The sequence below is a fragment of the Schistocerca piceifrons genome, chromosome 1 (genome assembly GCF_021461385.2).
Source record: "Schistocerca piceifrons isolate TAMUIC-IGC-003096 chromosome 1, iqSchPice1.1, whole genome shotgun sequence".
Classification (NCBI taxonomy): Eukaryota; Metazoa; Arthropoda; class Insecta; order Orthoptera; family Acrididae; genus Schistocerca; species Schistocerca piceifrons.
The window spans coordinates 1105415368-1105556464 of NC_060138.1; the positions used below are offsets into that span (position 1 = coordinate 1105415368).

Genomic DNA, 141097 nt, shown 5'->3' on the forward strand with positions numbered 1-141097 from the left:
AATCAAAATCACAAATCTAATACATCACACAAAAACAAACATTGATAAATAAAACAGCTCTGAAAGTTCAATACTCAACGAGGCACAATATAGGGGGGGGGGGGGGGGGGGGTCCTCGCCGCAGCTGTCAGTAAGGATTTTTGTCCATCTGTTGCATGCAATCCCGCCGTCTCTGCCCTCTCAGGAAGTTTCTCTTAGTGGCCCATGTCACGTACATCTCGATTTGGTTCCATGTTTGTGTTGTCAAATCGTGCAGTATCCTCGTTTGACTCGCCAGGTTGATATTCCTGGGCAGGGATGACACTTAATGGCTCTTCTTTGCGCCACCCTTAGCGACCAGAGAACATCGAAACACGATTTACTGTAGCTTGACAGTAGGCATCCGCCAGGAAATGTTGACAGAAGTTGTTGAAGTCCGCCAGTTTCTCTGGACAGTATGTGTCAAAAAGCTCCAAGCCCCTTGTGTTGTTAAATTCTTGAGTTATCCTCAACTGGCTCACTGGTTTGATATTCCTGGGCAAGGATGACACTTAGTGGCTCTTCTTTGTGCCAACCTTAGCAACCAAAGAACACCGAACCATGATTTACTGTCGCTTGACAATGGGCTTCCGCCAAGATATGTTGATAGTCGTCGTTGACGCCTGCAGGTTACTCTAGACAGTACCTGTCACGAAGCTCCACTCCCCTTTTTCCCCTGTCTTCTGTCGTTTCACCGCAGCCGTCTCATCACGGTCACATGCGGGTGGTGCGTTGCCAACAGATAGATTTCCGCGCGGTGGACCTCTCGGGCATATTAGGTCATCGCCTCCATGACGGGTCGCACTGGTGTGGCCGGCCATTAGCTCCGGGTGCAAGGGAAAGTGCTAGCCTCGCACCCTTCTTTTGTTGTCGAGCGCGCTCCAGAAGTGGCCCCGCTGACAGTGTGTCCTGCTGGGAAACCCGCCTGTGTACAACTAGTCCTCCTCCTTGCTGCTCCCACTGTCTTGTAAGAGTTTAGCCGGTTCGCTTTCACTTTCTCAACTGCATTCACAGAAAACGTTCATCCTGGTTAAGTGATTACAAAATGTCATACATAATACCACTTAGTAGTGTCTTTCACAATTTTAAGAACAAAAGTGAGACTTAATTTTTTTTGTAAAAAAGTTACATTAATCGACAATATAAAAATAAAAGTTAAATGACTTGACAATATAAAAAAAAATAAAAGTGAAATGACTTGACAGTATAAAAATAAAAGTTAAATGAACTGACAATATAATATCTAAATCCACATAACTGATGTGGTATGCTTCAAATTTAGAGAATTCATTTCCATTTTAATAATTCAAATGCTACTTATTAATTCACTAAAATGAGTAGGATTATGCTTTGTGCAAGTATAGGTCAGGACAGCATAGGGTTCACATGTTATTTACACACACATGCACACCTGTCGTCTATTCTACAAACTAACTACCCATAAACATGAATTACTCAAAATTTTACTTCAATCCACTACTAGTTAATCCAACAAGCTACTTCAATGCTACTTCAGTACAGTGTTTATACCACTGCAACATTGTTCTGATTTGTCCTCTTCTTGACGCTTGCGGCATATGTCTTGTCACATGATAAATATGGAGAAACTTTGCTTAAACATGCATAGTAAAAAGAACAATGTTTATTTACACGCCAAAACATTTATACCAGTTGACAAACCTGATAAGAGACTCGCAATTATACATTTATCATACTCATATGTTTATACATAAAACAGTAAGACAATTTCATCTAAAATTACATTATCACAAGAATTAATCACGCGGATGATTCTGAGAAGGGTAAAAATATTTTTATCATACAGGTTATACTACATTTTCATACCCATTTTGCCCCAATTGCGTTCCTTCTTTAAGTTACCTTTTGCTTCCAGATCAGTTATTTCGCCTGTGGTGGTTATTCTGGAATCATTTCTCACGAATGGCAAAATTGTGGTCTCCTCTATTCTGCAAAACAGTTTCATCTTAACGTATTGAACTTACAACAGACACAAAAGATCCGAATCCTCCTGTAGTTTAAATGACAAATGTTTTGCTTCATCCTTATTACATTAAACCAAACTTTCCTTCGGTCCCATAATCAAAATTATTTAATCTTTCTCTACCTTCAAGATGGAAATTTCTTCAGTTCAACTCATATAGGCAGCAGTGCATCCCGCACCAGCGAAACAGTAAGCTGTAATGCTCACAGCATCAGCAAAACACATAAACGTCGCTTTTCTAGGACAAGTATTAACGCAGAACAATTTTTCAGACTCTGGCTCAAAATCAGTCAAGACTACAGAAAGGATCCATATTTCTGTTCCATTCTCCATTTGCTGAAAAAACTGCTCGTATTTGACTTCCACAATAATATTTTAGTGCCACGTAAATTACACAAACCACAATTCTTCTTTCACCTTGAAGGGAATCAAGCCACTTACGAAATCCACAGATAGCATTTTACGTACTCAACTGTGAAGAACAAAAAGGACATATATCATCAATATTAACATATCATCGCATATTGGGAAGCCATTGGTTAAACAATCGTATTATTGCATCCTGTTTTCAAAACTCTAAACTTACTCATTCCTTTCTCAGAGTTCTCCTATCTTAAAATATTCATACAGCACGCATACTATAGTAAGAGACCCTCATTTATACTGACAGATATATAGTAGTAATAGATAGATAGTAGCACTGAAAGCAGAAAATCGGAAACAAGGCTGCTAACAGCTGGGGACCTGGGTTTGCCAGACCTATAATACCCACAGATCGGATATTCCCCCGAGTTTTGCATTAATTCAACACAGATCTTGCTTCCCTCAGGAGCGACTCTTTTCAATTTGCACAAAAAAACCATAAACAGCATTTCACTCGTTCACAAAGAAACCTTTTATCTTCACATTTGAACCAGCCTAAATCCTAATTGCACAAGGAAAGGAAAAAAAACCACAAACATCACTTCAGTCAATCACATAGAAACATCTTTATCATTATTTTTACCCACACATTATTCAAAATGCATATATCACAAATATAAACTAATCAATTCTTTCTCCTCACTGTCCTTTCTACTCAATGTATTCATTTGCCATGTCGCTCATTTGTTCCGATTGGGCGCCTTCTGCGCTGATCATTTGTCATTGCTGGTTTTGTTCATTTCCATTTGCTGGATTACGTCTAGGGTTAGCCGGCCGAGTTTCAACATTATGTGGTGCTTCACTTACAATCCTATTCCCACCGTGTTCACCGTAGTATCGATTCTGGTTGCCGTAACTGTTGTGTTCACGATCTTGTCCACGTCCTCGATCATTTCCGTTGTTCCACCTGTGTTCGCGACTGTTACCCCAGTTTCTATACGGCCAGTCCCGATATTTGTTCCGTTCGCGTCGCGACGACCAGTCACGCCATTGATTAGTACTACGGCCACGACTGTGGTCGCGCTACTGTGCCCTGTAATAACTTTGTGCCTGATTAGACGAGCATCCTCCTGTAATATATTCCAACTCTTGGACAAGTGTCTTCAACATTTCCACGTCCTCTCTGCATCGCCCCACAAGAATTTCGTGGCGCAAGTGCATCGGCAATTTGGTGATGCATATCCTAATTAGTTCCGCAGGTCTGTATGGATCGTATAGAAATTGATTTGCCTGCAGCATGTGGTCGAATAGGCGTGCTGGGCTGCCGAAACCAGACTGGTTCAAATTTGGCAGCATAATTATGCCATGCTTGACCCTATCTTGTGCCCCTTCCGACCAATAGGCGGACAGAAAGGCTTGTCGAAACTCCGGAGTGGAGTTGCAGTGTCGCACTGCCGACCTCATGCGAGTCGCCGGTTTGCCTTCCAAATAGCCACACATGTATTCTATCTTATGTAAACTTGCCCAGTTGGGGGGAAGATAGAATTCAAATTGCTCGAGCCATGCTCGTGGATGTATTCCTTTTTGCGAATTTCGAAATATCTCAAACTTTCTCACTGTAAGGAAATGTTTGAAATCAAATCCCCGCATTTCCTCATGTCTGTCCCTCAAAATAGATTCTTTCCTGTTGTCAAAATCTCCCTCGTGGCCGGAGTCCCCCTCTGCACTGTTTGTACGGCTCTTATTAGTGCTATTGGCGAGTTCTGAATCACATCCCACGCGGCTTTCCAGATGCGCCACGCGTTCTTGTAATTCGCCTATTGCAGTTTTGTGCCGCCTGTTCACTTTGAACTGTCCCTTCTCAAATCTAAGAAGCGAACGCACTTCTTCGGTCTCTGTGACCACTACCAGTGTAGTGTTGTTATCGCTCTCCATCACCTTCATCGTGCCTACGATGTCCGCTAATGCCGCAATCTTATCATGTATTTGTCTGTTGTCCCCAGTCTGCTTCAGTTGTTCTACTTGCTGTTCGAGTGCGTGAATCGGTTGACTGTTGTCCGCTATTGTGTTGCTAACGGACGCGGGACAATGCGTTTCCACCTCCTGGACCCTGGAGAGTACTTGCTGGTGTTCCCTTTGGCATTCTTCTCTCGGCGCTTAGAAATTCCTAAGTAGCTGTCCCTCTCTCTCTTTCGATTACGCATCGCGACTCCGCTTGCCCTGTTCTAAGGCTTGCAGACGATCGTCGATTTGTTCAAATGTACGGCCTATTTCTTTCATAATATCACTTTTTATTTCACTTGCCAGATGGTTTATTCTTTGTGAGATATCATCGGACACTCTCTGCATCGACTTGTAGACTTTATTGGTCTGCTGGATTAGTTTTTGGTCTATTTGTTCGCCTAGCTCGCAGATCGATTTTTCTGATTTCTGCATCATTTGTTCGCCTAACTATCGGATCGATTTTTCAGATTTCTGCGTCATTTGTTCGCCTAGCTCTCAGATCGATTTTTCAGATTTCTGCGTCATTTGTTCGCCTGGCTCTCGGATCGATTTTTCAGATGATTCTTTTTGTTCTCAGAACGACTTTTCTGATTTCTCTGCGTTTTCTTTATTTTGTTGCAATAAGGCTTTCATGAGTTCTGCCAAATCAATTTGGTTAGTAGGAGGCAAATTAATTTCTGGCTCTGCTGTGAGCCTGTTCATCCTGTTTTGCATTTCGTCTGAAGTATTCCTCATTGCATTTTCGGAAACGTCCGACGCGTTAATTTTCGAAATCAAATTATCCCCTTGGTCCATATTGCTTGTTGGACCGCCTGCGTTTAGCTTGGTTACGTGCCTGCATTAGTTCAATTTATACCCGGTACGCAACACACCAATCACAATAAATGTACCCCCCAAAAATTACGACAGTTACACGAAAGGTACCCAACCTAGTAGGCAATTTTTCACAATCAAAACAAATTTTTATCTTTGATTGAAGCAGTGCAATTTACAAGCGAGAAAAAAAACACACACACACACACATATAAAACACACAAATATAGTAAACAAAACAACAAGACAAACAACACAACGCCGCTCAACAACACCGGGAATCTTTTGAAAGTCTGCTCAGAAAAAATGCAGAAGTTGTTTGAGTGCTACAGGGGGAAAAATTAAGATTATACAACGCTCGCAATCTAACGTTTCAGATATTACAGAGTCTAGCGGAATCATAGAACAGGGTCGCCATCTGTAATGTTGATGCATTAATTGGTTCTGAAAGCGGTGCTGATATTCAACAATAAAAGCGGGTTAAAAGCTGTGAGCTATCTCGGGAAGTTAACCTTGAATTACTGAGCAACTGTTTCACCAGGTATCCAGTCTAGCTTACCAAATTCCCCTACCAGACTAACATTAATTATAATCTTTTAATAGTCATACGACAACCGGTGATAAATAAATATATAACGAGAATTTAAATAAAAAGAAATAAATCAGTTTATAGTTGGACATTAATTTTAACATTGATCATTGAAATTTCAGCATATTAAACTTGATTCATAACTAAACTGGTGCCTTATTTAGGATTGTGAAAATGTGAGTTTGTAGTCTTACGGATCACATCAAATATGGAGCCAAGATTGGGAAACTGCATACAACACTGCATTCATAAAACAACACACAAAGAAGGTTGAAACATATGCAAGAGGAAATTAACCACAACCAATCGATTCAATTTTCACCCAAAGAAGTTACGTTTGTAGCGCAGTCCTGTCCGTCATGAAATTACCACACACTGGTATACTATATTCATACTAACTCTTTGTGAAATCTTCCCAAAAAGAAAAGCTGAGGGCTAGTTTGATGATTACACTACATGCTTCACGTGGTCAACTTGGTTTACACAAAGAGTGTATCTCCACAATAATTTTTATAATTAAAATAAATTACATCGAAACACAAATTACAAAAGAAAAACCTCGAACTGGTTACTATCGTCTTACTATTAACCTGATGGGTCAAACAACTGTATAAGAACGTGGTACTGGTCTCACAAAGTACACCCCACGTGGGTTGAACGTAAGGAAAAGTTGCTATATTGAAAAATATTGCCAAGACGAGACGTTATAATCTCACGCACATTCGCATTTAAGATTGATGATCTTAGTTAGAGTTATGGATCATCCACACGTGGTTCCACTTTACTCACAAAGTAGTGACAAACCAACTACCCCTGGAAGATATTCTGAAATTCACACTCGGATTACACTGCGTTGCAATTTAAGATAACATTAGATATTTTAGATCCAAACCTGAAATAAAGGTGATTAAATATTCATTTAGGCTGAACTTAAGAAATCCATTGTCCTGTGGACTAAGTAGAGACGCGCTTAGCCGGAGATCTTACAACTTCAGACGCTCGCCGCGGACAGACTGCCTGGGCCCCTACCAAAGGTGCTTAACAGATACAAACGGAAGTGACCAGAGAGGCAGCTTCCTATACCAACATGACAAGGGACAGACTGGACCATACTAAGAATAGAAACCTCTCTGCTTTTAGAAAGCGTAGTTACCTGTTTCGACGTTGGTCCTACTGTTCTCTAGCAGATAGGCTTGTCTGCTACCATCAAGCATGCAACTAGAAATACATTTGCTCATTCATCCTCTCACACAGATGGGAAGGGGGATGACAGTATCTTATCATATACAGTATATAAAAGAAAGCGGATGTAGGTTCCGTATGAGACTGTGTGACATGAATTAATATAAACTGTGTTTTAAAATGTAGTAGTGTGACAGATCGTTCTTGTTTATGTGTAAAAGTAAAAGGTTCCAGTGCTCAGTCTTCTCCCAGACAGCCCGAAACACCACAGTAAATTTAGAAGAGGAATTTATGCCGTAAATGAAAACAGATTTAAGAAATTAACATGAAATGAATCCAACAGAGACCTTTCAATATTTTTGTGCTTCCTTGTGAATAGTGTGGAAACGAATCAGGTATTTTCTGCTTTCTGTTTGTAAAACATGGAAAAATCATATTCGTCTTACAAATTTGTGCCGTTACAGTATTTTTAATTTTTTGTCGTGTGGTTCCTTGTTAAAATGTGGAATAAGCTTCAGACACATTCGGTTTTCTGTTTGTGAAAAAATTAACAAAAGTATCGTATTTGTTTTATAATTTCCTGCCTTTTATTGTATTTCGTAATGTTCTTTATTTTGTTCCTTGTGAAAAGTATGTATAGAACTAGTACTGATCAAGAATAAAAAAAGTGATCAGCGTAGTTGGAGGAAGAAAAAAGTGGTCAAGTACTTAGGATTCCAAACCGATGGACCATGTGCGATTTTTGGTGGTGATTCTTTTCATTCGATATCTTTTCATTGTATCTGATAAATTTTGATACTGGGAATACCTTTCCTTTTTGAAATAAAACAGTGGAAGATGTAACTAATAATGAAATAGTTACATATAAGTTATTTTCATCATAAGACATGACGCGCTAGATGGGACTTTCGTAGACGATGATGCTCAACCGACCTGCACCGTGGAAGTGGTACCACGGAAATGTATCTTTGTTTGACAGCCGTGTGACGTTTACGTTTTCCAATAGGTAAGAAACTTCATCACATGATTTAAGAGTCATGCAACATCACAAGACGGCAGGGAATTACACCATAGTTAACATAGCGTGGTTGCTATCAAAATTAATGTGTTGATAATAACCACTTGGCCACACCTATCTTTCATGATGTGCTTTCATGCGCTTGGTTCGCATCCGAATTAATATCTCATAGATCATAGATAGATAGATTCTGCACACTGTAACACTGATTATGGCAAAATTTATCATTTGCTTAATGCTAATAGTCCCACTTAAGAAACGATTAATCTCTTGTTAATTCTCCCCATAGTGTCATACTTAGTCATCATGCCATACAACTCAGGCCTTATATCTAGATTATTCAGGGCGATTTACATGCACATTCCCATTATGCAGATATTCCTAACCAATCCGATCATGTGAATAATCTAACTTAACCCTAACAATCGAATATACCTAATAAATCTTAACATGCAAATACACTACACCGAATGCATAAGTATTTCTGAAATCTCGGGTACCCATAAGCCTGACTGAGGCTCTTTCTCTATCACGAATTTCTCTCATCTCCTATGGGCAAAAAGCATTCACGCACCACTGTGTATCACACGTAAGTATACGCACATTGATTTTCTTTGCATTGAGTAATTTGCAAAGCTAAATGCAGAATTTGTAATTACTTTGTGTCCACCACTGCTTCATACCATCGTACCCATCATTTTCGATCATCCTCTTAATTATTCAATGCATCACTTCCTCCCTGGTTATTCATTGGTACATGGAATCTCCATTCACCTGAATGCTGTTGACAGAGAGATGAACTAAGAAAAGCACAACTTCTACATTATCAAATACTGTTACTGGCTATGGGATTGTTGCTGATCGCTCATCAGTCGGAAGGTCTGCATTGTACAGCGTGTTCCTGTCGTCATTCTTATCCGAGTTATCCTTCAGTCAACTAACAACATTGCCTGTCATACCAACATGACGCCACCTGCTTCTACAAAATACAAAAACATTGAACATTCAGTGCCCTTGAACATTCTCTGACGTCAAATCAATATAGGACACTAACCTCCTCAAACAGTCCATTCACTTCACTAGTAAGGATAACAATAAATCAAATAATCATCGTCTACGACGCGGGTCTGTGTCGACGGAATAAACACGAGCACAAATACCAACCACAAATTCCCCCCAAAAATTGATAACTACACAGTGTCAACGACAATAGAGAAATGTGTGCATGACTAGAGGAACAGTCCCCGTATTTTCACCCCTTACTAAAGCTATCCGACATTGTCATCTCAACATTTATAATGTATTTCGTGACTGGTCGTTCCTTTTGTAATGTATACTGTTAGTGTGTTTTATTGGCCGCTATTTCCAACAGCACCAATTCCTACGGACTTCCTTTTCCGTGCTGTTTGTTGATGTTTTGTAAGTAGTCCTTCTTCTTGTATGCATGCACACTGCTTATACTACATGATCTTCTGTTCCCAGTCCATATTAAGTTACTCTGTCTTTTCTCACTTTTGCTGCAATGTTCTTGCCTGTTTATTCAATAAAGGGTTAGATGTGGCAGATACGATGCACACCGCCTGACTTCTCAGATTTTGTGGTCTCCAGCTCATATGTACAGGGTGTTTCAAAAATGACCGGTATATTTGAAACGGCAATAAAAACTAAACGAGCAGCGATAGAAATACACAGTTTGTTGCAATATGCTTGGGACAACAGTACATTTTCAGGCAGACAAACTTTCGAAATTACAGTAGTTACAATTTTCAACAACAGATGGCGCTGCGGTCTGGGAAACTCTATAGTACGATATTTTCCACATATCCACCATGCGTAGCAATAATATGGCGTAGTCTCTGAATGAAATTACCCGAAACCTTTGACAACGTGTCTGGCGGAATAGCTTCACATGCAGATGAGATGTACTGCTTCAGCTGTTCAATTGTTTCTGGATTCTGGCGGTACACCTGGTCTTTCAAGTGTCCCCACAGAAAGAAGTCACAGGGGTTCATGTCTGGCGAATAGGGAGGCCAATCCACGCCGCCTCCTGTATGTTTCAGATAGCCCAAAGCAATCACACGATCATCGAAATATTCATTCAGGAAATTAAAGACGTCGGCCGTGCGATATGGCCGGGCACCATCTTGCATAAACCACGAGGTGTTCGCAGTGTCGTCTAAGGCAGTTTGTACCGCCACAAATTCACGAAGAATGTCCAGATAGCGTGATGCAGTAATCGTTTCGGGTCTGAAAAATGGGCCAATGATTCCTTTGGAAGAAATGGCGGCCCAGACCAGTGCTTTTTGAGGATGCAGGGACGATGGGACTGCAACATGGGGCTTTTCGATTCCCCATATGCGCCAGTTCAGTTTATTGACGAAGCCGTCCAGGTAAAAATAAGCTTCATCAGTAAACCAAATGCTGCCCACATGCATATCGCCGTCATCAATCCTGTGCACTATATCGTTAGCAAATGTCTCTCGTGCAGCAATGGTAGCGGCGCTGAGGGGTTGCCGCGTTTGAATTTTGTATGGATAGAGGTGTAAACTCTGGCGCATGAGACGATACGTGGACGTTGGCGTCATTTGGACCGCAGCTGCAACACGGCGAACGGAAACCCGAGGCCGCTGTTGGATCACCTGCTGCACTAGCTGCACGTTGCCCTCTGTGGTTGCCGTACGCGGTCGCCCTACCTTTCCAGCACGTTCATCCGTCACGTTCCCAGTCCGTTGAAATTTTTCAAACAGATCCTTCATTGTATCGCTTTTCGGTCCTTTGGTTACATTAAACCTCCGTTGAAAACTTCGTCTTGTTGCAACAACACTGTGTTCTAGGCGGTGGAATTCCAACACCAGAAAAATCCTCTGTTCTGAGGAATAAACCATGTTGTCTACAGCACACTTGCACGTTGTGAACAGCACACGCTTACAGCAGAAATACGACGTACAGAATGGCGCACTCACAGACTGCGTTGTCTTCTATATCTTTCACATCACTTGCAGCGCCATCTGTTGTTGAAAATTGTAACTACTGTAATTTCGAAAGTTTGTCCGCCTGAAAATGTACTGTTGTCCCAAGCATATTGCAACAAACGGTGTATTTCTATCGCTGCTCGTTTAGTTTTTATTGCCGTTTCAAATATACCGGTCATTTTTGAAACACCCTGTATTTGCGTGTGTGATGCTGTGCATATGTATAGCTGCGTTATAGACAGAAAAGAAATTATGGCACAGTTTCTTTTGTTTATCTGTCAGATGGAAAGACTTGACCACAGCCGTCTGTGCTACATGGTACTCCCTCACTCAGCCCTTCTTTTCTGCCGGTCCTCGCTGTTCCATCCAGCCTCATGGATCCTGTCCACTTCAGTTTTTGTTATTGAACTGATTTGTCTAGAGTCCAATACCAGGCTTACAGATCTGCCTTTCTTCCCAACAACGCCTGACAGAATTCGACGTCACATGTTCTATTATGCCCTCTCGTAACATGCACCAATTTCCTGTCCCATTCTTTAGCAATAAATCAGTGGGATAGCATATGAAGGCACAAAGATTTTCTTGCATTCTCTCAATTTGAAGTTGTCGACTGCATCTCCTTTCATCAGGAAAATATCACGGTTTCCTTTAGGAGTCTGTGTAATTCTCTGTCTTCTGCTCCCACATTCTTGGATGGCTACTTCGATTGCCCTTCTCCATTCCACTTCCTTGTCTCTTTGCTCAGCATCATCATCTTCCTCCCCATTGTATTCTCGATCTCCCTCTTTACATCATACACATAGAGTCGTAAACAGTTCCCCAGTATCTGCATATGAGGTGTTTGGTGACGCATCTTTTGCTTTTTGCATGATTACTTCACCTTTTTCCAGGTCTAATAAGGCACCATAATCATTCAGCACGTCCATACCTATTATAGACTCAGTACTTGGAAGTACCAAAATGTTCACTGTTAACAAGTATCCCTGAGACATTAATTCATGTCTCATCTGTCCACCTCAATGGTTTTTCCTACACCTGCAACTGCAACTGCAACTTAATCTTGATTTTGATTATTGATAGCCCCAGTCAACTATGATTCTTCTTACATCTGTCCAACGTCATTTCTCTATAGCCGAAATCTTGCTTTCACTATCCATAATTCCGAATGTTTCCCCGTCACCTACGGCCACCTTAGTACCAGATGGATGTCCCCTGCCGTTCTAGTTTCCTTTCGTTAAGTAAGGCTTCTCAGATGTCGTCATATTGAATAACATTTATGAGGCTAGGTCTGATTGATGACGGGGGCCTTACATTTGTCTCCACCTCACTTTCCGAACGTCAATGCCTAGGAGAGCTGTGGCCACATAGATGAGACTTCACCACCACGGTCATTAGCTCCGACACGTTTTCCATTGTTAGTATTTTCCGAATTGTGTCATCTGTCACTTTGTGGTACTTTGTCGTAATTTCTTTTCACGTACCATCCTCTGTTTCGACGTCTGTCAGTATTTCTCCTTCCTTCGTTCCAGTCACCATTATTTGGCCTTTTCGTTCCAAAGCCTGCTCCTCCTGATGTATTCGACGAATGGTGTCCCTTACCTAAACGTCAGTTTCTGTCGCAAGTGTCGTACATTGATGACGTAGCAGTCCGCTAAAGTGTCCTTGGTATTCACGACTGCAGCGATGACTCATATCAAACGCAGTTTGTACAGCGTGTATTGGAAAATACTAATATCGATGTCGCATCTCCCTGCTAATACTTGTAGGTAGTGAGACGGAATTTTCGTGTATCTCCCCTGGTCTGCTTATATCGTCCAGAAACTGATTTTTCTTGTACATGTTTTCTAAAGATAACAATAAAGTTTATATCATAGCCGCCAAACACTAAGTTAAACAGGGATATCCACGTTTCCGGGTGAAGTGAATTCCCCTCGTCCTTGTACTTCTGGGAATTTCTGACCGGCAGAAAATGTTTGAAATCGAACGGTGTTTCTGCTGTCACATTCGGCCAGACGCTCGCCTCTACCTTTTGCAGGTCTTACTGCCTAATATCACTGATAGTCTAATCATGACTCCTACTCAGTGGTATGCAGTTGCATGAATCGTTCAATACTTCGCCCGCATTAACCGTCCTATTTTTCCATGCTGTTGGATCTACTTCATGAACGCTTCTTTTATCGTCTTCTTTATCTTCGAATCGATTTTCTCTTGTTGCTTTTTATACGTTACTAGTGCACGCATTTCCTCTGATTCTGCTAGTGGTGCCGGATTTGTAGAATGTAATCCCGCTCTTAGTACTTGAAACGTACTGTTCATTCTGCACCACATTTCGTTCGCAAGGAAGTTCGCAGCTTCTTCTAACCTTACACTGATATGTTGCTCAGTGTGCTCGGCTGTTTGGTGCCTTTCAGATATGGCCTTACTACTATTCTTGTCGGTTGTTTTACTTGCTGTTATCGCCTCATTGCCACCCTTTTTGCTTCCTCCGCTTTGTCTATCGCTTTAACAGCCTTTTCTGAGAAACCTATGCCAATTTAATAAATTCCTTAGTCTCGCTCCGTGTCTCTCGAATTTCGTTACGTAAACTCTCCCCCACGACCGTATGTTCTTTTCTCATGTCTAATTTCCTGTCCGATCATCTGACCTACCTCTCTATTTTCTTTCCTCATTGCTTTTAAAAATACAGTTATGTTCAATTCATTATCTCCTGACTTACTAACTCTCGTGACACTGCTCTGGAACGTATTGGATCAATCTCTTGTGCACCCTGGTTTGATCCTCGTCTCTCTTCCGAATTATGGATCATTACTACTGACTCGTCTGTTGTGGTCTGACGTCAGCCGTTTCTATCGAATACTGCTGCTCGCTGAACTGAGTTTATTCGCAAACTGGCTGTTATTCGCTACGTTATCGTCATGTGAGTCACTTACCGGGCTTGATTGCTCTGCAGGATAAACTCCCTGTTCGTCTTGTGACTGACAAGAACCCACCGAGTCATGCAGCTCCAGAACACAGTGAAATTCAACACTACTCCGACCTAATTCACGCCGTGCTTTGCTCTCTGTTAATATTCAACTTTTAAGTAACCAGAGCCAACATGTGATAAAACGAGTAAATTAACATACCTATCTCACTTTCTTAAGGAAAACGGAGTTTATCACAATCTACACTTACTGCCACTAGACATGTTTTGAGCATTCAGGCAGTATGTGTACAACTGATAATTTCATTGATGATGTTAACAATGAGTCTTGGGATTTCCCCACCCACCATAGCCCTCCCTCCCCTAACAAAGGTTAATTGCCCTATGATAAACTGGCAGTAAATTCAAATTCTGGCAGGAAATTAAAAATTAAAAACCCCAATTGTGTTAGTGCGTTTAATATGGAAGGAGTATTCGGACAGGCTATATGATGTCACATTCCCACACTTGGAATGCAAGCACCAGTCGATAATGTCAGAATCCAAGATGGCCGACCTGGAATACAAGATGGCGATTGAACATGGTAACCGATTCATACTGGTGCAGCTCTATGTCTCAGTGCAGCTCATAAACCTGTAGCGATATTTATAATAGTGTAAATTCCCGACATATGATCCGAGATTGAGGTACAGGCCATGGCTGTGTGAGGTCACAATCCAGCTATGACCACCTGGGCTATACTACATGAGGTTTTCCACCGTGTACAAACTCTGGGAACTGATCGACGATAGGATACGGAACATAAAAGTCTAATGAACTTATGTCTGGAAATGCATGGTTTCCATGCTAGAGATCGTTTATTCAGTTACACTTTGTTACCGAGACTGCGGTCTATTACGCGTTTTACGATGCAGCCACAGATACAGCATTCCTGGTTTCCTCCTAGAGGGTGGCACAGTTCCTCATACGTCATGCCATTGCACCCTCTCCTTCCGCAATAATTGGTAATGTTGTGTACGATGCACTTCTCTTGCTGACTTATCTTGTAGTGGATGTGATACAGCGTTGTACACAGTGGTTTTTTACTCGAATTGAGAGCTTGTCGATGTGGTGTTTCTTTACAGAAAGGCAAATGACGAAGTGCGGCGGGGTTGGGGTTGGGTTGTTTGGGGAAGGAGACCAGATAGCGAGGTCATCGGTCTCATCGGATTAGGGAAGGATGGGTAAGGAAGTCGGCCGTGCCCTTTCAAAGGAACCATCCCGGCATTTGCCTGGAGTGATTTAGGGAAATCACGGAAAACCTAAATCAGGATGGCCGGACGCGGGATTGAACCGTCGTCCTCCCGAATGCGAATCCAGTGTCTAACCACTGCGTCAACTCGCTCGGTAAGTGCGGCGGGCAGCAATGTTTGTAGGATAATATGCAGACCCCCCATGGAATGGTGACAGCGAATTACCAGCATAGGTGCAGCCGGAATGTGTGGGCCGGGATAACTGGCAACCGTATTTTGGGAACAGTCTTCCTTCCATCTCGCCTAACAGGCCGGAACTGTCGGCATTTCTTGTGAGTGACTTTGCCTCCCCTGCTGTAAGAAGTCCCACTGATGACTCGAAGGGTTATGTGTCTGCTACATTATGCTGTGATGCTGCTCCAGCACACTTCGCCGTAAACGTTCGGACGCACCTCAATCGTATCTTCCCTTACTGATGCATCGGACGAGGGGGTCCAGTTGCATGGCCTGCTCGTTCACCGGTTATCAGTCTGTGCGATTTCTGGCTATGGGGCCATCTGAAAAGCATCGTGTATGCAGAGCCCATTCCAGATTTGGAGACACTGGAGCAGCGTATTCATACTACCGTTGACACTGTTCGATTACAGCCTGGCCGATGTGAACGTGTGAGACAGAACAGGCTACGGCGCAAACAAGCATTCGTTGAGGCACATGGAAACTATTTTCAACACATGCTGTAACTGTGGCTGCAAAGTGTAAAGCGTATTACACGCAGTCTCTGTAACGATGTATGATTGAATAAATGGTCTTTAGCATTTCCACACATAAATTCGCTAAACATTTCTTGTTCCGAATCCTCTCATCGATCAATCCCTAGAGTTTGTACACGGTGGAAGAAATCACCCTGTATATAACAGTGTAGAATTCCGGAATACTGGCCCGGCCTTGCGATACTGGCTCGGTCCTGCAATAACCTATCATTCTCTCAGAGGTGTATGATCCCTGCTTTTCCTTGTCCAAAATTTAAAATTGAATAGCCCACTAATGCAGTCTGTAAGGTTCTCAAACACTTATCACTGTCAAATGCAGTTGCGGGAAACGAATAGGAGCGGCATTAACCTGCAACTTAATTTAAACACCGCTTCATACGTACCGTACCAAAAGCCAGTTGTAGTCACAGTGCTAGCTCACGTCACCTATGCCACATCTCCTTCCGTATGCCAGTAATTTGATATGTCTTTAAGCAAAGCTTAATGGCACAAAAAGGTTAGACGCCGACTGTACTAAGATGAGCCACGACATCTAAGACCGTTGGTTAGTATGTTGTAAGATAGAATAGGGCATGCACCCGATTTATCCAAACAAACACTGTGTGTTGAGATCACCTCACAACGTATCCCTATTTAACATCAACAAGAAGTCAGGAAAGCTAACTTCAAAACTCTTCCAACAAATACTTGACAACGTAATCGAACAGTAGTCTAAGATATGTCCACTACAGATTGACTCTCGCCATATTGCGGAGCATAAGACACACAGATCCGCTACACTTGAATGCTTAGAGCTGCAGACGTACACATTTGTCCTCCCTTTGCTCCACGTGCGAGAATAATGGCCGAAGCTAGCGACTAGTAGTGATACTAAACTAGACGCCCAGAAAAATGTTAAAAAAAGAAATAATAACGAATTTGGTTCAAAGAAAATATTCAAAAGAAATAATCATTTATACTTTTTCTAATAATATTCGCGTGACAGAGTAATGAACAGTACAAAACCCAACTTTTTACTCCTCAGACTAAGGTTGCGAGAGACGTTATAACAGGATCTCAGACCACTGCGAGTACGCAGCTGCGCGAGTATCTTGCAATGCGACTTGTGTTGTACACTTTTTCTGTACTATATTTCTGCAATAGAAAAACGTACTTTCGAGCACTCTTGAAAGATGTATCAGCAGTAGTGATATGATCTTTGTTTTGAAATTGAATGACAACGAATAAAATAGAAAAAGGTTTCTAATGGACTAAATTCGGTGGCTTTAACAGCCATGCAATACAGATTCTGTCCCGTTACCCAATGTTCACATTCCTTTCTTTCCATAAAATTTCATTGAAATCTTCAGCAAGGGTCATATTAGCACGCTCCCCTTTGTAATAGTTTTCTAATATCGTTAAACGAGGCACAGCTAAGCTTATAGAAATACATACTTACTCATACATCAAACTTTGGATGCATAAAGTTATGAACATTTTTCTCGTTATTGTTTTGCTTGCCTTTGAGTTATTTTACCATGATATTGGATTTTTGAAAATTACACAGATGAACGGAAAATATGAGGAGATGGTGAGACCGAAACAGGTTATAAGGCAGAAGAAGGAAAAGAAGAACGCAAAATATGTGGAAGTAGTACTACATATAAGCTCACTTGTATAATCTCATCCATTCCTTATTTATTCGTAGAACACATGCCTGTGTATTAACTGTAAGTAAGTACAAAAAACGGTGTCGATTCTGTTTTTAAATATTAGTTTATTCCAAAAAACTATGGGAGGTAGCGTTGCTCACGTCCGTAGGTTTAACCTTAAAATACCCTACACGTGCCTCCTGGGTGGTGATAATTGAGCAACAGTGATTACAGGCAGCCAGACTATCTGGCATGGATGATGAAAGTGAAACACTGTACCAACACTTCCAGCAAAGTGGTGACCCAGAGATAGCTACTGAACTATTGTCCAACTTGGACATGTCTCGGAGGCAGAAATGGGCAGAAACAGTCGAAAATATGGACTTTACCCACTCGAGCAGGAAAGCATGGAGTCTCCTGAGAAAACTGGGAGGAAGTGCACCAGCATGCAGAAAAAATTCCGAAGTAACACCAGACCGAATTGCTTCCCATATCATTACTATGTCAAGAGTACCTCCTGACAAGAAACATACAGGCATATCAGACGACAGCTTCGTGAAATGAAAAAGAAGGCATCTCCCTCAAATGAGTATACCCATCCCTTCACAGTTTCAGACATTGACTCTGGACTGAAGGACCTCAAACCTCTTAAGGCACCTGGATTCGACGGTATCCATCCAGAATTCCTGATCCATATGAGAGGAAAAGCTAAGAAATGGCTGGCAGAATTCTTCACTGACATCCTGCTGACTGGTCAACTTCCATCAGAGTTTAAAAAGGCGAAGATAATATCTGTTCTGAAACCTGGCAAACCCAGCAACAAGCTAGAAAACTATCGCCCCATTTCCCTACTCAGCTGCTTCTACAAGCTTTTTGAAAGGCTAATATATAACAGAATAAGTAGCGGTATCTTGGAGAACGTTCCAGTTGATCAGGCAGGCTTCAGACCAGGGCGTAGCTGCTGCGACCAAGTATTGTCTCTCACATCCTTCATAGAGTCAGGATACCAAATGAAGCAGAAAACATCTGTGGCATTTGTTGATCTAACTGCCGCCTTCGACACTATGTGGAGAGAAGGCCTTATCTACAAATTTCTCCGCATCATACCCTGCAGAACAATGGCTCGACTGATTAACAGCATGCTAAGTGATCTAAAGTTCCAGGTAATCAGTGGAAGCAACATAAGTAAGGAGAGGAAGCTGAACAACGGATTGCCCCAAGGATCAGTTCTCTCACCCTTACTGTTCGACCTATATCTATCTGATCTACCTGACACTTCGTCCAGAAAATACTGCTATGCCGATGACCTGGCTCTAGCCGTAAAACACCAGGAAATGAAGACAACAGAATTAGATAATTACTTCAAAATCTGGAGACTCCAACCCAGTGTGAGTAAAACAGAAGTGTGTTGCTTCCATCTAAATAACCGGTTGGCGAACGTAAAACTGGAAGTAAGTTTCAGAGGCAGAATTCTTCGTCATAATTGGAACCCAAAATATCTTGGTGTCATCCTGGATCGTACACTATGCTTCAAACAACACCTTCTTAACTTAGCTCAAAAGCTGAGGACTCGAAACAACATCCTCCATAAGCTATGTGGAACTACATGGGGATCTTCAGCAACCACCCTGCGATCTTCAGCTCTGTGCTTGGTGTACTCAAGTGCTGAGTATTGTGCACCTGTTTGGATGAACAGTCATCATACAAGGCTTGTTGATACCCAGCTAAATACGACAATGCGCATAATATCTGGCGCAATCAGATCTACTCCAGTTTATTGGCTTCCACTGTTAACCGGTATAATGCCTGCTGATCCACGCAGATGTACTGCCCTTATGAGAGAATTCCACAAGATCTCCAGGAATTCTAACCTACCCATGCATAGCGACCTGCCACTTTTAAATCACAAGAGACTGAAATCACGCCATCAAACTCTGTGCGATGCTGCTGACATGGTTGCTAAGAATTTCAAATCTCTTGAAGAATGGAAAGATCGGTGGGAAGCAGTGACAGATGTGCACCTGCATAACTTCTTCTCAGGTGCTAAACTTCCAAGTGGATTCGACTTACCACGCAAGACCTGGACTACTCTCAACAGAATCCGTACCAGCCATGGGCGATGCAGGGATGCTTTCTTTAAGTGGAAGAAGCTGCCTGATCCAGCTTGTGACTGCGGGGCTCCATACCAGACTGTTCACCACATTGTCAGTGAATGCAGGATTCGAGCCTATCACAGCGCCAAAGAGGACTTCCTGCTAGCAACTCCAGATGCAGTGCGCTGGATTGAAGGACTGGATATTCAGTTATAAAGACAAACTTAAGTTTCTTGTGTGTCACTCTTTGACATAAAACTCGACCGGCGGCCGGCCGCTTCAGAGGCTAAATCCGCGCCGATCGCGACATGGGACAAAATAACTGGCCAACTCGCTAATTCTCTAAGTCCGGTTATCTGCACAATCTGGAAATACTGTAGACTGCGGCACTTCCTGGAGGAAAACTTGTCCCATGACAGAGAAAGCCTAGGCTGATTACGCCTGTGGTCTAGCGGTAGCGTGAGTTGTTTCTGTTCATTATGTCAATGGATCGAGAACACCTGGCGTAAAGTTTTTTTATAGCCTCTTCTGTCTGAATGCTGGAGACGTGAATGTAATGGTAGCGCAGATTCAATGTATTTCGCTTTCAGACACACCGATATCAAAATTTTATCCAGTAACTATTTTGCGGCAGATTGCCTGCAGACTGTCCCCCTCTGGACGCCGTATGCGCCAAAGCTCCGGGATCCACTGGATGGCTAGTGGCCGTGGCGACAGCAGCGGCGCTGCACTCCCCCGTTCTTTATCGAAAACGCCTGCTACCGCTCATCGCTTTTGATGATTTAAAACGCTTTATTATTAAATGTTGCTCCACAGAAAATTTCTACAATTTCCATTCACGCTCAAAAGTAACGGAGACAGACGCCCTGATTGATAGGCGGGTATTATATTACATTGATCGGCAAGAGCTGAGTATGGCCCGAAATTGATTTTATAGACTGGGACGAAATTAAACCACCTCGCTACATTCGATGAATTTATAAATGCTTCATACCTCGTTTCTTTTCCTTTCAAATTCAATTATTTGTGCAACTTTTGGTCAATGTTCGGATGTTTTCGTCAAGCCAGAGTCAGCGTCTGTGGTGTAAAGTAAACTACAGTTCTTGTTTCATTCCTTATGGTAAGTCTACGCGATAAACTGTGTGAATACTTTGCAATGCATGCTCTGTAGCAGTGCAGGAACACTGCACATTTGGAGTTCCATGTATGGATTCATGAAGTATTTAATGTTGATCGGAAGTGATAGTTAAGGTCATCAGATTTAAACCAGAAAAATTTGTCGTTTTGGAGGTTTCAGAGAACGGAAAGGAATTGCTAACGCCAGTGTTAGAAAACGTCTACAGTTAAATGCTATTGCAAAAATTTAGAAGAAGGGAACTATATTAATCAACATGTGCACTTCATAAACAACCTCGTGACATGTTAGACCTATATGACGAACAAAGCTCAAATTTATATCGTTGACAGTCGGTTTGAATCTTTTCAGGAGCTATTTTACAGTGAAGCACCTTGGCATTTGCAAAGCAGACGTCCATGATATTAACTTAATTTACTAAGTCGAAATCGGACGAAGATTGATGTTTAAAGGCATTCTTCAGATTTCGGATAAGGAATTTTTACTAGCAGTTTGCAAGTCCATTAATTAAAATGGAAAATAAAAGGTTGTAGTCAGCGGCTTCCACCGAGATTGGAACTGCCATGTCATATAGTACGAGCACCGCAACGCACAAGGGAACCTCTTTTTTTTCAATTTTGCTTTTTCTCTTTTACTTTTTTTTGACGATTATCTCTTGTTTCTCTCTTATTTTAAAGCCCCTTAGGAAAATGGCGCTAAAAAAAGAAACTAAGTGCCACCGCCACTTTTCATACTATAACAAAAAAAAATAAAAAATCTGGTCCACTTCAGGCGTTGGCTCCTGACTAAACCTACCCCAGAGAGCTGCCTATATATCATGGGAAATATGGGAATTCAAGCTTAGGGCTATCCTTACAAACAAAACAAAATCTTCCTTTTTCTGAATTTTCTTTTTATTTTCTTTTTTTTTTTGTTTATTTTTGTTGTGTGATTGATCAGACGCCTGCTGCGCCCCGCTGGTAATATGTTGAGTCACGTCTTCTCGAAATTGATGTATTCCGTTCAATAGTTCAGAAATGTTCATTGGTTCAAACAGGAAACGTTCTTCACTCTTGGCTTAACACATTCCAGCTGCGAGGCGGGTCGTGAAAGCATTCCCAAGGAAGTTCGAGAAAAATTGTGTATATTTTGGGTGATGGACAACGGCATAATGACGCTCGTTGAGGTATGTCCAAAACTCGAGTACAGAGTCTACAGTTTGTCCAAATAGGTAGTGAATGGCATGTCCGCGAATCCATTTCACAGCATTGGTCTTTGTCCGAGAAAAATAGTCACGTCCCGGAACTAATAATGAAAGGGGAGTATTCCGATTCAGAATGCCCCGCGTTAAAAAAGCCACAATACGACGAATAACCTCTGAGCTAACGACACACTGGCGGCAACAGACGGACTATAGTCACTGCGATTTTGCCTGAGCCTCAAAACGCAACCTTAAAACACACAAACAGGTGTTACTTATGTGAAGAACGCCGTTCTTGGAGTCCAGAAATTAAATATACTTTCTAAGTGTCTCATCTTACAGTGGGTTATATCGTACGAGTCTTCGATGTGGAAAACGAATGTCAAGTGAACTTAGCTAAATGCTTGCCGTGATTCTCCGATACGGTTCCTCAGAGTGGAGACGCGCGTGCAAGTTTGGTTTTTATGTGGCGTTCTCCCCTGATGGTTTCTGACGTCGCCTTGTGGGCTATGTATACATTTGAGACATTCAATTATCATTAATCCAGAATGATACAAGTTTCAGCTTCCGGCGTGGAAGAAGGCTGTTGACGCCGACATTATATCATTTCAACGTAGGGAAAGCAAAACGGGTCATTCAATGTTTCTCATTCAACATAAAGCATGTGAGATAATTTTCCGTAACGTTCATAATCATCTAAAAATACAAACGAAGTAAAAATACATCCGAAGCTTATTCGAATTGAATATTGTAAGATACCAAACGCTTTGCACCCCTATGTCGAATTTGTCCACGTGCAATCTTTTGCGGCATACACATAGAATGTGATGATTACGACGAGAATGAAGAAATATGTTGGTAAGGATGGAAGCAAGAAGAGACGCAGTCAAAAAATTTTCGATTCCTCGTGGCATTCATTTCATTTGAGACGTAAGAAGAGGTAAAGCGGGATATTACTTTCGTTAACACGAAAGATATGCCGCACATATTGATAACGAGGAAGTCTGCGCCTTCATACGTTTCCTCCTTGAAATATGTGTGCTCTATTATTTACAAAGTAGCCTTATCATTGTTTCAGTGATGTTACCCTCTTGTTTGACACCGTAACGATGAACAGATTCCAAATGCATGTCTCTGCATGAAAGTAGCTGTTCGAACCCTTCCTGGGTTGTTTTTTGGGTTTTATTGCTTGGAATTCCTGAAGCAGACCACTGTGCCTTACCCCCTCGTGGGTTAGGTCTCAAAACTAATCCGCTTTTTATCCAATGGCATAATTTATTCAGACAGCTTCAGCACAAGACTATCGAACAAAGCCTTCCATTTACAGTTGCAGCACTCTAACCAGCACTAACCGAAGTGTAATCCACGGTCATGGTCCGAAATTAGCAGCTGTCTGCTACTATGGCAAAATCCGTACTACACTTTCGATTCTGCAGCACCATTTTATCTGGTAACACTGTGTAGTTGCAGAGTTGTGCCAGCATGTCTGTCCTCACACTGTCAACTTTATGTATCTCACTTCTCCTGTAGCGTTGATCACGAGGAGCCGAAGTAAATGAGTGTATTCTGCATGACGTAACATTCAGTATTCCCTTCTTTCATAGCCGCTCTTCATGTGCACCAATACTAAATAGGGATCTGAAAACTCTTGAAAGTGAGAGAATGACAATAATAATCGTAACCAGAAGAAGCAAATAATGAATGACGTTTAATCCAACGCAGAACGAGAATGGCTTTAAAAATAAAAATCTATATCTATATCCATATCTATTGATCTTTGAGTTGGCACAATGCAACTATATTCTTAGTATTTAGTTACTAAATTTAGTTCTGCATGTTTGCAGAGAAAAGGAAAAGTCGGTACTCCTCGCTAGTGTAATATAATGTGAACCAGCAACTACCCTTTCCTTAGAACACGACTCAAGCAGGTCCCCAAGTAGGTACCAAGGCACTGCTGCATACTGTTCCCTGACATTGCTCTGATGACGGTTAATGCAGATAGTTCCGATTATGAAATACAAAACGTATTGCAGGATAGTTCCTAGGACAGTAACATTAAATTTGCGTTGTAGACGGCACATGAACGAGACGACTATCCGTATTATTCATCACTATAAAAAGACAATTTTATGGGAATTTAGCAGGATTACTCAACATGAATTCTGAAATTGAATGACTGACCGCACAGGTGCTAAACGTCGTCAAGAGTATACGATGTCCTAATCGCATTAGGAATATGAAGATCGTCTTCGACAGCTCGCAACTTTCACATTGCTATCTCCACCCTACTCCAGACAGCCCTCGGTGGAGTTGCACTACGTTGCCGATGTAATGGAAGGCCTTCAAACCGACAACAGACCACATATTGAAAAATACAAACGAATTCTCTTGCAGCATAAGCTTATTGTAACTAATCTCCTACTCATCTATAATATCAAGTGTACTATCAAAATGATTATATATAATGGATGATAATGTAATGCATTGATACCAGATGGTGGGTTCACAACAGTATTGATGCGAAAATAAAACAGAAGTTCGCAAAAGGGCAGTTGTGCATTTTCGTACGTTTTCACCTCGAGATGTACAGTCGTGCTCAAAAGTATCCGAACGACCTGAATTGCGTTTCGCCTGATTCGCATGCAAGCGGCATAACGCAGCTGTCTAGCAGGTCCTCTAATCGCTCCTTGGCCGGGCGGAGTGGCCGTGCGGTTCTAGGCGCTACAGTCTGGAGCCGAGCGACCGCTACGGTCGCAGGTTCGAATCCTGCCTCGGGCATGGATGTGTGTGGTGTCCTTAGGTTTGTTAGGTTTAATTAGTTCTAAGTTCTAGGCGACTGATGACGTCAGAAGTTAAGTCGCATAGTGCTCAGAGCCATTCTAATCGCTCCTTGGTACAGTTGTTTGACTATTGAAAATGGTTCCAACAATTCACCACTAGAAAACACTGCTCTGTATCGCAATAACTCAAGATGTAAAGTAATACCACGATACTACAAATATCAGGGAACACCTTATCACAGATAAGACTGTCCTTAAGGCTTGTAAGCTCACATTTATTACAATAAATGACATACCTGAAATGTTACCACTCTCATTATTACGTCAGATTGGTAATGCACGTAGTAAGTTAGTCGTATTCATGATTTCCTCTTCAAAGTAACATACTGTACTTATTATTTAACATAAAATGACATTAAAAATTTAAGTTATTCACGAGCAGCTAGTTGAGAATATGTATGAACTTCAAACGAAACGACGAACCGTCTTATTCCGTATATTTATTCAAACCCAGTTCATGCAGACTAAGCAAAGATTTCGTGACTGACGGAAGCTGTCATTCCTGATTAGGCATACAGAGAGTGATATATCTCGATTTTAGACAGTATCAGTTAGCAAATATCAACTTTAAATTGCATAACGCAAACATTTTTAACAGACGGGAATTCCTACCCAGCATGTATTGTCCCTGTTAACGAACTACGAGAGATGTTAAATATTGCTTCTTCACAAGTAACTTACTTGAAATGCCGTGAGGTAAAGCTTTGTGTTGGACACGGATTCGAACCCAGAATCTAATCGGATTGCTATCTAAGCACAGTCAAATGTGACATACCGGATTTTCGCGGCAGTAGCTAGATGTTTTAACTGAAATGACGAGACAAAACATTAATTTTTTCCTTCCCAGGCACCAACCCGGCACCTATCGTTGTTATATTCTAGAGAAAACGAACGATAAATATGGGTTTGTTGCACCAGCAGTGACATGTGAGCATGTTTGAACTAGAAATAATATGACGAAGAGTTCAGCGCTCACTGGGAATAGAGCCCCACACAAAGAGACGTCAGCTACCGAATTTTTCTCCACCAGCTGCTCAGAATAACATCTTGAACTTACAGTCATCTTGCAAACAATTCTGTGTCTCACTGGGAGTTAAAAACGTCAGATATCGTTAGTGTTGACAACGAATGAAAATACATTAAAAATTAAAATAATTATCCACCAGCAGATAGGTGTTCTCATGCTAGAGCTTGATAATGCATAATTAAATCTTTAGTGTCGGGCCAGGATTCGATCCCATTGTGGAGATGTTGAGGAATCTGCAGTTTTGAACAAACAACAAATTGTAGCCGAGCTGTATTGTCACGAAGGGATCAAATTCCGCGTTAGGGGCGGTCTGAGTTGCATTCGCAGTTCAGAACCAATTTTATCGACATACAGAAGTTCAGATAAAAGATGTAATAAATGTCCTGTGACCATACATAGCGTTTGTTTCGTCACTTGAAATAAATAACTAGTGTAAGAAACGTTACTGGTGATAGAGTTTCTACATGTCGCCACTCCAGACTTTATTGTGGTTCAACCTACCGTCTACTTGGTAGAGAAGGAATATCATCTTTAATGTGAATTTTCAGACCACACTGCCATTATATGTTCTTCACTTGGTGTAGCCAGGAGAGAATGGAACCTGTCTCTCCCTATCTAAAATCATTGATAGAAGTGGGAATCGAACCCAGACCATGGGGATAACAACCTACCATCCGTCTTTTTTTTTTTAATCTCATTTTGTTCGTTTTTGTTCGTTGCATCTGCTCGGGGCGGACGTCGTAAGACACCCTTTTAAGTTCGTTGTTGATCTATTAACTCAGTTTTTTTTGTTACAGAGGGCAGCTAACCCTCTGACCGAACACGCTGAGCCACCGTGTCGGCGCCGTCCAACAGACCACGAAATCCTCTTCTCTGCGCCTCATTTTTCTATCGTAACGCCGTTGCGCCACACCGGATGAGAATTCTGACACACTGGCTCCCTGTAGTAATTTGCAGCATGTTCAGTAAATTCATTTACTTGGTTGACCGAATCACCATGAACTAGCTACCTCGGCTACCCAGTGCATACATTCGACTCTATTTTGTAATCACCGAAATAAAATCACGTAACTGCCACCTACACAGAACTGCCAACAGTGTAGGATGCAGAAGTTTAAATAGGAAGTGTTCCTTTCTACTTGAGCTATTCTATTGCGCTGTCTGTTTGTAGAAAACGTCGTTCAGTCCAAAAGAAAAGCTGTAACTGTTTATCTCTCAGAAGTCAAGACCTGGCCATATGCATAATCTCACAGTGCTGTGGAATCCAAAAGTTCTGGAGGAATAGTTGTCGAGCTCTGGAGCTGTTGCAGCTACGTGTCAGCTAGTAGTGTAGATAAGATGTCGCGAGATCGAATACATTCAGTGCTACATTTTTTAAAACGCAATTCTGCTGTCTGCTGAAGTTATTAATCTAATGGAACTTTGAACATAATTCCTGTGGTGTCACCGCCAGACAGCACACTTGCTAGGTGGTAGCCTTTAAATCGGCCGCGGTCCGGTAGTATACATCGGACCCGCCTGTCGCCACTATCAGTGATTGCAGACCGAGCGCCGCCACATGGCAGGTCTAGAGAGACGTCCTAGCACTCGCCCCATTTGTACAGCCGACTTTGCTAGCGATGGTTCACTGACAAATTACGCTCTCATTTGCCGAGACGATAGTTAGCATAGCCTTCAGCTACGTCATTTGCTACGACCTAGCAAGGCGCCATTATCATTTGCTATTTATCTTGTGATGCATGTATCGTCAGACCGATGTTCACCAATTACGGATTAAAGTTAAGTATTCCAGAAGCTACGTACTATTTTTGCTACTATAAGACCTTGACCTGTTCCAGACCTCACGACAGCCTGTGTGAGCTTAAACGCGGGCCCTTTGGCCTCCCGTCCTCGTGGATTGGCTGTCTTGCCAGTCCATAAAAGTTGACGACGAGGATTTTGCGTTCGTCTTGCTGTTGCCCTAATTTACTTGTGTCATGGCTTCGCCACAACCTCCAGATGTACTGTCCGAATTTTATCGCTTGCAGAATCAGCAGACGCAGGCCTTATTGGATGCCCTTGGACAGCTCGTCCAGGCTCAACGTGCACAGCAAAACGATGCGGCAGCCGCCGCTCCACCGCTACCGCAGCCACAACACGCTGTTGCACCAACTTTTCGTCCTTTTGATGCGGCACTGAAAAGCTGGACGGAATGGTCACGCCAAGTTGGATTCCATTCCGCCGCCTACAGAATTCGAGGTAATGAGCGGCAGCCTTTTCTCCTCTCCGCCGTAGGCGTCCAGACATACCGTGTGATAGTGAAGTTATTTCCCCGACGCGACGTAGCAACTCTGTCCTACGACGAAATTTTGTCTGCATTAGATGCATATTTCAAAGAATCAGTCAATGTAGTTGCGAAAAGGTATACCTTCTTTCGTACAAAACGTACGACCGGTCAGACTAATAGGGAGTGGGTTGCAACTTTGCAAGGCCTTACTAGGGATTGTGCTTTTGAGTGTGAATGTGGCCTCCCTTATTCAGATACTATGGTACGTGATGCAATTGCACAGAACTTTTCTGATGTCCGTAGAAGGGAACAAATTTTGAAACTAGTCAATCCCTCCCTACAACAAGTGATGGGCATATTGGATCGGCAGGACACACTTGACTTTGCTCAGGAATCATTTCAAACTTTGCCACCCGTGTGTCAGGTTCACTGGCCCACCGGGCGCGCTGCACAGAACAGTAAACAGCCCTCGCGCCTGTCCACACAGCTGCCGTCAAGCCCTCAGCCACGTGTGCCGCGCAAGCAAGCAAATGCAGTGCTAAAATCATGCCCGTGGTGTGCTACTAGACATTCGCGTGAGAATTGCCCTTCACGCCAGGCTGTAATAAAAAAGGACATGTTCAAAGTGTTTGCCAGAAAAAGCTCAGAACAGACACTCACAACCATTCCAGGCCCTTTGCTTCGTGCCGGAATCGGAATCGACCCCAGAATACTCAGGCTCGTGAACCTTCGCCCATGGAAATTCATGTAGTTCATTCCACTCCGCCCAGTGCCACTCTCTCTAACAGTGACTGTGTTTGTCCCACAAATAGTGTGCGTCGACATCGACGGAAATCCCGTCATGTCACAAGTGATATTGTACCAGTGTCAGTTCACGTTGCACGAGACAGTCGCTCTTGTCGTTAGCAGGACAATAAACTTTTTGTGGACTTGGACATTGACGGCAAAGTGACACCATTCCAGCTCGATACCGGAGCTGCAGTTTCACTGATCAATCAAGACACGTACAAACAGCTGGGCACACCTCCGTTGCATGCCAAAAATGTTAAGCTAACTACATATTCAGGTCACGTGCTCCCTGTGTTAGGACAGTGCAGCCTTCTTGCAACATACAAGGGACAAACAAAACTTGTGTCATTGTACGTCCTTCGTTCTTCTTCTGCAGTGAACTTGTTTGGTTTCGATTTGTTTCAGTTGTTTAACTTGTCTATAGTCAATCAGGTCCTATCAGTGAACTAGACTGTGCCTTCAGACAGTGTTTCTCGTCTATGTGAAGAGTTTGCAGACATTTTTGCACCGAGCCTTGGTTGCGCTAAGAACTATAAAGCACATTTGGAACCGAAAGTAAACGCGCAACTGAAATTTTTCAGAGCGCGCAATGTTGCCCACGCATTGCGTGATGAGGTCGCAAGAACATTAAACGATTTGGAATCACAAGGTGTAATTGAACGTGTGCAGGCTTCTCTCTGGGCATCACCCTTAGTAATTTTGCCAAAACCTTCCGGAAAATTGAGACTTTGTGTAGACTTCAAGGCCACAGTAAATCCACAACTAGTGATTGCAGCTTTTCCTTTACCCCTCCCGGAAGATCTTTTTGACAAACTGTACCCGGGTAAATATTTTTCGAAGTTGGACCTAGCCGATGCATACTTGCAAATACCGGTGGACGAAGAATCCCAGTGCGTTTTGGTGGTTAACACGCATCTTGGTTTGTACCGATTCAAAAGACTGCCATTCGGGTGTGCATCCGCCCCTGCATTGTTTCAGCAATATTTGCAAACTGTTTGTGCGTCGGTCCCTACTGCAGCAAACTATCTGGGCGATATTGTGATCTCCGGAAAGACAGAAGAAGAACATTTAGCCAATCTCAGAACATTATTTCAGGTCTTGCGACAAAATGGTCTTCGCTTGCGGAAGGACAAATGTGTGTTTTTTGCTCATGACTTACCCTATCTGGGCCATGTACTCAATGCCCAAGGCATACATTCCAGTCCAGAGCACCTCCGTGCCATACAAGACTTGCCTTCGCCGCAGAATTTGAAGCAGCTACAGAGTGTGCTGGGAAAAATAAATTATCATCGCTATGTGCGCCACGCCTCTTCTATTTCAGCTCCGCTTCATCGCTTGCGCCGTAAAGGTGTTCCGTTCGTCTGGACGACGGAATGTGAACGCGCCTTTCGCCAGTTGAAATCGGCGTTGCTTTCCAATGCGTGCCTGCCGCCATTCGATCCCCGGAAGCCCCTTTTGTTGATGGTGGATGCATCGGATTTCGGGATCGGTGCTGTGCTTGCGCACAAAAATGGATCGCACGATCGTCCTATTACCTTTGCGTCCAAATTGCTCTCGTCTGCGCAAAGAAATTATTCACAGATCGAGAAAGAAGCTTTGGCTCTCGTATTTGGTGTTACAAAGTTTCATGATTTCTTGTATGGTCGCCACTTTACCATCATCACAGACCGCAAACCTTTGACATCCCTTTTTCATCCGAACAAGCCTGTACCTCCACGTACAGCGCAGAAATTCATTCGCTGGTCAATTTTCCTCTCGCAGTACCGCTACGATATCTTGTATCGGTCCACTGCTAAGCACGGAAACGCCGATGCGTTGTCCCGTTTGCCTGTTGCTGAGGATAGAGCATTCGATTCTTCCGAACTTGCTTGCATGTTCATTGATGCGGAAACCGATGGCGTGGTCGAATCGTTTCCGATTGATTTTCGTCGTGTAGCTACAGCCACAGCGGCTGACCCTGTCCTGGCTACCGTTCTGCGTTTTGTTGCTACGCAATGGTCCTTGTCAAAGTCACGGATCGAGGATCCGTTGGTTCGCCGATTTTTTGTTCACAAGGAGAGACTTTTTGTACGACGTGGTGTTTCACTGTTTCGTTCTGATAATGATCAGTCCAGGGTCGTGGTCCCACGTTCGTTACACTCCTCTGTCTTACGGCTTCTCCACCAAGGACATTGGGGTATAGTGAGAACGAAATAACTTGCTCGTCAGCACTGTACTTGGTTCGGAATCGATGCTGCGATTACGAATATGTGCTCTTCTCGCATGGCGTGTGTCGAACAACAATCCGCACCACCTCGGAAATTCTTCGCATGGCCAAAAGCCACTTCCCCTTGGCAACGCTTACACATCGATTTTGCTGGTCCATTCTGGAATGCTCGATGGTTCATTGTTGTCGATTCATTCAGTAATTTCCCTTTTGTTGTCCGGATGTCTTCTACAACGTCTTCTGCCACCGTCCAAGCCTTGTTCGCTATCTTTTGCATTGAAGGTCTTCCACAGACTATTGTTTCCGACAATGACCCACAATTCCCATGTCCACAGAATTTCAGTCATTCTGCAAGGCAAATGGTATTCAATATCTGGCGTCCGCACCGTTTTCGCCGCAGTCAAACGGTGCCGCTGAACGATTGGTCAGGACTTTCAAGTCCCAGATGTTGAAGTTGAAAGAGTCGCATTCTCGGGAGGCCGCGTTATTGCTCTTTTTGTCCTCGTATCGCTCTCAGCCCTGAGATGGTCGCTCGCCGGCTGAGTTTCTCCACAGTCGTCCTCATCGAACCTTGATGTCTTTGCTACATCCGCCGCATCAGGTTCCTGTGCAGCGGCAGACACCTGCTTTTGCCCCAGGCGACGTTGTATACTATCGCAACTGTAGAGGTTCACGGCGTTGACTCGAAGGGCGCATTCTTCGCTGCCTCGGCCGCGCTATGTATCTGGTTTTGGGAGCCTCTGGTGAGGTGCGTCGGCATCTCAATCAGCTGCGCCTCTGTCGTTGCACGGGTTACCAGATATGTGTGGGGCTCTATTCCCAGTGAGCGCTGAACTCTTCGTCATATTATTTCTAGTTCAAACATGCTCACATGTCACTGCTGGTGCAACAAACCCATATTTATCGTTCGTTTTCTCTAGAATATAACAACGATAGGTGCCGGGTTGGTGCCTGGGAAGGAAAAAATTAATGTTTTGTCTCGTCATTTCAGTTAAAACATCTAGCTACTGCCGCGAAAATCCGGTATGTCACATTTGACTGTGCTTAGATAGCAATCCGACTAGGTTCTGGGTTCGAATCCGTGTCCAACACAAAGCTTTACCTCACGGCATTTCAAGTAAGTTACTTGTGAAGAAGCAATATTTAACATCTCTCGTAGTTCGTTAACAGGGACAATACATGCTGGGTAGGAATTCCCGTCTGTTAAAAATGTTTGCGTTATGCAATTTAAAGTTGATATTTGCTAACTGATACTGTCTAAAATCGAGGTATATCACTCTCTGTATGCCTAATCAGGAATGACAGTTTCCGTCAGTCACGAAATCTTTGCTTAGTCTGCATGACCTGGGTTTGAATAAATATACGGAACAAGACGGTTCGTCGTGTCGTTTGAAGTTCATACATATTCTCAACTAGCTGCTCGTGAATAACATAAATTTTTAATGTCATTTTGTGTAAAATAATAAGTACAGAATGTTACTTTGAAGAGGAAATCATGAATACGACTAACTTACCACGTGCATTACCAATCTGACGTAATAATGAGAGTGGTAACATTTCAGGTATGTCATTTATTGTAATAAATGTGAGCTTACAAGCCTTAAGGACAGTCTTATCTGTGATAAGGTGTTCCCTGATATTTGTAGTATCGTGGTATTACTTTACATCTTGAGTTATTGCGATACAGAGCAGTGTTTTCTAGTGGTGAATTGTTGGAACCATTTTCAGTAGTCAAACAACTGTACCAAGGAGCGATTAGAATGGCTCTGAGCACTATGCGACTTAACTTCTGACGTCATCAGTCGCCTAGAACTTAGAACTAATTAAACCTAACAAACCTAAGGACACCACACACATCCATGCCCGAGGCAGGATTCGAACCTGCGACCGTAGCGGTCGCTCGGCTCCAGACTGTAGCGCCTAGAACCGCACGGCCACTCCGCCCGGCCAAGGAGCGATTAGAGAACCTGCTAGACAGCTACGTTATGCCGCTTGCATGCGAATCAGGCGAAACGCAATTCAGGTCGTTCGGATACTTTTGAGCACGACTGTACATCTCGAGGTGAAAACGTACGAAAATGCACAACTGCCCTTTTGCGAACTTCTGTTTTATTTTCGCATCAATACTGTTGTGAACCCACCATCTGGTATCAATGCATTACATTATCATTCATTATATATAATCATTTTGATAGTACACTTGATAATATAGATGAGTAGGACACAAGACAGGACATAAATAATGTCCGTTTGACGTCAACAGTGTGTAACATTTTACTTTTTTTGAATAGGACAATGTTCCTCTCCAATAATTTTTAGATTAGTTACAATAAGCTTACGCTGCAAGGGAATTCGCTTGTATTTTTCAATACGTGGTCTGTTGTCGGTTTGAAGGCCTTCCATTACATCGGCAACGTAGTGCAACTCCACCGAGGGCTGTCTGGAGTAGGGTGGAGATAGCAATGTGAAAGTTGCGAGCTGTCGAAGACGATCTTCATATTCCTAATGCGATTAGGACATCGTATACTCTTGACGACGTTTAGCACCTGTGCGGTCAGTCATCCAATTTCAGAATTCATGTTGAGTAATCCTGCTAAATTCCCATAATATTGTCTTTTTATATTGATGAATAATACGGATAGTCGTCACGTTCATGTGCCGTCTACAACGCAAATTTGATGTTACTATCCTAGGAACTAACCTGCAATACGTTTTGTATTTCATAATCGGAACTATCTGCATTAACCGTCATCAGAGCAATGTCAGGGAACAGAATGCAGCAGTGCCTTGATACCTACTTGGGGACCTGCTTGGGTCGTGTTCTAAGGAAAGGGTAGTTGCTGGTTCACATTATATTACACTAGCGAGGAGTACCGACTTTTCCTTTTCTCTGCAAACATGCAGAACTAAATTTAGTAACTAAATGCTAAGAATATAGTTGCATTGTGCCAACTCAAAGATCAATAGATATGGATATAGATATAGATTTTTATTTTTAAAGCCATTCTCGTTCTGCCTTGGAATAAACATCATTCATTATTTGCTTCTTCTGGTTACGATTATTATTGTCATTCTCTCACTTTCAAGAGTTTTCACATCCCTATTTAGTATCGGTGCACATGAAGAGCGGCTATGAAAGAAGGGAATACTGAATGTTACGTCATGCAGAATACACTCATTTACTTCGGCTCCTCGTGATCAACGCTACAGGAGAAGTGAGATACATAAAGTTGACAGTGTGAGGACAGACATGCTGGCACAACTCTGCAACTACACAGTGTTACCAGATAAAATGGTGCTGGGGAATCGAAAGTGTAGTACGGATTTTGCCACAGTAGCAGACAGCTGCTAATTTCGGACCATGACCGTGGATTACACTTCGGTCAGTGGTGGTTAGAGTGTTGCAACTGTAAATGGAAGGCTTTGTTCGATAGTCTTGTGCTGATGCAGTCTGAATAAATTATGCCATTGGATAAAAAGCGGTTTAGTTTTGAGACCTAACCCACGATGGGGGAAGGCACAGTGGTCTGCTTCAGGAATTCCAAGCAATAAAACCCAAAAAACAACCCAGGAAGGGTTCGAACAGCTACTTTCATGCAGAGACATGCATTTGGAATCTGTTCATCGTTACGGGGTCAAACAAGAGGGTAACATCACTGGAACAATGATCAGGCTACTCAGTATATAATAGAGCATACATATTTCAAGGAGGAAACGTATGAAGACGCAGACTTCCTCGTTATCAATATGTGCGGCATATCTTTCGTGTTAACGAAAGTAATATCCCGCTTTACCTCTTCTTACGTCTCAAATGAAATGAATGCCATGAGGAATCGAAAATTTTTTGACTGCGTCTCTTCTTGCCTCCATCCTTACCAACATGTTTCTTCATTCTCGTGGTAATCATGACATTCTATGTGTATGCTGCAAAAGATTGCACGTGGACAATTTCGACATAGAGGTGCAAAGCGTTTGGTATCTTACATTATATTCAATTCGAATAAGCTTCGGATGTATTTTTACTTCGTTTGTATTTTTAGATGATTATGAACGTTACGGAAAATTATCTCACATGCTTTATGTTGAATGAGAAACATTGAATGACCCGTTTTGCTTTCTCCGATACCGCCACCCGGCTGGAAGCCCGAGAACTCTTCGCCAGCTGTATACGCCGGGAAAGCATACATTCACATTTACGACACCTCCACGGGGAGGGGATGCTCTGTAGCTTCAAGCTGCTGCAGAAAGAACTCAACAGGAAAGCCAAATTGCTCATCTGATTGGCTTTCCTCCAACGTTGCCGAGACAAGAACATCTTGCCACGATTTGCGGAATTAAGACATCCTGTGAAAACGAAGAAAACTGAACGTATTTTACGGCGAGCAGGGATGGCCATTGTCAGGGAACGCATTCACTACACACGGCAAGAACTGGACAAGAATGCACGCATCCTGATCGCATGTCACCTGAAAATGGCAGAAGCACTACCGGCACACACTTGGGAGTGGGTTGACTGCATCTCTCACGCCGACAGTGAGGTGCAGAAACGACATGTTGCCGCAAAACAGATCAACAAATTCGGCAGACTCTCTGGAGCTGAGTCGACCCAGAAGATGACAAATAGCACCAGAGCTATTGTAAATTTGACAGATAAGGTGCTAGATGCAGCCACAACTTTTGTCCTCACGAAAGGGTTGAACTTTGCACCAGTACCAAGGACCATACCGAAACGGGACATCATCAGCAGCGTAGAGGAATCAATCCGGGGCCTACCCAAGGAGGAAGCTGAGCAGATCCGAAGGGAGACCTGCAGGATCATCGACAAGTCACGACTCTCTAAAGCCAACATTACTGCGCCGGAGCGAGAGGCTATCCGCGCACTGAGGGATCATGCTGACATCATGGTCCTCCCAGCAGACAAGGGAAATGTGACGGTGCTGATTCGCACAGTCGACTACCAACAGAAAATCTGCTCTCTGCTGCAAGACCCAGCCTACAGGAAGCTCAACAAGGACCCTACATCGACGATGACCAGGGAAACCGTGGCGCTACTGAAGGACTCAGATCTACCAGAGGCAGGGCAGAAACGGCTGTATCCCAGAGCGCCAACGACACCGCCCCTGTATGGATTGCCCAAGATTCACAAAGATGGGGTGCCTCTACGGCCGATTCTGGACACTATCAACTCGCACAGTTATGGACTGGCCAAATACCTGGCGACACTATTGAAACCACTGGTGGGACACTGCAGTCATCACGTGAAAAACTCCGTGGATTTCGTTAGAATACTGAAGGACATCCGAATACAGAGTGATGACCTACTCGTGAGCTTCGACGTCACCTCCTTGTTCACGAAAGTACCGCTACAAGACGCCTTGGCACTCCTTAATCAGCACTTCGAGCCTGAAACAGTGAAGCTCTTTGAATATGCACTTACGACCACCTACTTCAAGTGCAATGGAGAGCATTATGAACAAGTGGATGGAGTGGCCATGGGATCTCCCCTTCCTCCAGGGATTGCGAATCTTTATATGGAACACTTTGAGGAGGTGGCACTACAAACTGCTCACCGTAAACCCAGGCACTTCTTCCGCTATGTGGACGACACTTTCGTGATTTGGCAGCATGGCAGGCAGGCACTGGAGGAGTTTATGGACCACCTAAACGGCATACATAAGAATATCACCTTCACGATGGAAGTAGAAGAGAATGGCTGTATTCCATTCCTGGACATACTGATCAGGAAGAAAGCGGATGGCACGCTGGGCCATTCAGTATATAGAAAAAAGACGCACACAGACCTGTACCTCCATGCAACCAGCTTCCACCATCCGGCGCAACGCCAGTCAGTACTGACCACCTTGGTACATAGGGCGCACGTCACTCGTGACAAAGAAAGCCTCTCAGACGAATTACACCACCTAAGAGAGGTATTTCGGAAAAACGGGTACAGTGAAACACAGATTGGCAGGGCCTTCAAGAGGAGAAGGCTGACAAATTTCAGGAAGAGGAAGTTAACAAGATACTCGCCTTTCTTCCATATTTGGGGCCCACATCAGCCAAAATCGGGAGGCTATTAAGAAAATCAAACATAAATACCGTTTTCCGACCACCGCCGAAGACGAAAGAGCTGCTGGGCTCAGCTAAAGACCCACTCAAACTAAACACACCTGGTATATACAACATTGCCTGCGAATGTGGTGTGCAGTAAATCGGTCAAACGCAGCGCTGCATCTCTAAAAGGTGCGAGGAACACATCAGGCATGTTCGACTTGGACAGATAGAGAAATCTGCTATAGCTGAACATAGCATCATAGAAAACCACACCTTTGATTTCGAAAACACCAGGGTGCTGTGCCGAGCCGGGAGCTATTGGGATAGCGTCATTAAAGAATCAATAGAAATACGGGTCCACGAGAATCTTGTGAACAGGGACGAAGGCTATCAACTGAGCGCGGCCTGGAATCCAGCATTAGCCGCAATACGCCAGGAACGCAACAAGAACCGTCCAGCTCACGAGACGCTATCAGAATGCTCTGACGGAGACACGAACGGCGCACCCGCTTCCCCCTCCACCCCGCCCGCCGGCTCCTCTGGACCCAGCCTCCCGCGGCCAGGTGGTGGGGGGCACGCCGCAGGTATAAAGGGACCGGCATCCGCAAAGTCTCGGCACTTCGCCAGAAGATGATGAGTATGTCACTCGTCGAAACGTCGCAGTTTGAAGACACCGCCACCCGGCTGGAAGCCCGAGAGCTCTTCGCCAGGACATGTACTATCAGACAAATTGAGACAGCCATTTTTAAATTAATAGGGAATATTGATTTAAACATGGAATTCTTTCCAGTGTTACAATATAATAAATGACTTTTTCATTGCTTATTTTACTGCATTACATCATTACATTGTTGAAAGAACTCATGTGAACCATTTGCCATGAGTAATTAGCCTCCATCATGGTTACGTTATTCCTAGTCAGTGGTAATCCCATGTGATTGGCTTGGGCTTGTAACAACGTAACTATCTCAACTTTATTGAGCTATAAAAGATTCAATCTATATTTACCATAAGAAGTTATATGCTGATATTTTAATTTACTCTTCTTTCCACTGTTTCAAATCTCAGATTTATATTTTATCCAGAGAGTACAGAAACGAAGATTCAGAGAATGATCGTCATACCGGTAAGTCTATTCGCTCATAACTGTTTCGGAGAATACTCCATTAGTGTGACTCGTAGCCAGTTTACAGCTTCTTACCCATGTCCTAGCCGCGCTTATAACTTATTCTTTGGGCAGACACTACGTACATGCATTGTTGTATTTTCGATGTAAGTGTTCCTTCATTTTCTCTTGCTAACAAAAAGGGTTCAGGTCATTCCTTCCATGGATCATCTGACAACGGATTAAACTATTCCTTCTGTGAGTTTGCCTACCTATCATCTGTCCCCTATTTACAACACATCCGGATACACCTAATCTTATAATTTTTCACTTGCAATTCTCAGACTTTCCCTCTTATATCAGTCAACGCACCCTAAAGACTTTACAGAGGTAATTAAAACACAAATTTCCTGCCTCTGACTTTTATATCTTTTTCTTATAATTCTCGTAAGCCCGTTACTCACATATATGTATATACTATCGAAATATTTAATACTTAGCCTTGTCTCTCAGGCACTTATCTTTAAGGGATGTTTGCGTATAACATATTCATTATCACTAGATTAAAAAAAAGTGTTACGAACGCGGTTATCTACCGCTCACTTTTCATCAATTAATAGGTACTAAACGCTTACTTAGCAGCTCTTTAATTCTTGTACCATAGATTAAGAGACGTAATATATTAATGACATCGCATTTTTCTTATATTTACATAAATTTTTTATCCACTAGCGCACGCTTGTAGGAGATAAAGTGAGGTTTTATAGAATAGTTTCGCTTCTCATTTGTTAAAACATTTATTAGTGCTCTGTCATCGGGGATAACGCTAATGCCATCTATCATAGCATCGCCCTAACAGTTTGCATGCCATCTCATCCCAGTTTCAGAATATACTGTGTTAGTATATCACTTTCTGCTTTAGGGGATAGTGTTAGCACACTTCCTTTACCACCGCCCCCCCCCCACCTCCCCTCCCCCTCCCCGTACAATCGACGTCGATTAAATGTACACTCTTTGACATAAAACTCGACCGGCGACCGCCCGCTTCAGAGGCTAAGTCCGCGCCGATCGCGACATGGGACAAAAAAACTGGCCAACTCGCTAATTCTCTAAGTCCGGTTATCTGCACAATCTGGAAACACTGTAGACTGCGGCACTTCCTGGAGGAAAACTTGTCCCATGACAGAGAAAGCCTAGGCTGATTACGCCTGTGGTCTAGCGGTAGCGTGAGTTGTTTCTGTTCATTATGTCAATGGATCGAGAACACCTGGCGTAAAGTTTTTTTATAGCCTCTTCTGTCTGAATGCTGGAGACGTGAATGTAATGGTAGCGCAGATTCAATGTATTTCGCTTTCAGACACACCGATATCAAAATTTTATCCAGTAACAATTTTGCGGCAGATTGCCTGCAGACTGTCCCCCTCTGGACGCCGTATGCGCCAAAGCTCCGGGATCCACTGGATGGCTAGTGGCCGTGGCGACAGCAGCGGCGCTGCACTCCCCCGTTCTTTATCGAAAACGCCTGCTACCGCTCATCGCTTTTGATGATTTAAAACGCTTTATTATTAAATGTTGCTCCACAGAAAATTTCTACAATTTCCATTCACGCTCAAAAGCAACGGAGACAGACGCCCTGATTGATAGGCGGGTATTATATTACATTGATCGGCAAGAGCTGAGTATGGCCCGAAATTGATTTTATAGACTGGGACGAAATTAAACCACCTCGCTACATTCGATGAATTTATAAATGCTTCATACCTCGTTTCTTTTCCTTTCAAATTCAATTATTTGTGCAACTTTTGGTCAATGTTCGGATGTTTTCGTCAAGCCAGAGTCAGCGTCTGTGGTGTAAAGTAAACTACAGTTCTTGTTTCATTCCTTATGGTAAGTCTATTCGATAAACTGTGTGAATAATTTGCAATGCATGCTCTGTAGCAGTGCAGGAACACTGCACATTTGGACTTCCATGTATGGGTTCATGAAGTATTTAATGTTGATCGGAAGTGATAGTTAAGGTCATCAGATTTAAACCAGAAAAATTTGTCGTTTTGGAGGTTTCAGAGAACGGAAAGGAATTGCTAACGCCAGTGTTAGAAAACGTCTACAGTTAAATGCTATTGCAAAAATTTAGAAGAAGGAAACTATATTAATCAACATGTGCACTTCATAAACAACCTCCTGACATGTTAGACCTATATGACGAACAAAGCTCAAATTTATATCGTTGACAGTCAGTTTGAATCTTTTCAGGAGCTATTTTACAGTGAAGCACCTTGGCATTTGCATAGCAGACATCCGTGATATTAACTTAATTTACTAAGTCGAAATCGGACGAAGATTGATGTTTAAAGGCATTCTTCAGATTTCGGATAAGGAATTTTTACTAGCAGTTTGCAAGTCCATTAATTAAAATGGAAAATAAAAGGTTGTAGTCAGCGGCTTCCACCGAGATTGGAACTGCCATGTCATATAGTACGAGCACCGCAACGCACAAGGGAACCTCTTTTTTTTCAATTTTGCTTTTTTTCTTTTACTTTTTTTTGACGATTACCCCTTTTTTCTCTCTTATTTTAAAGCCCCTCAGTAAAATGGCACTAAAAAAAAGACACTAAGTGCCACCGCCACTTTTCATCCTATAACAAAAAAAAAATCTGGTCCACTTCAGGCGTTGGCTCCTGACTGAACCTACCCCAGAGAGCTGCCTATATACCAGGGGAAATATGGGAATTCAAGCTTAGGGCTATCCTTACAAACAAAACAAAATCTTCCTTTTTCTGAATTTTTTTTTTCATTTTTTGTTTGTTTATTTTTGTTGTGTGATTGATCAGACGCCTTCTGCGCCCCGCTGGTAATATGTTGAGTCACGTCTTCTCGAAATTGATGTGTTCCGTTCAATAGTTCAGAAATGTTCATTGGTTCAAACAGGAAACGTTATTCACTCTTGGCTTAACACATTCCAGCTGCGAGTCGGGTCGTGAAAGCACTCCCAAGGAAGTTCGAGAAAAATTGTCTGTATTTTGGGTGACGGACAACGGCATAATGACGGTCCTTGAGGTATGCCCAAAAATCGAGTACAGAGTCTACAGTTTGTCCAAATAGGTAGTGAATGGCATGTCCGCGAATCCAATTCACAGCATTGGTCTTTGTCCGAGGTAAATAGTCACGTCCCGGAATTAATAATGAAAGGGGAGTATTCCGATTCAGAATGCCCCGCGTTAGAAAACCCACAATACGACGAATAACCCCTGAGCTAACGACACACTGCCGACAACAGACGGACTATAGTCACTGCGATTTTGCCTGAGCCTCAAAACGCAACCTTAAAACACACAAACAGGTGTTGCTTATGTGAAGAACGCCGTTCTTGGAGTCCAGAAATTAAATATACTTTCTAAGTGTCTCATCTTACAGTGGATTATATCGTACGAGTCTTCGATGTGGAAATAGAATGTCAAGTGAACTCAGCGAGGTAATGCCGGCCCTTCAGCGAAATGCTTGCCGTGATTCTCCGATTCTCTATTGATAGACAGAAATACGGGTCCACGAGAATCTTGTGAACAGGGACGAAGGCTATCAACTGAGTGCGGCCTGGAATCCAGCATTAGCCGCAATACGCCAGGAACGCAACAAGATCCGTCCAGCTCACGAGACGCGATCAGAATGCTCTGACGGAGACACGAACGGCGCACCCGCTTCCCCCTCCACCCCGCCCGCCGGCTCATCTGGACCCAGCCTCCCGCGGCCAGGTGGTGGGGGGCACACCGCAGGTATAAAGGGACCGGCATCCGCAAAGTCTTGGCACTTCGTCAGAAGATGATGAGTATGTCACTCGTCGAAACGTCGCAGTTTGAAGACACCGCCACCCGGCTGGAAGCCCGAGAACTCTTCGCCAGCTGTATACGCCGGGAAAGCATACATTCACATTTAGTTCATGTCCTGTTGTGCTGCAAAATAAAATTGAATTCATTCATACGAGACATTATTTTGAGCAATGATAATAATTTACGAAACATTCCAGGCAGTACTATGATTGGAATGAGGATATTAAGTTATTTTACACATCTTTCATCTTAGTAACGGGATCCGTAGTGGTACATATTGTTATTATGTAACCACATGTTTCACTTATTCCTATTAAAACGATGAAAGATTAACATGGGACGTGAAGAAAACTAGTTTAGGTAAGTAGTGTATAGATAGGACTTCCTACTGTGTGCACCTTATCTGTGTACAGCTATGCAGAGGGACATGTGAGGGCAAAGCATCCAACAAGGATGGAGCGATGGAATGTCCCAACATAGGAGGGAAGGGTCCTTTATACCTCTGCTTCACAGCTTTGAGGTGTTCTCGAAATTCACAGAACAAGAGGGGCTGACAATAGCCACATACCGAAACAAACGAAGAATGTTCTCTAATCTGTCACTTACTTCTGTGATAACATTCTGACAGCTTTTGTCCCGAGCTTTGCTACGTAAACGTAGTCGAACGGAAATCTGTATCCGCGACATTGTAATTGTTTTATGAGAGAAGCAAATTATAGAAGAGTTTATTAAAAGTGGTTATGTGACTAGCTGGCACAGATGAGAACTCTCTTACATTCACACAGTACAATTAGTGCCACTGCATAGCAGGTCGACAGCATCAAGAAACTACTAGCAGACGACAGAATAATAATAATCAAGGTTAAATTTATCACCAAAAGCATGAGATTGACAGATCGTTATTGAAGCTGTTGACTCGGTTTCGTCCCAGAACTTGAACTGCAAACATTTTCAGTATCATTGTTCGTTGCAAATAGATCACCGTTCGTATGGAACGTACGTAAGTGTTATTAGCAGTGCAAATATTAAGTAAATAATAAAACAACGAGTTCTTACCGCAACTGGACAGCAAATATCTGTTTCTTTCAGTCTAACTTATTTTCTGTTGAATTTACAATCTGCATCATACAGTCCATGTAAGCATATCCAAAGGAGTTTAATGATAGTTAATATTGTCGCAGTAGAAACTGAGTAACACAGTCACCGTGGTGTAGTGATTATACCAGAGTGTAAAATGGTGCCAGTATATCGAGACAATGCATCAAAGAAGAATTACACGCAAGAAGTTTGAACGTCGTATCGACATCTCTTATGGAAGAAGAAACTGATTTCACAAGTGTTCTTCGTCAGATAGTGAGAGAGGAAGAAGTTCAGAAGGCACTTGGATTGCACGGCGAGCAAAAAACCGAGACGCTTCAAGAGCTCATAAGGGAGTAAGTGGAACAGACACTGAACCCAATCTCTCGTCCCTCTTTTCCCTTTAAAACAGTGAAAAAGTCGAGACCCTGGTAAAGTTACGTTCCTACAATGCCGCGTGAGGAATCTGTTTGGGCACCAAGGAAGACTGACGTCTGGAGAACCAGGCTAACCGACCAGTATGTTTCCACTGCGGACGACCGGGACATGTGGTGCGCTATTGTCGACAAAGGCGGCGGATATTTGATAACGCCCGCGCCAGAAGACAGCAGACCGATCTTCGCCTACACCAACTCCGGGACGACGAAGATGAACAGGAAGATGTGGGTGCAGGGCGACGTAGGTCACCATCGCCGCAAGCTAGCCGCTGGAGAGAACACTTCCCAACACGCCGATCAAGGTCTCCATCGCCGTTTAGAAGCTCCAGCCGATCACCTAGCCGCCGGAACCTGGAAAACTAAAGGGTGCGACCTTCCTTGGAGGTGAGGCCAGCGAAGAGAAAAATCCTTCGCCGTCGATCACTACGAAAATGATAGGACACTACGTCGATAACCTCATAGATGGCCGACCAGCTCAAGCTCTTGTGGACTCTGGAGCATCATATTCAATCATTTCGGAGAAGTACGGTCGCCAGTTGCAGAAAACCGTATTCGTCGACAACAAAACATCTCTGCTGATGGTGGCTAATGGGAAATACGTAAAACCTACAGGAAGATGTGTCATTCGTGTGGGTATAAGTGGTCATATACAGCCCTTAGAATTTATCGTGTTACAGGGGTGTAGTCATGACGTGATTGTCGGATGGGACTTTTTGAAAGCCTCTCAGGCAATTATAGGTTGTGGTCGATCGAAGATTACGCTAGACGAGATGAGATACTGTTGACAGGAAGACGCGCATCAGAGTGTATGGAGACTATGTGTGCTGGATGAAGTGATCATTCCTGCAGTCAGCGCTAGAAAGGCAACTGTCATGTGTCATGCCATGCCTCAACCCATGGATCTTGTAGTGGAATGTAAGAGCAGTATACGACTGAAGAATAACTTGGTCATCCCAGCCTCTGTCGTCTCGTTTAAGAACGGACTGGGTGAATTGTGGATAGTTAACTGTCGCCGAGAACCGCAGATCCCTCCAAGACGCATGTGCAAAGCAGATGCTGAGCCGTTAATTGCAGAATAGCTGAGCGTCATAGAAACCTCCCATGGCGACTCTGTGCTGCCTTTCGTGACGTTTGCCTACAACACCGCCAAAAAAGACACCACAGAATTTACACCATCTTTTCTGGTGCATGGGTGTGAGGCGACTACGACGATGGACACTGTGCTTCCGTTACATCCTGATGACGTGGACGTCGACTGCATCGGCCAGGTGTTAACCAGAGCTGAGGAAGCTAGGCAGTTAGCTCGACTCCGCACGATGAAGGCTCAAGGAAACGATCGCCGAAGGTATGACGCGAGCCAACGCCCTGTTGTCTACCAGCCTGGTGACCTCGTCTGGATCTTCGTTTCTGTTCGGAAGGTTGGTCTCTCTGAGAAGCTCCTCAGGCGCTACTTTGGACCTTATAAGGTTATAAGACAGTTGCCTGATGTTACTTATGAAGTTGGAGATTCCGACCCCGACAAAATACGACGAAAGATCAGAGATACGGTCCACATCCTTCAAATGAAGCCCTATCAGGATCCTGCAACCCAGGATAAATTCGAAGTTCCAGCGACAGGCAACAAGCGGAAAGGTGGTGAAGAGCGTAGCGGCAAAGGAAGTTCTAAGAAGATCACCGCCAGGGCTAACATCACTCATCGGGAGCCGGAGTATGCAGGATCGATGACTCGTTCCCGGACTAGGACGGCGTAACACCGAGAGGCTGCTGTTCTCTTACGGAGGGATCAATGTCGCAGACGAAATGGTAGTACAGGCACCGTGGTGTAGTGGTTATGATACTAGTGTTGAATTGGGGGGGGGGGGGGGGGTCGTGAATTCAAAACTCACCTGAACTGTAAAATTTTACTTTCTATTTGCGGTTCGAGTACATTCTAGAAGTATCCATAAAAGTCAAGAATCTTTGTACTGGATTGTTCTCTAACTGTATATATACTGTATGTGTTCTGGTGTAACATCCACGAGATAAATTTTTGGCTACAGTGCGACGAGAGGAAATTATGCCTCTAACAGTTATAAACATCATGTATTCGATGTATGAAAAAACATTGAAAATTTATAAATATTAATTATTTATATAATATTCTATGATGTAATTAGACATATCGATGTGTATCATACAAAGACAATGACAATTGTAAATTCCTTTTATGATCTGCGATTGTCTTCCTTTGTTTTTACCTTTTGTTGGATGGCTTTTGTAGGTTCAGCACGCAAGACGCATATCAAACTGAGGTCTGTTAAGAAATTGTACTTATTTGTTAATTATTACTTGAACATAGAGTTCATTATTATTATAAACATGAGTGAATAATTATTTGTAACTGTAATTCCTCTCTCAGTAAGCATTATCTGTGTTAATTGTTTCTTTCCGCTGCAAGGATCGCAGCCATTGATGATAGCGATTTGTATCGCGTTTTTGTCTGTGTTTTCCTTAGAAACAAATCAAACGTTTGCTTGATGAAGTCTAAATAGTGCACAATACGAAAATAGAGTTTCTGTAAAGTTTAATAAGCATTTAATATACTTATTTGCTCTAACAGTAGAAAGTCTCTATCAATTGTCTGCCGCCATCTTAACAATTGTCTCTGCGGCAAATTCAAATTACGCAACTCTGCAGACATAAATGCCGAACGTAATACAAATGTGTAAAAATAAATGTGCACCGGTGGTCCCGAGCTCATTTTAATGAAAACGATTCTAATCAGATTGGTTCTTTAAAAACAGTGCTCATAGCACGATCCTATAGCAAACTTCTCTAGCTGATGTATGGACCCGAAATTAATTACGCACGAGTTGTGAAGAATATTGTTTCAGGTAACATACGTCAGTGTTGTGCGCGGCTGATATTCGGTGGTTTTAATGACCATTTTGCTGAAGATAACTGCTTCCATCATAATCAATAGTTGTATAGAATCCGTTGTATGAACTATGATTTAGTGACACTTACACAACTTACAGACAACACTTTAACACGACGTTAACTTGGAGTTCTTTAGCAACTTGATCAAATCTTTATCCGGGAGAAAAATTATTTAGTAATTACTCAATGTAATAAAATAAGATTATAATTTCCATTTACAAATTAGTTAAATACCAAACCACTGAATAACACAGCGAACGCCACACTGGCCGGAGGCAGTTCGCTCCACGCTCCTGTATATGCAAGTGCTGAATAAACCTTCGTTAAGTGAAGTTAATGTTCGTCAGTCATCTAATTACACATTCTTCTACGTGACAATATTTAATACAATGCACAAAATTGGGTTTGGAGACAGTTTCTCGGTTCATGCACAGTCTTTCCGCATTCGTAACGACGTCTGAACGAAAGGAAAAACAAGTGATACGCATTACGAATATGGCATTATAAAGCATTTTTCTATGTAGAATTAAGAATATTCTAGTGTCTACGGTCATTGGCAAACGTTTTTATTTATTATTAATGCAGGACCTTTTCAGAACAATATTGTGTACGACAGAGGCATTAAATATAAAGACATTTCTGTTGAAGAGAGGTTTATTAATTTTTTATATCACAAAAACTTACATTGGTTTAATAGGCAACAGACTTTTATCACAGCTTCTGGAGAGACGCTTCTCAAAACATAAGCAGAAACAAGCCATACGAAAACAATACCCTCGTCTCACATTTATACATATATAATTCTGGACGCCTCAGATCTCTTGGTCTCCATGGAATCACATCCTTATTCATCAAAATTCTTAAGATAATTTACATGAATGTCTGATAATACTTCGTGTTATGTTAGATTAAGTTATAGTTTCACAGCCACTTCTCTTGCATCATAACTGTCAACCTTCTGTTGTAGGAGTATTAGTTCATGTGTGTTATGATGCGGATACTACATTTTTAGTTAGCATGTATACATTTCGAATCGAATAAAATAAAAGATATCTTTCCTCTAGCCAATGTTGGTAAGTTACTCAAGCTGCGGAAATGGTGGATGTTTAGCAGAGTTTTGCTTTCCGGTGTCTTCTTTATGTACAAAGTTTTATTGTGAAGAATGTTGTGTTTTAGACGTATGTGACGCAGTGATCTTTATCTCTCACTATACTTCATGCGACTACTGGCCTCATTTGAACTGGCTCACACAGCAACCTTTTCTGTAGTTTCTGGAAAAGAAAAAAAGAAATTTCATTTGTTAGTTGCGAAATAACAATATGGTCCACGAGTTTAAAAGTGCTTCTCATTGATTTCCAGACAACACAAATTTCAACGGTTAGCTCTCAGCACTCACAAGTGCTCCATCCAAGCATTTGCTTCAGCAAGGAAGTGGAGACCTGCCGTCTTTAGATGCCTTGGTCCGCAAAAAGGATGACCGGTTCGTGGATCACAGTGTGTTCCGTAAACCAATTCACACTGACCTATACCTGCAAGATACGAACTGCCATCACCCATCCTAACGCACTGGTATAGTATGGACTCTCGTTCACAGGACTAGAGTTATCTCAGTTAGAGAGAGCTTATCAGCAGAGCTTATTCATCTTCGCTTTGTATTTGTACAGTACGGGTACTCTGATAAACAGATTCGAAATGCGTTTCAACCGGCACGCACTGAACCTCAATAACTGCCAGAAGGAACGGAGAATTCCACGTGGATGGTTTCCTATATGATGTTGGTGTGGGTCACTTGGGATCCGCGGGCTATTCAAGAAACAGCAAATAAAATGTGCCTGCCCCCATCCAACTAGATTCTGTTAAAGATAACATAAATAGGAGACCAGGATGCATAATATCCCGTGCCAGTGTAGGTAATCATACATTGGCCAGTAGTGTCACACTATTTAGGATAGATGCGCTGAACACAGATGTCACACCAGACTGGGTCAGGCAGGAAAGTCTGCTGTTGCTCACCACACTGTCTTGAAACGAGACATAGCATGAAATACGGAGATCCTTTCGTGCGCCTCCACGTACTGGGAATCTATTATTAGGGGGGCTGCCGAAATGCGTATGATTGAGAGAGACACTGGATTTGGATTCAGCAGGGCATGGTAACCAACACTGGCGGTACAAAGACATTGTCGGCTGAACACAACGAATCACCAGAAAAGGTGATTTTTTTTTTTTTTTTTTTTTACAGGACTTGTAGTCCGGGGTGATATGTTACAATGCAGCATCACCGGTCTACTGCGGTCTAACTGTGTTGGTGAGGCAATAGATTTCCACAGGGCAGTGACTGCGTCACTGCAATTCACTTTGAAGGTGTGGCGGTGGGACTTGTAGTCCCGTACCACCCTCTGACGGTGATAGTACCACATGAGTGAGGCAGAAAAATTTTGCCAAACATTGGCGGGTAAAGGTGTGACGAATCGGAGACCGGACTCTTAACCGTGGACGCCAACACAATGCCTGCGAGCGCGCTGGGCCGCGCTTCTCTTGCGTCGCGCGTGTGAAGACGGTGGCCTGTTTCTCCGGCTGGGGCCCTGGATGTCGTCGGGGCATCATGTCAGTAAGCACCTGAAGGTGATGAGCAGCTCTCTCGTTAAAATATTGTGCAACTTCCACAACATTATACGACGCAACGCCGGTGAACCACTCAGACAGAAAAAAAAAAATTGTTCAAATGGCTCTGAGCACTATGGGACTTAACATCTGAGGTCATCAGTCCCCTAGAACTTAGAACTACTTAAACCTAACTAAGCTAAGGACATTACACACATCCATGTCCGAGGCAGGATTCGAACCTGCGCCCGTAGCGGTCGCGCGGTTTCAGATTGAAGCACATAGAACCGCTCGGCCACAACGCAGACAGAACTAATTCTGACTCCTGATTTAAATAAAATGACAGATCGTAAAATAAAGTAAGACCAATAGTGGGCTAATGATCGAAGCAAGTTGGAGCCCCATTGTAATTTCTCCCCATGTGGATGATATGCCGTCCCTCCGTATTACTCTAGCAGCCTAGCGAAACATTCTGCGTTTTGTTTCTTAAATAAGAACTAAACCAGGCATCTGCTAAACTACGTATTCCATAAAGACATAGAATAGAGGAAATAGAAAAATACAATTACAGGATTCATGTTCCGGATATGTTAGAGATCGGCCTTTTCCTCTCAGTTCCGAGAACATAGAGGAAATTTCACTTTTTAACAGGGCAGAAGACCGTCCTACTAGCAACTGCATGCAAGAGTGTTCTTTAACAACTATACACCGCCGGCAGTTGTGGCCGAGCGGTTCTAGGCCCTTCAGTCTGCAAGTGCGCTGCTGCTACGGTCGCAGGTTCGGATCCTGCTTCAGGCATGAATGTGTGTGATGTCCTTAGGTTACTTAGGTTTACGTAGTTCTAAGTCTAGGGGACTAATGACCTCAGGTGTTAAGTCCCACAGTGCTTAGAGCCATTTGAACCCAACTATATACCGTCCGTAACGGACGTACGGATCTCGCCTTGCATCATTGGCACCAAAACTCGCCTAAATTTACAATATGTGATTTTTTTTGGAGGGAAGAGGGTATTTGTGAACCACTTCGTCTGTTTCCAACAAACAAACAACTTTGGCTGCATTAGTAAATGCATTAACTGCAGACATGCTGGGAAAATGTATGGGCGAGTTGGACTTATCATCCGGATGTTTGTCTTAAGTCCAGTGAAGAGGATACTGAGCATTTGCGAAAGGTAAAAGAAAACTTTAGGCCTAAACTTAAACATAAAAAGTAGCCAAATGTTATAAGGGCATATATGTGCATCCTTGTCATATGGGATGGTTCTTTTCGAAATAACTTGGCAGTCCTATATGTGTAAGGGGCATTCAAATGAAACGATTTTATTAAATCAAAAATGCAGTTGTACAAATAGGCTGCTGTCGGATCCGGGCCTAGACCCAGTTACACACTTCGTCGTCCGTTGCGAACAGCTTGTTTTCGAGGTCCAAACACATGAAGGTCACACGGTGAACGGTCGGGACTGTACGGTGGATGAGCCTATCCAGGAAGAGCATCGTCTCCCAGTGACTCGCGCCCCTCAAGGAATCGTTTGCGCCATTCCACAACACTTGAACGACTCAGACTGTATTCACCGTACACAGCCTTCATCCGTCGATACATTTCACGGCCTCCAACTCCCTCCGCTGCCAAAAATCGAGTCACTTTTCGTTGTTCCTGCTTAGTCGCCTGCCTGTTCGGTAGTGGACGATAACCCGTGATACGACCGTCTCTTCGGCTTGAAACCACACTGGCGCTATACAACATCAAACGGTGCGAACGCGTCAGTCTCTCTACCAGTAGATAGCGCCACCATACCCGCACTTACGTGGTGCCACCTTATGTGTAAGGCAAAGGCAGATGCACTGACCAGGTTTAGTTTGAATGAACCTCGTAAGTTAAAATTAATCCACTTTTTCTACCTCCATTCACGTATAACTGTCGCCTTGCGAAGTAGGTGGGATATTTTTGAAGCATACTGTATTACTGACTAGCTGTTCCCACCAACGCTTTGCTGCGGCTCAGTCTGGTTAAATGGAAAAGGAAGAGAAGAGATTGGGTGTACGTCCTAATCTCCTTTTCTCCCCTGCATCTGTCCTCCTGCTGCCCCTCTCGCTGTCCACCCCTCTCCCTCTGTCCATCATCTCCTTCCCTATCTCTCGGACCTTGAACCTTCTTTACAGTTATTGCATATTCAAATTCTGTAGTAGCATTCTAATCATCAGCTGGTAAGCCATAAGTACATGTATCCTGTTTGCTAATGCGAAAATTTCAAACAAATCGGAGATTTAAGATTTTGAACACACAATCATTTACATTGTTAACTGCATTTGCGTAAATGTTGGTCTGTATAAATTCGTAGATGCCCCGAATATATATATATATATATATATATATAATGACACAACTCACCAGTCATCCAGCACGCTATTCGTTCGTTCATTTCGTCAGTCGACTCCATTGAATCGAGACATCGAGTAGATCTACTTTCCTATGTAGCACGCGAGCCAACGTCATCATATTTTACACGTTTCTCTGTGGCACATGGGTAGCTAACACATGCCTACGAGAAAAGTCGCGGCCATTCTAGTGATCTCGATACATTATTCTGTCTGGCGTTTGTTCGAGAAAAGTCCCGAGTATTCTACTGTTTTCTTGTACAGAGAAACTTCGATACGTAGCGTTATAAATACGGACTATACGGCAAATAGGTAACGGCCTTGACGCAGTGGGTACACCGGTTCTCGTCAGATCAACGATGTGCGGCGCTGTTGGGCGTGGCCGGCAGCTGGATGGGTGACCATCTGGGCCGCCGTGCACTGTTGCCATTTTTCGGGGTGCACTCAGCCTCGCAATGACAATTGAGGAGCTACCTGACCGAATAGTAGCGGCTCCGGTTAAAGGAAACCATCATAACGACTGGGAGAGTGGTGTGCTGACCACATGCCCCTCCTATCTGCATCCTCAACTGAGGATGACACGGCGGTCGGATGGTCCCGATGGGCCACTTGTGGCCTGAAGATGGAGTGCATTCGCCGGATAGGAAGCTAGTTTTCTTTCAGAAGCAGAAATATTAAGACTGAAGAATGAATAAGTAAAAGTAAAGAGATACTATAAGCGGAATTAGGGAAAATTACCACATATTAATGAAAATGGAGTAAAAGTAAAAATAGAAAGTTTTCGAAATGCATACGCGAGACAGAAAAACAAGGTTAGGAGTTCAGTGTGGAATGGTTCCTCAGCAAGCGTAGTTTATAAGCTAACAACGCCGTGATTTTCTATTGCTAGTCGTTTTTGGTGAGCGTTGTAGCAGCAAAAAACTGTTCAGTAAACATTCCGCATTAGAGGATATTTTCTTTGTATACGAATAATTACGAGTCTCAATAAATGTTTAGAACTAAATGTTCATCGAAAATGGTTTTCAAAGGAAACTTCGTCCTCGTTTTCCAGCTCTCTATTTAGAATTCTAGTGGCTCTCAACTCATTTCTCTTCGCGGTCCACTTACGAACCATACAACTCGTCTTCTAATTTCGCTATTCAAGCGTTCTGTAACTCTCTGAACTGCAATTAAAGAGACGACTCGAACATTTGCACGTATTAATCCAGATAGCGCTATGTTGAAAAGCTAAACCGGACGTGATTGGACTGAAAATTTTCATGCCCGTGTGAACTTCCATTAGCGCAAGTTAAACGTACCTGGCGAACGTAAACACGTCCGCGTAAAACCCGCTATACAGTTACATGTTACTAAACATCATGATTCGGCAGCTGATGATAGATATTGACTCTGTACGGAGAATACATTTACAAATCTGAGAGAGCTTCAAGTAGGACAACTAGTACTAGAAACTGTTCAAGGTACTCACCTGTTTTCTTTCCTCTCGAATAGTTATGGTCGTTCCAAGGTTGAACTTCGCCTTTAGCGAAAATAACGAAAATCAGATTGCCCACAAACAACATTCCTGCTGCCGTGAGGAACACAATTCTCCACTCTTGAATGGTCTGTTTGATAGAATTAAGAAAAGCTCAAAGTTAATGGAAGAGAACATCCCACAAGTTGATGATAAATATCTCTAGTCACTAGTTTACATACTATACCTTAACTAACTGCTCTGAAGTCATAGCCAAAATAAATAAAATTGGCTTCCCACTAATTTATCCAGAGACATAGTTGTAGCACATACGCAAGTAGTGGGATATAGAGTGTTCTGGAACACTTTTGAAATCGAAATTGATATGCTAATTAATGAAGTTGGTCAGTTAATTACCCTCTCTCGTTAACCTATTGTTTTGGACATTGATTTATGACTCCATCCAGAAACCTATTGTTATGATAATTACTTAAGACCTCCTAGGGATAATCCATCGTTCTGAAAAGCACGCCATCTCTCCCTCTCATCCTCCTACTCCCTATCCTTCTAGGAAAAGAGATTTTTTTTCACCCCCATTTCAGTTCAGTTGCGAACCACTTTACCCTCTCATGAGGAAATCCTTCCCTCTCTCCTCCCTCACTTTCCCTCTCCTCACTCCCATCTGCACTTTGGCAGGAAAAAAGGCAAAGTCTGTGCTGAGGGGAAGGATCTCACAACGCGAAATTCAAATCAGTGTCAACAATATATTGTTCAATTCAATTTTCATATTTTTTGTTTAATCGGTTTATGGAAGACATGGCTCCCCCTCTGGGGCAGAGCTCTGACCGGCTGGAGTGGCCATGCGGTTCTAGGTGCTACAGTTTGGAACCGCGTGACCGCTATGGTCGCAGGTTCGAATCTTGCCTCGGGCATGGATGTGTGTGATGTCCTTAGCTTAGTTAGGTTAAAGTAGTTCTGAGTTCTAGGGGACTGATGCCCTCGGAAGTTAAGTCCCAAAGTGCTCAGAGCCATTTGAACCATTTTGGGGAGAGCTCTCATCGGCACCTCCTGGTCCCACTTCTAATCATCTAATAATGGTAAGCACCAAAGAATGGGATGAAGTATGGTATATTAAACGCCGTTTTCGATACTAAATACCACTGGCTGTGGACCAGAAGTTGGTGTCCCTTGATATGAAATACCCAGTAAACTTGCTTCTGCTTTCTCTCACTTGGCTACTTCCTGTTGTAACACCTGAGTGTCAAATCTGTAGACCAAGGTGCCGCGGGACCTACATTTGTTCTCGTGGCATCTGAACCAAGCGCCAGCTAGCGGCATTCCTTTGATCAAGAAAGTCCATGCTCACTATTTTCCTCTGTCGCTCTCAAGTGGTTACTTCCTGCTTGTGTGAACAGTGTCGAAACAAGCAGACAGAGGTTTTCGTCTGTCCTCCGAATACTCTGTTCATATTGGCTATATCTGGGGAGAACAGGAAAGCTGACACAATTGTGAGACCAAAAATTGTGGGAAATAGTCCATTTGCACTACCCTATCACATTAATTAACAGTTCACAAGAGTCAAACAGATTGTTTAAAACACTCTCCACCTTACGATGATTCTTCTTCATAATAAAACACATCTTCAATATTTGAGAATCACACACAAACATTTTACAAATCAAGTAATTAAATATCTGCCACAAGCAGATCATAGAGCTAAATATTTCTGAGGTCTTGTATGCACCAACATACTCAGGTTGCGAAATGCACGCCATCTGCTGACTGCCAGAGAGCAGAGGCTACACATGCATCGCCCACACCAGCAGTTGTATCTACGCTGCCTGATCAAAAGTATCCGTACACCCCCAAAAACTTACGTTTTTCGTATTAGGTGCAATTTGCTCCCACCTACTGCCAGGCACTCCATATCAGCTACCTCAGCAGTCATTAGACATCGTGAGCGAGCAGAATGGGGCGCTCCGCGGAACTCAACGGACGTCGAACGAGGTCAGTTGACTGGGTGTTACTTGTGTCATACGTCCGTATGCGAGATTTACACACTCCTATACATCCCTAGGTCCATTTTTTCCGATGTGATAGTGAAGTGTAAACGTAAAGGGACACGTACAACACAAAAGCGTACAGGCCGACCTCGTGTGTTGACTGACAGAGACCGCCGACTATTGAAGAGCGTCGTAATGTGTAATAGGTAGACATCTATCCAGACCACCACACAGGAATTCCAAACTGTATCAAGATCCACTGCAAGTACTATGACAGTTAGGTGGAAGGTGAGAAAACTTGGATTTCATGGTCCAGCGTCTGTTCATAAGCCACACATCACGCTGGTAAATGCCAAACGACGCCTCGCTTGGTGTAAGGAGCGTAAACATTGGACGATTGAACAGTGGAAAACGTTGTGTGAAGCGACGAATCACGGTGCACAACGTGGCGATCCGATCGCAAGGTGTAGGTATGGCGAATGCCCGGTGAACGTCATCTGCCAGCGTGTGTAGTGCCAACAGTAAAATTCGGAGGCTGTGGTGTTATGGTGTGGTCGTATTTTTCATGGAGGGGGCTAGCACCCCTTGTTGTTTTGGGTGGCACTATCACAGCACAGGCCCACATTGATGTTTTAAGCACCTTCTTGCTTCCCACTGTTGAAGAGCAATTCGGGGATGGCGATTGCAACTTTCCACATGATCGAGCACCTGTGCGTAATACACGGCCTGTGGCAGAGTGTTTACACGACAATAACATCCCTGTAATGGACTGGTCTGAATCATACAGAACACCTTCGGGATGTGAGAGAGAGGGCGTGGGGCTCCTGCATATTAAACCAGCACGTAAAATAGCATAACTGAGTTGTGTTTACAACAGAATAACAGCGTTTGTACATGTATTTTATTGACAGATTTTAATACAATGGAAAAATTTAAGTTAATGCTGATACGTAGGAAGATCAAACCTGTAATTATCGGATACTGTATTACTAGTGATCGGTTTAACACTGTCAAGCCGTTTAAATATCTCGATATAACGATGCAAAACGCTTTGAGATGGAACGAGGATGTGAGAACTTTGGTAGGGAAGGTGAATCGTCGACTCTGGTTTATTGAGAGATTTTTAGGAAACAGTGGCTCACCGATAAAGGAGACCGCATATAGGACGCTGGTGCGACCTGTTCTTGAGTGTGGCTTGAGTATTTGGGATTCGTACCAGGCCGGATTGAAGGAAGACGTCGAAGCAATTCAGAGGCGGGCTGCTAGATTTATTACCAGTAGGTTCGAACAAAACGTGTTACCAAGACGTTCGGAAACTCAAATGGGAATCCCTCGATGGAAGGCGACGTTCTTTTCGAGAAACACTATTGAGAAAATTTTGAGAACCGGCATTTGAAGTTGACAGCCGAAAGATTCTACCGCTGCCAACATACATTGCGCATAAGGACCACAAAGATAAGATAGGAGAAATTAGGGACCATTCGGAGGCATACAGATAGTCGTTTTTCCCTCGCTTTTTGCGAGTGGAGCACGAAAGGAAATGACAAATGGTGGTACAGGGTACCTTCTGTCACGCATCATATGGTGGCTTGCGGAGCATCTATGTAGATGTTGGAATATGTGACACCCTTTTAAGACCTCATATAAGTTTCTTCTTATTTGTTTTAAAAAAATATATATGATGTTGCCTGTATGCAGTTAAATGCTACCATTGCGTAAAATATTACTTTACCTACATACAAATCACAGTAAAAGTATCTATGTACGTTCTATAAAAGTTAACTGACAAAGATAGCATGAAAGTTACCCCTCGCTCGCAATCAACCCAGGCAAAAAAAAAAAAAAAAAGAAAAAAAAAAAAAAAATATATATATATATATATATATATATATATATATATATATATATATATATATATATATAAAGGCATCCAGCAGCTCTCAGTTCTCGTGCAACCTGACGTAACTGCCATCTTGTGACGATATGCTGTACTACGAAGAAGAGAGCAGCTACCAACTGTGCTAAGCTAATGGATGACTGATGGTGCAATATCATTTTAAATACTTTGGATTCTTAGCGTTCGCACAGTAACTGATGGAAAGCGGTGTTGCTGGTGAACTATATTGCCGATTATAGGGTTAAAAATATTTGAACTGCAAGACTGATTCCGAAAAGGAGCTGAAATTGAATTATACTCTGGGAGGCCCTTTGTACTTACGTTCTCCTTGACTATAGCACCCACATAAAGTGGTGCAGCGATGGACGTCAGTGTCCCGATACAATCAGTAACACCCATCATAAGGCCAGAGAAGTTCGGTGCGATGTCTATAAGGTTCATCATCAAACCCATGATGGTGAGTCCATTGAAACCGATGGCGACAGTCAGCAAGATCACGGCTGCCGTTGGGTCCTCTACTGGGATGAAGCTGAGAGCTACTAAAGCCGCGGCTGGGAGCCAGGAAGCTGGAACATACACTGAATACTATTTTACCAATTCAGAAAAGATAAATGTGACTTTATTAAAGAACCAAGTAATGGCTATTACGGAAAGTAATAAGTGATTTCTCTGAGATGTAACTTCTCGAAGTAGAGTTCATGATTTACATTACTGCTGACTTGGAAATAGGTGATGGCTGTTACCGAAAATAATAAGTGATTTCCCTAAGATGTAACTTCTCGAAGTAGAATTAATGATTCACATTACTGCTGACTTCCTTGTCGGTCAAATAATACAATACAATGTTTCACGGATTTTGGAAATTTGCAAAACGCTTCTATTTGAGATTGGAACACTATATATATTGAGTATTTTCTTGAATCACTTGTCGATGTTTTTAAATAATTCACTTACTATTTTAATTGTTTTACTTGTGTCATCTATCTCTACGTTTAGTGGTGTCAATTTTTTTAACTTTACTTCAAATTTTTGTTTACAGCAAATTCATAACCTCTCACAATAAATGTAATACATAGGGGAGAGTGTTCTACCTTGGATCACATTTCATACATATGCCTCTAGATGTACTGTATAATAGAAGTTTATTATAATTTATTATTGCATTTCAAAAGAAAGCCTTCACTTTGTATGTGCTTCAGTCTTTTTCTGAAATTACAAAAATCAGTTCGTAAAATTAAGGTTTTTCCAAATGTGAAAACATGTTTCAAGATACAAAATTGCTATGAACAAATATTCGGTGGAATTTTAAAAGCACTGCAGACTACAAAATCTTATCAGTACTCCATTTAATACTCTATCTGTTGCATTGTTGCTCCACTACTTACCAATAATCAATCAATGAAATCAAATTAAGCTAGATTATTACCAGATACGAGATAAAAGTTAAAAGTAAGTACAATTTGAATTAGAAGCTGTTGGAAACCATAACCAGTTTCCATTTTCAAGAAAGATAAAATTTTTAAGATATTAAGAAAGTTCAGTTAATTTGCAAGTACTGCATATTCCATGGTGAAACAGCATTTGTTTCAAGGTGCAAGATGCTACATGATCGACGAAGTATGGCTTAACAGTCAATATATTACATTAATAACTCTAAAAAATACATCATTTTACTCACAATAAAATTCTGTAACTGAAGCATTAACAATATATTCCACAGAGCTTAAATATATTGTACAGTACTTGAATGACTATAGTAAGAAATATTTACAAAAGCTATGCAAAAGACAACCTCATATCCAACAACAACAGAAATTGCTCAAAATGGCAAAAACTGCTTACGGCGGTTCATAGCATCCATTCCTTTATGTGATTCTAAAACCCGCCACGGACTGAAGTACCGAATAGAAAACATCGCGTTATCCTTTTTTAAAGTATCCTCCCAGTGCAACGCTCTTACACACTGATCTGCGTATGCCCCACTGGCCATTACAATTGCAGCATCATAGAGAAGGCGCACGTCATATATAAAAAGAACAGGAAGCATACTGCATACTTGAATGTGCAAATGATAACATTTCAGCGCAACTGCGTCAAGTAGGTGGGAATAACATCATCTACGCCCTACAAATAAGGAAAGATTACATAGCAGGTTTCTAACTCCATTTACATGTTGGCTGTTTGCGAAAACATGGCCCGTGTCGGAATTGGGATACAGTCGGATTACCGTTCTGCGATATTGCTTGTCGTGTTGTTGCGACGCTGCGATTGTCATGCAAAAATGGAAATGATGGATTCAGGTGGACCATGCTCAGTGTCATGCAGGATCTCAGCGACCCCACGCAACCAGCGACCGTGAAGACAGACACCTTGTACACTTGGCCCTGAAGGACATACATACACTTCAGGTACTCATACTTTGTTTTGCAAGCAAGACAAGTATCCTTTCAGACATTCAACTGCATCCCCTTAGGGAATGGCACTTCATCATCAAAAAGTCAGCTATGAGTCAGCTGACTGCCATACAGTAGATTGCTCGTATTTGTTGCTTCTGATAGTATCAGTATGAAAGGACTCCACTTATCTATTTCCACCACGACCGGTAGGTCAGGGCCCAGCAAAACTAATCTCATTCCTTGGGGCTCAGACTGTGGATTGAGGAGTGCGTGTTACCACGCAGAGGCTTTTAGAACAACATGCACGAGTGCCGATGATGACGGGGCGTCATGTAGGTGATCACTCAGCTTCGGTATCTGTACAGTGCCCAACGTGATTGAATCTGTAGCCTGTGGAAAGCTGAATCCACAGTTGGTCAGACCCACTCACTGTCGAGCGCAGGCACCCTCAGCGTCACTATCTTTACCCAGCTATGCCTAACTTAACCACAGGTTCTAGTCATGGCGCGATGTCACGGACGGGCCTGACTTGGAACTGAGTCTATTACTACTCGTATCAGTGTTTGGTCCCACCACATTTGACAAGTATCCGCCAAGCACATTTTGATTCAGATCCTTCACTGCACATCTCATATCGACTGAGAAAGCTCGTTACCCGGAAACCAGTGATAGGGCAGTTTCAGGCAGTTTTATGGTAACTGCCATGTAGACTGCAAAGATGCTCATTGCATCTCTCAGGGAAAACTCAGATACTACACACACGTTCAGAAAAAGCTGAACACCTTGAACGCCTAGATGCATGACTTACATATTCACAAGACATGTACGGTACACTAGTACGCTCTGCAAAAATGACTAGCATTTGAAAAATGTCGGCCCGTGGGTTCAGGGTCAACATCGACATCGCGGCGCATCGCCACCTATAGGTAATAAATGATAATTAATCGAAACCCTCAGCTGCCGACAGGTGTTGTTGATATACCTCGATGGTGACAGCTGAAAATCTGTGCCCCGACCAGGACTCCAACCCTGGATCTCCTGTTTACATTGCAGATGCTCTATCCATCTGAGCAACTGAGGACACAGATTAATAGCACGACTGCAGGTACTTATCCCTTGCACTCACCCTCTGAGACCAACATTCCCAACTGTCCACAATCTACATACGTAATGTACCTAATATGTATTTGCCCGTCCACTCATTACTCGCGCACCCTAAGGTGATGATTCCCATAAGACTTAGGGCAACCTGTGCGCATGTTTCTGCACATTCGTCAAAGGTAGGTGGAGAAGGTCAATGGCTGGGTAGCCTTTAAGTATATATATGAGGATAGTAACTGTTCTCGAAAGAACAGATACCACTGATGACCGTGCAGCTTCTCTAGAATAAATGATAATTAACTGAAACCGTCAGCTGCCGACCGGTGTTGTTTATATACCTCATTGAGGACAGATGGAAATGTGTGCCCCGACCGGGACCCATCGGTAAAGTGTACCTACGGCTTTCTTTGCCGCTGTAAAACGAAGTCAGTGATCAATGTATCTTGAACAGACGTGCAAGATGCGCTGCAGACGTTTGCGGGATCCATACCGTCAAATCAGTGAATTTGAAAGAGGATGCATTATTGACGTGAGAGAATGTGGTACATCCATCTGGGAAGTTGCTGCTCGTGTGGGACGAAGTGTTTCGGCAGTGGACCGGATGTGTGCAGAATGATTCACGGAAGGCTGTAGAACACGGTAAGATGGGTCAGGTCATATCACCCACACCAACCACTGAGATGATCGACACCTCATGCGAATGGCATTGTGGGACAGATCTGCGTCCTCCTCGGCTCTGGTGCAACAGTGGAACACATCGTACACTATCAGGGGGATAGTCCGTCGCCATTTAATACGGCATGGGTTACGTGCGTTTCTCCATTTCTCCGCCTACCTTTGACGAACGTGCAGAAACATGCTAGACGACGATGGTGTATGGAACGACGTCACTGAAGACTGGAATGGCATGAGATAATGTTTTTGGACGAAAACAGGTTCTACTTGGCCCCATTTTGGTTCGCCGCAGACAGGCAGCGTCAACTCAAGACCATTCGGTGTTCGGTGCTATTGGCACAACCACAAATCGCAGCGAGTGCATTTCCAGGACACTATGATCAGTGTGACGTACTTGAAAGACATCCTCCGGCCCATAGCCATACCCTTTCTGCACAACATCCCAGACGCCATTTTTCAGTAACACAATGTATTACAGCGTGCTGCTGCACGAACTCGCGCCTTCTTGGTGTCACAGGATGTCAGCCTTTACCCTGGACCGCCAGCTCAAGCGAAAATCTGTGGGATATGGTGAAATTACAGGTGCGGTCCTGTGACCCAAACGCGAACCACCACAGATCAACTTTGGAACATAGTGACTATAGCATGGGTGGCTACAGCTTTGGTTGTAACTAATCCTTATAGGCGTCGTTGCCTTGATGCATGGAACAAGTTATCAGAGCCCACGGCGGATGCTAACCCCACTAGGCAACAGGACACATGCTGACCGAGGTGACAGAAACGAGAATCATTTCTGCAGAATGTACTGATGTACATGCCCTGTGAATTTCAACATCCTATCTAGATTTGTTGAAGGTGTTCTGTTTTTCCTGGATACGAGTGTAGCATACCACATGTAGACCAATACCTCAGGCAACTACCCCAGCAGTTACCCCATGACTCACTTGCCAGAGACAAATTCTGTACCTGAAAGATTGATAATATATTTTATACAGCCATTAAATGTGTATAATGCAAATTAATTACAAATATTCCGCAGAAGCCCAGGATTTGGATTCTGGTTCTCGCCACCTCATGAACTGACACCTCCAACAGCTATTCTAGCGTTCACCACTTGCACATATGGTGTTTACCAACCACGCTACTCAAGTTCCCACTGCGTGTGATGAGTAACCGCCGAAGTCTTCGACATGAGCCTCTACTGCACCGATATTTCTGTTGGGACAACATTTTATTCTAGCAATCAGGCGATTGAGTAGCTGAGAGACAGTTTTAAGGGTAATCTCCACCAAGTTGACGAGGTGACAATTTGGCCACTGTGCAATGGCATTTCATTACTAATGACTCCTACATTGAGTAATGTGGCCTAATATCTCAAACGATGACCCTGGAAGCTTACCCTGGGCCCTCGTGGTGCGGGGGAGTGATTTATTGGCTAAAAACCATTATCTTCCATAACCTCAGGGAGTGCACCTGACCATGTCCTCTGATCCTCACCCAGCTACACCTCCCCAGGCACAACCATGCTGAAGATCTGAAGTCAGTCACCTGGTGGTACAATAAATCCAGGTTCCAGGGGAGACTGCATAGATGATGAAAGGTTGATGCCAGCCTTGTCCAGCGGGAGCTTATTCAAGCATCTGAGCACCCTTCTTCACCCAGTCCCTAAGGCTCACGCTGAGAGGACGCCCCATTATCTGCCGCTTACAGACTCAATTGCTGGCGCGACGTAGCACCTTCCCACTAGCACGCCTTGTCAGTCACTAGACCAGGGACAAAAACCCAGCCATCAGCTTAAGCCACTCCAGTAAGTAGCAGGGCACCCCTGGCGAATATCCTCACTGACAGTGCGACTACCTTTGGAACACCACAGACTGACAACAAGGTCACATTGTTGTAGTTTCCCTTGATTCGACAGCAGTGAATGTGCGCTGGCAGTGATGGTGCCATGTCTTAAAAAGAACCTCACTTCCGTGCACAGCATCACGATGGACGTGTCGGTTTAAGGAAGTTTTAAGGAGAACTAACCTTCCTAGACTGCTCACGTCATTGTCATACAGGTCTAGCATCTGACGCGATGGTGTCTGAATACCACTGGGTACACTTCGCGATAACCCCTGATTGCAGGGAAAATCCAAAAAAATGTTAGGGCCAGATCCGCAGAGTTTATTCAACTGTTTCCCGAGCCAAGGACAGTTCCACATCTCCTGCCCATTGAAGACATCTGGACGTGGGTTTGCGAGAGACAGGCTCACCACCACTAGCCAGCCACTGATTGTAGTTCACTTCGACATGATGCCCAGCCGAGTTGGAGACGTTGCTGTTGTGGCATTTCAGAGTATTAAGTTGTGCACCCTTCTACCCTAAATAGCACCTACAAAATTGAATCACGTATTCTTTTTACTCTACTGCATACACACAACAGGAAAAATTTTCATTATTTGCAATGCTTTCTGGTGTTGCTATTACTAAAGTATTTTGGAATGTTCCTTAGCTACCATTTCATATATTTTTTACACCTTTCCTTATAACATCATCAGCGTAAGCGTTTGGTAGAACCACATTTTACTCATTCTATCACTGCAGACACACAAATCATTTTCATATGTTTCTGAATTTCCCTCGACGCATACAGTGTTCAAATAACTTAGGGGAATGCAGCCGGGTGACGTCGTCGACAACCGCCGGTATTTCGACAGGAGCGCACCCTACCATTTTCAAGGCAAAACTGCAGCAAATAAGAGTTGTGCAAGGGAATTTAAAAGGTCGGTCTGTAGAGAAACTCCATATAGATAACACACACGCAGATGCTGTAAACATTAGCGCCATTGCATAATCCAAAGATGACCGAAGTCAGAAGTTATTGATAGTGAAATTAATCAACAAAGTATGAGATACCATTAACTTAATCCCTCTGGGTTTTGGCAAGGGAGAGCACAGGGTTACAACAGAACTCAAAGAAAAACTACCACCTCTATTTGTAAGGTTGCATGCTAATTTGATTTCGACTACTTCCTTAATAACACTTTCCCAACAGCTGGAACTGCGTGCCAGAATCTCCATGTTGTTCCATACGATGAAAGGTGCCATACAGTATTCATCAAGAGCCTTTTTCTTTTTTTTTTTTTTGGCTGTTGTAAGCATGTGTGCCGCTTATGTTCAGTATACCGGTCCTCCATAGTTCTGATACTCTGACCAATACATGACATCCCACGACTCCAAGGAATACGGTAGACACAAGCGTTACGCAAACCAATAACATTCTTTACGGAACCTAAAAGGACTCTGGTCTTAGATGGTGGTCCAATAACACATTTCACATCATAATTTCCGAAAATACGACCAGTCCAGTTCGAACTACTCTTGCGTAAGGCAAAAAGGCTGTAGACGTCGGTGCCACCTCGGCATTATCACCACTCACCCGGTGAACAGTTGATCGATAGCGCAACATTCGTCTGATCTTTCACTCAAACAATTCTGACAAAAGGCGACCTCAAGATGGGCTAACTAAGCTGACAAACTCTCGGGGTCCGAGATGGCATGGTCCCTGTGAACCTAGCGACGGAGCATCCATTCATGCGCCGGCCGCTGTGGCCGAGCGGTTCTAGGCGCTTCAGTCTGGAACCGCGCTGCTGCTACCGTCGCAGGTTCGAATCCTGCCTCGGGCATTGATGTGTGTGATGTCGGTAGGTTAATTAGGTTTAAGTAGCTCTACGCCTAGGGGACTGATGACCTCAGATGTTAAGTCCCATAGTGCTTAGAGCCATTTGAACCCCTTCATCCAGAGCCGAATAGTGCCCACTATCAGCATGCAGATTCAAGTCAGTGTTAGTACGCTTCCTATTTAGGGCATGTACTAACGTACAATCAGCCTTACTGATGGTTCCGATGGCTCTGAGCACTATGGGACTTAACTATTGAGGTCATCAGTCCCCTACAACTTAGAACTACTTAAACCTAACTAACCTAAGGACATCACACACATCCATGCCCGAGGCAGGATTCGAACCTGCGACCGTAGCAGCCGCGTGGTTCCGGACTGAAGCGCCTACAACCGCTAGACCACCAGCCTTACTCCTGAGAAACACATCAAAGGGGGGAAAGCAGTCATTCTATTCCACCTCCATCGCCAAATAAATATTCTGACGGATAGGATTAAGGTGTGCTAAAAAGTCTTTGAAATTCTCACTGTTATGAGGCCTAACAACGAAAGTACAATCTAATATCCGAAAAAAAAGCACGCAGGTTTCAAAGCTGCAACTCCGAGGCACGTTCCTCCATAAACAAATTGGCGATGATAGGAGACAACTTCCTCTGTCGGCTCAAATTATGGTCATTCAATAAAAAGTGAATGGAAGTCAACACATGTCGAAATGGGTTCGTTACTTCAGCACCAAAGCTAGCCTCAATCAACCGTAGCGAATCTTACAGAGGAATGCGAGTGAAGAGAGAGAGAGACCTCATCCACACTTAATATAATATCATATTCATTTAATCGCACTTCCTCTAATCGGCTTAAGAAATCAATCGAGTTCTTAACGTGATGCTCACGCCGACCTACTACAGAGCTCAACAGAGTAGCAAGGTGCTTTCCTTCACAACATGTCGAAGCACAAGCATTACTCATAACCCGACAAAAAGTGTGTAGATTCCGTTACGTATCGCTTGCTTGGTGGAGTTATGCCTTGAAAATGGCAGGGTGTGCTCCAGTCGAAATATCGGTGGTTTTCGACGACCACCAGGCTGCATACATCTAAGTCATTGGAACATTTTCATACTATTTGCGTAACTGTAATTGTTATTTCTTAGGTAACTACGATGTAAAACAATGGCACTGCACATGTGAAACCCTGCTCAGATGTAAGACAGAGGCTGATGGCCCTAATCAGAGCGGGTTAAATAAATAAATAAACTTTTCGACTTTCTTCCCTGTAATTTAATGACTTCTTGTGCGAAAACCAAAACATAGTTATCTGCACATACTTTCTTACCAATGGAGTTGATCACCTTCCTTAAGGCCCCCGTGCTGACTATTTGCTTCTTCTCTACGGTGTTGACGATCCAGCTGGAAGCAAGACTCAGGACAATATTAGCGACGTACGGCAGTGCAGAAAGTAACCCGTTCTGCGAGAAAACACATCAGAAAATTTCAGCTGCAGAATGTAAAAATTCTTTTTGCATTTCACAGAGTACCTCATAAGTCAAAACATGTTGATGACGTGTTACAAAACCTTAAGGAACTGTGTACTTACGTAACATATCACACTGAAGGAACAGAGATACTTTATTATTATTATTATTACTGTAGCAGGTAATCCAAATTTTCAACACTGATGAGTGTTGAAGAACTCGGAAAAATTGTCGCAAGGCACAAAGTAATGCAGTCCATTGTTCGTGTTTAACGTTTATGGAGCCTCAAAGAGATGTCAATAGCACATTCAACTCAGTCATCTTGAACGATCTCAATAAATGGATGGGGATCAACTCTGTCTTGCGTATATGAAGCCCTGGTTTACATGGACACCCTTTCATTTTTTTCATTACCAGTGGTACTTAGTTCATCCGTCTAGAGACTAAACAACTCGCAGTGAAAGGCAAATTTCATCCGTCAACCGTGAACGAGCCTACCGTAGCCAAATATATAGCACCCACCGCTAGTTCCAAGCACCGCCCCAGAAATTATTCAAGAATAATTACTCTACTTGCTTTTTGACCCTCTCGACTAGAGTATGTTGGGGCAAGAGCCAGCAGTAGCAACATCGTTGACCAGTTGCCAAGGGGAACCACATAGGGACAGTACTGCTGACGCATCTGTACAATGAGTATGCACGTGTGACCCCTGTTGGCCGAACTATTCACTTCCGAGCGAAGGTTACATCAGTTTCTCAACTTATATCTAAGGAAATTCTCACGTCCGTACATATTGTACTCATTGTGACGGAGATTTATCTCACCATGTTAGACAAGTTACCATAGAGGGCGCTTAGAAGTTACCTCTGTAATATAATTCTGTTGCACGTATTTGGGATGAGATAGTACTCGTCCTCATCAATGGTTTAGTCTTGCCCCCGAACGGCTCTTGGATACTGGGTAAATCCATAATGTAAGTTGGTCTATATCTCTCGTAACTAATCCTGCGTTTATCATGGATCTACATACCTTCGACATCTTGATCTGCTGGTTATATCCGTGAAAATATTGAAAGAAGTTCTAAAATTACCATCCGTTGGTCATTTAGTCTCAGCTGGATGCCGCCCCTGGAAGCCCTGTTCTATCTCGGAACTTGCCTCCAAGGTTTGTGATCAATGTATGAACCCTCAGACACTGTCACAATGGAAAGAATGCAATCTTGATCTGTGAATAATATGTTATGCTGTCATGTGAGAGTGTTCCATTGGTAGACGGAAGTGAAGTACTGTTAACAAGCGTAACTGCATTATTATTATTGAAGTACTTCTCTTTTAAAAAACTAAGGCGCGTCCAAAAGCTACTACACGTTTACAACAATTTTGTTGCATGTGTTGAGCTTGGCTTGTGACGATAATAACTGTAAGCCCATCAAACGTTTACCCTGTTTACCCTTTGTTGAGAATGTGTTCGTGTAGCACATTCCAGCACAAACACTAATGTTGTCTACCAATGGCGAGTCACCAAATAAAAGTTTCATCTTTTTCCCAAAGCAACAACGTCAAGTTACGTATACATCCTAATTATTAAGAGACCGTAAATGATTACTACCAGAGTTAGGGATCTAAAACTCGTACAAGTGTTACATAATCCACCAGAATGAGTTCACCTGTAGTTAATTTTATATCTGATGGACTTGTTCTGAAACGTAACTTCCTATTTCCCTTTTTTTTTTTTTTTTTTTGAAAAATGAAGAAACCGTAGATGACTTGCTCAATCCGGCATCTTCTGCGAGTTCTCCATTTTTCAAAATGGACTTGTACGGTTGCGGGTGCTCCACAAGAAGAACTATTTCCCTTCATCCGCCAGTTAATAAATAATTTCTAAACAGTCGCAAAGTTGCTGAGAAACACATACACTCGACAGATAAGAAATTGGGTTAGCTGTAGACAGAATGGCAGAAAATTCGGACCACATGGCAACAGTAGGAGAAAATCCAGTCTGGGGCGTGATGTCAGAGAGAGAGGGGAAATGGGTCTTGATTTAGGAAATGTGAGGTACCCGACACTCACTCTGTTAACTGCTTAGGACCCGTGTGTAAGTGTGGCGAATTGTACGTATACATGGACAGTGCGACAGGTCGACAAGAATGATTTAGAGTGTGTGTTACCCGTAATAGAGAGTTGCAAGAACAAACTTTTGTGATTCAATGTATCTCTCATGTGTCCTGCAAGTGTCAATAAAGTTCTTTACTTGTTGCTATTTATCTGTCACTTAGAGCAGAGTAAAAGTGAGTAATACTACAGTGGTGACCCTGTTTTGCTCAAATGGCTCTGAGCACTATGGGACTTAACATCTGAGGTCATCAGTCCCGTAGACGTAGAACTACTTAAACCTAACTACCCTACGTGCAGCACATACATCCATTCCCGAGGCGGGATTCGAAACTGCGACCGTAGCGGTCGCACGGTTCCACATTTAAGCGCCTAGAACTGCTCTTCCACTACGGCCGGCTGACCATGTTTTGTAAAAATTAGTTCTTCCGCACTCCGTAACTACCACGCCGCCTCGAGAATGGAGAAGCAACACTCACAACCATAGTAGCTTACCTGTAAACAAGAAGAAAAACAACATCCACATAATCACCATTCACCGATTTCTACTGGGCAGTCTAGCTGCAACGTCACCAACTACAACAGCTTCAGTACGGCTACAGACTTTCTGGACAGCTCATCCGACAGAATGGTTCGTGCATCTTCCAACAAAGTGGTGTATGTAACAACGAAGACAAATTGAACCCAATCTTCGCCAACTTGGATGACTAATTGGTTAAAGTGGTTCAAGACGCAGTATTGCAGCGCATCTCGGAGCAGGATACCAAGACTTTAGAGACATAGAAATGAAGCGCCAGTCAGTAACTAAGCGACAAAGTATGCAACGAATCCTGAGTGAAGAGTCTGACAATAACTGGACCGCCTGTATCCGCCTGTACCCGCTACCTGCCTCCTGAGCTTCATGCAACAGTGGTTGAACGCAGGATTTGTATACAGAGCAGATAGAAGTGCTTTATATAACGATGAGGTTTTAGGAGGACTAAATTTTTGTTTTGCGTAAATAAATGTCATCCTGGTTCTCTCTCACAATGAACATGAGCACAGAAGACACTTACATCTGTTATTTCAATGCATTCAGCAGAGTGGTGTTCTTCTAAATATGCATCCTATTGACGACGAAGCCGGGCGATTGACGTCAGTATACGCCTGGTGGCCGGGAAAGACCCACTTTTACTTTGCGTGGGCAGATATACACAAGTCCGACGACCTACCTTTGCGATGTAGCGGTGACGGCAATGTGCTTTCCGCGTTGGATAGTGACTGTTCGAGAGCGCCAGTTCATCGCTTTTTAGCACAGTCTTTACTATGATGAAATACCAGTAACTAATACTATCAAACATGTCTCGACGTTAGAGACACTTGGGAAATCGTAGTGGGATATACTGAAAAAGACATGGAAAAATATGAAAAGTGAAGAAAAAGAAAGTCAGGACACTAGTGAAAGTATCAATTTAATATATCACTACAAAAACTACAAACTACAAAAAGGTGGTAATTTAAGGAGATGGAACCTGGATAAACTGTAAGAACCATAGGTTGTACATAGTTTCAGAGAGAGCATAAGGGAATAATTGACAAGAATGGGGGAAAGAAATACAGTAGAAGAAGAATGGGTAGCTTTGAGGGATGAAGTAGTGAAGGCAGCAGAGGATCAATTAGGTAAAAAGTCGAGGATTAGTAGAAATCCTTGGGTAACAGAAGAAATATTGAATTTAATTGATGAAAGGAGAAAATATAAAAATGCAGTAAATGAAGCAGGCAAAAAGGAATACAAACGTCTCAAAAATGAGATCGACAGGAAGTGTAAAATGGTTAGAGGACAAATGTAGGGATGTAGAGGCTTATCTCACTAGGGGTAAGATAGATACTGCCTACAGGAAACTTAAAGAGACGTTTGGAGAAAAGTGAACCACTTGTATGAATATCAAGAGATCAGATGGAAACCCAGTCCTAATCAAAGAAGGGAAAGCAGAAAGGTGGAAGGACTATATAGAGGGTCTATACCAGGGCGATGTACTTGAGGACAATATCGTGGAAATGGAAGAGGATGTAGATGAAGATCAAATGAGAGATATGATACTGCGTGAAGAGTTTGACAGAGCACTGAAAGACCTAAGTCGAAACAAGGCCCCAGGAGTAGACAACATTCCATTAGAACTACTAACAGCCTTAGGAGAGCCAGTCCTGACAAAACTCTACCCTCTGGTGAGCAAGATTTATGAGACAGGCGAAATACCCTCAGACTTCAAGAAGAATATAATAATTCCAATCCCAAAGAAACCAGGTGTTGACAGATGTGAAAATTACCGAACTATCAGTTTAATAAGCCACGGCTGCAAATTACTAACTCGAATTCTTTACAGACGAATGGAAAATCTGGTAGAAGCCGACCTCGGGGAAGATCAGTTTGGATTCCGTAGAAATGTTGGAACACGTGTGGCAATACTGACCCTACGACCTATCTTCGAAGATAGATAGATGAAGGAATGGCAAACCTACGTTTCTAGCATTTGTGGACTTAGAGAAAGCTTTTGAAATGTTGACTGGAATACTGTCTTTCAAATTCTGAAGGGGGCAGGCGTAAAATACAGGGAGCGAAAAGCTATTTACAATTTGTACAGAAACCAGATGGCAGTTACAAGAATCGAGTGGTACGAAAGGGAAGGAGTGGTTGGGAAAGGGAGTGAGATGTTATTCAATCTGTATATTGAGCAAGCAGTAAAGGAAACAAAAGAAAAATTCGGAATAGGTGTTAAAATCCATGGAGAAGAAATAAAAACTTTGAGATTCGCCGATGACATTTTAATTCTGTCAGAGACAGAAAAGGACTTGGAAGAGCAGTTGAACGGAATGGATAATATCTTGAAAGGAGGATATAAGATGAACATCAACAAAAGCAAAACGTGTATAATGGAATGTAGTCTAATTAAGTCGGGTGATACTGAGGGAATTAGATTAGAAAATGAGACACTTAAAGTAGTAAATGAGTTTTGTTATTTGGGGAGCAAAATAATTGATGATTGTCGAAGTAGAGAGGATATAAAATGTAGACTGGCAATGGCAAGGAAAGCATTTCTGAAGAAGAGAAATTTGTTAACATCGAGTATAGATTTAAGTGTCAGGAAGTCGTTTCTGAAAGTATTTGTATGGAGTGTAGCCATGTATGGAAGTGAAACATGGACGATAAATAGTTTAGACAAGAAGAGAATAGAAGCTTTCGAAATGTGGTGCTACAGAAGAATGTTGAATATTAGATGGGTATATCACATAACTAATGAGGAAGTATTGAATAGGATTGGGGAGAAATAACGTTTGTGGCACAACTTGACTAGAAGAAGGAATCGGTTGGTAGGACATGTTCTGAGGCATCAAGGGATCACCAATTTAGTATTGGAGGGCAGCGTGGAGGGTAAAAATCGTAGAGGGAGACCAAGAGATGAATACACTAATTAGATTCAGAAGGATGTAGGTTGCAGTAGATACTGGGAGATGAAGAAGCTTGCACAGGATAGAGTAGCATGGAGAGCTGCATCAAACCAGTCTCATGACTGAAGACCACAACAACAACAACAACAATATACCACAGGGGGAAAAACATTCGTAGACAAATGAAATTTGACAGTATTGTTGGCAACAACGTTGACAAACACTATGTTGCTAGTACTGTCGATGAAAAAAGCACTGAAGAAAAGACGGATGAATCTGAGTATATTATACATAATTTTTTACTATTATTATTATTACCCAAAACGAAATGCGCTGATTGCGATCAAAGTACCTTGAGTTTTGAATTAGATCCAACGCGCTGAGGATTATTGCGTAGAATTACTCTAAAATGTTCCTATTGCGAACTGGGTGGAAATGAATCTCCCAAATCACATAGCTATACGTTGAAAAGATGTTTCAAACAAAATACAAGCAGAGCTATGCTTGTCATTTATATATGCAGGAAAAGGACATTCGAGCATTCTGTACTTCGCGATGATTATTAATATGCTCTTTTTCTCCTGTGATACTTCTCAAGTACATGTGCGACGTATAGAAACTGCTGTTGATGAATCTACGAAAGCCATTTTTGATGAACTACAGTAATAGTAAAAAATAAGTATAAGAGGTCAGAACTGAATAGTGATCGCGAGCTTAATGAAAGTGACTATGGCGAAAATTCAAAATTGGATTCTGAGAATGAGTTTATTCATAATGATCTTGAGGAAAATGCAAAATTGGATTCCAATAATCAGGTTATTGATAATGATTGTGAGGACAATTTGCACATGGTTTCCGATTGTGAGCTTAGTGAAGATAATATTGCCAACAGTGATTTAATATCGCAAAGTTCCGATGACAAAATATATTTATATGTGATTTACGATGGTTCATTGCCAACTAGAGGTTTCCGAAATGTTGGTTTGGCAGCGTTGTAAATTTGATTACACGATGCATTGTCGACTTTGATATTGCAACACCGTTTTGTCAAAATTGTGTGGCTACAGAAACTCAATTAGATGAAGACTCACGGAATTTAGTTTGTGGTCGGAAAGACACACCAATTAGTGTTCCATGAATCATTCGGGCTCGTCTGGTGCAATGGAACCAACGATTGCTGAAAATATGTGGAAACGATCCGGAAGTTATGGATTTCGATATACCAAAATGCTTTCACATGATCAAAAGGTTTCAATCATGTCGCTTCACTGAAAATTTAAGGAGATAATTGTGAAATACAAAAGGAGGAATGTGTGAATCATGTTGCAAACAGGTATTGTGCGTCAATGTGTCTACACAAAATCTTTTGTATATACATAGATGTGTACACATATCTATTTCACGACCATATTATTTTCGTATTTATTTCCCAAAATTGGCATAGGACACATTTACAACTCGTGCTTTTTGCGGGGTCTATGCAGGTATAACAGTAATTGTGAAAGAAGAAAGCAGCAGAAAAGTTTCGTAGGGTAGGAAGAGTCACGAACAACCAAAGGACACTACTACAAAAAAAAAAAACCTTGCAGAATGTTACAAAAAAGCAACACATAGAAATAAACGTGACATGAAGATACATACAAACATACTTTCCGACATCATTTACATCTTACAGCTACAATAGTTGCAACTTTTTTATTAATTCCTTCTGGGAAATAGTTTATAATTTACAGAATATGAATGGTGTAATTTATGCGTCAATATACCATTGCTCTTCTACTGACAAAAATTCTCGACATTCTCCCCACCCGAAAGGAGAATCATCATGTTTTTATCAGTCGTCCGCATCAGCAAAAGAAATTGATCCTGGATCTCGTGCTTCTAATATAAAAACATCAATAAATCACCTTTGTCCAGACATAAACTGCCTGTTTATACTCGCTTGACTGATGAATCACTACTAACACGATGTGCTCGATGCCTATCACAAAATGCTAATGAGAGTTTACACAGCGTTATACGGAACAGGTGTCCTAAAGAGACGCATGTTTCTGCAAAGAGAGTTAAAGTAGCAGCGTCCATCAGTGCTTATAAATATATTGACTCTCAGAGTTATTTCAGAAATAATGAAAAAATTAAGACTCCAATATGCTTGTCGAACAGCACAAGCATTAGCGAAAAAGAACAAAGTAGCTTTGCAGCAAGCTGAAACGAAAATTTCGAAAAAATACAAGGAAGTTCGTCGAGAAACTGATTTTGCCAAACATCAAAGATGTTTTAATGTAACTGCCTATTAGTTACACATATACGGTGCACATGTTATGTAATAGTAAACTGAAAATAAAGAGTACAATTTTGAAACGTATCACGTTGTATTTTATTTATTATTATTTTTTTTCGTACTGGTCCAAACATTGTATAATGCCGCAGTAATACTCGTCACGTATTATAAGAATTGAATTTTTGTAATTTGTCTACACTTTTTGTATGTATATAGTGTTAAAGAAGTCACGAAACTTCATTTTCTTAGGAAAGAATAAAAGTGGCCGAAACAAAAATGTGCTATTCCTTCGTCAACTTTAAACATTTTTGCCTTACGTTTTTTTGTGAATACATTCAGTGAAAACCAAGAACTCCATGTATGAGTTCGAGAAAAACAATGACTTTTTTCCAAAACCCAAAAATCTAGACGTATGAGACAAATTTTTGTTTACCAAATTGAAGAACCTTCAACACTGCAGCGCGTCAGCAGTCGTTGATTAATATATTAAAAAACTAGAAACCCGCCTCGACTGCGGAAAAAGTACCTAGTGTTTACTTAGGTTTCGGTGTAGATAACTACACCTTCTTCACAACAATAAAACCCACAAGTCCCTAAGAAGACCTTTGTCAATTATTAAAAGAACACCATGGCTATACATTTATAAACGAAAAAAGGGGAAACACGAACAGTACATATGTACAAAGTCTAAACCGTTACTTAACTTAATGGTGTAACCTCCACCTCACACCGGCTTATGTTCGATGGGCCACGACCCGCCATACAATGCAGCTACAAATGGTCGCTCACTTACACGCTCGACCCGCTACCTATGCACATGCGCAAGACATATGCGCATTCAAGTAACTTCCCTTGCCTTGCGCATGTGCGTCGAGCGTGTAAGTGAGCGACCATTTGTAGCTGCAGTGTATGGCGGGTCGTGGCCCATCGAACATAAGCGGTGTGAGGTGGAGGTTACACCATTAAGTTAAGTAACGGTTTAGACTTTGTACATATGTACTGTTTGTGTATCCCCTTTTTTCGTTTATAAATGTATAGCCATGGTGTTCTTTTAATCATTGACAAAGGTCTTCTTAGGCACTTGTGGGTTTTATTGTTGTGAAGAAGGTGTAGTTATCTACGCCGAAACCTAGGTAAACACTAGGTACTTTTTCGCAGTCGAGGCGGGTTTCTAGTTTTTTAATATAGTTACCAAATTGGCTTCACCCATTTAATTCAGCATGCCAAGCTATGTTATGGAACAAATTTTCAGCCCCCTGTGACTTTTTTGTGATTGGGTTGAAATTTCACCGGTACTCTCCCTTAAACAGTTACGCCTGAACGATAAGTAGTGAGTCATTGTAAATGCATTTTTTAGAATAAAAACCCTCTGTGCCACACATATGTTGGCACCCAGTTGCTCACGTTGTTTTTCAAACATTCAGCCACGTCTGTAATCTGATTCGTATTCAGTAGATTTTGTGGAGCGCCCTCTTACAGTCAGTTAAGTAAACAATCCTACACATTGGGCTTATGCAGCTACAGAGTGAGCTTAGAATATCTCACATTTCCGTAATCAATGGCTCACTTTCTCTGTGTGAACCAGTTTCTCAGCTGTTGTTGCCAAATGGTCCGAATTTTCTGCAGTTTTTTCTGCAGTGGCCTCTGTCATTTTTTTAATTTATTTTTCTGCCGACTGTACAAGATATTGACTTGCTAGCCCAGAGTAACTTAAAACATACTTTACGCTCCCTTTTCCTTTGATATACTATTTCTGTAGAGGTAGCTGTCGACGTGAGGGTCAATTATTACTACAAAATGTTTTACGAAAGTGTACGAAGACTACACTGAGATGACAGAAGTCTTGATATGCCTCCTAATATAGTGGAGGACTCCTTTTTCCCGGCTTAGTGTAGAAACTGGACGTCGCATGGAATTAATGAGTCGTTGGAAATCCTGGGCACAAATATTGAGCCATGCTGCCTTTATAGCCGTCCATAAATGCGAAAGTCTTGTCGGTGCAGGATTTGCATGAACTGACCCCTCGACTACGTCCCATAAATGTTCGATGGGGTTCATTTCAGGCGATATGGGTGTCCAAATCATTCGCTCAAATTTTCCAGAATGTTCTTCAAACCGATCGCGAATAATTGTGGCCCAGTGACGTGGCATCGGGTTTTGCGAAAATGAAGTCCTGAACGGCTGCAAATGGTCCCCAAGTAGCCGAACATAACCGTTTCCACTGAATAATCGTCTCAGTTGGACCAGAACATCCAGTCCATTCGAAGTAAACACAGCCCTCAGCATTATGGAACCACCACCAGCTTGCATGGTGCTGGAGGACAACTTGAGTCATGGCTTCATGGGGTCTGCGCCGCACTCGAACCCTATCATAGTTTCTGACCAACTGAAATCGAGACTTATATGATTAGGCCACTGTTTTGCAGTCGTCAAGGATCCGACAGGGCCGCCAGTCCAGGAGAGTCGCTGCAGGCGACGTCATGGTGTTAGCAAAGGCACACGCGTCGGTTGTCTGCTCCCATACCCCATAACGCCTAATTTCGCCGCACTGTCCTAACGGACTAAATCGTCGTACGTCTCATATTGGTATCTGCCGTTATTTCAAGCAGAACTGCTTGTTTGTTAGCACTAACAAATCTTCGCAAACACCGCTACTCTCGGTCCTTAAGTGAAGGCAAGCCCCCACTGCGTTGTCTGTGGTGACAGGTAAACACTGGGATGTAATACGGATCTCGGAAGATTAAATTCCTTAACGATTTCCGAAATGGAATATTTCATGCGTCTAGCTCCAAATAACAATCCCTTCGTGCGGCCATAATCACGACGGAGACCTTTTCACATGAATCATGTGAGCACAAATGATAGCTCCTCCAATGCATTGCCCTTTTATTCGTTGTGTCCGTGATACTATCGGCATTAGTGTACGTGCACATCGCTATCCGATGACTTTTGTCAGCTCAGCTTACATCTCCTTTCGAGCCAGTCAACACAGCTGATACAATTGTGACGAAAAAGTACGTCATATTCATCATCTCTCGGTACTTGGCTTATGACATGTCCATTATAATTATTCGGGCTGTTATGCCGTGATCGGTTGATGAATTCTGCGTGAATTCCCAACGTTTCGTCTCCGTCTGCGGAGGACATCTTCAAGGGGGTCTGTAGCTCGAGGGAAGGTCCAACACACCCACTGGCTCGCTACTGACTGCCGCTAAATTCCGTGTCGGCGCGCTCCTGCGCCTAGGCGCGACGTCACGTGTTTTGAAAACGTCAGTGCAATTGGCCGCTGTCCGTCGCCGTCGATCGCCGTTGCCATCACCCAGTAGTGGACGGGTGGTACACATCTTCTTCAACACCGGCATTCATATACCGTTTAATTTCACGCCCTCCTCCTTTCGACTGAAATTATTAGGGTGTCTGGCGATTTCGATTGCCTCCCTGTAGAGCCTTTCGTAATATTCCCTTGTGGCCGCTAGTACTTGCGTCTCCTCGAAACGAATATGGTGGTTACCTGGCTGGGAAGCATGCTCCGGAACATCTGATCGTTCCGTTTCTCCTCTTCTACAATTGCCCTTGTGCTCCTCCAAACGTTTTTAAACAGTTCTTTTATTGGTACCCACATAAACATCTCCACATTTGCATGGGATACTATACACTACAGCTTTTTCCAATGGTTTGCGAGCGTCCTTGGCAGGCTTAAGGTATTCCTGTATCTTCCTGGTGGGCTTGTAAATTACGGTAATATTCCGATTCGTCAAGCTCCTCCCTATTCTTCCCGTATATTTTTAACAAACGGCAGGAAAACCTTAGATTTTGCAATAACCTGTACGTCACTATGATTTCTGTGAGGCTGTCTCAACGCACGTTTTATTTCGGCGGACGAATATCCGTTCTTAATTAGCGCATTGTGGAGATGTTCCGTCTCAGCGTCGAGCAACTCAGGTTCACAAATGTTTCTAGCTCTGTCCGCTAACGTCTTGATAACACCCCGCTTCTGTTGTGGGTGGTGGTTCGAATCCCGGTGCAAATAACGGTCCGTGTGCGTGAGTATGCGGTATACTGAGTGGCCCAAACTACCATTTTCGTTTCTAAAAACAAGCAAATCGAGGAAATGTAATTTTCCGTCTACGTCCTCCTGCATTGTAAACTGAATTCTAGAGTTTATACTATTCAGATGTTCGTGGAACCGGCTTGGTTCCTCCCTGCCATGTCTCCACAGCACAAACGTGTCATCCACGTATCGGAACCATAATTTGTTTTTTTGCTGGCAGTGCCTAAGGCCTGTTCTTCGAATTTCTCCATAAAGAAGTTTCCAATTACGGGACTTAGGGGGCTTCCCATAGCCACGGCATCCCTTTGTTCATAAAACTGTTTATTCCACTTGAAGTATGTGGTCGTCAAACAACACTTTAACAGTTCTGAAACATCGGCAGAAAAAATTCTATCCAGCTGTTCCAATACATCATTAAGTGGAACCATGGTAAACACCGACACCACATCGAAGCTGACCAATATGTCCTCCGACTGGACCACTATGCCATTCAATCTGCTGATGAAATGTGTCGAATTCTTTATATAAGAGCCCGAACGGCCCACATGTGGTTTTAACAGCGTAGTCAAAAACTTGGCTAACGAGTAGGTGGGCGAACCAAAGGCATCGGTCTTAACGGCACATTTTCTTTATGAATTTTGGGCAATACATAAAGCCTCGGTGGTAGCGCAACCGAATTGCAGAGATCTTTCTGTACACTCTCTTCAATGGAAGACTTTTTTGTTAACCGCATTGAAGTTCTAAGAGCGTTGTTTGTGGGGTCCTTATTCAGCTTCCTATATGCTTGCGGATCCAGTAGATCAGTAATACATTTTAGTATCACTTGGAATACGACACTGGAAAATTCTGCTGTTCGACTGGAATGCGCTACATTCACAAACAAATGGATGTTCCTAGAATTAGAAAGTATAATTTTTTGAAATTTCTTACACCGGTTTTCTCTCTGAAAACGGAGTGCAGTTTTTTTTTTAAAACCAGGACATGTTTATTTCACTGCATCGTCAGACGAATATAAGCTCAAGATCTGTGATATGGGCTGACAAACGTTGGTGGGCCGGATTGGTTTCACGATGATTCGTTCTTTGATTATCAGCAACAGTTTCGGTAATCCACACAATATCTGTAATTTTTCCAGACTCATTTATAAAGTTACCAGCAAAGTCGAAAGCACGCCAGAATACTGATATGTGCATGGATCAAACAGTGGAGAAAAGCACTCCACAATTATTTTCTCGGCTAACAACTACTGTCACACTTCTTACACAAAAGTACAGTTAATGATGTAAGCCGTTTTACTTACAGATTCAATGTCAAATCCAAGAACATTACTTAAGTACGTTGGTGTCTCTGTCAGGAGCGTGAAGAATCCCCAGTTCTGAGTCATAGTGACTACTACGAGAGAAAATACGGGCAGTGATGTGAAAATCGATACCCACGGCGTTGGAAATTTCTGTAAACCACATACATAAAACCGTCTCAGTAATAAAATATACAACAAAAATATGTATTTCATAATAAATAGCTTGTATCTTACCTCTTGTTCACGTGAGACATCCTTGCAAGATTCTTCAATAAAAGTAAGTTCTGCTCTAGAAATATGCTTGTGTTGAGATGGGGTATTCTCTCCAAACCAGAATAAGATCGCTCCACAAATGATGGAAAGTCCACCAAAGAAGTAGAAGATAAATGGCCACCCAACGGCGCTCTGAGCTATTGCTCCTGATGTCATCATTGCTATTACTGTGCCCAGCTGATCGCCTACAGTAATGTCGAGAAAAGAATGCCATTATTGCTTCATTTTTGAAGAGAAAAATTGATCGTTTCTCGAAGTCCACTCCCATAACTAAATGAATTACAGATTAATATTTATTGAAATCATGATGCAGTTGTAACCAACTGGTTGCAAAGTTATATCATCTTCAACCAGTTTTGATTGTCAACAGTATCATGTTCGCAAAGCATACCACACTTCTCGAGATTAAAGAGTACTGTGCTTCAGACATTGAAGAAAATAGAACTCTATAATTCTGCAACTGCACAATAGTGGAATGTTTCTCAAACTTTTCACTGAACTAATAAGAGGTTTCTCAAAACTATCCATACATCATTCACTTGCATTGCAACTATACGCACATAAAACCATTACAAGCAAATTAGAATGTTATACTGAACGTAAGTCACCTGAGTAAACAGCAGTTCCCAAAACAGCATTTTCTTTGGGTGGGATCCATTTTGCCAGCAAGGAATGTGTGGATGGGAATACCAAACCCTAAAATGGCAAGGAAACTTATGGTAAACAAAAATTTAGGAAAAAAAAACATCGTAACACTACTGCCACTACCAGAGATGAAACGGATAGTTGTTTGGCTGGATACCAGATGTCCGGCCGTCCTGATAGCTGAATGGCCGGCTACTCATCGGTCCGATATTCGGCTGAACATTTCCGCGGAGCATGTCGTAATGAGTAGTGTGAGCGAGCTCACAGAGGTCAGGAGCTACCTTAAACCTAATGACATATTTTATTTTCTAATTAGTACTTCAGCTATGAAAACGCGTTTGACAACGAAAAAACCCGATAAATTTCAAGCAGTTAATAAAGTTACCGCCTCCCTCGGCGCTTCATCGTCTTGAGCCATCCCACAGTTCAAATTCGTCTTCAACATAGAAAAAAACAACGTTTGAAAAGCATATTGCTTTGGGAGGTACACGAAGTAAGAGGCAAAAATATTTATTATTTAATAGCAGATATGACTGCAAAAAAATGGTTCAAATGGCTCTAAGCACTATGGGACTTAACTTTTGAGGTCATCAGTCACCTAGAACGTAGAACTACTTAAACCTAACTAACCTAAGGACATCACACACATCCATGCCCGAGGCAGGATTCGAATCTGCGATCGTAGCGGTCGCGAAGTTCCAGACTGTAGCGCCTAGAATCGCTCGGCCACTCTGACCGGCCATATGATTGCACTAGACAATGAGCCATTATCTGTAACAGAATGGACCGGACTTGCAACAGTCCTAGAACAAACTTTACAACTCGGCTGGAACACAGAGCTCTTGCTGTCAAGTCTTATCAAAGTTGTCATGATGGAGAAAATACAACAAAGAAGTTACATAATTCCAGTGTGCTGGGTATAGTGGGAAGCAACTCATTTCTAGATTGTGATGCAAAAAGAGACACCAGAGCAGCAACTAAAATAGGTGTCTATTTAGTCGGTGACCGGTTCTCAAACCAACCACGATTTTTCAAACAAAATGTCCTCTTAAATAGCAGTGACCAAGATGTGTACCTAATCTTACAATACCAACTAAAGTTACCGTTGGTTAACGAACGTTAGTTGCGACCATACGCACCTGAACTCACTTTGCTTACTGCTACTTTGACGAACATTTTACTTTGAAAACATTGGTTGGTTTGAGAATGCCGTGTCCCAAAACCGGTCACCGACTAAATAAACATCCGCCTTAGTTGCAACTTTGGCTGTCTCCTCTTGCGTCACAAAGAGGCTTAATTCTGTCGCAGATCGCAGGGACATTTTCCAAGGAAGTTGTTCAAGAAAGTGAGTGTAATTCTTCTAGATGTTCCACCCATTCGCTTCAGAGGATTATAAGTGAGCCATTGAAGATCCAGTCTGTAGTAGAAGGAATAATCGCTACTGGTATACATCTCGTACGCAGTTCAATCATTACGCTTAGGTAAAAATAAAAAAATAAAAAAAACCACATCCAGAAGGAGCTAAATTTATCAGAGCATCATTTGGTGCAAGATATCAGCATGAGACGGAATTCCACCTTTTATAGGATACAGCGCTTATGGAAACAAAAACCAGCTACGTCTGCATGGGACTGTTTATGATACGCTTAGCAATTTTATGTCTCATCAGTAATGTGTGATGGAGAAGTGAATTAAGCTTTTTAAGTTCTTGAAGAAATTGCGAAAATAAGTTCTCGTCTCTCCTGCATATCCAAAGTAAAACTACATGTTGTGATATTAAATAAGTATTAAGATAAGGCAGAAACAGCAGAAAGGACCTCTGACTTACAACAGACGAAAGCCTTATTGGAAGCTGGATTAGAAAGTCGTTTCAGCTTCTTAAATGAAGATCCAAATTACTTGACTGCAAATTTTTAGACCCAAGATTCGACACAGATTGTTTGGGGATTGTTGAAACTAAAAGAGCTCGAAAGAAGATCTCATAGGAATTTTTCGAAGAATGCCAGTTGAAAGAAGTAGAGAAGACAAGACTGAATCAACTATGTCTCGCAAAACTTACGACACATTTTGGGATTGCTTTAACGAGTTGGTAAATGAAGATAATAATATTCACTGAGATGCGCAAGAAACAAACACGATTGCAAGTGAGCTTAACTATTATTTGAAGACAGTTCTAATCATTCGCAATCGCGACTCTGATTTGGTGGTCAGCTAATGCGACGCAGTGCCAGTATTTTATAAAGCTGCCAGAAGTTATCTCTGAGTACCTTGCAACAGTATCAGCGTCAGTAATAGTACGAATACTAATTTATTCTTTTCTTAAAATAAATTTTTTCTCAATGTTTTTAGGTGAAGATATCAAAATTTTGTTTGTGTTTAGAGTTACATGTGAATTAAATAAAGTCGATTTTATGACATTTTCATAATTTATTGAAAATCCACTAGCCTTCACATCTTGGCCTACTGGTTGGTATCCAGCCAGACAGTAAACTGTGCCAGACAGGCCCGATACTGGATAGCTGTTGCATATCCGTTTCACCTCTAGTCATTATCATTCGCCCTTAAGATAATTATTTCTCCTTCATGTTGTATTAACATCAAAAAATGATACTTCGGGCGTTACGTAAAATGGTTTACTGTGAAATTCTCACTTATCAAACAAACTTTAAGCTCTTTCGTCTTTGAATTAGGTCTTCAACAAAAGTTGCCATTTTGTTTTGGTACTTGGCCTACATAAGAATTTAATGTTTAAATGAATCGAGGTAGCTTTGATTTAACACAGATATTGTTGCTAAAGAATCATATAATGTAATATAATTATTGAGGAATAACATACGAATGTTAATAATTTTTATTAAGTATTGTACAAAAAAGTTGAAGCAAAGACATTGAATTTCAACTGACATTTAACATTTTCTTACGACACAACTTTCAGAATTCTTGCAGATGCACAAACAAATTGAAATTGACAAGAACAATTTTATAAAGTATAATGTACGGGATTTTTATAATTTTTTCTCATATGTGATTGTACAATAGACCGGTAAAAATGTGTGAATGTTATACAAGTTTTTGGTAAGTCACTGAATGAAGTCCATATGATCAAATATCTTTCATCTCATTTTCTTAATAATCACTTTTTGTCACTTCCGCCCTTTCTACTCAATTGCAATAAATTTCTTATGTAACTAAAAGAAGGAAGTTGGTTTGTAACTGAAGATAATTTAGGAGACAAATTTACAATGGTAAGTTATACTAATTCTGTTACCTTTAGAAGGAGATTTATAAGAAGTGCAAGAAGTTTGACACATGAAAGATAAAATTAATCAATTTATTCTAAATAATTATGATGTTCCTTTATCTTTAGGTAGGTGTGTAGATGATTCCCTTATTGCATTTGGGAATACTAGAATTGTTGTGAACATTTGAATGAAGACATTTTGCATTTTGGGTTAAACATATCTACGTAAATAAAAAACAGCTGCCGCGTGTATGAAAGATCGTCAGTTGAGAACAACTCGAGTGATGTGGCTGATTTTTTTGTTGTGTTCACAATTGTTGGGACAAGATTTGTGTGAAAGAAAATGTGTGGAAAATTTACCGGAAAAGTCGGCAATTTCGATGGTATTTTTGTACGCAAATCTCTATGAAAGAAACGTGCCGGTCGATTTGAGTGCTCTGCTGTCAATTGATTTCATAAAACAAAATAAAATAAAACTAGATTGATATCAGTTCGTGGTAATATGGTGTCCTGCAAACATTTCATTTCAGTTCGTGGTTTATTTCTTTGGAAAAATGCCACAGTGAGGCGTTGAAATATCGATTGTCGTACCCGCAAGGCGAATCAACTGCATGGTTATCGATTCAATGGGACTGACGAAGTTTGGCGTTCAGGTACGATACAACAATCGATTACGTCGCTTGTGTACTGGTTGACATCGGAACAATGTCTGTCAACATTACAATGCTTTGAGATTTCGAAACGAACGACCAAGATTATGTTGTGCGATCGGAAAGGTCGAATTACCGGAATATACATTGCCACCAGAGCCATTGGCATCATTGCTTTCTGGGCAAGAACCTCCACCGAACAATGTCTTGCAGTATATACACCGATCAGCCGAAACATTACGACCATCTAACCAATAGCCAGTACGTCCATCTTTGGCATGGATAACAGCGGTGCAGCATAGTAGCGTGGAAGCAGTGAGGCCTTTGTAGGCCGCTGGAGGGAGCTGACACCACATTTGCACCCAAAAGTCACCCAATTTTCGTAAATTCCGGGAAGTGGGGCGATGAGCTCTGACGCCATGTTCAGTCACATCGCCGATGTATTCGATCGGATTCAGATATGGTGAGTTGAGGAGCTACCACATCAACTGAAACTCGCCACTGTATTCCTGGAACAAAGCCATCACACTCATGGTCTTGTGACATGACGCATTATCTTGCTGAAAAATTCCACTGCTGCGGGAAACATGATCGTCATGAAGGGTTGTACGTGGTCTTGAATAAGTGTGTGATACTCCTTGGCCCTCATGGTGCCTTGCATGAGCTCCACTGGACGCGAAGGTGGCCCCGTGAATGTTCGCTAGACCATAACTGAGCCGCCGCCTCTTTTCTCCATTCCACAGTACAGATGTCAAGGAGGTGTTCGTCTGTAAGACGACGTATTCGTATCCTCCCATCGCCATGACGAAGAAGGTATCGGGATACGTCAGTACATGTAACGCACTGCCACTGTGCCAACGGCCAGTGCCGATGGTCACGTGCTCGTTTCAGTCGTAGTTGCCGATGTGCTATCGGCCATGCACAAGCATGGCTCGTCCGCAACGGAGGCGCATCGTTAGGAGTGTTCGGTGCAGTGTGTGTTCCGACATACTTGTACTCTGTCCAGTATTGACGTGTGATGTTAGTTCCGCAACAGTTAGCCAACTGTCTTGTTTTACAAGTCTGCCCAACCAACGACGTCCGACATATGTAATGACTGGTGGATACCCAACCCCACCACTTATTGATGTTGATTCGCCACTTGTTGAACACACTCACCACAGCGCTCCTCGAACACCCGGCAAGTCATGCAGTTTCCGAAAACTTCTTACCGAGCCTCTGGGCCGACACAATCTACCCTCCCTCAAACTCATCATTCCAAACATGGACAGCATGCTCACTGATACAACATGCACTGGGCGTGTGTAAACAATGAAAGAATAAGCAACCAGTTGCATATAAAAAATTTAATTTATTGACTGCTTTCGGGTACTTAGTGCCCTTCTTCAGAAAGTTATGCCTTCTGGAGAAGGGCACTAAGTTCCCGAAACCGGTCGAGAAATTAAATTTCTTATATGAAACTGGTTGCTTGTTATTTCTATATACACGACTGTAGTTGCTGAAGAAGGAAAAATTACTAAGCCGTGCGTGTGTCTGACTAGCAGTCATTCCTCGCCAGGTGATGCTGCTATAGCCAGGAAGGGTTTATATCGGTAGGAGGTCGCTGGTCATAATGCTCTGGTGACCAGAGTACAAAAATGCAACATCAATTCCAAATGACATCATTTCGGGCGAATATTATCGATAAACAATGTTTTAACCCAACTTTAAGGGAAAATCTTTTTAAACTGAATCCCTAATCAAGTACACGACACATCACAGAAACGTTAACTATTCACCAAGTGTCACCGAGGTTCGTAAATTAATAATTTCTTTTTATATTAATAGATCCGAGAACAAATTCACCATCGTGCAGGAGCATTATTGTCGCCAGCGAGTGCTGATCAAATTTTCTTCAGATTTATTTCTTCTGAAATCCTTATGATGAAATCAATCAGCGTTGTGCCATCAGTAGTACGGTAAAGCGAAGGATCCTTACGTGAACACAATCAATTGGCCAAATTGTTCAAGACCTGAATAGAAATGTTTGCTTCGGATTATCACAAGATAGTGATCAGACCAGACAAAAGATCAGTACACCGAAACTGAATGAAGTTGTCATTGTGGTTGTTGGCGAGAATTTGGTGTCTCGCCACAGAATGGTTTGCCGGGGAGAGGATGGATATTATTTTTTGATTAAGATGATTAATCCATTAACCGAGACCATGATCCACCCATTAACCGGTACGTAGCAATGTTGCTAATCGTGTTTCAATGAGATACCTAACAAAAATTCATTATTCACTTACAGGTCAAGAAATAAACTAAAAGGGCAAACGTATGATTTTTATGTCCCCATTTGGAGAATCTTTTCATTCTCCATACGTGATCCTCATCTTACTGTGGGCCATTTAGCTGTGCACCTGGAGAATGGACAACGAGTTTATTTGACAGCAGCAAACGCAGTGCAGAGAGCTAAACGACCATCTGCGACAACGCTGACAAACACATGCGCAAGTGATCCATTTGCAAGAACACTACTTTACTCGGAGACGTCGAGATATTTCACGTGGAATGATTCATCAAAAAAAAAAAAAAAAAAAAAACTCCGACGTCGGAAACAGTGAAAGCCTGTTCCTGCATACGTGAATGTACGGAGGGGTCCAAAAAAATGTATCCACTGTTTAACAGTCCATAACTTGCAAACTAATTGAAGGAGTTGTTTCATTTTTGGTGAAAGTGTAGCTTAAAATCCAACTTAAAGATATCACTCTAGGTGTTCGAAATGGTCATCATTAACATCCACACACCGAACTGCCGAACTGCAGCACGAACTACTGACTGCAACGTGTTCAGTTGGATATCTGCACATGAATGTACAATGGATTCTCGAAGTTCATCCAGTGTGAGTGGTTTTTGTCGATAAACGACGTCCTTTAGTGTTCCCCACAGGTAAAAGTCCAGAGGAGTTAGGTCTGGGGAACGTGGTGGATGCTCCACAGCACCTCTACGGCCTATCCATCTTCCTGGTAGATTTTCGTCGAGATACGCCCTAACACGATTTTGGTAGTAGGCAGGGGCACCATCTTGTTGAAAGTAAACTCTTCCGTCTCCATACAAGTCTCGGATGGCAGGTAAAATGGATGTCTGAAGCTTCTGAAGGTACCCCTCACCGGTAACTGTGCCGTCAAGGAAGAATGGCCCAATCAAGCCCCGGTAAGACAACCCACACCACACATTTACTCCTGGCAAATTCACGGCTTTGTCTACATGGACGTTCGGATTTTCGGCGCCCAGTAGATGCAATTGTGGCAATTTACTGTACCATTGAGTTTGAACTGTGCCTCATCAGACCACACAGTCATCTCTGCAAACTCTTCATCGTTGCGCAACATGTTAGTAAACCACTAGCAGTACTCCCTTCTACGATCTGGGTCGTCGTCATACATTGCGTGTAGCGATAGTTGGATGTAGCACTTCCATTTTGCTGTCTTCAACATTCGCCGAACACTTCAGCGACTCACTCCAGTTTCACAGACTTCTGTGGCGAGCGACTGAACTGTTGTAACACACGACGGGAGTTAGCTGGACTTAATACTGTTACAGGTCGTCCTTATCGTTGTTTGTGTACATCTTGAACACAGCCTTCGGCTTGAAATTTGTCTCGAATGCGACGAATCATTAAACGTGTCGGTGGCTCTGTTTGATATTCATTTTGCCATTTCCATTGAACCTCATTAATGTTTTCGCACTTAAAATACCATTTCAAAATTGACTTCCTTTCACCGAATGCAGGCCTTGCGCCAGTCATGTTTACTCGAGTAACTAGGTGCAGCTAAAAACAAAACACTGACTACCTGGCGACTGTCATCTGACAAAACAAAACAACGCAATACAACGCTTTCGTGGCGATTGCCGGAACTACAAACTATTGCACTACCAAAGATGAGACAACTTCGTCCATTAGTTTGCCAGTTATGGACTTTTAAACAGTGGGTACATTCTTTTGGACCCCTCTGTATGTTCATCCGACCCATTGGGATGCATTTACACAGTTCATTCGAACAATGACGAATGTTCCTACCTGCATTTGTTATTGGTTAGTGTTCGTTGACCGACTTCATTTAAATTCTTAAGTACTGTCAAAAGCGAGTTGTGCGCAGCATATCGAGCAGTCTGTCAATCACTGTATTTGCTCAAGCATGAGACTCACTGGGATCACACACTCGCTGATGCTGTTATTTCGTCTACAGCGCAACAAATTCGATCACTTTTTGCCATCATCATTCAACGCGTATTTCAACGATCCCACTTCATTTGTGGAACAAAATCAAAGACGATATAGCTGAAGGAATCCTCTGTCTAGTGAGTACGATAGTACGATAATAGAGAATGACGAACTTGAATTTTACGCAGAGATCCACAACGAGGCGTTAACTTCTATAGAGGATTTGCACCGGCAAAATGTTGAACGAATTAGGAATATCAGCACCGAATCGCACCATGCACGATGCATTCAGTCTAGAAATTGAACGACAGCGGCAATTCGATCGAGATGCTTTGAGTCCGTCTGCGCAAACACAGGTCCAACTTTTGAATCAGCAGCAGAAAACTGCGTACGGAGAAATCTTCTTCCTGGATGCACCTGGTGGAACTGGTAAAACGTTCCTAATTTAATATATTTTAGCTTCTATTTGGGCACAAAGTCAAATAGCACTGGCCGTGGTTATCATCTAGGATCGCTGTCAAAGTGTTCGAGGGAGGTCGAACAGCTCATCCTGCTCTCAAACTGCCACTGAATTTGTAAACTATAAATGAATTGACATGCAACATTGAAAAAAATAAGCAGTGGCTAAAGTACCACAGAATTAGTCATTTGGGATGAGTAAACGATGGCGCACAAGCGAGCACTGTAGGCACTCGATCGAACGTTGAAAGATTTGCACAATTTGGACGTCTTTGAAGAGACACGTGATAAGTCTCAAGCTAACAACGAATATGCGAGTTCCGTTACGAAATGACGGTGCGCCGGTAGTGTTTTCCAAGCAACTTGCAGTGGAAAAATTCCGGTTGACGCTTCCACTGGGCTCATTGCGTTTCCACCTAATTTTTGTCAATTCGCAACACTGAACAAAGATTGGTAACGAAAGTGTTCCCGAATATTTCTGCAAATTACAAAAACTATGGATGAGCGAAACAACCGTTTTGGGAGCGAGAAATGAGGACTTAGACAATATGAACATAAAAATTCACTGTCAGATCCCTGCTAAATTGCATTCACGTAATTCAATCGATTCCATTACAGATCCAGATGAGACCGACAGTTATTAAATTGAATTCCTGAATTACATGGATGTGCCAGGAATGCCACCGCTCGATCTGCAGCTCAAGGTCGGCTCGGCGATAATCATATTATGCAATCTGATTCAACCGAAGCTATGCAGTGGAACGAGACTCGCTGTGAATCTGATGAACAACTTGACTCAAGCAACAATAATCATAGGAAAATTCCAAGGCGAGGCTTTCCTGATGCGAAGAATCTTTATTTTAGACTGCTACAATTCATGTGTACTTGCATATTCTAGTATTGGAATATAAAAAGGATAATTAGCTAACAAGAAGGGTTCGGACAATTTGAAATTAGTTATAATTTTACCTTACATAATTTACATAGCTGTAATAGTATCTAAAAACTTGAGTATTCTCATAGATGAAGCTATGAGTGTAGATCTTGAAAGAAAAGAAATGAAAATTCATCACTGCTGAACCTGGAAAGAAGTTTAATAATTTGGACATAAAAGTTAAGACAGGTATTCCTCAAAAACATGCTGGACATTATGTACGCGTTTGAGATGTGTTTCTGAAAGGTTTTAGAGGGTCACCCAATAGCAAGTTTCCCTATTTTACATCTCTGTGAAACAAAAAACACATGGCATGCATGGAGTTACCACTACAAAGTTTGCCCACTTGTGAGCTGCGCTCAGTTTTCCGCAGCAAAACAACAACCCACTGTCGACACACATCGTGGCTTAACATCTGCTTGTGGAGAAGGCTGTAGATCATTCGCATGGCAGTGAGACCTGAGTCCATCATTCGGCAACTGAGGCGAAACGTCACAGCACGGTGTGGAAGAAACCTGGCGAAGTTCCCAAAAATGGCGAAGGTCGTACATTCCACAGGGTAAGTAATGCCATCCCTCTTTTGGTGCTGCCAGACATTGTTACTCGTTCACTACCTGCCTCGCAACACGACAATTAATGCTGAGAAGTAATGTCTTAAGGAATTATGAGCCGTCATCAAAAGAAAACGTCCTGGATCTTTGTCTCACAAAGTTATCTCCCATCATGTCAATGGTCTGCATCACGCAGCTCGAATGACCCAGGCGGAGCTCGGAAGAATCAACTGGGAAATGCTCCTGCATCCTCCGAATTCACCAGATTTTGCCTCAAGTGATTTTCATGTACACCCTCATCTCAAAGGCCGTCTTGAAGGTAAGCGCTTCAATACCGGTGATGAAGCCACATTAACAGTGAAGAGCTGGTTACGAGCACGGGACACAACCTGGTACAAGACTGGCTTTTAAAAACTTCAGTCACGTTACCAAAAATGCTTGGAAAAACACCTCACTATCTAGAAAATAACAGAAGCATTGTATAATGTGAATAAAACTATTTCAAAATGATAAATTCTGTGTAGTTTCTTTTATAAAATAGGGAAACGTGCTTATTGGACCCGTCTCGTACTTTTTAATTAAACATTTCAGGTTTTATTCGTTGGAATGTTTCTGCTGTAAATATTTCTAGAAATCATGAGAAAGATAATAATTTTCTATGTAAAAGTCGGTGCATCACGAAGATCAAATTTATGGTAGTACCCACATTTCAGGTCTATTCACGAAGGACAATTTTTTGCAAATCAACTTGAGTAGAGTGCTGGAGTGCTGAGCACTCAGCGTGCTCCCTACACTTCTGACTTGAGGTACTTGTGTTTCTCTATGCCCCAGGATTACTATCATACCTATGTGTTGCTGACGTCTACGATGTGCTTATTCAACAATCTCAGGCAGCGCTGGTTAGCTCTATCTGTTGTATTGTTGTTGTTGTTGTGGTCTTCAGTCCTGAGACTGGTTTGATGCAGCTCTCCATGCTACTCTATCCTGTGCAAGCTTCTTCATCACCCAGTACCTACTGCAACCTACATCCTTCTGAATCTGCTTAGTATATTCATCTCTTGGTCTCCCTCTACGATTTTTACCCTCCATGCTGCCCTCCAATGCTAAATTTGTGAGCCCTTGATGCCTCAAAACATGTCCTACCAACCGATCCCTTCTTCTAGTCAAACTGTGCCACAAACTTCTCTTCTCCCCAATCCTATTCAATACCTCCTCATTAGTTACGTGATCTACCCACCTTATCTTCAGCATTCTTCTGTAGCACCACATTTCGAAAGCTTCTATTCTCTTCTTGTCCAAACTAGTTATCGTCCATGTTTCACATCCATACATGGCTACACTCCATACAAATACTTTCAGAAACGACTTCCTGACACTTAAATCTATATTCGATGTTAACAAATTTCTCTTCTTCAGAAACGATTTCCTTGCCATTGCCAGTCTACATTTTATATCCTCCCTACTTCGACCATCATCAGTTATTTTACTCCCTAAATAGCAAAACTCCTTTACTACTTTAAGTGTCTCATTTCCTAATCTAATTCCCTCAGCATCACCCGATTTAATTTGACTACATTCCATTATCCTCGTTTTGCTTTTGTTGATGTTCATCTTATATCCTCCTTTCAAGACATTGTCCATTCCGTTCAACTGCTCTTCCAAGTCCTTTGCTTTCTCTGACAGAATTACAATGTCATCGGCAAACCTCAGAGTTTTTATTTCTTCTCCATGGATTTTAATACCTACTCCAAATTTTTCTTTTGTTTCCTTTAGTGCTTGCTCAATATACAGATTGAATAACATCGGGGAGAGGCTACAACCCTGTCTCACTCCTTTCCCAACCACTGCTTCCCTTTCATGCCCCTCGACTCTTATAACTGCCATCTGATTTCTGTACAAATTGTAAATAGCCTTTCGCTCCCTGTATTTTATACCTGCCACCTTCAGAATTTGAAAGAGAGTATTCCAGTTAACATTGTCAAAAGCTTTCTCTAAGTCTACAAATGCTAGAAACGTAGGTTTGCCTTTTCTTAATCTTTCTTCTAAGATAAGTCGTAAGGTTAGTATTGCCTCACGTGTTCCAACATTTCTACGGAATCCAAACTGATCTTTCCCGAGGTCCGTTTCTACCAGTTTCTCCATTCGTCTGTAAAGAATTCGCGTTAGTATTTTGCAGCTGTGACTTATTAAACTGATAGTTCGGTAATTTTCACATCTGTCAACACCTGCTTTCTTTGGGATTGGAATTATCATATTCTTCTTGAAGTCTGAGGGTATTTCACCTGTCTCATACATCTTGCTCACCAGATGGTAGAGTTTTGTCGTGACTGGCTCTCCCAAGGCCGTCAGTAGTTCTAATGGAATGTTGTCTACACCCGGGGCCTTGTTTCGACTCAGGTCTTTCAGTGCTCTGTCAAACTCTTCACGCAGTATCTTATCTCCCATTTCGTCTTCACCTACATCCTCTTCCATTTCCATAATATTGTCCTCAAGTACATCGCCCTTGTATAAACCCTCTATATACTCCTTCCACCTTTCTGCCTTCTCTTCTTTGCTTAGAACTGGGTTGCCATCTGAGCTCTTGATATTCATACAAGTGGTTCTCTTCTCTCCAAAGGTCTCTTTAAGTTTCCTGTAGGCAGTATCTATCTTACCCCTGGTGAGACAAGCCTCTACATCCTTACATTTGTCCTCTAGCCATCCCTGCTTAGCCATTTTGCACTTCCTGTCGAACTCATTTTTGAGACGTCTGTATTCCTTTTTGCCTGCTTCATTTACTGCATTTTTATATTTTCTCCTTTCATCAATCAAATTCAATATTTCTTCTGTTACCCAAGGATTTCTATTAGCCCTCGCCTTTTTACCTACTTGATCGTCTGCTGCCTTCACTATTTCATCTCTCAGAGCTACCCATTCTTCTTCTACTGTATTTCTTTCCCCCATTCCTGTCAATTGTTCCCTTATGCTCTCCCTGAAACTCTGTACAACCTCTGGTTCTTTCAGTTTATCCAGGTCCCATCTCCTTAGATTCCCACCTTTTTGCAGTTTCTTCAGTTTCAATCTGCAGTTCATAACCAATAGATTGTGGTCAGAATCCACATCTGCCCCTGGAAATGTCTTACAATTTAAAACCTGGTTCCTAAATCTCTGTCTTACCATTATATAATCTATCTGATACCTACTAGTATCTCCAGGATTCTTCCAGGTACACAACCTTCTTTTATGATTCTTGAACCAAGTGTTAGCTATGATTAAGTTATGCTCTGTGCAAAATTCTACAAGGTGGCTTCCTCTTTCATTTCTTCCCCCCAATCCATATTCACCTACTATGTTTCCTTCTCTCCCTTCTTTTCCTACTGACGAATTCCAGTCACCCATGACTATTAAATTTTCGTCTCCCTTCACTACCTGAATAATTTCTTTTATCTCGTCATACATTTCATTTATTTCTTCATCATCTGCAGAGCTAGTTGGCATATAAACTTGTACTACTGTAGTAGGCATGGGCTTTGTGTCTATCTTGGCCACAATAATGCGTTCACTATGCTGTTTGTAGTAGCTAACCCGCACACCTATTTTTTTATTCATTATTAAACCTACTCCTGCATTACCCCTATTTGATTTTGTATTTATAACCCTCTAATCACCTGACCAAAAGTCTTGTTCCTCCTGCCACCGAACTTCACTAATTCCCACTATATCTAACTTTAACCTATACATTTCCCTTTTTAAATTTTCTAACCTACCTGCCCGATTAAGGGATCTGACATTCCACGCTCTGATCCATAGAACGCCAGTTTTCTTTCTCCTGATAACGACGTCCTCTTGAGTAGTCCCCGCTCGGAGATCCGAATGGGGGACTATTTTACCTCCGGAATATTTTACCCAAGAGGACGCCATCATCATTTAATCATACAGTAAAGCTGCATGTCCTCGGGAAAAATTACGGCTGTAGTTTCCCCTTGCTTTCAGCCGTTCGCAGTACCAGCACAGCAAGGCCGTTTTGGTTAATGTTACAAGGCCAGATCAGTCAATCATCCAGACTGTTGCCCCTGCAACTACTGAAAAGGCTGCTGCCCCTCTTCAGGAACCACATGTTTGTATGGCCTCTCAACAGATACCCCTCCGTTGTGGTTGCACCTACGGTACGGCCATCTGTATCGTTGAGGCACGCAAGCCTCCCCACCAACGGCAAGGTCCATGGTTCATGGGGGGGATCTGTTGTATTAGATTAGATTAAATCTGTTGTATTAGATTAGATTAAATTAGATTTACTTTCGTTCCAATCGATCCATAGTGAGGAGGTCCTCCAGGATGTAGAACATGCCAGAAAAACAACAATACATGACAAATATTTACAACTCAAACAAATAAGCTAATGCACCATTATACAGGTCCCGAGTGGCATGGTCGTCATTTTTTAATGAACGCTATATGAAAGAATCATATTAGAAATACTAATGCACTGAACTTAAAATAAACAGCTTTTATTTATTTATAAGCTAATAAACGTGTAATACAACTACTAAATACTTATTTACAATGAACACATTACTGCACTGAACTGGTGCAGAAGTTAGATTGTACTTACACACACATACACACACACACACACACACACACACACACACACACACACACACACATTTATTTACAATGAACACATTACTGTACTGAAATTGTGCAGAAGTTATATTGCACTTATATATATGCACAAACCAATTGGTTCTACTGAGAAATTCACCAATGGAGTAAAAGGAGTTGGCCACCAATAAATCCTTTAGGCTTCTCTTAAACTGAATTTCATTGCTCAGTAAGCTTTTTATGGCTCCTGGCAAATTATTGAAAATGTGTGTTCCTGAATAATGCACACTCTTTTGTACAATACTAAGTGACTTTAAATCCTTGTGAAGATTATTCTTATTTCTAGTATTGATTCCATGAATTGAGCTGTTAGTTTGAAAAAGTGATATATTTTTAATGACAAATTTTATTAAGGAATAAATATATAGGGATGCAGTATGAAAAAAAGGTTCTGCATCGTGTATATTTATTGCCTATATTGATACTGGTATGGTGCAGGCATACTATAAGTGCCACACACGCTCCATGTCCAGTCTTACAGCATGAAATGTGTCTGTACATGTACATCATGTGTCACAAAGCTGCTAAGATACGTCTTGGTCCACAACTTGGCGTTGTGCCTCGTATTGTTTCACGGATCTCTTAACATGTTGACATGTGTGAGAGCCAGTTTCGCTGCAAAAAGTGAAGCTGTGAAGTGTGTTAATGTAGTTACTCTGTGTGCTGAAAGCGGGACAAGTACTACACGAATAATGTCTTGGCGGTAGGGATGTCACAGCTACGTACCTGAGAGAGACCCGTAGCTACCCTGAATGCACAGACGAGCACCACGCCGCCAGTATCTGCAGCCACCTCTGTGAGCATGGTGAAGATACCGGAGAGGATGAGCGAGGCCGACAACAAGTTCTTCGAATTGAACCTGTCCGCCGCCCACCCGGCAGGCGCCAGCGTCACCACATAGCCCCAGAAGAAGGCGCTCAGGATGGTGCTCGTCTCAGATTGGCTCCAGCCGTAGTCCTTTGGGTAAAATAAACAAAGCCATTCACAAGTCTTTGATCGTTGAGTATTCTCCCTACATGTGATAAATGGATGATGAATGGTTTTATGGTGTTGACTTACTAGATGTTACGGGATAATCGTCAGCATACCTTCAGGCTGAGAGGGTAAACAACACGAGCCAGACAGTATTAAAGACTATACACCAATGACGAAACAGCTATGGAACCATTAAGATCTCTTTAATTTATTTTAGTTGAATGTGTAAAAGGGACCCAATCTGTGATCAAGTATCAGGAGGTACAGAAGCAGGTACTTATTGTAATATTGAGAGAAGCACTTCTGGACAGCTGATACAACCAAGCCCTTGTTTAAGAACTAAGGTGGTCTACAAGCATCTTTTCCTAACACAGTTTTCTCAGCATCGCCTGATTTAATTCGACTGTACTCTATTATCAACGTTCTATTTAACATATTTTCGAAAAATTCTCCATTTGGTTCAAGTGGTCGTCCAAGTAGCAGTGCGTTGATGCAAGAGTAACTTGACATGCGACTTGACCTGAAACAACTGTCTAAGTTCCCTCACAGCAGTATTCCCACTGTTCTTTCAGAGAGGTCGGGAAACCTCCCAGTGAGCTGCATTTGGTAGTAGGCGTTTGGACAAACCACAACTAGACGCTACACGTTCCATCTGTCAACTATTTTATTTCACACATTTATCGGCGAACTACATTTCACTTTCATATAGAATTTCATAATCGATTATCGAGAACTGAATCAAGGTCGACTTCGACATGTACTAACAGATTCTTCGACTCTTATTTAAGTTGACATCACGTAAATTTCATTTTTTATACGTAATACAGGTATGTAACAGCAGCAAAATATTGTTGAGTGCTTTCTGATTCCGTAGCTACCATACAATCTCTCAGAAATTGTGTTTCAGGATACCTGTAAAAAAGAAAAAACATATTCATAATGTTGTAATCAGTTAAACTCATCACACCATGTTCTGTTTAGCATGAATTGAGAATCTGTAACAACTACAGATCAAAACAGGATAACAGCATAATAGGAATTTACTCATTTGGCTACTTGCAGAACCTTTTTCCTTACGTTTTTACATAGTCTGTACCACAGCAATAAATTTACTAGAAGAATTGGGGTTTCCATTTGCGCTGTACTAATATTATTTGTTCACAACTAGTTTCATTCTCCTAGTCCATTCTACAGTGATTTTATGGTTCTGTATAAAACGGAGTATACCCACATAAAAAAAATTTCTATCTTGAAGATAAACGTTGACAGTGTATATTGTATCACAGACACAGTCCCTTTGACTGTTCAGAGATGGCACTAAACCCGCCCGAAGATGTAAACAACTATGCGCGAGCAGTGGCTATTAGACGGAGGGGTCCGATAGCCGATCAGTTCCAGTCATTCCACCAGGATGAAAGTACACGGCTCGTGTTGTCTGTACTTCAGCCGTGCCTAGACGGTCAATACTGCGGTTCGATCGCGTCGGCATAGTTACTTTGAGCCTGGAAGGGCTCTCAACAAGGGAAATATCCAGGCATCTCTAAGTGAACATAAACGATGTTGTTCGGACATGGAGGAGATACAGAGAGACAGGAGCTGTCGATGTTGCTGCGGCCGCCAAAGAGCTACTACCACAGTAGATAACCGCTACCTACGGATTATGGGTCGGAGGAACCCTGGCAGCAATGCCACCATGTTGAATAATGCTTTTCGTGCAGCCAAAGGTCGTCGTGTTACGATTCAAACTGTGCGCAACGGGCTGCATGATGCGCAACTTCACTCCTGACGTCCATGGCGAGGTCCATCTTTGCCACCACGACACCATGCAGCGCGATACAGATTGGCCCAACAACATGCCGAATCCACCGCTCAGGATTGGCATCATGTTCTCTTCACTGATGAGTGTCGCATATACCTTCAACCAGACAATCGTCGGAGACGTATTTGGAGGCAACCCGGTCAGGCTTAACGCCTTAGAGACACTGTCCAGCGAATGCAGCAATGTGACGGTTCCCTGCTTGGTCATGGTGGCATTATATGGGGCCGACGTACGCCGCTGGTGGTCATGGAAGGCGTCGTAACGACTATACGATAATTGAATGCCATCCTCCGACCGACAGTGCCACCATATCGGCAGCATATTGGCGAGGTATTCGTCTTCGTGGACGTGCACATCCCCCCCCCCCCCCCCCACGCCCCCCCGCCCCATCGTGCACATCTTGTGAATGACTTCCTTCAGGATAACGACAACGCTCGACTAGAGTGACCAGCGTGTGCTCCAGACATGAAAACTATCGAACGTGCGTGGGATAGATTGAAAAGGGCTATTTACGTACGACGTGACCCACCAACCACTCTAAGGGATCTACGCCGAATCGCCGATGAGGAGTGGGATAATCTGGACCAACGGTGCCTTGATGAACCTTAGGATAGTATGCCACGACGAATACAGGCATGCATTAATGCAAGAGGACGTGCTACTGGGTATTAGAGGTTCTGCTGTGTACAGCGGTCTGGACCACCACCTCTGAAGGTCTCGCTGTATAGTGGTATAACATGCAATGTGTAGTTTCTATGAACAATAAAGTGTGTGGAAATAATGTTTATGTTGATCTCTATTCCAGTTTTCTATATAGTTTCCGGAACTCTCGGAACCAAGGTGACGCAAAACATTTTTTGATGTGTGTATTATATTACCTCCATGCATAGAAATATAATGATGTGACTGTTAACGTAATTTAAATATATTTACCTGCAGTAGAAAACTATGCCTTACAAATGAAATGAGAGCGTCTTTGATTTTTTTTCTGTTTGTTTTGGTCCTCAAATTCTGTCTTTTTGGCTTGACAACTTGACATTTACAAAGGTATTATACTGATCAAATAGTAACGTTAAGCGTGGAACATCTGGAACACTGAAATCAAATACGAAGACTATATGGGTGTATATGATAGAAGTTAAAAACATGGTAAGAAATTAAGTGGTATGAAAAATGACAAAAATAAAATAAGAACAAATATTAAAGTGTACGGTGAGATGAGATCATATTTTAAATTTCATTTTATTGTATAGGCGATCTGTGATTGTTGATTAGCAGAATGAGGCTTAAGTTATCCAGGAATTTTTTGTTCTGAAGTTCTGTTTACTCATTAAGAAGTGTATCAGGTGGACATTTAAATGACTGCAAATTCACATTTCTTCGAAGATATTCATTTGCTTCCCGTTCTTATCATAATGTTAAATCTGGAGCTTCTCACTAATATCTTAAATATATGTTTGTTGCTTCACAGATGTAGTTTAAAGGCACATGTACTGTCATCATTACATTTTAGGTGCTCTTTGAAACATATTCAAAAGTTTCTACCAATCTGTCCAAAGCATACCCTGTCACAATCATCACATCAAATTTTGTGCATCTAAATGGGTCTGTAGTACTGGTTGTATGTCTTACATTACTAATATTGTTTTCAGTATGGGGGCTAACTTTGATATTTGCAGTTTTAAAAGTTTTGGTTATTTCATTTGAAGTGATTCTTTAAAATGGCAGAACAACAAACTTTTTTTTTTTGTTTAGCTTCCTCCATTTCTACAATAATTTCATTTCCTTTTGATTTTTGCTTAAATTTTTCTGTCTATACTTTTTTTGTCTGTGCTCTGAAGTAATGTACTTCATACAAATTTTCTAGTATTGCTAATTCTTTGTTCAGCTTACCTTTTTCAAGTTGAAAATTTATCTCCATGTCACTGAGGGTAAATATGTCTTCTATGGGTTTCTGTGTGGCATGATCAGTTATAGATTAGTGTGTATGTAATCGCTGATTTTCAAAAAGTTCCAAATTTGCACAATGAATTTTCTTTTTTTTACTGTGACATGTAGGAAGCCAATACAGTTATTTGCATTCCTTTATCTCTTTATATGTGAAGAGATTATTTTAAGTTTAAGGACTTTCTTCATTTGTGCATTACTTTTGTAGGGTCATCTTTTAATTTATATCATTCTTTATGAATAACTCATGAATTTTATTGAGATATTCATCTTTTTATATTATTACTAATGTGTTGCCTTTATGCCTAATGCACCATGTTTATTTAATTTCTTGTTAATATGTCACTGTGTTTTATTTGCTTTGAAACGAGATTGTAGAAATAATTTTGTTTTTGCATACAGTGGGGAGCTGTGCCATATCTAGCGGTATTTTTGTATTAACTATGAAATTTTTAATCATGCTACTTTGTAGTTTTGAAAGTAGATGGAATTTTAGTGCTTTATTCAGGAGATCCAGCTCTGCTTCTGTAAATTGAACCTCTCGATGTGTTGGAAAAATGTTAAGTTATTGATGCTGCTTGTTCATATTTATAAGTTCCCTTCATTTGGGCATGAATTATAACACTGTGACTTTGTTTATATGTGTTTCCCTAATTCTTTTAGTCATAAGATGTATATACTCGTTAATTAATCTGATTATTAAATTACATTAGAGTGAACGTTTTTCCTAGTTGTAGGTATGCTAGATATAATTTGCGATTGAACTAGAGCTTCCATTTAAATTTAGTGTGAATTTCATATTTCATCAGGATAATATCACTGCACTTTTTCACTTTCTTAGCGACTTGTGTTATAAGTTTAATAATAACATTCACCAAGTTTGTAATTGCTTGCTGAGCAGCTGAGCAGCAAGTCGTATACTCCTAGCTCACTCGTTTGTTACATAGTTTAATTCTTAATTTCTTTGCGTGTTTTTGGTACTTGCATTGTTTAATTCATAAATTTCGGGCGTATTATAGTATTTGAGAGTTGTAGCATCGCGTTTTAGTACCTGAATAGTGTAAATTCGCGTAGTCGTTTGTGTACTGTTTTTGTTTTGAACGGCCAGTGTCGGTTGGTCACAGTCAGTGTGCTCCCTGCCGTCGTTGGATAAGCAGCTGAGCAGCAAGTCGTATACTCCTAGCTCACTCGTTTGTTACATAGTTTAATTCTTAATTTCTTTGCGTGTTTTTGGTACTTGCATTGTTTAATTCATAAATTTCGGGCGTATTATAGTATTTGAGAGTGTAGCATCGCGTTTTAGTACCTGAATAGTGTAATTTCGCTTAGTCTCCTTCCGCCGCCGAGCAGTGTCAGCAGTGCGCAAGTAGCAGCATTACTGCATTTACTGGGCAATCTTGTATTTTAATAACCGTTTAAATTTTGTCGATTTGTTTGCACTCTCTGTAGATTAGTTCAGACGTTCTTTGCAAAACAGTTTTTAGCATGGATAGGGACTGCAACTGCTGTGTTCGGATGCAGGCTGAGTTGGCATCCCTTCGCTCCCAGCTTCGGGCAGTGTTGGCTTCGGTCACACAGCTTGAGGCTGTTGCCAATGGACATCACTGTGGGGGTCCGGATGGGGGTTTGTCGGGGACGGCCAGCTCGTTTCACGCATCCCCTGATCGTACTACGACTGTGGTTGCCCGGGATACTGCCCGCATTGAGGCTGATCCCTCACCTGTGGTAGAGTGGGAGGTCGTTTCAAGGTGTGGCAGGGGGCGAAAGACATTCCGGAGGGCTGAACGGAAAGCCTCTCCAGTTTGTCTGACGAACCGGTTTCAGGCTCTGTCTCAGGCTGATACTGATCTTCGGCCTGACATGGCTGTTTGTCCTGTTCCAGAGGTTGCCCCTCAGTCTGCAAGATCCGGGCAGTTGCAGAGGGTGGGCTTACTGGTAGTTGGGAGCTCCAACTACAGGCACGTAATGGGGCCCCTTAGGGAAATGGCAGCATAAGAAGGGAAGAAAACCAATGTGCACTCCGTGTGCATACCGGGGGGAGTCATTCCAGATGTGGAAAGGGTCCTTCCGGATGCCATGAAGGGTACAGGGTGCACCCATCTGCAGGTGGTCGCTCATGTCGGCACCAATGATGTGTGTCGCTATGGATCGGAGGAAATCCTCTCTGGCTTCCGGCGGCTATCTGATTTGGTGAAGACTGCCAGTCTCGCTAGCGGGATGAAAGCAGAGCTCACCATCTGCAGCATCGTCGACAGGACTGACTGCGGACCTTTGGTACAGAGCCGAGTGGAGGGTCTGAATCAGAGGCTGAGACGGTTCTGCGACCGTGTGGGCTGCGGATTCCTCGACTTGCGCCATAGGGTGGTGGGGTTTCGGGTTCCGCTGGATAGGTCAGGAGTCCACTACACGCAACAAGCGGCTACACGGGTAGCAGGGGTTGTGTGGCGTGGGCTGGGCGGTTTTTTAGGTTAGATGGCCTTGGGCAAGTACAGAAAGGGCAACAGCCTCAACGGGTGCGGGGCAAAGTCAGGACATGCGGGGACCAAGCAGCAATCGGTATTGTAATTGTCAACTGTCGAAGCTGCGTTAGTAAAGTACCGGAACTTCAAGCGCTGATAGAAAGCACTGAAGCTGAAATCGTTGTAGATACAGAAAGCTGGTTGAAGCCAGAGATAAATTCTGCCGAAATTTTTACAAAGGTACAGACGGTGTTTCGAAAGGATAGATTGCATGCAACCGGTGGTGGAGTGTTCGTCGCTGTTAGTAGTAGTTTATCCTGTAGTGAAGTAGAAGTGGATAGTTGCTGTGAATTATTATGGGTGGAGGTTACACTAAACAACCGAACTAGGTTAGTAATTGGCTCCTTTTACCGACCTCCCGACTCAGCAGCATTAGTGGCAGAACAACTGAGAGAAAATTTGGAATACATTTCACATAAATTTTCTCAGCATGTTATAGTCTTAGGTGGAGATTTCAATTTGCCAGATATAGACTGGGACACTCAGATGTTTAGGACGGGTGGTAGGGACAGAGCATCGAGTGACATTATACTGAGTGCACTATCCGAAAATTACCTGGAGCAATTAAACAGAGAACCGACTCGTGGAGATAACATCTTGGACCTACTGATAACAAACAGACCCCAACTTTTCGACTCTGTATGTACAGAACAGGGAATCAGTGATCATAAGGCCGTTGCAGCATCCCTGAATATGGAAGTTAATAGGAATATAAAAAAAGGAAGGTTTATCTGTTTATCAAGAGTAATAGAAGGCAGATTTCAGACTACCTAACAGATCAAAACGAAAATTTCTGTTCCGACACTGACAATGTTGAGTGTTTATGGAAAAAGTTCAAGGCAATCGTAAAATGCGTTTTAGACAGGTACGTGCCGAGTAAAACTGTGAGGGACGGGAAAAACCCACCGTGGTACAACAACAAAGTTAGGAAACTACTGCGAAAGCAAAGAGAGCTCCACTCCAAGTTTAAACGCAGCCAAAACCTCTCAGACAAACAGAAGCTAAACGATGTCAAAGTTAGCGTAAGGAGGGCTATGCGTGAAGCGTTCATTGAATTCGAAAGTAAAATTCTATGTACCGACTTGACAGAAAATCCTAGGAAGTTCTGGTCTTACGTTAAATCAGTAAGTGGCTCGAAACAGCATATCCAGACACTACGGGATGATGATGGCATTGAAACAGAGGATGACACGCGTAAAGCTGAAATACTAAACACCCTTTTCCAAAGCTGTTTCACAGAGGAAGACCGCACTGCAGTTCCTTCTCTAAATCCTCGCACAAACGAAAAAATGGCTGACATCGAAATAAGTGTCCAAGGAATAGAAAAGCAACTGGAATCACTCAATAGAGGAAAGTCCACTGGACCTGATGGGATACCAATTCGATTCTACACAGAGTACGCGAAAGAACTTGCCCCCCTTCTTACAGCCGTGTACCGCAAGTCTCTAGAGGAACGGAGGGTTCCAAATGATTGGAAAAGAGCACAGATAGTCCCAGTCCTCAAGAAGGGTCGTCGAGCAGATGCGCAAAACTATAGACCTATATCTCTTACGTCAATCTCTTGTAGAATTTTAGAACATGTTTTTTGCTCGCGTATCATGTCATTTCTGGAACGTGATGGCTGGGTGTTGTGTGCTGTCCTTAGGTTAGTTAGGTTTAAGTAGTTCTAAGTTCTAGGGGACTTATGACCACAGCAGTTGAGTCCCATAGTGCTCAGAGCCATTTGAACCATTTGAACCATTTCTGGAAACCCAGAATCTACTATGTAGGTATCAACATGGATTCCGGAAACAGCGATCGTGTGAGACCCAACTCGCTTTATTTGTTCATGAGACCCAGAAAATATTAGATACAGGCTCCCAGGTAGATGCTATTTTTCTTGACTTCCGGAAGGCGTTCGATACAGTTCCGCACTGTCGCCTGATGAACAAAGTAAGAGCCTACGGAATATCAGACCAGCTGTGTGGCTGGATTGAAGAGTTTTTAGCAAACAGAACACAGCATGTTGTTATCAATGGAGAGACGTCTACAGACGTTAAAGTAACCTCTGGCGTGCCACAGGGGAGTGTTCTGGGACCATTGCTTTTCACAATATATATAAATGACCTAGTAGATAGTGTCGGAAGTTCCATGCGGCTTTTCGCGGATGATGCTGTAGTATACAGAGAAGTTGCAGCATTAGAAAATTGTAGCGAAATGCAGGAAGATCTGCAGCGGATAGGCACTTGGTGCAGGGAGTGGCAACTGACCCTTAACATAGACAAATGTAATGTATTGCGAATACATAGAAAGAAGGATCCTTTATTGTATGATTATATGATAGCGGAACAAACACTGGTAGCAGTTACGTCTGTAAAATATCTGGGAGTATGCGTGCGGAACGATTTGAAGTGGAATGATCATATAAAATTAATTGTTGGTAAGGCGGGTACCAGGTTGAGATTCATTGGGAGAGTGCTTAGAAAATGTAGTCCATCAACAAAGGAGGTGGCTTACAAAACACTCGTTCGACCTATACTTGAGTATTGCTCATCAGTGTGGGATCCGTACCAGATCGGTCTGACGGAGGAGATAGAGAAGATCCAAAGAAGAGCGGCGCGTTTCGTCACAGGGTTATTTGGTAACCGTGATAGCGTTACGGAGATGTTTAATAAACTCAAGTGGCAGACCCTGCAAGAGAGGCGCTCTGCATCGCGGTGTAGCTTGCTCGCCAGGTTTCGAGAGGGTGCGTTTCTGGATGAGGTATCGAATATATTGCTTCCCCCTACTTATACCTCCCGAGGAGATCACGAATGTAAAATTAGAGAGATTAGAGTGCGCACGGAGGCTTTCAGACAGTCGTTCTTCCCGCGAACCATACGCGACTGGAACAGGAAAGGGAGGTAATGACAGTGGCACGTAAAGTGCCCTCCGCCACACACCGTTGGGTGGCTTGCGGAGTATCAATGTAGATGTAGATGTAGATGTAGAACTGTTCATTAAATCTGATGCTTTCAATAATCTTCAACAGTTTAATTTTGATGTGCTGAAAACGTTGTATTTTACCCTTATCTTTGTATGATAGTATGAGATACAATTTCTTCACAGCAGCTATCACAGCAATGTATTTCTTATAATAAGTTTCGGTTTTCTGCTTTTGCTGCTTGTTCTCAACAGCCTTCTAGGCTGTTTTCAAGTGTCTTTGTGTTTATGTATAAAATAGAATATCTATAGAGAAACAGTCTCAGTTGCAAGTTATTTTTGTTACAAATAACTCATTTCACATGGTTAAGGCCCTATCAGATTTTATGAAAAGTTATCAAGAGATTTTCATGTCATCGGCTGGAAAGACACTTGGTCAGAACTGATGATGAAGAAACCATTGAAAGATATTTCTGTCAGACAAGATACACTAGTAAGTCATGAACACCCCCAAATAAAGCGCAATGTAGAGCCACACATACATCGTATAAACCCAAAAATCAAGGGGACAACATTAGAACTAGATAGTTCCAATGTAATCTCCTTGTACGAGGTTTGTTTACCGAATTTTCAGGTTTATATGATGTACTTTTGGCTCATTTGGTGGTGTTCACGATCTGTAATTAGATATAGTCCAACAGAAGTAGAAATATCTTTTAGTTGATTCACTATCATTTCTGACCACGCATCTTCCCAGCCAGAGATTTGAAATGCTCTTGACAGGTTTTCATAAAATTTGATGAAATCTTAACAAGGTGAAACATATTGTTTGTAAGAAAAATAACTTTCTAACTGAGACTATTTCTTTACACAATCAAGAAAAATGATTTCTGTACTGTTTTGCCTATCATGGAGTGAAGTAACTTTACAAAACAAATATAATTTCTCAAAATATTAACAAAGGAAGCTGTAGTACAATATTAAAATTCAATTAAACGATTGTTTTCAAAAATAATATTCATTCAGTTAATGCTAGAGGACAAAAGATAGTGTTTTTCAGAAAGACATCGGCTGAATTAATATTACTAAAATATTATTCACAATATTAAAGTCTCCAAAACAACAGAAGTATTATGGACTCGCAAAATATAAGACTAGTTTTGGAATCAGCACAAAAGAATTCTTTAAGATGATAGATTTCACACATCAATTTCATTCTGCAATAAAGTATATATTTATATTTCGTTTTTGTGATCTCGCATTTCCTAAACTGGTGGGGAGAGGCACATCTATAAATTAATTTTATTGAGATGGCAAAAGGGAGTTCAGAGGGAAATGATGTTGTGGTAGGTCATGTAGACCTACAATACCCTTGTTTCAGTGTAGGCCATCCAATAATAAGTTTGCAACAATGAGAAAACATGGCCAGTGCCTGTTGTGTTTGTGGAAATCTTTTGTGAGTTGTGTTTATGTAATAAATGTTATGATATGGAGACATTTTATGACTGATTAGTAGTTACATGGCACATAGCACTTAGCACATGTGAACTCTGAGGCCAGACTCAGGGAAGGACTGCAACCAGTTTATTTAATCATACATTATTAATGAAATCCGTAACGTGAATATGTGGCAGCGTTGAATGGGGAGCCAGAATTTGTTTTCACTGAACCAACGTATAGAAAACGTAAGAACTTTTGCCAGAGACAAGTCTCAGTAGTCATTTGTTATTAAAAACATACACTGCTACTTTTCAGAAAGATCATAGAGTTGTGTGGGGTCATGCTAAAGGAATGATAAACCAATTGTACTAGAACCTTGCCACATACAGAAGGAGGGCCTTACTGTACCGTCAGTATTTCGAACCATTGAACAAAAATGGTAAACTCAACTTACATAAGATTATGAGTAATACGAAAACTACATATCAGTCCTATTTATAGTAATTATAAGTTACATACACTAGTTGATTGTTCTGAGGGCCCAGCAGTTCGGCCACCAGGTACCCACCTTGATGTTAGGGTTGCCAGCGGTGTTGTTGGCCATGACAACGACCGCCATCGACATGTCTGTGCGCAAGCTGAAGACCAGCACGTGGGTGACGCATAGCAGCAGTGCTTGAAGGTGCCTCACACCCAACATGGGGAGTGCTAAAACAAAAGCATATGGACTATTGTTAGCTCTATGTACGGGCTTGTTTAGAAGGTCGAGGTATGTCCAGATACCTGCCTGCATTAGTTTCTCCCCAGTCAGGACCCTTTAATTTGTTTGTGAGGTAGCCAGAGTCACTGTTGAGTGTCGAGAGAGATTTATAGAAGATCAGTAAGGTCTTAGTACGCTGTGGCAGGTATGATTAGCTTTCACTCAGTTAATATTAGGCAGAAATCAAATTTGCATGTGGAATGCACTTCCTTGATTCTTGTGCAGAAAGGAGTGCAGTATTTTGCTGCATCCATTTTCAAAAAGCTACCACAAGAACTCAAAAACCTTAGCAGTAGCCCAAACTCTTATAAGTCTAAACTGAAGAGTTTCCTCATGGCTCACTCCTTCTATTCTGTCGAGGAGCTCCTGAAAGAGCTAAAAAATTAAGCAAGTTCCGGTGTAACATTATTGATATTCTTTATTTAAACTTACGACTTGTCGCCTGAATATGTTTTTTATATTTCATTTTATCTGTTTCTGCTATCGTGTTATAATTTCATGTATTGACTCGTTCCATGACCATGGAGACTTCTCCTTAATTTGGTCCCACGGAACAACAAATAAATAAATAAATAAAATAAAAATTAGTTATAATGCGTGCAAATATCATCATAGCTGTAGGAGTATGCTCGACATGGAGCCCATATCGTAATCATGTATTGTGAAACTTGGGTCAACAATTCACAAGTGGCCGTGCTTGAGAATACGAATACATATTCTGCAGTAGGCACTCCGACGAGGTGTCCCATGATATTCTTAAAGCATTTCATGTTTATATTAGTATGATTATAATTCAGTGCTATGTGCGATCTGGGTCAACTCTGGACAAAATGACAAACGTCTAGCCATTCACATTTCACGAATTAACTTGGCCAGCTTTCTGCTTTGGAGCATAGATCGTCATCTCTACTTTAGTTCATTTGACATCATTGGTTGAATGGAAGCTATTCCAGACTTTTGCCAATGTTGTGTTCTTCAGCTATCAACATCCATGTAGTTCTTGCGTAACTTTCTAATGCCATCTACTTGTCTTTTAACAGATCGTAGTCTCGTGCTTTTGTTATCTACTGGAATGCAGTGAACAACTTTTTTGGTCCATTTCCATGATTTGCTGGCTCAATAGTTAATTGGCAGACTAGAAATGCAAGCTTTTATCCGTCACTCCTTACTTATTTGGCCTCTGGCAATGATATTTAATGTGAAAAAAAACAAGCTGCAGCATGCTTCTGAGTCCGCATTAAACAGTACGTCCTCCCCTATAACTATGTAAGTCTGTTCACAGGCCGGAGAAATGCAATTGCCTGTTGCTTTCAATAGCACGATGCTCATAAAAGTGCTGTGATGTTTAAATCCACCCTAGGGCCGACCACAGCTTTTCCATTTCCATATTACATCCGCCTGTTCGGCTGCGTGAACTGTCCATCTTAATTTCATTTTTATTACGGTCGTATACGGTCCATTGATCGTGGCCGGGCCAAATATCTCACGAAATAAGCGTCAAACGAAAAAACTACAAAGAACGAAACTTGTCTAGCTTGAAGGGGGAAGCCAGATGGTGCTATGGTTGGTCCAATGGATGTTGCTGCCATAGGTGAAATGGATATCAACTGCGTTTTTTATAAATAGGAACCCCCATTTTTACTACATATTCTTGTAGTACGTAAAGAAATATGAATGTTTTAGTCTGACCACTTTTTTCGCTTTGTGATAGATGGCGCTGTAATAGTCACAAACATATGGCTCACAATTTCAGATGAACAGTTGGTAACAGGTAGGTTTTTAAATTAAAATACAGAATGTAGGTACGTTTGAACATTTTATTTAGGTTGTTCCAATGTGATTATGTAACGTTGCGATCTTATCATTTCTGAGAACGCATGCTGTTACAGCGTGATTATTTGTAAATACCACATTAATGCAATAAATGCTCAAAATGATGTCCGTCAACCTCAGTGCATTTGGCAATACGTGTAACGACATTCCTCTCAACAGCGAGTAGTTCGCCTTCCGTAATGTTCGCACGTGCATTGACAATGCGCTGATGCATGTTGTCAGGCGTTGTCGGTGGATCACGATAGCAAATATCCTTCAACTTTCCCCACGTCAGATCCGGTGAACGTGCGGGCCATGGTATGGTGCTTCGACGACCAATCCACCTGTCACGAAATATGCTACTCAATACCGCTTCAACCGCACGCGAGCTATGTGCCGGACATCCATCATGCTGGAAGTACATCGCCATTCTGTCATGCATTGAAACATCTTGGAGTAACATCGGTAGAACATTACGTAGGAAATCAGCATACATTGCACCATTTAGATTGCCATCGATAAAATGGGGGCCAATTATCCTTCGCCGCGCAGGATTAGCCGAGCGGTCTAGGCGCTGCAGTCATGGACTGTGCGGCTGATCCCGGCGGAGGTTCGAGTCCTCCCTCGGGCATGGGTGTGTGTGTTTGTCCTTAGGATAATTTAGGTTAAGTAGTGTGTAAGCTTAGGGACTGATGACCTTAGCAGTTAAGTCCCATAAGATTTCACACACATTTGAACATTTTGAACAATTATCCTTCCTCCCATAATGCAGCACCATACATTAACCCACCAAGATCGCAGATGTTCCACTTGACGCAGCCATCATGGATTTTCCGTTGCCAAATAGTGCATTTTATGCCGGTTTACGTTACCGCTGTTGGTGAATGACGCTTCGTCGCTAAATGCAACGGGTGCAGAAAATCTGTCATCGTGCCGTAATTTTTCTTGTGCCCAGTGGCAGAACTGTACTGGACTTTCAAAGTCGTCGCCATGCAATTCCTGGTGCATAGAAACATGGTACGGGTGCAATCGATGTTGATGTAGCATTCTCAACACCGACGTTTTTGAGATTCCCGATTCTCGCGCAATTTGTCTGCTACTGATGTGCGGATTAGCCGCGACAGCAGCTAAAACACCTACTTGGGCATCATCATTTGTTGCAGGTTTTGGTTCACGTTTCACATGTGGCTTAACACTTCCCGTTTCCTTAAATAACGTAACTATCCGGCGAACGGTCCGGGCACTTGGATGATGTCGTCCAGGATACCAAGCAGCATACATAGCACAGGTCCGTTGGGCATTTTGATCACAATAGCCATACATGAACACGATATCGACCTTTTTCGCAATCGGTAAACGGTCCATTTTAACACGGGTAATGTATCACGAAGCAAATACCGTCCGCACTGGCGGAATGTTACGTGACACCACGTACTTATGCGTTTGTGGCTATTACAGCGCCATCTATCGCAAAGCGAAAAAAGTGGCCCAACTAAAACAATCATATTCCTTTACGTACTACACGAATATGTAATAAAAAATGGGGGTTCCTATTTAAAAAAACGCAGTTGATATCCGTTTGACCTATGGCACCGCCACATAGCGGGCCAAAGTGCCATCTGGTTTTCCCCTTCAAGCTAGACGAGTTTCGTTCTTTGTAGTTTTTTCGTTTGATGCTTATTTCGTGATATATTTGGCCCGGTCATAATCGATGGACCACCCTGTATACGACGCCGACAAGAGCAGAGTAGCAGTTACCACGAACCACCTACAGATGGTAACTAGTTCGTTTTCTGAAATATCGTTGGGAACGTGCTACGTTACCCGTGCGTACATACAAAATTCTACAAGTTACAAATATGGCAGGAAGACATCTGATCGCAATAGCTTCTATTTACAAACTTCTATTGACAAATTGAAATAAATTAACAGTAATAATATTACAAGCCGGTATTTCATTTATTGTATGTAATCTATCTTAGATCCGACAAAAAAGTCGTGGCGGATTTTACGGTGTCGTCCAAAGCTATCAGCTGTTGATCAGTAGCTGCTCTTTAACTATGGTATCTTGGTGTTCGTAATACTTTCTTCTGCTTTTATTCATATTCTTTCACTTCTTTCATTTACTTTTCTTAAAGGGCAACCGGATAAGAGCCTACGCCACGCCATCTTCCGATACAACGACGCCAGCAAGGCAGCTTTCGGAATATCCAGCTCATGCAGATTCGAAGTCTGATAACCGCATTTCAAGCACATGATAATATTTGCTCAAGTATGTGGCAGATCACAAGGCCAGTCACCACTACTGATAATGAGCTCGGTAACGAGCATACTTTCATTTGGGCAGAAAGTCTGTCGTCTAACCGCTGCTACTTACAATGCTATCTTGATAATTATTATGGGCCCTCGTGATCGGCTACCGAAATGATGAGTATTATGCGTATGACATCCGCTGTTTTTTTTTTTTTTTTTTATATTTACCTTTCAAGAGTAATTTGCTTCGGTATTCAGTTTCAGGATTCCTCAGAAAGTTTCATTTGACAAGACTAATCCTTCTACTTGAAAGCAGACGGTGTCTTAGGACGGATCGTAATTTACGCATGAGAACGTAATAGTCTAAATTGGCACCAGTTCTTATTGCGGTTGTCGGTAGGGGTCTAGCTCGCTCATTTTCTCTTCTCCACGACTGCGAGAACATGTAGCTAAATTTCATCTTTCAGTGCAACGGAGCACACTGACACAGGCACGCGTGTGCAGGAGCATTTCCTAACAATGAGCTTCCTTTATGGGGTACCGGCCGTTAGGGGCGCACGAAAATTGAGTTGCACCATTGACGTCCAAGGTCGCTTGATCTCACGGTATGCGGATTAGTTTTTCCTGCACATTTTTGAAAGATTCCGTATGTGGGCCTCGCCTTCCAACAAATTTGGATGAAGTTCGACGACAGACAATAGCTGCAGCGATAGTATTAACTCCAGACAACCACACACAAGTATGTAATTAGCCAGAATATTTGTCGTGCGTCCAATGGAGGGAATATGGAACATTTGTGAAAAGTAAATAAGATCCTTGATCCTAAACGTAATTGTAAAAATGAACCCCAAGGTTGTATATGCAAGCGTGTAAAAGAAATACCCTTGTAAAATCGTGTGATTGTTTTGATAAATAAAAACTTTACGCGTAAACTAAAATTTACCCTTCGTTTGTACCCTCATTCATGTAGAAGATATACTCTTGCCAATGAGGTTAAATGCTTTTAAGCAACATATACTATATCGTTCCGTTTATAAGACTTCCTTAGAAAAGTGTGCTTTTGAGTCGGGTTCATCGAATGGAAGCTGCCTCTGATACAGAAGATTTGCCACGAGAACTGACCCACCTACCAAAGACTTCCGTCACAACAGCCAAAAAATATCCCCCGTGTAACTGCAAGCAGAACATGGCCGAGGTGGAAAGTGCTTTCTATCCTTTCTGTCGTCCTCTGCTCCTGAAGAAAAAACATCAAGTCGTCTTCGCTCTCTCAAGTAAAGTATACCGAGAGGCCTGTGACAGATAAGGTCGACCTCGGAGGTCTCAGCGTTAGCAAAATATCGTCTGAGTGTGGATAGTGTTACGTCGTGCAGAGCTTGCACACGAGACAACACAGTGGGTATAAGGTGAGAAGTGTCTGTTTCTACACTACACGGTGGGTATAAGGCGACAGGTGTCTGTTCGTCCACTACCCGGAGAAATCGGCAATAACTGAACATTTTGTGAAAAATACACATAAAATTGCATTGGACGAAATCGCCATCGCCAGGTGGTCGCGTTGTGGGATAGCGTAATAAAATAAACTATAGGGATCAAAATACCTGACAACAACCTCAAGGTACCTGGTGGTTATACGATGTACCGAGAGCTCCAATGCGGGCTGTATACATCGCAGAACGCTGAAGTATCATAGTTATGTTCATTAATCGGTGCGCTTGCAGAGTATACTGAAAAGAAAGTAATTCCAGTTTGTCAGTATGCTGTTTGTTGCTTGGCGACATGTGTTGATTTCTTTTGTGAAGTGACAGTTGGTGTAAAGGTTGAAGTTTTCCATACGAAACAACAGTTATTGAGAAGAGAGTACTCGTACTGTTGGCAAGTAGTTGTATCAGAATGTCAGCAATAGCAGTACTGCATTGCGGGAATGTCGCCGACAAAAAAGCTGCAAAGAGTCCCTACGTCAATAAATGAGCTAAAAATATGATTAATAAATTAGAAGTAACAAACAAATAACACTGACCTTTGAGGCTCCTTGCACCCCACACCATTTTACCGAGCGGGGTGGCGTAGAGGTTAACACACTGGACTGCATTCGGGAGGGCGACGGTTCAATCCCTCGTCCGGCCATCCTGATTTAGGTTTTCCGTGATTTCCGTAAATCGCTTCAGGCTAAAGCCGGGATGGTTCCTCTGCCAGAAAACGGCCGACTTCCTTACCTAATCCGATGAGACCGATGACCTCACTGTTTGGTCTCTTTCCCCCAAATCAACACAACCATCCTCACACAGCTTTGTCACGCTACCGCCTAGATATTTCATCGACATGGCTATGTCAAGAAACACACCACTAGAACTGTATTTGACATTACAGATTTATTTTTCCCAATTATTTCATCAACTTACATTTCCCTGCAGTTAGAGCCGAAACCGATTCGCAAATCTAGGAAGACTGAATCTACCTGTTCATTTGCATCTATTATTTGCAAGAGTGTATGAATAAAGCAAGCTGTGTTTCACACTAGCGTTTTTTTCTGAACTGCGAGCTCATATTTTAACGGAAGCTTGTTTCCATCCTGAAATGTCATATCTTTGAGCTCAGAATATCGTCTAGGATCCTATAACAGACAGACATCAGGGCACTGGTGTGGAGTTCTGTAAATACGATCTGTTAACCTTTTTTGTAGAAAATAATGACTATTGTCCTTTTCCAGTCTCACGCAACTTTTCGGTAGGCGAGAGATTCTCGATACATGGGAACAAAAAAAGAAGATAATTTCGCAGCTTATTTCAGATCATTTGGAACTTGAATTCCGTTAGAGAGTGATCCTTTCTCCGTTTTATGTAGTCTTAAGGGTTTTTCAATACCGGACTATTGTTAAGTTTCTTCTGAAGTTTAAACCCTCGTATGACTGTATCTCCAAGCGTGCACACCACTTAAATGTGGAATTGTCTGAGGCACTGCTCCACTCCTCTCTGTCATAAAAGGTAGAGAGGTTATTGAAAACATACGTGCCTCTATTATGTAAACAAAATTCGGAAAAATCAACGTTATTCACTGAAGTGGATTCTGAAAGTCGCGATCATTTTAAAACTTTTCATCACGCATTTATTGCTACTGTCAGCTTTATAAAACTGTGGCCACTTTTAGATAGTTAACTTGCCGCTACTGTTAGGCTTCGTGGTGCACATGAACAGATAATTATCTGTGTACATTACAGCATCACGTTGCCGATAAACAATTATCATTTAATCTTTTCGACAAGATTTTATGTGGAAATATGCCTGTTACCTGCTACAAGTGCTGGAATCTCCACCAGCATGTTATTCAAAACACTTCTCTCGTATTCGTTAGCGTAATCAGTGGTTCAAAGTCCACACGTTCGCTGTTTGAGAATTAGATGTTGGTTGGATGTTAATTACACTTCATAAAAACACTGTCGACATACGATTAATGGTGATGATGTGCTATGAGTAATTTCACATTCACATTATAAATCCAAATGTAAACATAACTACTAGGTGTTCCTACTCAAAAACTTCTATATATTACAAAAACAGAAATTCAGCTATCTAATAGAACGGGTTGTCAAGGAGAAACTCTATGAGTTTGCTTTAAAATTTTGTGTCATTGGGTAGGTGATCAAAAATTTTTGTGGCAGCGTTGAGCACCCCTTTTTGTGCGAAAGACAACCTTAATTCAAGTAATGAATGTAATTTCTCCTTATGGTGTTGTTATGAAGCAGTAGTTAAAATTCCAAACTCCGTTAACAGATATGTATGTGGTGTCTGTTTGTTCCCCATTGATTTAAATCAGTTCCCACTTGCAGTAGTGGCTGTAATTCCTTTGGGTCCTTCAACAGATGTCTACAAGATGAACGTGGACCGAGCACCACATATTATTCTTATATAGTTTTCCAGCATGAACTTTGTTTCTTAAGGGTGAGTTACCACAGAACATTATCCAATACGACATTACGAATGAAAATGAGCAAAATAACTGACATAACTGATTTGCAATAATTCGAAGTGAAAATGTGGCTGAATTACGTTGTTTTGACTGATGACCATAGATGTTAAGTCCCATAGTGCTCAGAGCCATTTTTTGAATTACGTTGTTTTAGGAGTTCCAAACTGTGTCTTATTTTCACTTTTAATTCTCACTAGTATGGACACCTAAAAGTTTTGAAATTACAAGGCAAGTTATTATTTTCTTACCATGTTTTCCTCTAGTTCCTCTTGACATGTAAAACCTGTTTGTTTCTAAACGAACGTTTCACTTGCATCAGTTTCCAATCTACATTTGTATTGAAAAATTTTCTAAAAGACTGCGCTTGCACAAACACATTTTGTTCGTAAGAGAGCTCAGGGACTACTGAAAGTTCCGCATGAAGAGTTTCTGTTTAAGACGGTGATACCTTCATCAATAAGAGTGAGCAATAGACAATTTCACAAATATTATTTATGGGGGCATTTTTTCTGCGTGGTTCCTTGCCGTGTCCCGAGAACAAGAAAACATTATCCATCTTGGATCGATTTTAATGTTACAGAAAGGAGGGGAAATCTTATTAATCCTGTCAGTCAATGAGGAAATTAACACAACAGCAAAAATACACGGCGTCTGACCAGCAGGTTACCGTTCTGCTAGGGCCTAATAAAATTAACTTATTCTGTAGAAATTACATTATTTATGGAGAAAGGGGGGAAACTACACCTCTACAGTCAAGCAATCACCACTAACTCTTTGTTACTTCGGATGCAGCTTTAACTGCTGTCTACTTTACAAAAGGTTGGAATAAGACAGTTAAACTACTACCTCTAATTTTGATACGATAGGTTCTTTAGGAACTCAGAAGAATATTTAAGAGTTACACATATTACAGCAGATGTGAATACTGGAATAGTGGTTAAGTTTGGTAGCTTAGGTATATGCGCTGAGTAACTGAAACAGTTGTCGGAAAAAGCATAGTTACTGTTTACAATGTCTGATTTATTTATTTTTGACAGACGAACACTATGCATGACATTTAAAAATAAAAATAACAGCTTTTCCCCGAAAATATAAAAACGAAAAAATTATTTACTGATACTGTCATGCACTTGTATGTTCTATGCAAAGATTGCTTCTAGCTTCGAAATCTTCCTGTATGTTCATGTGTGATCAGTATGTTGACATGAGTAAATGTATTCTTACTGAAGCATCCTACTGTCCCAGCACTTACTCCCTCCTACTTCAACATCGAAAGTAACAGGCCTAACCCATGTTCAATCAGTTAACTACTGATGCGAAGTCCTGGGTTCGATTCCTAGCGATCACCCAAATTTTTTTGTAGTGGAAAGGTCACTCCCGGCTATAGGAGTAAAAGAATGGATACACAGAATTATAGGCCGTGTCCATTAAGGCTATCAATGCTTGGATCCAAGAACGTATTTGTTCAGAAAAAGTAGATTTACTAGAATTCTGGAAGAAAAATTAGCCTGTGGAAAACAGCAAGTTACATTCCCACGCAACATCTTGAATATTAAATACAGCTGAACAGGTAGATTTCATCTCAAATGGTTCAAAATGGCTCTGAGCACTATGGGACTTAACTTCTAAGGCCATCAGTCCCCTAGAACTTAGAACTACTTAAACCTAACTAACCTAAGGACATCACACACATCCATGCCCGAGGCAGGATTCGAACCTGCGACCGTAGCGGTCCTTCGGTTCCAGACTGTAGTGCCTAGAACGGCTCGGCCACCCTGGCCGGCAGATTTCCTCTCCATAGATTTACAAAAGCCGTTTAAAATAACTGACATAACTATCACACGATAGTATCTTAACAGTTATCCTGTTATCTCAATGTACTTTTGATTGAGAGATTTCAGTACCTTATCCCCAATGTTGAATGATCAACCGATAGCTTACAGCATTGGTTCAGACTGTATTTCAGAGAGGCCTCAAGTCGACTACAGCTTTCGTGGCGGTTTGCAATACAGTATTCAGAGAAGACCTCATGTTGAAGTTCGTTGATGTAATTTCATGTTAGAAGCTAGTAGATTTATTCATCAACTTTTGAGCAAGAATGGCCTTCCTCAAAGATCAAACTTTGCTGTCATTCTGTGAATTTGTATCTCCACGACATGCCAGCCACTAACTCCAAGAAAATCCAAGTGTGCAGGTCGCCTGTCATTGATTTGTAGAAGTTTGCTTTTTGGTATAACAAGGACGATCTAATGATGACAAATTCGTGGTCAAAACCAGTCACAATAATCTTACTGACTATTTGAATCTCATGATGTTCTATGTCTTCCGCCACAGGACATCACATTATCCAGCACGATAACTATCCGTGCAGCAAAACAAAAATAATGCTATAATTGCTTAAAAAATATAGTTATGAGGGAAGATCAGTTTGTATTCCGGAGAAATGTACAAACAGGTGAGGCAATACTGACACCACAACGTACTGTAGTGGATAGGTTAACGAAAGGCTGACCTACCTTCATAGCATATGTAGACTTAGAGAAAGCTTGTAACAGTGTTGACTGGAGTAGTCTCGTTGAAAGTGTGAAGGAATCAGGGGCAAGACACAGGTGAAAAGGCTATTTATAACTGGTACAGAAACAAGACAGCAGTTATACGAGTCGAGGGGCATAAAACGGAATCAGTGATTGAGAAGGGAGTGAGAGAGGGTTGTCGCCTATCCTCTACGTTATTCAATCTGTACACTGAGCAATCAGTAAAGGAAACCAAAGAAAAATTCTGAACAGCAATTATAATTCAGGGAGAAGAAATAAAATACTGTGAGGTTTGCCAATGACATTGTGAGTCTGTCAGAGACAGCAAACACTTGGAAGAGCAGTTCAAGGGAATGGACAGTATCTTGAATGGACGGTATAAGATAAACACCAGCAAATGCAATACAAGGATAATGGAATATAGTCGAGTGAAATCAGGTGTTGCTAAAGGAATTAGATTAATAAACGAGACACTTAAAGTAGCAGATGTGTTTTGTATTTGGCAGAAAAATAACTGACGATGGCCGAAGTAGAGAGGATATAAAATCTAGACTGGTAATGGGAAAGAAAGAATTTCTGAAAAAGATAAATGTGTTAACATCGAATAAAGATTTAAGTGTTAGGAAGTCGTTTCTGAAGGCATTTCTCGGGAACGTAGCAATGTCTGGAAGTAAACCAGTGGCGATAAACAGTTTACACAAAAAGAGAATTGAAGATTTCGAAATAAGGTACTACAGAAGAATGCTGAAGGTTAGATGGAACGAGCACATAACTGCTGAGGAGTTACTGAACAGAATTGGAGTGACAAGAAATTTGTGGCCCAACTTAACCAGAAGAAGGGATCGTTTGACGGCATACACTACTAGTCGAGAACTGGAGAGAACTGTTGGCCGGGGGGGAGGGGGGGGGGGTTAAAAGTCGTAGGGGGAGACCAAGAGATGAGCACAGTAGGATATAGGTTGCATTAGTTATTCCGAGGTGAAGAGGCTTGCACAGGGTAGAGGAGCATTGAGAGCTACGTCAAACCGGTCTTCGCTCTGAAGACCACAACAACAACAATTATGAATGTCAATCTCTATCTTGACGCAGAAAATCGCCGGATATCTGTTGTCGTCTGCCTCTGACCTTGTAGTGAGTGCTTGTAGAGTTCACCTAACACTGAACCGTATTCAATCTTACTTGTAATGTCAAATTTTTCGCAGATGATGGTGTAATGTAAGAGAAAAATCTTTCCCGAAATAATTACAGTACCATTCCAGTCAGGTGTCCATAAAATATCAGTAACGATGCAAAGACTCTCAACTAGCTCTTAATTTTCATAAATTAAAAGGCGTGCATATCACAAAATGCAAATGCTGGATATCTTTTGCCTTCAAGATAAGTAAGTCGCAACTAGATTTAGTCACGCCATACAAATATTTAGGAGTAACGAAGTGCAGGGCGGCGAAGGACATGATACTGTAGGCTCAGTTATAACTAAAGGAGACGGCAGTCCGCCATTCACTGGATGGGTACTGCGAAAATGGAAACTGTATATAAAAGAGTTTGCATACGAATCACTTGAGCAACCGATAGCTTAATATTCGAGCTACAATACAGTCGCGAGTAAAAACAGTGTTCCAGGAAGTGTAGACATCTATGACCGCAAAACTTGTGTTCTCAGGCCTTCGATTTCGGTCAGTAGTGGTCATCTTAATATCTGCAGAAAAATTGGAAACCAAATACGACTACTGGACAGCCTATATCTTGTAACGAATTAATATGACATAATGGTGAATATTAGTTTCATACGTACAGAATACATGCGTTTGAAACGTGGTAAGGCACATCTGTTTAAAGTATATCCGAATATAATACGTCAGCGTGGCGTCGCCAAGAAATAAAATATTACTGTAGTGTATAAGACCAATATCAGATCATACGAAAAGGGGACATCGAGCAGATGCAAAGAGTCGTGGCGCAAATTGTTTGAGTGGCGAGAGAGTGTAAAGAAATGTCACACAATCTTTCAAACCTTCTCTGCACACGCACAAACTAGTTCCCTAAGGATAGTGTAGATTAAATCAAGAATGTAACAGGATTCCTTTTTCCAGCACTCCATCCGTGAATGGAACAAGGAGAGACCATAATATATGGTCACATAAAAAGTGCCATCTGACATGCAGCTCACAGTGATTCAATGAGCGTAGATGTAAATCTGTCTTGCATGCTGAAAGTAGATCTTCACGATGTTAGGCGAGTTCTCATGTTCGGTTGGCCTCTCTCAAAAAGATCAGAGTCTTTTTATTTGATATGGTATGAGTTCAGAGTCAAATTGCAATCTACACCACAGCAGTGTTTTCTAATTTTCTTAAGACTTCTCGTACGATTAGAAGCGAGCTCTGATGAATGCTGCAGTACTCACGGTGTTTGGCTGGGTCACGCTTGTGTTCCATCGTAGCCATGGCAGCTGACTGCTGCGGGTGTGGTTGTTCTGATAGCAATCGTCCGCACCTCCCCACCACACAACTATTCCTGCCGCTATCTGCTACGCGGCTCGACTTGTTTCGCGCGTACTGGAGTGTTGGTAATCAACGGGTATACCGTGGCTACTAGAGTGCTCGCTGATCTGAGCTGTAATGATGTGTCCATGATATTCGGAAATTCTAAAAGGGCTGTTTCGCTAAATGGCGACTAACTCCAGGAAACGATACCTGAGGAGTCAAGGAGCAAGGAAAAAAAAAAAACCATATACATACAGGGTGAAAAGTATTTAAACCGACAAACTCTGGGAGGTTGTGGGGGACATGAAAACAAATATTTTTCCCTAATGTCATTTTTTCCTACGAGGAATATTTAAACCGATAGTGGAAGATGAAACCAACAAACACTTTTCCATTTTTTTTTACCAAGAGACAACACATTAACACAACCCAACTTCAATTACAGTAGATTTTCGAGAACGCCTCCATTGACTCGTAAACAAAGGTTACACCGTCGGATGATATTCTGTGTGATACTGGCAAAAATCCCAGCAATATCCTGAATTGTTTCTGCTGCTGCTACTATCCGGGCAACCAGATCCTCTTCTGACGCAACATGAGTTGCGTAAACAAGGTTCCACATCTCTCCCCACACAAAAAAGTCCATAGGGGACATATCTGGGGATCGAGCAGGCCATGGTACGGGACCACCTTTGCCAATCCACGTTTCTGGGAACCGTCGGTCCAGGAATCGAAGCACACGACGACTGAAATGTACCGGCGCCACGTCATGTTGGAACCACATGCCTTGTCTTGTAGGGAGCGGGACGTCTTCCATGAATTCTGGCAATGCTCTGGCGATAAAATTGTAATAGTGCCTGCCATTTAATGGCCTAGGTAGCAGATACGGTCCAGTTAAACAGTCCCCAACAACACCGACCCACACATTAACGAAGAGCCGCACTTGATGAGCGTTAGTAACTGTGGCATGTGGGTTATCCTCATTCCAAACATGCGAATTGTGAATGTTGAAGGTTCCATCACGTCCGAACGTTGCTTCATCGGTAAACAACACAGAGGATGGAAATGTAGGATGCATCAGGCCCTAGCGCCCTCCGCTGCCATAGTAACTGGTAAGTTGTGTAAGATTCACTTCTCTTGCTGACGCACCTTGTACTGGATGCGCTACAGCGTTGTACCCAATGGTTCCGTGCTTGAATCGAGAACTTATCGGTATGGTGATGGTGTTTACTTATAGAAAGGCAAATGGCAAAGGGTGGCGGGCAGCAATGTTGTTTCAGAAAACCTATCCCCACTAACAACAACCATAGCATTCAATATCTGCAACAGTGTTTCACCGTTTTCTGAGACAGGGTCGTTTAAGGAAGCCGGAAAGCATGAAGGACGTACATTCGTTCACCAGACTTACAGGAGAATGTGATTAACACAGTGGAAGGTGACCGTCGTGTGAGTACCAGCCACTGAGCCCAACAATACAGGGTAAGCCAGACGACGGTGTGGAATATTCTCCATGACAAGTGTTACTACCCTCATCACTTATAGCGTGTGCGGGTCAAACTAGCGACAGACTTTCCACATCGGGAGCTATTTTGCCACTGGTTTCTTTACCAGGCAACAACGATTCTGGGATTTGTGTCATCCTCCTATTCACAGATGAGGCCACCTTTACATGGAGTCTGTGGCATTGTAAGCAGGGCCGCCGTGGTATGGCGACAGCGAGTAATCAGCATCGGCGCAGCTGGAGTGTGTGGGCTGGGATAACTGACTACCGTATTTTTGGACCAGTCTTCCTTCCAAGTCGTGTGTCAGCGCGGAGCAATCGGCGTTTCTTGCGGGTGACTTTGCATCCCCTACTGCAGGGGGTGCCATTGAAATCGTGTGAAGTTAGCACCCCTTTTACGAGAAATATACATTTATTTCATAGTTCTTGATATGTATGCAATAGTTCTAGAGTTCCCTGGTCAAAACACGAATAGTTCTGCAGAATTTGAGGAAGACAACAATAACTCGGCCAAATTTTGGTATAGTAAATAATTGTCAGTTTGGAAAAAGATAAATTTCTATAACAGTTCTGTTGGCAGTTCTGGATAGCAGCCGAAGAGTTGTATTGAAAATGTTAAGAACATTTTTGTGGCGATAATACTTTATGTGATAATTGTTTTAATCTGATACTCACATTCTCTACAAAAACAAAATTCTAACAGTTCTGATGACCGTTGTGAGTAGCACCTACAGAGTTCTACCGAAAACTATAATAACATTTTTTGTGACGATAACATTATATGAGATAATTAATGTGGGACTCACTTTTGTTATGTAAAAGTAATAAATTAGTACAAAAGGTCTGATCGCATTTCTTAATAGGACCCTAAGAGTTCTACGGAAAACTGTAATAACATTTTTTGTGGGGATAACAGTTAATGAGATAATATCATTTACGAGAGACCCACTTGGTCTACATTATAATAAATTGACACAACCCTTTTGTTGACAGTTGTACCAACTGAGCAATAAACATTTCGATGTTGTTCTGTGACTGTGTAAACATGTATATCGGTCAGGTCGAAATGTGAAAGCGGACAACTGGTTTACTAGTATTGGACTGATAATAGAGCTATGAAGGGAGAATTTTTCTTTTGTTGGCACCATGAAGAAAAATAATCATGAGATTTCTCTAGAGTTTGCTTTCAGTAAAGGAATGGCTGCCCACAGTTCCTTTTTTGGCTTCCACAAGACTGAACTCTAGTTTCCTCCATACCTAAAAAGGGGAAGTGTGTAATCATGATATCAAGCTTGCATGAAGATAATTCGATAGATACTGACACTGGAGATAAACGGAAGCCATCCAGTGTAAATTTTACAATAGCGTCAAGTGTGGTATTTTCACAAAGGATAAGCTGAGTGCTTTGTACAACGCTGCAAGAAGTGTGCGCTGTTGGTCCATGGTTATATATCTGTAACGATCAATGCTGTTGGAATCTATGCACAAGTGATTTATTGTGACAACCATATTTCTGACAAAAAGGGTGCTAACACCACAGTAAGTGAAAAGTTTTCCTCCTTAAATTGCAATTATCTCGTAAACTATTAGCTGCACATAAATATGTCATAAAGATTTTCGATAGAACTGTCCACAGAACTGTTGTACGAATTTACTTTTTGCGAACATTGACAAAGAATGGCTTCCATACCAAATTTTTTTCTAATATTGCTGTTTGCTACGCTAAATTCTGAATAACTATTGAAATTTTGTACAAAGAACTCTAGAACTATGGCATATCTATATATTTCTGCAAAAAGGGTGCCAACTTCACAATAAGTGAAAGGATTTTCTCCTTAAATTGCAGCTGTATCGTAAACTACTAGCTGCACAGGAATATGTTATTAGGATTTTCGATAGAGCTCTTGGAGTTCTGTTCAGAACTGTCCTCAGAAGTGTTGTACGAATTTACATTTTGCGGAAAATGACAAAGAATGTTTTCCATAAGAAAATGTTTCGAGTATTGTTGTTTTCTTCGTTTAATTCTGCCGAACTATTAAAATTTTGTACAGGGAACTCTAGTACTATGGCGCATCTATCAAGAACTATGATAGAGGGATGCTAGCTTCACACAGACGCTTTTCACTCCTATTTTTCTGATTTATATTATTACTTCATAACCTGAATTATCCTTTTGCCTGCGAGAGCGCACCTTTGTAAGTAATATCGTTGGCTAGTTAGCGTTCCGTGATTTTTAACACACTTGCGTATTCCGTGACCTTACTAATGCTGTTTTCTTTGCTAGTAGACTTGACTACAGAAGGATGTATTTTAAAAGGGGGTCTACTTTTACTGTTCAAAGGAAACGACAGCCGCCATTGCTGTAAGATATAAGAAAATAGTAATTTTTGTCAGTATATGCTCTTGTAAGAAGATAGACGTATGCTGAGAAGAACGTTATCTGAAATAATAACTGTTATCTTGAAAGGTAAAATTTTTCTCATTTTTGAAGTGAATATTATGCTCACCCTTCCTCTCCTAGTAATTACGATACAAAGTGCAAGCAAGCAGAAGACTTAGGATTTTAAATGCTATGTTGTGCTGTGCGATCCCTGTTTAATATCATGGTCTTTAGGAACAAACAGATTTTGCTTTTGTGAAAATCAAAAATTTGTGGAACTTGCCCTACAGCACAGACCATCATAGTTGTTCAGAATCCTATCCATCTGACTTGCGCTTTAATAACAGCGTCCAGAATTTTTCAGAGCTGCATTACGACGCTGATCTTGAAAAGCTGTTTCTTACGCTGGCTGCTAAGAATAACTTTAACCTTAAGTGCGCTCTACTGCACTCTGGAGACGCCACGCATTACTGTAAAATTGATAATTTACTCCTTTTCAGCCAAGAAGACAGTAGTTAGATCCACACCATTAAATATTTTATTTTTGATGAAAACGTCTGTTTCAATTTTCACATTTAAAAGTAACGCCAAAGGACAGATTTATTTAAATCATTTAATATTGGGAAGGAAAGAGGATCTGGTAAGAGTAGGAAACAATAATAATAATTAATTTTGCATCGGAAAGTTTCGAGGCTCCTTGTTTGTTTGTTCTTCTTGCTCTTATCAGGAATACTTAATGATTTTTCTAGTGGCAAGGGAGGGCCATTAGAGATTGATGGATCAGTCGAGGGGTCCAGCTGCATAGCCTGCCGGTTCACCGAATCTGAAGCCATGCGATTTCTGGTTGTGGGGCCATCCCAAAAGTATCGTGTATACAGGAGCCCATTCCAGATGTGGAGACAGTGGACCTGCGTATTCATGCTACCTTTGACACTGTTGCGATGCAGCCTGGCCAATGTGAACGTGTGAGACAGAAGTTGCTATGGCACATACACGCATTCGTTGAGGCATATGAAATCCATTTTCAGCACATACCATAACTGTGGCTGCACGGTACAGATCGTATTAGACCGCAGCCTCTGTAACAATGTATGACAATAAATGGTCTCTATCATGGAAACGATGCATTTCCTTACAGAAATTCATTACACCTATTTTGTTCCTTAACCTTTCACCGATCAGTCCCTAGAGTTTGTACATGGTGGAAAAAATCATCCTACATACAACGGTATAGAATTCCGGAATACTGTCCCAGACTTGAGATACTGCCTAATTCCTACAGTAACCAACTATTCACTCAGAGGTGCATCGTCCCTGCTTCTCCTTGCTCTAATTTTAAAACTGCTTAGCTCACTAATGCAATATGTATGGTTGTCAAACATTCGTCACTGTCGTATGCAGTTGGGCAAAAGGGGCAGCAGCGGCATTAACCTGCATCTTAAACACTGCATCATCTGTACCGCACCAAAAGCCAGCTGGATTCACAGTGCTGACTCATGTCACCAATGGCACATCTCCCTCTGTGTGCCTCATCTGATGCCAGTAGTTTTATATGTCTTTATGCAAAGCTTAATGACACAAAAGTGTTAGACACCGACTGTACTAAGATTAGCTGCAATATCTAATGCCTGTAGTCAGTATGTTGTAAGACAGAAGAAGGCAACAACTTTTATTTATCTAAACAAACACTGTGTGTTGAGATCACCTCACCTTACCAAACAGAAGTCAGGAACGCTAACTTAATCTTCCAACAAATATTTGACAACGTAACTGAATAGTGTTTTAAGATATATCCATTATAGATTGAAGCTCACAATACTGCAAATTATAAGTCACACAATGTGCCACACTTGAATACATAATGTTACTTGACAGAGGTACATATTCCTCCTCCCACTGCTCCATGTGCAAGTGGAATGGCAGACGCTACTGACTAGCAGTGATATTAAACTTGACACCCAGAAAAATGTTAAAAAAAGAAATATAAAGAAATTGGTTCAATGAAACTATTCAAAAGAAATAATCACTTTTACTATTTCTTATAACACTGCTGCAACTTAGTACTAGATAGTACAAAACACACCTTTGTATATACTCATCAGGCTAACATCATGGGAGACATTGTAACAGGGTCTGAGACAGCTGCGATTACGCAGTTGCGTGAGTATCTTGCTATATGACCTGTGTCGTACACTTTTTCTGTCAACATTGACATGTTGAAGAAATATGTTTCTGTAATATAAAAATGTATATTCGATCAGTCTAAAGAGATGTATTACCCATAGAGATATGACCTTTGTTTCGGAACTGAATGACAATAAAAAAATAAAGAAAACGGTTTCTAATGGACTAAATTCGGTGGCTTTAACAGCCACATAATACGGATTCTGTCTCGTTACCCAATGTTAACATTCCTTTTCCTGTAAAATTTCACTGAAACCTTGAACAAGGGTCATATTAATGTGCTTCGCTTTGCAATAGTTTTCTAATATCATTAAACGAGTCGTAGCTAAGGTGAGAAAAATACGAATTTACATCAAAATATGGCTGTATGAAGTTATTAGCATTTTTCTTATTATTGTTTTGCTCACCATTCAGTTATTTTACCAAGATATTGGATATTTCAAAATTTTGCAGATGAATGGAAAATATGAAGTGATGGTGAGGCCAGAACAGGTTATGAGGCAGAAGAAGGAGAAGAACGCGAAAGTTGCGAAAATAGTACTAGTACCTCACTTGAATAAGCTCATCCATTCCTATTCTGCTTGTAGAACACATGTGTGTGTATTAACTATATGTAAATACAAAAAAACTGTGACACTTCTATTTTTAAATATTAATTTATTCCCGATAGCTAGTTTCTGAGTCTTTTCAGGCTCATCTTCAAATGGGGCACTGGACTACTTCATTTTTGTAGCATGATTCTGGTTCCTTTCGCTATAACAGAAATATATGAGAGTTATTTGTCAAGTTTTTTCGAAAAAGGAATTCCTTCACCTATTTTGGCACTGTGGGCTGCATTGTAGTTTGTATCCATGTGGCACCTTCCATTGTAATGGCTTTTTCACCCTTGTGCTGTATAACTGACTTATATATTATATAGATTTTCACTCAGAGATATATCATTTTCTTGGGGGGGGGGGAAGCAGTTATTTGCTTTGGTCAACACCATATAATCATCACATTGGCAATTACATTAATCTAAACTAATGTTAACATGGATGTAGAAAAGTAGTCTTACAGTAATAACAGGTTCAGAAACTGCAGCTACTTACATATATATATATATTATTTTAAATTTGCTGGAGTAAACTTCAACTTGAACAGCTGTTTTGTTTCTATTTTTACATTAACACTACTTCAGTTTACTGGCTGATGTTACACCCCAGTTCAGTTTATTTAAGATATTATGATTATATGTGCATGAGTATTATATGCATGGTCACCATTTATGTAATGAACTGTTCTACAGTTCAAATTTTTTCATTGTGAGCACAGCTGCCCGTTATGTCATCAGTTTATTAAAATCATTTTAACTACAGTAGACTGAGTTTCTTAAATACATAGCACATTACTTATTCTTTAGTAAGTTACTAATGGTAACACATATCAAGTGCAAGTGAGAAGAGCAGGGAGGAAGAGAGAGAGGGGTGGATGGAATTGGCTGATTAGCTGTTCTGAGTTAGCAAATCTTGGGAGTTTTGTAGGAAAAATTTGCTTTCCATTTCAATCTCACCATGGAGAAAATGATATGGTGCTACATATGTATTGATAAAATTTCAGTTTGTTCAAGAAATTTGAGCTAGATGCCATCTGTTAGTATGGGATATTATCTTAGGTTTCTGTACAGCACTGATTTCAGAATGGCTCTGAATGACAAGATATGTGAAACAGATGCATTTGTTCAGGAAGCTAAGATGAAATGCATTCTTATGCTCTTTGAATTTTGTTGTGAAGCTTCTATCATTCTATCCAATGTTAAGGATTGGTCATGGGGTACAAATGAGTTTGTACACAACTGACATTTAGTATTGTTGCTTAGTGGGTTTGGTACTGTGGATGATTTTATTTTGTATTTTATTGTTGACATGAAACTTTATTCTTATGTTATGTGTCACAAAGAGTTATTAAACCTCTGGCAGACTGTAATTTCGTCAGAACAAATTTTTATACTAATATATCTATGAACATTAACTCTCTTTCCAAATTTCTCCTTGCTTTCATTCAAAGCTTGCTCAGTGTCCAGTGTGAATAATGTCTGGGAGTGGCTACAATCTTCTTCACACCATTTCCAACTACTGGTACAATTAAATCCTTAGAAATATAAACACAAAGTGCTCATGCACAGTATTAGTCAGCCACAGCAGATCCCAAAACTACCTCCAAACACAAGGGCAAGCATCAAGTGGACACTCGTGGTATCGACAGACAAAGGAAATGATGCAGCTTGCTCCACAATTGAGCAGTTCAGAGTAAAAAAATCTCATCTAAAAATAGGACTCATAGGCCAATGTGTTTCTTATTTTATCTCATGAACACCTTTATAAAGATGCTCTGCCACTCTGATATTATTGCGAATTATTCATTGAAATATTTTCTTAGAATGTTCAACCTTAATTCACTGAGATCTACAAAGCTAATAAGATCGGCATTTAAGCAGAGGTTATATATTCATAAAATATGAACCTCTGAAAGTTTTCCTCCTATGCATTCAGTGTGAGCAGCCAATAGGGACTGTGGGAGAGCAATCACATGTTGATTACTGGCCAATATTGAACAGTGTTGGGTACAAGCCAAAAGTTCTCCCTGACTCTGGCATCCAGCTAGCCCTCATAACTTCTTAGCAGACACTAGTTCTTTTCTAATCTATCTCTTAACCCACCCATAACTAACTGGCTCCTTGCAAACCAACCCTGGCATGCCAATAGTATATTTATACTGATTCTGACTCAAACAATATTTTGACTAAAAATTTCAGGATATATTATTAGTTTCTAATTTTGCAGTTTACCCCCAGCCAAATCTCATTTTCCTATACAAAAAAACCAATTCTCACTTTATCATTTAAAAATTTAAATTTAATAAATATTATTCTTTACACATAAGAACCATCAAACCTCATTTGTCTATACTGAAAAGCCAATTCCCATTTCCTCATTTAAAATTGTACATATCTAATAAATTTTATTCCTTAGAAATTAGAACCAACAAACCTTGCATATCTACATCATCGCTTCAAATTTATATTGAAATTGTTAAGTAAAGGATAGTATAAATTAAGTAACAGAGATTTGGAAATAATTGAAACAAATTGGTTATTCAAATGTAACTAGACATGTGATGGAATTTATTGATTATCTTAAGAAGAAAGAAGTGATGAAAGAAATAAAGAAGAGGGAACTAAAATATAAAACTATAAAAATTTCGATCTTTTGTAAAATAGAAAATTTGCAGAATTATTCCAAACTTAATAAATGAAAATCAGTCAATATTATTGTAAATCTGAATGACAATATTAATAACAGTGATAATGATAATGAACTGAATAAAAAGTTTTCAAAAGAACTTCATCAACTCTGTAAACCAAAAAAGTAAAAACTATTCTTAACTTTGAGAAAGACAATTAATCGAATTTTCCAAAAACCTATACATAAAATTATTAATGTTAACCACTGGTTAAAAAAGTCCTTAAGTGATATTTGTAAAATCTGGATAAGAAATTTAAAACATTATTGTAATTTTAATAAACAGCAATTAATCGGCCTTACTAATAGATCTGAAGGTAAAATAAATAATAACCATAATGAGAATTGTTTTCAAAGCTTCTAGTAAAAATATATAAAGAACTTAAACAAAAAATTACTAGAAAAATTTACCAGGTTTCTATTACCTCAGAGAAGAACTTTTAAATCACCAAATCAAAATTATAGAAAAGTTTCTGTTTTCAAATCAAGAATAGTAACTTACAGAATTAGTAGGTATGATAACATTGTTAAGTCTAAAAATTTTTTATCAAATTAAAGAAGACATAATCACCAAATTAAACAATATTTTAATACAAAGAAGAGTAATTAAAGTTAACATGAAATTTTATTGTAATTTTAAAAGACAAGATGAAATTCAGGAATTTAATTTTAAAGTCACTAATCAAATTTTCTTAAGAACAAATGATTTAGAAGTTTATTATCAAAACTCACTCGATAAACTGTTAACTGAAGTAGAAGAAATGCAAAGGAAAACATCTGGTGGGTCTTTATTTTATATAGATGGTTTGGAATTAAGTGTTAATAGACACAATCCAATTTTTGGATCTTCTTATATCGATTTACCAAACGAATTAAAGATGAACAATTAAAGATAAGAAAGCTGTAGTTAACATAAGAAACACAGATCAAAAATGTCTTATGTGGGTTGTAAAATCTGCATTATAACCTACAAATAAAATTCTGAAAGAGATAAAAATCTTTCAGTATTGCATTAGAATTACATGAAATTTTTGAAACAGACAAAATTAATTTTCCTATTAAGTTAACAGGTATTCTAAAATTTTAGAAGCAAACAAATATTTCAAATAATATTTGTGCATATGTAATCTTGAAGATTTTTTTCACAAAAAAATTAGACAGTCATGAAAACGATTGTAAAGAACATAAAGAAATAAATGAAGATATGGCTGTAAAAGATACAAAAATAGAATTTCAAAATCATAATCATTCATGAAGGGTAATTTATGGAGGTTCAGAATATTTATTAAAAGATGTTGACAATTAATAAGCAAGTCCAAAAAATCTTAAATTAATAAATATAAAAAACATTTACTGGTCTCATTCAGTTATTTTGTTAAATACTGTAATGGTTATTATAAAATTTCTGTTACAAATACTGTTAAAGATGCAGCAAAACAATCATTGGAGAGTTAAAAGAGGAATCAGGAGGAATTGCTACAATATATAAGACAAAACATAACAATGATAATGACTGAAGAAGATGTAATCAATTCAAAAATTCTAAATTTTTTTTAATTGTGAACTTTTGGTGCAAAGAAAGCAAGAGATCATTGTCACTGAACAGGAAAATATCGTGTAGTTTCACATGAAGATACCAATCTATATTACCAGAATCCTATATATATTGCATTTGATATCCATAATTTAACAAATTATGTAATCAGTTGTTTATCAAAAAACTAGCAACAGATGATAAAGATATTGATGCTGTTCCAAATAATGAATACAAATATATTTCTTTTAGTAAATTTGTTAAAGAAGGATTAAAATTACGATATTTTGATACATCTAAATTTATTATTCAAATACTGTCAAATTACCATCTAATCTTACAAAACAACAAATTAGAAAAAGAGGAAAATATTTTAAAGAGAAACAATAAGATTTAATAATAAAAAATGGAGGTTATCTTTATGAATATATGGATTCTGAAGAAAAATCGCAAGAAACTAAATTACCTGAAAAGAATGTTTTTCATCAAGACTTAATGAAGATAGTATTTCTTATGAAGTTTACAGTTGAGTGAAAACAGTTTGGAAATAATTCAATATTAAAAATTTGGATGAACATACAAAATTATATAATAAATTTGATATTTCAATTTTATCCGATATTTCTGAAAAATTTAGAGATACCTTTATTAACGCTTATGAACATTATCCATCTATATATTTTACTGCACCATAATTATGTTGAGATTTAATGTTAAAAATTATGTAAGCTGAATTAGATTTATTACATGATTTTGATATAATGTTATTTCTTGAGAAAGGTAATCAAGGTGTAATTTCCCAAGGTATTAAAAGATGTACTAAATCAAATAGGAAATATATGAAAATTGTAAGCAAAGAAAACAAAAAAGTTATATTGCATAATCAGATGTAAGTAATGTATATGGTTCAGTAATGTCTCAGTTTTTACCATTTGAAGAGTCCAATTGGTTAGAACTAAAATATTCTAACGTTGAAACAATACTTAATATGTCAGGTGACAACAAATTTGGTTACATTGTGAAAGTCGATTGAGAATATCCAAAGAAATTACATATTGTACATAAAGATTTACCATTAGCACCAGAAGGAGGAAATAAATGATTACCAATTTAAAATAATAATGAAAAACATGTTTATATTGAAGAAATCTTAAACAATGTTTAAATCTTGGATTAACATGAAAGAAAAATCGTAGGTTATTATCGTTTGAACTATCAGATTGGTTGAAGAAGTACATTTTTTTCAATTCAGAAATGAGAAAAAAAGCATCTAAGGATCTTGAAAAACATTTCTACAAATTAATTAATAATTCAGTTTTTTGGAAAAAACACTGTAAATGTTAGAAATAGACACAACATTAAAATAATAACAGATCCAAGAAATTAACGAATTATTTTTCAGAACCAGATTCTGAACATTCTAGTGAGGAAAATAAAAAAAAACTTCAGTAAAATAATTTATATTAGAATGAGCATTCTAGTCAGCTCAAAAATAAAAATGTACGATTTTCATTGTAACTTTATGATACATAATTAAATTGAAAATATTAATTTATGTTATATGGATACAGATTCTTTCATGTATGATATAAGGACTAAGGATATGAATCAGTGATTGTTTATTTTTGTACAAATGATTATCCAACAGATAGAATTTATGGACATGTGGAAGTAATTAAAATGTTTTTTGTGGAAAAAATATGTTAGGACATGTTAGTTTAAAATCGAATATGTATGCTTATGAAATCGGTGATAAAGAAGAGAAAAAATCTACAGGAGTTCAGAAATCTGTTGTGGAAAATAAAATTATTTTCAACAGTACAAAAATGATTAACTGACATAAAACAATACAGAATTTGTTAGATCATTTAAATGTGAATTGTATTCACCTGAATGTAAAAAAAATGCCTTAAGTTCTGATATTGATAAACATGTACTACAAGATGGAATTAATACATTACCATATGGTCATTATAAATTAAACCCAAACAAAACAACAAATGATAAGAATAAGTTCTTCCAGCAATTAAAAAATTACACAGAATATTGAATTAAACAAAATTAATTAGTTTTTAATATTCTTTCATGATCTGGTGATTTTGGTTGTCTTTCCATAAAATTCTACAAACATCTTTTCCACAAAAGCATTGAATTTTTGTTAATGTCTTTCTTTATTTTTTCCCTGATTTAAAAGCATTTTCTCATCTGTTGATTGATCAATCATGAATATATTTATTAGAATTCTTAATTTCCTTACCACATTTTTCCAAAAGTAATGGTTTAATAACTCAATTATGAAGACTTTCTATTGTTTCTGGTCTTTACAATCATCACAATCTGATTTTGAATGCATATGTGGTTTTGTAGTATTAATTTCTCTATGAATTCTCAAACGACAAATCGATGTATTTTCTCTTTCCATTTATAAAGCAAAACTCTGTTGTCACTTGAGGATTAAAAAAAAAATTAACAGCGAAGTTTCAGTAATCATTGATGGAACAAATGATATTTGACTTTATCCAAATTAAGTAGGTGATATTTTAGGATATAAATATACTTCTGCTGTTGCGAAACAGAAAATTAAAGAAAAATATTGTAAAATAAATGAAAATTTCAAAACGATCTATCTAAAACTATTCATGTACAATCAAAATATATAAATGGAGCTGGTTAATATTTTTTATTTATGAGGTCAGAAGCAAATTTTCGAGATGGGTTTATGAAGAATTTTTACTATCCTATAGAAATCTTGACGAATATAAAATGAAAGAGAAAATAACTAATGTGGAAAATTTAAATAAAATCAAAGAGGAATATATACAAGGATTCAGAGAAGTAACTCATCATGCAGTTGGGGTAATAAATGGAAGAAATTAATAATAAATGCATTATAAACACATCATCTTCCATGATTAAGAGTTAGTAATTTATGGCAAAATGTTGTTATTTTATGAGTATGTGATTATGATTATGAATATTAAGTAATTTAAGCACAATTTCAAAATGTACATAATCAAACAGATAATTTCGAAATAGACATCAAAATCGTGAAGAACTTTAAATAATTTAATTTTGTACCAAATACAGTAAATTTATATCAACAAATTAAAGAAATTTTAAGAATTATTTATCAACAAAATTATTACAATACTTTGGATAATGATTCATGAGGGCAAATGTATAAAAATACGAATATCCTAGCAAACATTTCTTTGAACATAAAACTAAATATTCAAGTATTTTTTCAAAAATCAAATTTTAAGTAACATTCTCGAAATTTTTATATAAATCTAACAAACCAAAGTCACTGAATCCAGCATTTGATTCCGTTAACTCAAATTTAAAATCGTCAAAGGGTATACAGATTTTGTTATTCTTTAGTAGAATATCAAAATTAACTATCTTCTTTCATGAGATGATAAGAATAATGAAAATTATATTCAGTATCAAATATGTTTAAAACAGTAGTTACTAACTCCATTTGCAAATAAAATTTTCCATTAACAATTTAAAATATTTGCATTAGTTTTGTTTACTCAATTATTGTGTGAATTATCTAAATCTAATTATTTAACTTTAACTTTATTAACTTAATTATTAAAAACTATTTTAACAACACTAGCATTCGGAAGATTCGTTTTCAGTAGTTCTTGTTCACAGTAATTTCCTTTTATTTTTTCGCGATATAAATATTTAAATTTATATGTGACTGGATTGGAATGCATAACATCTTCAATTTAAAAAATTGTAATTTATCAATTAGCAGTGTTTTTTTTAAATTTTTTTTAATTTACTTATTATTTCCTTATCACCTATTTTATATTAAGGTTCAGTAACTAACAAACTTATAATGTGAAAAGTTTTCTAAAATATTTTTTAAATTTCTTTATTAAATCTTTTGGTCCCCTTTGTTTAGTGTTGAATATTTTGTGTTATTATATTCGTCAATTATTTTAGAAATTAAGCTGACCATTTGTGATGTCCTTGAAGACATATTTTCTTTCAATAATCTATTATGCCATTCAACAACAGTTGTTTTAAATTCACTAAAATTGTTAGGAACCTGCTTCTTATGATCTAAGGTCCCCTAAAAATGCCAACACAACAAATGTCCTGACCAGGCTCAGTCTGTACTTGCACACTGCAAACTGAGAGTCAGCATGCTGATGATGAGAGCACTGTCTCTTGAAATGCACTATTCAATTATATCAATTACTAACAAAGTTTCTTCCAATGTGTAGCCATGCATCTACCTTCTACTCTGTAACTCTTTAAAGTCTGCTGATGTTGAGAGTGACATTTGTTCTTCTTACTAATTTCTCTGCAAACACATTTTGTAATGGAATGCTATATATTGCTAGTTCTTGATAATCTTATAGCAAAGTTATATGTCTTAAAATGAATCACCTCCAGTTGCACTACAGCCTTCAATACAACTCCAGTACAACACAATCCAAAACTTCTATGTATCTAATGTTACAGTAGGCACACTCAATCTTAAACTGGTTAATAAGTGTTCAATCAGTCAAACTGTGAAGTCGTGAAACCGAATTTGTGTTTAAAATTAATATAGAGATATTAGTAGTTGTGTGGGCTATTTTGAAAATCATATACCAAAGAATACTGAATTATTCCCTGAAACATTTTATAACCTGAAGTATTTAAATGACATTTTCCACACATGTAATAATTACCATTGAGTAGCTTAAATTTCATTGAAATGTTAAGAAATTCCATCAATGTATTCTCATGTGTACCTTAATAATCAGTCTGATAGAAACAGAGAGAGGAAAAGATAATAAATGAAATAACATACACACTTTCAGTCTTGTTAAACAATCATAGCTCCTCTATCTCCCTCTCTATCTATGTCTCTCTCTCTCTCTCTCTGTCTCTCTCACTCTCTCTCTCTCGCTTTCTGTCTCTCTCTCTCTCACTTTCTGTCTCTCTCTCTCTCTCTCTCTCTCTCTCTCTCTCTCTCTCTCTCTCTCTGTGTGTGTGTGTGTGTGTGTGTGTGTGTGTGTGTGTGTGTGTGTGTGTGTGTGTGAGAGAGAGAGAGAGAGAGAGAGAGAGAGAGAGAGAGAGAGAGAGAGAGTGAGAGAGAGGGAGAGAAAAGGGAGGGGGGTATGAGGGAGAAATAAAGAGAAAGAGAGAGACAGAGAGAAACAAACAGATACAAAACAATGAATTGCGAGATTAAGCACAGCTCTCTGTTGCAACATGTTGTGTCAGTGCTTCATTTTAACACACAGAAATTGAAACCAGCAATTAGAGAATTCCTTCATACTAAAAAGAAAATGATAATTTATTTGTATTAAATGTATTTGAACATTGAAAACCCTGTGCACATCATATTAGCTGTTGTAGTGGAACATGGTATTACGTGACCACTTATTTCACTTGTTCCTACTAAACCGATGAAAGATGTTCTTGAAGAAAGGTTATTTAGATAAGTTGTGTATAGAAAGAAGTTAGGTATGTGCACATTTTTTCTTTTAAAATCTAAAATCTGTATACCGATGCGTGGAGGGAAACCTGAACGCAGAGAATCCAGCAAGGAAGGATACAATATCTCCACTTGAGAATGACGCGTACGTCACAGCAAGTGACACTACGAGTTTTGCGAATGCCAGCAGCCGTATTCTGCTGGGTGCCTGTAACTACACTCCTGGAAATTGAAATAAGAACACCGTGAATTCATTGTCCCAGGAAGGGGAAACTTTATTGACACATTCCTGGGGTCAGATACATCACATGATCACACTGACAGAACCACAGGCACATAGACACAGGCAACAGAGCATGCACAATGTCGGCACTAGTACAGTGTATATCCACCTTTCGCAGCAATGCAGGCTGCTATTCTCCCATGGAGACGATCGTAGAGATGCTGGATGTAGTCCTGTGGAACGGCTTGCCATTCCATTTCCACCTGGCGCCTCAGTTGGACCAGCGTTCGTGCTGGACGTGCAGACCGCGTGAGACGACGCTTCATCCAGTCCCAAGAATGCTCAATGGGGGACAGATCCGGAGATCTTGCTGGCCAGGGTAGTTGACTTACACCTTCTAGAGCACGTTGGGTGGCACGGGATACATGCGGACGTGCATTGTCCTGTTGGAACAGCAAGTTCCCTTGCCGGTCTAGGAATGGTAGAACGATGGGTTCGATGACGGTTTGGATGTACCGTGCACTATTCAGTGTCCCCTCGACGATTACCAGTGGTGTACGGCCAGTGTAGGAGATCGCTCCCCACACCATGATGCCGGGTGTTGGCCCTGTGTGCCTCGGTCGTATGCAGTCCTGATTGTGGCGCTCACCTGCACGGCGCCAAACACGCATACGACCATCATTGGCACCAAGGCAGAAGCGACTCTTATCGCTGAAGACGACACGTCTCCATTCGTCCCTCCATTCACGCCTGTCGCGACACCACTGGAGGCGGGCTGCACGATGTTGGGGCGTGAGCGGAAGACGGCCTAACGGTGTGCGGGACCGTAGCCCAGCTTCATGGAGACGGTTGCGAATGGTCCTCGCCGATACCCCAGGAGCAACAGTGTCCCTAATTTGCTGGGAAGTGGCGGTGCGGTCCCCTACGGCACTGCGTAGGATCCTACGGTCTTGGCGTGCATCCGTGCGTCGCTGCGGTCCGGTCCCAGGTCGACGGGCATGTGCACCTTCCGCCGACCACTGGCGACAACATCGATGTACTGTGGAGACCTCACGCCCCACGTGTTGAGCAATTCGGCGGTACGTCCACCCGGCCTCCCGCATGCCCACTATACGTCCTCGCTCAAAGTCCGTCAACTGCACATACGGTTCACGTCCACGCTGTCGCGGCATGCTACCAGTGTTAAAGACTGCGATGGAGCTCCGTATGCCACGGCAAACTGGCTGACACTGACGGCGGCGGTGCACAAATGCTGCGCAGCTAGCGCCATTCGACGGCCAACACCGCGGTTCCTGGTGTGTCCGCTGTGCCGTGCGTGTGATCATTGCTTGTACAGCCCTCTCGCAGTGTCCGGAGCAAGTATGGTGGGTCTGACACACCGGTGTCAATGTGTTCTTTTTTCCATTTCCAGGAGTGTATTTCAGACGAGTTTAATAATTTTTGACTGCGCATAAAAGCTCTCGGTAGCAGACGGGTGGGTACTTTTTCACTTGCATATTGATTTCCCATGAGCCCTGCATGGAGCAGAGCGTTCGCGAAGTGTGTCGGGGAAGCCGACTAGAGTGACGTCACATGTTCGTTGCAGTGCCCCTACATTTATTGGTCCAGGATCGCTTAACCGTACTTTGGCCTCGCGGCTTGGAGGTGTCCAGGAAACCCACAGAATAAGAGGGGTGGCAGCAATGGCTGCGTCCTTAAACCAACGAAGAATGTTCCGTAATCTGTCACTTAACTTCTGTGACAACATTCTGGCAGCTTCTGTCACGAGCTTGGCTACGTAAGTGTAGTCGAATAACGATCTGTTCCCTCGTCGTCGCAATTGTTTTGTGAGAGAAGGAAATTGTAGAAGAGTTTGATTAACAGTTGTTACGTGATTTTGCAGCTAGTTAGCGTAGATGTGAGAACTCTTACAGCCCTTGAACTTCTGCAGATGTAGAAGAAGAAACAAGATACAATTAGTGGCACTAAATATCATGTGAACAGCATCAAGAAACTACTTGAAGGCGACTGTAAGTAAATAATGAAGGTAGAAGTTATCACAAAAGCATCACAGTGACAAATCGTTAATGAAGTTTTTGGCTCAGTTACAGCCCGTAACTTGAGACGAAAACCCTTTATTTTGGCGCCCAAGGTTCAGGACGTTAATAAGAGGCAGTGAAGTAAGAGAGCTTTTGCGTTAATAAACAGAATTTTTAAAAAACAATGTAGAAGCGAGCAGACACTGTAGTGTCGCCCAATGTAGGTTGACTGATTTGATGGAGGGTGCCAAATATCGAGTTCATAGGCACCACTCAATTTACTTACAATACTTAAGAAGAAGTAATGTTTTTGATTTCGTGCGAACGAAATAAACGTGAATTGCAGCGTCATAAGAGATAAACGAGATTAGTTGACAACAATCAAGTCAACAACAAACAATATTTACGTGTCGACACGTGAGTGAAGACATATTTCGTTGACGAGACGGAAGATTTCGGCGTGCTGATTCCGAGCCTACTAGTGCAGCTGAAACTTCCGATGACAGTGGCAGTCGACTAACGCGAGGGCAGCGCAGCTTCGCCTCGGATAGTGGCTGTTCAGCTGATTACAGCAACGTCTACACAGCGGCTCACCGAGACATCGCTGCACCCATACGACGTATCAGCTGCCCGGAGCAGCTACCGGTGATACTGATTAAGTGAGCTGTAATAACCCCAAACCCCAAAATTCTACTGTTAGTAGTTCCCCATGCGGAAGTTGATAGAAGCGTGAGTCACTTGTTGTATGGCTGTGTTAGAACATAATCTTATCAGTGAAGGGATTTTTACGTTTATGTCTAGTTTGTCCACATTGTATGTCTGTAAAATGACATAAGTAATGTCTTTGAAGCACAAATAGACGAATTACAAAAGAGCTTACAAGCGCAAATGGAGGAATTACAAAATGGCACTGGAGCTCAGTGGCAGGAATTAAAACAATTAGACACGATAGCTACGAAAACAGGTTCTTCAAATAGTTAGTGTATATATAGAAGAGACCTCAATTAGATTACCTGAAGATTTGCAGACTGAAATGTGAAAATAATGCGGTTTAGTAATCAGGAAGGAGGTTGCAGAAACGGTAAAACAAAACGATCGTAGAGGAACGAAGCACGCCAGAGTAACTAACCTAAACTCAAATCTCAGAGACGTGAAATCGAGTAGAAGCCTTAGAACAAAATAGGGAACTTGTTGAAATAACTAGTGATCCGAAAAGTGCGACAAATTTGGAGATGCCTTTGCAGGCATTAGTAGAACAAAAGACGAAAAAGTAGATTCCGCCAGCGCTACACGTAATTCTGTGGACGACACTGTGGAACATCATAATAAATTTCATAAATTATTGGAAGCACTACAAAATATACCGCCGGAATTTAGAAATAATACCACAGTATTATCAGATGGGTTATCAACTCATCTGATAGAACAATCGCGGATGAAAAATAGAAAGAACTGGCCAAAACAGCTTTCGAAATTTTAACCATATGCTGAGGTACATTAGACATGTTTCTTAAAAATATTCTCTCGATCTTCAAGCAAGCCCTATGGAGAACCGCTCATTCAGAAAAAATTGCGATGATTTCCAGGAGAAATTTAAAAGAAAATATTGGTCACCGACGCACAAGAAAAAGTAAGTTTTGATTTAGTAGTTTCTAAGGACTATGACAGTTCATGGGGTAGCTATAGTTGCATTTGACAAGATCTAAATATTTGAACAACCCATTACAGGAAACATTCAGTACAGGCCCAGGTATTACCTTACCCTGCAGAGAGAGAAATTTGGTAGAGACGATGGTCTAATGTAATCGATCTCTTAACTTTTATGGAATACCTACATACAATAAATAAAGAAAGGGGAGATTTCACTCAGGGACAGAATCGATATAAAGAAAACAGTGAAAATAGTGGTTATCCGCTGAAGTTTCCAAACATCCTGTAATGAATCAAGTATTTGAGAAAATGGTTCAAATGGCTCTGTGCACTATAAGACTTTTAACATCGGAGGTTATCAGTCCCCTAGAATTTAGGATTCTGTGTTTTAATATAAATGAAAGAAAAAGCAACGAAAATTACGTAAACACTCTGTACTTGTCCAAAGTTTTTAAAGTAAGTTGTAGGTAAACGCGTTCATTAAAAAAAAGACTTTGTAATATTGAATAGGTTCTTGGCGAACTGCCTTCAAAGATCAGCGCCTGTAAAATAGGGCTCGGTATTAAATACTTCGATAATGTATACAAATGTGTGAGCA

The 141097-nt window shown here is 41.1% G+C and overlaps 1 protein-coding gene across 1 annotated transcript; it reads right to left on the minus strand.

The window, feature by feature from the left end:
• Nucleotides 1-11752: 11752 nt before the first annotated feature.
• On the minus strand, nucleotides 11753-107177 carry LOC124777970 (putative inorganic phosphate cotransporter). Its single transcript, XM_047253535.1, has 9 exons — nucleotides 107046-107177; nucleotides 95603-95833; nucleotides 80154-80241; nucleotides 79507-79730; nucleotides 79273-79422; nucleotides 65965-66097; nucleotides 57123-57367; nucleotides 52917-53052; nucleotides 11753-11928 (listed from the first exon to the last, which is right to left on the minus strand). Exons 1-9 carry the CDS (start codon nucleotides 107175-107177, stop codon nucleotides 11753-11755), a joined length of 1515 nt encoding a protein of 504 aa, XP_047109491.1.
• Between the last annotated feature and the right edge of the window lie 33920 nt (nucleotides 107178-141097).

Excerpts from the sequence above, each read along its gene's own strand:
- LOC124777970 (XM_047253535.1), bottom strand. The coding sequence starts at position 107,177 with ATGTTGGGTGTGAGGCACCTTCAAGCACTGCTGCTATGCGTCACCCAC. Across the intron at positions 66,098-79,272 it reads TTGGATTTGACATTGAATCT|AACGGGTTACTTTCTGCACT; the intron begins GTAAGTAAAACG and ends GTTTTCTCGCAG. Across the intron at positions 57,368-65,964 it reads GAAGGTGATCAACTCCATTG|CTTCCTGGCTCCCAGCCGCG; the intron begins GTAAGAAAGTAT and ends TGTATGTTCCAG.